The sequence below is a fragment of the Mobula hypostoma genome, chromosome 4, assembly GCF_963921235.1.
Source record: "Mobula hypostoma chromosome 4, sMobHyp1.1, whole genome shotgun sequence".
NCBI classification, from domain to species: domain Eukaryota; kingdom Metazoa; phylum Chordata; class Chondrichthyes; order Myliobatiformes; family Myliobatidae; genus Mobula; species Mobula hypostoma.
The window spans coordinates 34,238,472-34,382,650 of NC_086100.1; the positions used below are offsets into that span (position 1 = coordinate 34,238,472).

Genomic DNA, 144,179 nt, shown 5'->3' on the forward strand with positions numbered 1-144,179 from the left:
CTTTGGTGCTCCGACTTCCTGAGAAAGACACTTTGATGGACAGCTGTGATTGAATCCATTTAGTTTTGCCCAATACTGCAGGCCCAACTGAATTCGTCTTAAATGTAGAGGCACTTCTCCCATCTCCACACATAATGCCGGGACTGATGTTGTTCTAAAAGCTCCACAACACAGTCTAAGTGCTTTGGACTGCACAGTGTCTAGTTTTCCAAGCACTGTCGTAGCAGCGGAACCATAAGCAATACAACCATAATCTATAACTGATCTAATCGTAGCTAGATATATAAAGTACATAGTTTCCCGCCCTGCTCCCCAGTCGCATCTAGCAATACTTCTCATAACATTTAAAACTTCCTCACACTTTCCAATTGTTTTATCTATATGAACCCTCCAAGTAAGTCTTTCATCAAACCAGCCACCTAAAAACTTGAATATCTTGACTTTTTCTAGTGGAAAATCATATAGACACAATCAAAAGGCCCCTAAGGTCCCTTTTAAATATATTCCCCCTCAGCCAGGTACTATGCCCCCTAGATTTGCATTCCCCTACTCTGGGGAAAATATTGTTATCATCTACCTTTTCTGTGCTTCTCAAAATCTTAAACGTTTCTACAAGGTCAGCCCCTGATTTTCCTACGTTCCAAGGGAGCTAGCCTGACCACCTTTTTACTATAATTCAGTCCTGGCAAAATCCTCATAAATTTACACTGCATTCTTTTCAGCTTAAAACCATCTTTTCTATAACAGTATGGCCAGGACTGCAGACATTTTTTCTAATGCTACTTCACCAATAACTTGTACAACTGAAGCTTTCGGGACAAAAACGCCTCCAAATTGCTTTGGAGTCTGGTTCAATTCCATGTGTTTGACAGGGAGACGAAGGAGCTGGTGGGAAGCAGTGCAGCTCGGAATGTAATGCGGTATTCAGTTTTCGCAGTTCTTGCAGTGTTAGATATTGGTTTACCCTTTCAGTCCAGAAAGAGTGGTGGACAGGAGGGGAGGTGGTGAGCTGGTGTTGAACTTTGTTAGTACACATCTAGAAATTGGTGATATGTTTTAGACAATATCACCAAGTGGATACAAATAAGAGAGAAACATTCTGACAAGGTCCACTTGGCTTCCCTTCCTGCTGCTACAAACTGTGCTGCTGGCATCACTATCTATCCACCTCCTCTGAATACAGAATCACCGAGCAAAGAAGAAATCCACTCTCTCCACAAGGTCTGTGCCAAATCTTTCAATGTGTTATCCAACAAGTTCCACTCATCAAAGTATCTATCTAATTTTTTAAAAATTGCTATTGAAGCAATATCAATATACATTTTGCAAAAACAAAGGAGCTGGTTGTGGACTACAGGAGGAATGGAAACAGGCTAGCGCCTATTGAAATCAATGGATCTGGGGTTGAGAGGGTGAACAGCTTTAGGTTCCTCGGCATAAACATCACCGAGGATCTCATGCGGTATGTACGTACTGGTTGTGTGGTGAGAAAGGAACAACACCGCCTCTTTCACCTCAGACGGTTGAAGAAGTTTGGTATGGGCCCTCAAATCCTAAAAATTTTCTAAAGGGGCACAATGGAGAGCATCCTGTCTGGCTGCATCACCGCCTGGTGTGGGAACTATACCTCCCTTGATCGCAGGACTCTGGAGAGAGTGGTGCGGACAGCCCAGCACATCTGAAGATATGAATGTTCCACTATTCAGAACATTTACCAAGACAGGTGTGTAAAAAGGGCCGGAAGGGTCATTGGGGACCCGAGTCATCCCAACCACAAACTGTTCCAGCTGCTACCATCCGGGAAACGGTACTATAGCATAAAAGCTGGGACCAACAGGCTCCGGGACAGCTTCTTCCACCAGGCCTTCAGACTGCTTAATTCATGCTGACACAATTGTATTTCTATGTTATATTGACTGTCCTGTTGTACATACTATTTATTATAAATTACTATGATTGCACATTGCACATTTAGACGGAGAGATAACATAAAGATTTTTACTCCTCATGTTTATGAAGGATATAAGTAATAAAGGCAATTCAATACAATTTAAACACAAGGAAATCTGCAGATGCTGGAATTTCAAGCAACACACATAAAAATTGCTGGTGAATGCAGCAGGCCAGGCAGCATCTATAGGAAGAGGTACAGTTGACGTTTCGGGCCGAGACCCTTCATCAGGACTAATTGAAAGAAGAGATAGTAAGAGATTTGAAAGTGGGAGGGGGAGGGGGAGATCCGAAATGATAGGAGAAGACAGGAGGGGGAGGGATGGAGGTAAGAGCTCGAAAGTTGATTGGCAAAAGGGATATGAGAGGATCGTGGGATGGAAGGCCTAGGGAGAAAGAAAGGGGGAGGGGGGAAGCTCAGAGGCTCCCTCACCACCATTCAGGGCCCCAGGTGAGGTGACACTTCACCTGTGAGTCGGCTGGGGTGATATACTGCATCCGGTGCTTCCAATGCGGCCTTCTATATATTGGCGAGACCCAACGCAGGCTGGAAGACCGTTTCGCTGAACACCTATGCTCTGTCCGCCAGAGAAAGCAGCATTTCCCAGTGACCACACATTTTAATTCCACGTCCCATTCCCATCTGGTATGTCTATCCATGGCCTCCTCTACTGTCAAGATGAAGCCGCACTCAGGCTGGAGGAACAACACCTTATATTCCATCTGCGTAGCCTCTAACCTGATGGCATGAACATTGACTTCTCTAACTTCTGTTAATGCCCCATCTCCCCTTTGTATACCACCCATTATTTATTTATTTATTATTATTAATTTTTCTCTCTCTCTCTCTCCTTTTTCTCCTTCCCCTTCCTATAGATGCTGCCTGGCCTGCTGCGTTCACCAGCAATTTTTATGTGTGTTGCTCAATACAATTCACTTTCCTGCAGCACATTTCAAACCCTAACCATTTGTTGAAGGTGCAGAAGAACGTATGAAACAGGAGCAGGAATGACCTCTTGATCCCTTGAACCATGAGTCAGCAGGACTGGCTCTGATAACTCAGTCTCTCTTCGCCAATCAGTCCCATTTCTGTTCCTTCCATATTCAAGATTCTCTGCTTTGAATTTATTCATTGACAGAGGATCCAAAGCCCCGTAAGGTAGTGAATTCCCAGGGTTTACAGCTCGGTTCATAAAAGTTTCCTTTGTTCTGTTTGGTTGTTCTTTTGCCTTGTTTTCTAAACTCTCCAGCTGGCGGAAGCACTATAATCTTGCAGATCATGCTTTTGTTTGTCTTGTTTCATCCCATGCAGTGACATGTACAGACTTTGGAAAACACATCAATAGCAAAGACATCCCCAAACATGAAGCCCATGGTATTTTTTAAACTGCTCTTTTCATGTTGATACAACTCCAAACACAGTAATTTTATACTTCATTTGGCGTTCAATCAATTTCCGTTGCCTGCCTCCCGCAGGTGCCTTCCTGCCTCCTGCAAAAACCACAAGCTTGGGACAATGTCAAACATGTTCCAGGAAGGCACGCACGCTACAGCCAAAAACGTAGCAAACTGAAGTGATTGTGAATGACACCAACATATTTGGCAAGCTTTAAAAGTAGTTATGTGCCAGAGAGCTGTTGCAAGTAAGAAGAGGTACCTAATGAGTGTTGCTGAATGACATATTGGGAAAAGACATAGAAGATCTGGATTTGAAATGCAGATTTATTTAAAATGCAGATTGTGGAAAATGCTGATCGTTGACAGCCCATGGATGAGGGAATATTTTCATAAATATAAAGGCAGCAGCAAGGAACATCAACTCTGACAAGTTGATAGCTGTGAGAGAAAGCATTCTTTAGAGAGTTCATGGTGAAAGTTATGGCAAAATTTCCATTTTTTTTCAGCTTTTCAGAATGAAGGATAAGCTGGCTAACCTTAGGCAGGGTTAATCCGAATCTTGATCCTGATAAACATGGGTGGCATTTGTGCCTTCTGCCTAACATTGGAGTAGACAGCATGTTTACAAATGGGAAGTAGTGATCAGAGTCAAAACCATGATAAATAACTGTGGGCTGAGAAACAATGCAAAATATGTCAAACACCTGAAGAAAATTCCCAAGTCATGGCTACGCAACAGTAAAATACACCAAAAAGAAACCTAAGGACGGATGCCTCGAGTTGTTAATCTGTTCAGGAAAACTTGCAGCTATTTTTTTTCTTATTGTGCACAGATATGCTTCATTACAGGACATGTTAAAGTTTACCACTAAAAGTCTTGGGACAGACATTTTCATGAATTTCCATATATTAAATTATTCCAACATAGCCCTGTTGGATGACAATGGGCTACATCAGGACAGGTATCAATCAGTTCACTGTTTCCGCTTTTTATTTAATTACAGCATTTCAAAATGGCTTCTATGCTTGCTTCAGCACCTATACTAGAAGAGAAGTACGAAACCATATTGGAGAAGTGTTCAAGTGCAGGGTCTCAACCCAAAATGTCAGCCATCCCTTTGACATCACAGGTACAGCTTAACCTGCTGAGTTCCTCTGACTGTTTTGGTCTCCAGGGTTAAGGAAGGCCATCCTGGCTGTGGAGGAGGTGCAGCGTAGGTTCACTAGGTTAATTCCTGGGATGTCCGGACTGTCTTATGCAGAGAGGTTAGAGAGACTGGGCTTGTACACGCTGGAATTAAGGAGATTGAGGGGGGATCTGATTGAGACATATAAGATTGTTAAGGGATTGGACAAGATAGAGGCAGGAAATATGTTCCAGATGCTGGGAGAGTCCAGTACCAGAGGGCATGGTTTAAGAATAAGGGTTAGGTCATTTAGGACAGAGTTGAGGAGGAACTTCTTCTCCCAGAGAGTTGTGGAGGTGTGGAACGCGCTGCCTCAGAAGGCAGTGGAGGCCAATTCTCTGGATGCTTTCAAGAAGGAGCTAGATAGGTATATTATGGATAGGGGAATCAAGGGTTATGGGGACAAGGCAGGAACCGGGTATTGATAGTAGATGATCAGCCATGATCTCAGAATGGCGGTGCAGGCTCGAAGGGCTGAATGGTCTACTTCTGCACCTATTGTCTATTGTCTATTGTTTCTCTTCTGTTCCAAATTCCAGCATCTGAAGTCTCTTGTGTCTCAGGTGAAATTCAAACCCCATTTGTATATGCATTTGGAAAGCTTTAATCTTCCTTTTTAATATTCAGTTCCTTCCAAATCCATGACCTCTATCAGGTAGAAGGACAAGGAAAATTTGTCTTCCAAGTCACACTGCATACTTGCTTGGAAATATATTGCCATTCCTTCCTTGTCATTGGATCAAAATATTGGAACTCATCCCTTAATAGCATAGTGGGAACGCTTGTTCCTTGTTTGTTTAATGTTTCGTGTCATTTCCAGTACACAAGTGTAAAGGAGGGTGAAATAGTTGTTACTCCAGATCTGATTCAGCACCAAAAAAAAACACAATAAGATAAACAATACAATAAATATAAATACATAGGATAGCTTATATACATAGATTGATTGTGTGCCCATAAAGTGACGCTAAGCACAGGAGTGCCCGTACATAAAGTGATTGACAGGAAATAATAAAGCTGTGGTGGTGGGAGGTGTGGAAGGGTGGGTTAGTGGGTGGAGGTGTTGATCAGCCTTACTTCTTGAGGAAAGAAACAGTTTTTGTCTCTGGTATCCTGGCGTAGATGCAATGTAGCCTTGTCTCTGGTGGGAGTGGGACAAACAGTACATGAGCAGAGTGAGTGGGATCTTCATTATCTTACTGGCACTCTTGTGACGCCTTTCTGTATATATGTTCTTGATGGTGGGTAAGCTGGTGCCGGCTGATGCGTTGGGTAGATGTAATTACCCGTTGCAGAGCCTTCCTGTCCACCACGGTGCAGTTTCCATACCGTGCAGTGAAGCAGCATGTTCGGATGCTCTCTACTGCACATCTGCAGAGTGACATGAGTATTGATGTGCATGGTCCAGCTCCCTTCAGCCTCCTCAGAAAATAGGAGCATTGATGAGCTTTCCCAATTGTGTGGAGTGAGTTCTGGGACCATGAGAGGTTGTTCGAGATGTTTACTCCCAGGGGTTTGAAACTGCTCGCAGTTTCCACAGCTGCACTGACAAGGTGAAGAGGGGTGTGAGTTCTCCTGAAATCAATAACCATGTCCCTTGTCTTGTTGACATTGTGGAAGAGGTTATTCGCCTGGCACCAGGCCTTGAGCCCTTCCACCTGCTCTTGGTAGGCCGTCTCATTGTTGCTGGTGACACACTCCAACGACTGCAGTTGTTCAGGAAGCAGCTCAGCACCACCTTCTCACGGGCAAGGGTGTTAACTTTATTTGTCACTTGTACAGCAAAACATCGAGACATACAGTGGCATGCATCACTTGCATCAAATCAAATCAGCAAGGATTGTGCTGGGCAGCCACAAGTGTCAACATAGCATGCCGATAACTCTCTAACCCTGACCCCTACATCTTTAGGACGCGGGAGGAAACCAGAGCACCCAGAGGAAACCCACGTGGTCATTGGGAGAACCTACAAATTCCTTACAGGAAGCATCAAGAATTGACCCTAATCAGTGACTGTATAGCAACATACTAATGGCTATGCTACCGAGCCATCCTCGGCAAATAGGATTGAGCCCACGCTTGACCCACGTTTCTTGACTGAATAAAATAAAACAGAGACATACAAATCTCAAGCGCAGAATTTCATATCTTCCACTCTGATCTCCATCTGCTGTACTTTTTTCTAATGAAGACGACCCAAATCTTGAAGGGCAACACCTCATCTCTGCCTTGATAGAGTTAACAATATTAGATTATGAGCATTTTCAGATTTTTATTTTCGATTTCACATTCCTTCTAAATGTTTCTGATTAATTGTTCAGCATTTCACCTGCCATGGACCTTTGTTAACATGCTATCAAATTTCTTCTACTCATGAGGTTCACCTTCTCTTTTGCCTTTCCACCCTTTAAAACTGTTTATCTCCAATTACTCTTCGTTCTGATGAAAACTCGTTAAACTTGTGTTAATTCACTTCCTCTCACTCCGTAGGAGCTGTCACATCCATTGAATGTTTCCACTATTTTCTTTTTCAGTTTGTTAAGGTTGTGAAAGTAGGTGATTTTAACTTTCCACATATTGACTTGTCAACCTATACACTAAAAGGACTGGAGGGGATAAAGTTTGTCAGATGTGTTCAGGAAAGTTTCATTAATCAATATTAGAGATCCCAACTAGAGAGAGTGCAATACTAGAGCTCCTGTTAGGGAACAAAAGAAGCAGGTATAAGAAGTGTACATAGGAGAACATTTTGGATCTAGTGATCATAATTCTATTATTTTCAAGATGACTACGGAGGAGGACATGCCTGGTATTTGGGTTGAGATTCTAAATTGGAGAAAGGCCAATTTTAATGGTGTCAGAAAAGATCTGGCAGGTGTGGGTTGGGACAGGTTGTTTTCTGGCAAAGGGATGCTTAGTATGTGGGAAGCCTTCAAAAGTGAAATATTGAGAGTGTAGAGTTTGTACGACACTATTGGAATAGAAAGTAACTCTTACAGGTTAAGGGAACTTTGGTTTTTGAGAGATATTAAGGCCCTGGGTAATAAGAAGAAGGAGGTGCACATCAGGTATAGGCAGAAAGGAATGAATGAGGCACTTGAGAAGTATTCAAAATGCAAGTACGCTTAAGAAGTAAATCAGGAAGGCTAAAAGAAGGCATGAAGGTGTAGGAAAGTACCAAGTGCTTCCACAGTTACATTCGGAGCAACAGGAAAGCAAGTTACAAAACTGGTTTACTTGAAGATCGGCATGGTCATCTATGTGTAGAGCTAAAAGAGATGGAGGGGGGTGTCATAAATGGATTTTTGCATCTGTATATATTCAGAAGATGGACACAGAGTCTATAGAACAGAGGGAAAATAGTAGTGAGGTTATAGACCTTATCTGGATTGTAGTGGAGAAGGCACTGCTATTTTGAGGCAAATTAGGGTGGATAAGTCCCCACGTCCTGACAATGTGTTCTGTTGGACGTCATGGAAGGCCAGTGCAGAAACTGAAGAGACTCTAGTAGAGGTGTTTTAAATGCCCTTACCCATGTGTAAGGAGCTGGAGGATTGGAAGACAGCTAATGTTGTTCCACTACTCTAAGAATAAGCTGGGAAATTATAGACCGTTGAGCTTGACGTTAGTAGTGGGTAAATTATTGCAAGGTATTCTAAGGGGCAGGATATAGAAGTAATTGGATAGACAGGGCCTGATTAGAGATAGTCAACATGGCTATGTTTGTGATAAGTCATGTATAACCAATGGTATAGAGTTTTTTTGAAGAGGTTACTAAGAGAGTTGATGAACGAAAAGCAGTGGATCTTGTCTGTGACAAGGCAATGACAAATTTCCACATGGGAAGCCACTCAAGAAGGTTCGCTTTTTTTAGTAATCAGGATGACACAGTAGACTGGATTCAACATTGGCTTTGCAGGAGAAAGTAGAAACTGGTAGTGGATGGCTCCCCCTCTGTTCCAAGGCCTCTGACTAGTGATGTACTGCAGGGACTGGTGCTGGGCCTATTGTAGTTTGTCACCTATATTACTGATTTGGATGATGATGTGATAAACTTTATCAGACATTCGTGGATGGCACCAACATTTGAGGTGTAATGGGCAGTGAGGAAGGCTTTCAAAGCTTGCAGTAGGATCTGGACCAACTGGAAAAATAGGCTAAAAAATGGCAGATGTAAATAAATGCAGACAAGTGTGAGTTGTATTTTGGGGGACAAACCAGGGTAGGATTTACACAGTGAATGGTAGGGTAATGGGGAATGCAGTAGAATAAAGGGATCTGAGAATACAGATTCATAGTTCCTTGAATGTGGTATCACAGGTAGATAGGGTCATAAAGAGACATTTTGGCATATTGGCTTTCAAGAACCAATGCACTGAGTTCAGGAGTTGGGATGCGGTGTTGAAGTTCCATAAGACATTGTTGAAGCCAAATTTGGAGTATGGTGTGGTCTTCTGGTTGCCATAATACAGGAAAGATACCAATAAAATTGAAGAGTACAGTGAAAATTTACAAGGATATTGCTCGGACTTGAGGATTTGAGTTAGAGGGAATGTCTGAATAAGGTTTGCCCTGAAGCATAGGAGAATGAGGGAAGATTTAGAAACATAGAAACATAGAAAATAGGTGCAGGAGTAGGCCATTCGGCCCTTCGAGCCTGCACCGCCATTTATTATGATCATGGCTGATCATCCAACTCAGAACCCAGCCTTCCCTCCATACCCCCTGACCCCTGTAGCCACAAGGGCCATATCTAACTTCCTTTTAAACATAGCTAATGAACTGGCCTCAACAGTTTGCTGTGGCAGAGAATTCCACAGATTCACCACTCTCTGTGTGAAGAAGTTTTTCCTAACCTCGGTCCTAAAAGGCTTCCCCTCTATCCTCAAACTGTGACCCCTCGTTCTAGACCTCCCCAACATCGGGAACAATCTTCCTGCATCTAGCCTGTCCAATCCCTTTAGGATCTTATACGTTTCAATCAGATCCCCCCTCAATCTTCTAAATTCCAACGAGTACAAGCCCAGTTCATCCAGTCTTTCTTCATATGAAAGACCTGCCATCCCAGGAATCAATCTGGTGAACCTTCTTTGTACTCCCTCTATGGCAAAGATGTCTTTCCTCAGATTAGGGGACCAAAACTGCACACAATACTCCAGGTGTGGTCTCACCAAGGCCTTGTACAACTGCAGTAGTACCTCCCTGCTCCTGTACTCGAATCCTCTCGCTATAAATGCCAGCATACCGTTCGCCTTTTTCACCGCCTGCTGTACCTGCATGCCCACTTTCAATGACTGGTGTATAATGACACCCAGGTCTCGTTGCACCTCCCCTTTTCCTAATCGGCCACCATTCAGATAATAATCTGTTTTCCTATTTTTGCCACCAAAGTGGATAACTTCACATTTATCCACATTAAATTGCATCTGCCATGAGTTTGCCCACTCACCCAACCTATCCAAGTCACCCTGCATCCTCTTAGCATCCTCCTCACTGCTAACACTGCCACCCAGCTTCGTGTCATCCGCAAACTTGGAGATGCTGCATTTAATTCCCTCATCCAAGTCATTAATATATATTGTAAACAACTGGGGTCCCAGCACTGAGCCTTGCGGTACCCCACTAGTCACCGCCTGCCATTCTGAAAAGGTCCCGTTTATTCCCACTCTTTGCTTCCTGTCTGCTAACCAATTCTCCACCCACACCAATACCTTACCCCCAATACCGTGTGCTTTAAGTTTGCACACTAATCTCCTATGTGGGACCTTGTCAAAAGCCTTTTGAAAATCCAAATATACCACATCCACTGGTTCTCCCCTATCCACTCTACTAGTTACATCCTCAAAAAATTCTATGAGATTCGTCAGACATGATTTTCCTTTCACAAATCCATGCTGACTTTGTCCGATCATTTCACCGCTTTCCAAATGTGCTGTTATCACATCCTTGATAACTGACTCCAGCAGTTTCCCCACCACCGACGTTAGGCTAACCGGCCTATAATTCCCCGGTTTCTCTCTCCCTCCTTTTTTAAAAAGTGGGGTTACATTAGCCACCCTCCAATCCTCAGGAACTAGTCCAGAATCTAACGAGTTTTGAAAAATTATCACTAATGCATCCACTATTTCTTGGGCCACTTCCTTAAGCACTCTGGGATGCAGACCATCTGGCCCTGGGGATTTATCTGCCTTCAATCCCTTCAATTTACCTAACACCACTTCCCTACTAACATGTATTTCGCTCAGTTCCTCCATCTCACTGGACCCTCTGTCCCTTACTATTTCTGGAAGATTATTTATGTCCTCCTTAGTGAAGACAGAACCAAAGTAATTATTCAATTGGTCTGCCATGTCCTTGCTCCCCATAATCAATTCACCTGTTTCTGTTTGCAGGGGACCTACATTTGTCTTTATCAGTCTTTTCCTTTTTACATATCTATAAAAGCTTTTACAGTCCGTTTTTATGTTCTCTGCCAGTTTTCTCTCATAATCTTTTTTCCCCTTCCTAATTAAGCCCTTTGTCCTCCTCTGCTGAACTCTGAATTTCTCCCAGTCCTCAGGTGAGCCACTTTCTCTGGCTAATTTGTATGCTACTTCTTTGGAATTGATACTATCCCTAATTTCTCTTGTCAGCCACGGGTGCACTACCTTCCTTGATTTATTCTTTTGCCAAACTGGGATGAACAATTGTTGTAGTTCATCCATGCAACCTTTAAATGCCTGCCATTGCATATCCACCGTCAATCCTTGAAGTGTCATTTGCCAGTCTATCTTAGCTAATTCATGTCTCATACCTTCAAAGTTACCCCTCTTTAAGTTCAGAACCTTTGTTTCTGAATTAACTACGTCACTCTCCATGTTAATGAAGAATTCCACCATATTATGGTCACTCTTACCCAAGGGGCCTCTCACGACAAGATCGCTAATTAACCCTTCCTCATTGCTCAAAACCCAGTCCAGAATAGCCTGCTCTCTAGTCGGTTCCTCGACATGTTGGTTCAAAAAACCATCCCGCATACATTCCAAGAAATCCTCTTCCTCAGCACCTTTACCAATTTGGTTCACCCAGTCTACATGTAGATTGAAGTCACCCATTATAACTGCTGTTCCTTTATGCTGCACACATTTCTAATTTCCTGTTTAATACCATCTCCGACCTCACTACTACTGTTAGGTGGCCTGTACACAACTCCCACCAGCGTCTTCTGCCCCTTAGTGTTACGCAGCTCTACCCATATCGATTCCACATCTTCCCGGCTTATGTCCTTCCTTTCTATTGCGTTAATCTCTTTTTTAACCAGCAACGCCACCCCACCTCCCCTTCCTTCGTGTCTATCCCTCCTGAATATTGAATATCCCTGAACGTTGAGCTCCCATCCCTGGTCACCCTGGAGCCATGTCTCTGTGATCCCAACTATATCATAATCATTAATAACAATCTGCACTTTCAATTCATCCACCTTATTACGAATACTCCTTGCATTGACACATAAAGCCTTCAGGCACTCTTTTACAACTCTCTTAGCCCTTTTTAATGCTTGCCCTGGATTTGTCGGCCTGCCACTTTTACTTTTCCCCTTTGTACTTTTTGCTTCTACGCTCACTTTACACCCCTCTGTCTCTCTGCACTGGTTCCCATCCCTCTGTTGTGAACTAACCTCCTCACACCTAGCCGCTTTAATTTGATTCCCACCCCCCAACCATTCTAGTTTAAAGTCACCTCAGTAGCCCCCGCTAATCTCCCTGCCAGGATATTGGTCCCCCGAGGATTTAAGTGTAACCCGTCCTTTTTGTACAGGTCACACCTGCGCCAAAAGAGGTCCCAATGATCCAAAAACTTGAATCCCTGCCCCCTGCTCCAATCCCTCAGCCACGCATTTATCCTCCACCTCATCGCATTCCTACTCTCACTGTCGCGTGGCACAGGCAGTAATCCCGAGATTACTACCTTTGCGGTCCTTTTTCTCAACTCCCTTCCTAGCTCCCTATATTCTTCTTTCAGGACCTCATCCCTTTTCCTACCTATGTCATTGGTACCTATATGTACCAGGACCTCTGGCTCTTCACCCTCCCACTTCAGGATATCTTGGACACGATCAGAAATATCCCGGACCCTGGCACCAGGGAGGCAAACTACCATCCGAGTCTCTGGACTGCGTCCACAGAATCGCCTATCTGACCCCCTTACTATCGAGTCCCCTATCACAACTGCCCTCCTCTTCCTTGCCCTACCCTTCTGAGCTACAGGGCCAGACTCTGTGCCGGAGGCAGGGCCACTGTCGCTTCCCCCGGGTAAGCTGTCCCCCCCAACAGTACTCAAACAGGAGTACCTGTTGTTAAGGGGCACAGCCGCCGGGGTACTCCCCATCACCTTCCTTTTCCCCTTCCCCCTCCTAACCGTGACCCACTTGTCTGCCTCCCGTGGCCCCGGCGTGACCACCTGCCTTCCACTCCTCTCTATCACCTCCTCACTCTCCCTGACCAGACGAAGGTCATCGAGCTGCAGCTCCAGTTCCGTAACGCGGTCCCTTAGGAGCTGCATCTCGATGCACTTGGCGCAGATGTAGACGTCCGGGAGGCTTGGAGACTCCAGGGCCTCCCACATCCGACACCGAGAACAGCAAACTGCCCTCACAGTCATAATGCCCCTCTCCTCAAATAGCAACAGAAAATGAATGTCAAACCTTCCTCGCCTCACCCGCTTCCGCCTAAGCCCGGTGAGCCGAAGCCCTTAAGTCTTCACTCTGCTCCCGGCTCACTCCGCCGCCCGCAAACTACGCTGCCCGCTCTATGAGGCTCTGTTCCTTTTAAATCTGCCGCGCTGCACTGCCCGACGTCACACGCCTGCGCAGTCCCGCCTCTCAGAAAGCCGTTGGAGAAAAAAAAATAACGAAAATTTCAAAAATCTCTTTTTCGGCACTCCCACTCAGACTCTCAGACTCCTTCTTCGAATCAAATCCGAAGCAGGATGTCTGCCCTTTTAAATCTGCCGCGCTGCACTGCCCGACGTCACACGCCTGCGCAGTCCCGCCTCTCAGAAAGCCGTTGGAGAAAAAAAAATAACGAAAATTTCAAAAATCTCTTTTTCGGCACTCCCACTCAGACTCTCAGACTCCTTCTTCGAATCAAATCCGAAGCAGGATGTCTGCCCTTTTAAATCTGCCGCGCTGCACTGCCCGACGTCACACGCCTGCGCAGTCCCGCCTCTCAGAAAGCCGTTGGAGAAAAAAAAATAACGAAAATTTCAAAAATCTCTTTTTCGGCACTCCCACTCAGACTCTCAGACTCCTTCTTCGAATCAAATCCGAAGCAGGATGTCTGCCCTTTTAAATCTGCCGCGCTGCACTGCCCGACGTCACACGCCTGCGCAGTCCCGCCTCTCAGAAAGCCGTTGGAGAAAAAAAAATAACGAAAATTTCAAAAATCTCTTTTTCGGCACTCCCACTCAGACTCTCAGACTCCTTCTTCGAATCAAATCCGAAGCAGGATGTCTGCCCTTTTAAATCTGCCGCGCTGCACTGCCCGACGTCACACGCCTGCGCAGTCCCGCCTCTCAGAAAGCCGTTGGAGAAAAAAAAATAACGAAAATTTCAAAAATCTCTTTTTCGGCACTCCCACTCAGACTCTCAGACTCCTTCTTCGAATTATTATTTGGTAGTAATATGCAAACTACAAGGGTATAGATTGGGTGAAAGGAAGCAGAGTTTTTCCACTGAAGTTGGGTGAGACTAGAATTAGAGGTCACAGATTAAGGTGAGATATTTCCAAGGAACCTGTGGCAGAACTGCTTTATTTAGAGCTTAGTGCAAGTGTGAATGAGCTACCAGTGGGAGTGGTGGATGCAAAATTTAAGAGAAGTTTGAATAGATATATAGATGGGAAGGGTATGGAAGGCTCTTGTCCAGATATGGGTTGATGCAACTAGCCAGGATAACAGTTTGGCATGGACTAGGTGACCTGTTTCTGTGCTATGGTGTTCTATGGTATGACTCTATTTCTGATTACTAACTTCAGCAAAAGTTTGATTTTTACCTTGTAATACAATTTATGAAGTGTCTCCGGGAATTATGGGATTCACCTTTCAAATTTTGAAATTGACTGCTATTAAAGGAAAGTGAACAAATAAAGATAGATAAAAGTGTTGCCACATGATATAACAGAAAAATTGATTGCTCTGTGTAGTATATTGAAAACTATTATGATGCTTATTATTAAGGAAATAAATTAAAAGATTATCTTATTATCCTTGAAAATATATGTGAAATGGGCTATACATTTCCTCAAGTGGAAATATACTCTATAGAGTACTTCTAAGCTCTCCAAGCCTCTGTGTTGCCAAGTGATTTTCTCTGCATTAAGATAACAGTGAAAATCTTATTGTAACGACTTTTTTACAGATTCAATACATGAGAACTGTGGAGAAGACAAAAGATAAACGCCACTGCACATATTTCACTTGTTTTGTTCTCATTGCTTCCCTGTTCTCTAATTTTGTTTTACAGATGTTTTCAAACCTTTGGGCTGTTGTTTAGTTCATGTGAGATTTCTCCTTTCATTAATGCATTGCCACAGAAATTAAAAATGTTCAGACAGCAGTACACTCCTTGCTTTTAAGTGGTACTGTGAGATGAATACAGGAAAGATTGATTTCAGCAAATTTGAAACAATTTAATAGACTACAATCCAGAGTATTGTACTGATAATGATATATTCCCGGTGTTGCTTTACTGAAATAAATGAGCTCAAATTGCCTTGGTAAAAGAGATCTGGAAATGACTATCAAGGCTCCATCAGGCAATATAGTGCAGGATTTAATTTGGAGGAAAGGATGAATCCTACTGCACATAAGATGAGTAATGATAAAATGTTTGGCATAAATGCAATACTAAAGAATAAACTCTTAGAAACTCTGGATTTATAACCCAGAGAGAGAGAGAGTCCAACAAAGGCCTGACTGATGGGTCATAAATCATCCTCCACAAATCTTCAGCATATGTTTTATTTATCTCACAAGAAATTATATCTTTTGGATTTAAACATAAATTTGATTTGAGTTACGAGCATATTATAAGTTACAATGCTGTTACTTCCTATTATCAATGTCACCATCAAAGAAAAATACCTCAGGATGTGTGAAAGCAATAGCAATGCACTAGTCTATTGCTTATCACTGTGCCCAAATGTACAGTAAAGCAATGCTTATTTAACTTAACAGATACTAAGGATTGAAATGTTTAATGAAGTAGGAGCACAAAATTTATCCGCGCTCCTACCAACTTCTCACATCCTTTCCATGTTTTCCATTAAGATGTCGCTTTGTGAAACATGAAGCTTGGTGGTTCAGCGGTTAGTGTTGCTGCCTCCAACTCCAGGAGCTGGGTTTGATCCTGGCCTCTTTGTGGAGTTTGCATGTGACAGAATCAGTTTCCCTTGGGGGCACTGGCTTTATCACCAATCCCAAACAAGTGCCAATTGTTCGGTTGATTGACCCCTATAAATTGTCCCTTGTGGAGGTCAGTGACAGGGGGTTTTAAGGGAAATTGAAGGGCTTGTGAGTTTATGGAAAAATAATTGAGAGAATGGGATTGATGAGATTGCTCTGAGAGTCAGCATACACTCCGTCGTGTTCTCCTTTCACATCCTGAGAAATGTGAAATTTCTCATGCAACGGTCTGCTGGAGGAACTCAGTGGACTGAATAGCATCTATGAACACAGAAAATAAAGCAGAATCAGATTTCAGTTTATTAGCACCGGCGGTGAAGTCATCGGACAAAGTCAGCATGGATTTGTGAAAGGAAAATCATGTCTGACGAATCTCATAGAATTTTTTGAGGATGTAACTAGTAGAGTGGATAGGGGAGAACCAGTGGATGTGGTGTACTTGGATTTTCAAAAGGTTTTTGACAAGGTCCCACACAGGAGATTAGTGTGCAAACTTAAAGCACACGCTATTGGGGGTAAGGTATTGATGTGGATAGAGAATTGGTTGGCAGACAGGAAGCAAAGAGTGGGAATAAACGGGACCTTTTCAGAATGGCAGGCAGTGACTAGTGGGGTACCGCAAGACTCATTGCTGGGACCCTAGTTGTTTACAATATATATTAATGACTTACACGAGGGAATTAAATGCAGCATCTCCAAGTTTGCGGATGACACGATGCTGGGCGGCAGTGTTAGCTATGAGGAGGATGCTGAGAGGATGCAGGATGACTTGGATAGGTGAATGGGCAAATTCATGGCAGATGCAATTTAATGTGGATAAATGTGAGGTTATCCACTTTGGTGGCAAAAACAGGAAAACAGATTATTATCTGAATGGTGACCGATTAGGAAAAGGGGAGGTGCAATGAGACCTGGGTGTCATTGTACACCAGTCATTGAAAGTGGGCATGCAGGTACAGCAGGCGGTGAAAAAGGCCAATGGTATGCTGGCATTCATAGCAAGAGGATTTGAGTACAGGAGCAGGGAGGTACTACTGCAGTTGTACAAGGCCTTGGTGAGACCACACCTGGAGTATCGTGTGCAGTTTTGGTCCCCTAATCTGAGGAGAGACATTCTTGCCATAGAGGGAGTACAAAGAAGGTTCACCAGATTGATTCCTGGGATGGCAGGACTTTCATATGATGAAAGACTGGATCGACTAGGCTTATACTTGCTGGAATTTAGAAGATTGAGGGGGGATCTTATTGAAACGTATAAAATTCTAAAGGGATTGGACAGGCTAGATGCAGGAAGATTGTTCCCGATGTTGGGGAACTCCAGAATGAGGGGTCACAGTTTAAGGATAAAGGGGAAGCCTTTTAGGACCGAGATGAGGAAAAACTTCTTCACACAGAGAGTGGTGAATCTGTGGAATTCTCTGCCGCAGGAAACAGTTGAGGCCAATTCATTGGCTATATTTAAGAGGGAGTTAGGTATGGCCCTTGTGTCTAAAGGGATCAGGGGGTATGGAGAGAAGGTAGGTATAGGGTTCTGAGTTGGATGATCAGCCATGATCATACTGAATGGCGGTGCAGGCTCGAGGGGCCGAATGGCCTAATCCTGTACCTATTTTCTATGTTTCCATGTTTCTATGTGTTGTGAAATTTGTTAACTTAGCAGGAACAGCTCAATGCATAATATAGAAGAAGAGGAAGAAGAAATCAATCAATCAATCAATCAATTACAGTATATGTATATTGAATAGATTAAAAATCATGCAAAAACAGAAATAGTATCTATTAAAAAAGTGTGCTAGTACTCTTGGGTTCAATGCCCATTTAGGAATCAGATAGCAGAGGGGAAGAAGCTGTTCCTGAATCGCTGAGTGTGTGCCTCCTACCTGATGGTAACAGTGAGAAAAGGGAATTCCTTGGGTGCTGGAGGTCCTTAATAATGGACGCTGCCTTTCTGAGCCACTGAGAAGGTGTCCTGGGTACTTTGTAGGCTAATACCTAAGATGGAGCCGACTAGATTTACAACCCTCTGCAGCTTCTTTCAGTCCTGTGAAGTAGACCGCCCCCCCATACCAGACAGTGATGCAGGCTGTCAGAATGCTCTTCACGGTACATCTATAGAAGTTTTTGAGTGTTTTCGTTGACATATCAAATCTCTTCAAACTCCTAATGAAGTATAGTCGCTGTTTTGTCTTCTTTATAGCTGCGTTGATATGTTGGGATCAGGTTAGGTCCTCATTACACAATAGTAAGTTCGTTTGGCCCACAATGGTGTAAGACCTTTTAACCTACTCTGAGATCAGTCTAACCCTTTTATCTCACATGGTACTCCATTTTTCTTCATCCTTGTGCCTATCTAAAAGTTTTAAATGTCCCTAATGTACCTCCACCACCAGGTCTGTCAGCCACCCAGACACTCACCATTCTCTGTATAAAAAACAACTTACCACTCCAATCATCTTAATATTATGTCTCCTCATGTTAGTAATTTCTGCCCTGTTCAAAATGGCACTGAAAATACATGGCAATTTTTTGTGGGTAACTCACAAAACTTCTAGAAATACTTCTCCTAAGCTACTATTTCTGCAATCTGTAGCCTGTAATTTCCCTTTAAGTAATGTACTTTTGAACTGTCTAAACAAACTAGCGATTTTACAATATCCTGAAAGACTTGACGGACTTGACTCTCAGAAATGGAAGAATGTCACCTTAAAGCAGACAAAGTTCCATCACCATGGCCAGAAGAGAGGGAGGAGGGAAAAACTCCGAGTCAGTCTAAAATGGTATGGTGTAAAACTTCCTCTATCCAATAACTTGTTAGCAAATGGACAGACACAGGAGAACAGGACAGATGACATAAGGGCAAGATTGCTGTATCTGAGGGAAATGAGGGACTGCTGCATCCTCTGTTTCATGGAGACGTGGCTCATTTTGGGCAAGACACATATGGCAGTCAGATTCGAGGGCTCTTGATCCACCAGATGGACTGAACTGCTGATTTGAAGAGGGAAAAATTTGGGGGGTCTGTATTTCATGATAAGCTCTTTGTGATGCATGAATGTAATGGTTTTGTTCGCACTCTTGTTCTCCTGACCTAAAACATCTCATAATTAAGTGTCATATGTTCTACTAACCAAGAAAGTTGGATCAGTCATGACAAAGTGGCAGAGTAGCCTTGATAGGCCAAATGGCCTAATTCTGCTCTTATATCTTATGGTTCTCCTGCATATCCTGACTGCAGTTTACATAACACCAATGACAGATGTTAAGCAAGCAGTCAATGTATTGAGTGCTGTGATTATGTAACAGCCTACCCTGATGCCTTTCAATTCATCGCTGGGGACTTCAATCAAGCTTGCTCAATGAAATCTCTGGCCAATTATTATCAACCAATCACCTGCAGCAGCAGAAGTCCCAACACACTCAAACACCATGACACTACCATCAGGAATGGATATTGTTCCATATCAAGACTGCATTTTGGGAAAATTGACTATCAGGCATCCTTCTCCAACTAAAGAACTAAAGGCTCCAGAAGTAAGGACAATGAAGAGGTGATCACAGGAGGCAGAGGAGTGGTAACAGGACTGACATGAGGCAATGGATTAGGCCATGTAAGTAGGAATCATCAGAGGATCTGAGCAAATATGCCATGGTTGTCACAGACTTTATAAAGTCAGTTGTGGATGAGTGCGTCCCCATAAAATCATTCAGAGTCTTCCCTAACCAGAAGCCTTGGAACCAAGAGATCGGCAAGTTGCTGAGGATCATACCAGTGCTGTTCATGTCCGGCAACCACATGAAATATAAGAAGTCCAGGTATGACCTCCAGAAAGCCATCTCACATGCGAAGTGGCAATTCCAGACCCAGCTTGAATCACTGAAGGATACTCAACAGCTGTGGCAGGGCTTGAGTGCTATCACCTTCTACAGAGTAAAACCAAGTGACTTACTGTATGCGACACAAGAATTTGCTCCTAAATTAGTTTAATGCCTTTTTTTGCTCACTGTGACCGAGAGAACATGGAGGAAACTTCACAAACTCCCACAGCCCAGTGACACTGTGATGTTAGTCTCTGAGGCTGACACGAGAGTATCCTTCATGAGGGCGACCCCACGTAAAGCATCTGGCCCAGACTGTGTGCCTGGCCCAGTACTGAAGATTTGTGCTATTCAACTATCTGGAGTGTTCACAGATATCTCTAACCTCTCATTTTGGCATCTAAGGTATCCACCTGCTTCAAGCAGGCTTCAATTTCACTACTGCCCAAGGAGAACCTGTCTCAATGAGGTTCCTCCCTCTCAAAGTACTACCTTTGAGAGGGAGGTGATGAAACATATCAGCACTAGCCTGAGGAGTGACTTGGTCCACTCCAGCTTGCCTATCATCACAACAGGTCAAGAGCAGATGCAATTTCATTGGTTCTTCACTCAACCCTGGAACATTTGGACAATGAAGATGTATATCAGGATGTTCTTCATTGACTACAGCTCTGCATCCAACACTATTATCCCCACAAAACTAATCAATAAGCTGCAAGACCTAGGCAACTGCATTCTTCATTTCCTCACCTGGAGCATCTCTTCCACAATCATTATTAGCACAGTTGCACCATGACACTGTGTGTTTGGCCCACTGCTCTACTCACTTTATACTTATGACTGTGAGGCTAAGCAGAGTTTCAATACCATATTTAAGTTTGCTGATGCACCTTGTTGGCTGGATCAAAGGAGGGGGTTTGAAAATCTGCCTCAACAACAACCTCTCAGCCAATGTCAGCAAAACCAAAGAGCTAATTATTGACTGTGGGAGGAAGGACCCAGAGATCCATGAGGCAATCCTCACAAGGGGATCAGAAGTAGAGAGGGTCAGCAACTATAAATTACACAGCATTATCATTTCAGAGGATCTGTCCTGGGTCCAGCACATGTGCCATTACAAAGAAGGCATAGCAGTGCCTCTACTTTTTTAAAAGTTTGCGATTCGGCATATCAGGTAAAACTTTGAGAAACTTCCACAGGTGTGGTGGAGATTATATTGACTGGTTACATCACGGCCTGATAGGGAAACACCAATGCTCTTGCATGGAAAACCCTACAAAATTAGTAGGTACAGCCCAGTCCATCATGGATAAAGCTGTCCCCATTATTGAGCTCACCTACATGGAACACTGCTGCAGTGAAGCAGCATCCAACATCTGGAACCTCCAACATCCAGGCCATGCTCTCCTCTCGCTGCTGCCATCAGAAAGGAGGTGCAGGAGTCTCTCATCCCAGCCACCAGGTTCAGGAATAGTCTTTACCCCTCAATGATCAGGCTCTTGAACCAGAGGGGAGAACTTCACTCACCTTCACTCATTTCATCACTGAACAACTCCCACAACCCATGGAGTCGCTTTCAAGTCTCTTCCACTCATGCTATCAATATTTATTGCTTGCTTGCTTGCTTGCTTGCTTGCTTGCTTGCTTGCTTATTTATTTATTTATTTATTTCTTTATTTATTTATTTATTCGTTCATTCATTCATTCATTCATTCATTCTTTTTTCTTTTTGTATTTGTAGTTTGTTGCCGTTTGTACAATGGTTGTTCATGTTCTGTTTTCATTGAGATATAGGAGCAGAATTCGGCCATTCGATCCATTGTGTCTGCTCCACCATTTCATCATGGCTGATTCATTATCCCATACAACCTCATTCACTTACCTTCTCTCTGTAACATTTAATTTTTATGAACATCATCTGTACCCTCTCCAGTTCCAACATATCTTTTCATAATGGGTTTAAAGCTGCTCACAATACTCCAAGTGTGATCTAACCGATACCTTTTAAATCCTCAGCATTATATTCTTGTTTGTATATATGACTCCTCTTGAAATGAATGCTACATTGCATTTCCCTTCCTTACCACCGACACAAACTGCAATTTAATCTTTAGGGAGTACTGCACAAGGGCTCCCAAGTACCATTGCACCTCTGATTTTTGAATTTTTCTCCCCATTTAGAAAATAGTCTATGCCTTTATTCTTTCTACCAAAGTGCATGGCCATTTATTTTGCTACACAATATTCTATATGCCACTTCATTATCCATTCACCCAATTAGTCTTAATCCTTTTGCAGACTCCCAGTTTCCTCAACACTACCTGCCCTTCATCTATCTGAAAACTTGACCCCAAAGCCATCAATTCCATCATCCAAATTGTTGGAATATAACATGAAAAGAAGTTGTTCCACACTGACTCCTGCTAGTCACTGCTAGTCAAAGGTAACCAACCAGAAAAGGCCCCCTTTATACCTACTGTTTGCTTCCTGTCAGTCAGTCAATCCTCTATCTATGCTAGAATCTTTTCTGTAATACCATGGGCTCTTATCTTGTAAAGCAGCCTCATGTGCTACACTTTGTCAAAGGCCTTCTGAAAACCCAAGTAAACAACATCACCCTATTCTACTTTGGCAATGCTGCCTGTTACTTCCTCAAAGAATTCCAACAGATATGTCAGACAAGAATTCTCTTTGAGGACATCATGCTAACTTATTATGTGCCTCCACTACCCTGAAACTTCATTCTTAATAATGGACTCCAACCTTTTCTTGACCACTAAAGAACAGTGGAGTGACATTTGCAATTCTCCAGTCCCCGGCATCATTCCAGAATCTAGTGATTCTTAAAAGATTATTACTAATGCCTCCACAATCTCTACAGCTTCTTCTTTCAGAACCCTGGTGTATAGACAATCTGATCCAGGCGACTTATCTACTTTCAGATCTTGCAGCTTCCCAAACACTTACTGCTTAACGATAGTAACTACACTCACTCCCCCACCCCCCAACACAGACATACTACTTGTATCTTCCACAATGAAGACTGATGCAAAATGTTTATTAAGTCCCTCTGCTACTTCTTATCCTGCATTGCTACTTCTACAGTGTTATTTTCCAGCAGTCTGATCTCACCTCTCTTTTATTCTTTAAATATATGAAAAAATTGTGTATTGTGATGGATATTTGCTTCCAGGGATAGGGGAGCTCAAGTTTTGCCAAGCTTGGCTTTCTACACGCAGCAGGTGCCACTTGTAAGATTGAACAGTGTAAGGTAAACTTCCAACTAGAATTCATTGTTAGCTTCTAGTCATAAACAGGAGTCAGTCTTCAGTTCTTAAAATGTAAATGGAAAGCAATAATCTGCTTGAAGTTAAAAACACAGCTTTGTGAACAATCTCTGTCTTTGGAGCAGACTACTAGCCCATAACACCTGGTTTAGGGCTGCTTAGCAGGTGCAGTATAAGACAATAGGGTATTTAATTTGGATTGTTTCAAAACAGACAATGTTGAATCGGTTGCTTAGTTCAAGGAAGCTTGCAGTCCAGATGGATACAATTATTTAACATATCAAATAACTGATCTAATAATAAATTTATGTACTTACAAGATAGAAATCCTCTGTGAGTTTTAAATGTGTTTTAAGAATGTTGTTTGGATTTAAACGTGTATCACAAAAAATAAATAAACTTTGTTTTAAATTACTTTGTTAGTTGGAAGCATTTTCTCCTTGGTAGGGAGGAAGAAGCCATTGCTTAGATAATGGGTATTGGCAACTGAAAAGAGCTTTTCCCAGCGGTCAATCCAGACATTGGAAGTTTTGAGCTGAGGGGACTTCAATCAGGTTCGCTGCCTGAATACAAAAGGCATCAGCAGGTCACTACAGCGAGAAAGAGGTATACAGGGAGGAAGGCAGAGGCAAGTGCAGCAGCGATCGTCTGAGTGGACAGAGTCAGAGTGGTGATCTTGAGGCTTTAGCTCTTTGAGGTTTCAACAAAGAGAGGCTTCGGTCAGAGAATGTGTAAGAAAAGAAAAGCTCAATTGTTTTCCTTCCTGTATCACCTCCCTTTAGTGAGAATACTCTTGGCTATTGAAATTTGATGAGCTTGAGGACTAATTTTGTGTTTAGAACTTTATGGTCAACAAACCCAGTGCCATTACAATATCCTCTTTTATATTACTGACTAGTATACCTTCATATTTTATCCTTCCTTTTCTTAAGTCTTTGTAGTTCCCTTCTGTGATTGTCCACAAGAAAATGTATCTCAGAGTACTATATGATGACATATGTTTATTTTGATAATAAATTTACTTCGAACTTTGAACTTTGGTAAAAGCATAGATCGCTGTCCTCCTGATCTATGCTTTTTATTATATATGAAGTAACCTTTCGTCTTCCTTCACTCCAAAGAGAAAAGACCTAGCTCACTGAATCTATGCTCACAAAACAGCTCTCTAATCCTGGTAAATCTCCCCTGTACTCTCTCTAAAGCATCAACATCCTTCCTGTCATGAGCAGACCAGAACTGAGCACAGTATACTAAGTGTAGTATAGCCAGTGTTTTATAGAGCTTCATTTAATATCACCTCATGGCTCTTGAACTCAATCCCCTGACTAATGAAGGCCAGCACATCACATAACTTCATAACAATTCTATCAATATGCGGCTGCAAATCTGAGGGATCTATAAATGTGGAGCCCGAGGTGTTTCTGTTGCTCCACACTGTTAAGAATCCTGCCATTAACCCTCTATTCTGCCTTCAAGTTTGACCTTTCAAAATGAATCACTTCACACTTTTCTGGGTCGAATTCCATCTGTCATTTCTCTGCATCCTATCAATGTCCCATTGTAATGCATGACAACTTTCTGCTTTATCTACAGCTCCACGTCATCTATGGGGAGGGGACAGAATTGTCAACATTTTGGGTCAAAACTGTGCATCAGGAGTATTATCAGGTAACCCTCATCTCCTGTGTTTCCCCCTTCTCCTCACCTCCTTCTCTCTCCTTCCAATCTTCCTCCTGTCCTCCCATTTCAATCTTCAATTGTCTCCCTCTCCCCAGCTCTTTCATCAGACACCTTCATACCCTCCCCCCTCCTGTTTGCATTCACCTACCGCCCACACGCTTCACTCACCAGCTTCCCCTCTCCACCATCTGGTTCTATCTGCCCTAATGGTTCCCATTACTACCTTCCAGATTTCACCACTGGCCTTTGTGTCCCAGCTTATCACCTTCCTAGCTGTCTCCACCTTAACCTTTCCCTCCCCACAACATGGCTCCCTCTTCCCTTTTTTGTCTGCCTCCATCTTGTGATTGACCTGTCTTCATCCGGATTTTGTCCCTTCTCCTCCTAACTTAATGATTTAATAGACATATATCTACTTAATATAACTCATGTTTTCTCTCTAGATTTATTTATCACGTATTTCATCGTACTTCTGCTGTTAAGTTAACAAATTTCATGACGTAAGTCATTGGGTGTATTTAAGGCAGAGATAGATAGGTTCTTGATTAGCCAGGTCATCAAAGGGAATGGGGAGAAAGCAGGGGAGTGGGGATGACTGGAAGAATTGGATCAGCCCATGATTGAATGGCAGAACAGACTCGATGGGCTGAATGGCCTGCTTCTGCTCCTATATCTTATGGGCTTATATGCCAATGATATTGAATCTGATTCAGATTCTGTATCTGGCTCAGTCTGACCACATGCTTCACCTTTCCTTGGTCCACCAATCATCAACTGGCCCTGTCTCACCTTTCCACTTCCTCTTTACGCAAGTTCAAATATCGCTGTGATGATTGAACACTCTAGTATCAATTGTTTGGCGACAATAAAGTAAAGTAAAGTAAAAGTTATTTTCCCTCACCGTCATTCATCCTGATGCAAGGTGTTCATCCAAAATTCTTCCACCCTTCCCAGATGCTCCTCAGCCCACAGAATTCCTTCAACAGGTCTTTGTTGCTCCTGATTTCAGCAGTCTTCTGTACTTCCATCTGTAAAATCTCCATTACATATGTCACATGAAAATCACTGATGATCTTAAAAAGACAAAGTGTAAAGTCCCTGACCCATGGTCTAATGTTCACCACTTCTCCATGCAATAAATGAATAAAAACCAACAGCATAAATCTTTACCAACAGTTATAATCTTCATCTGTGGTAACCAGCAAAAACTCCAAACATTATTTATAACAACAGTCAGAATTAGATTTGTGACAACTACCCTAATTTGTAACAGTAGAAATATTTCTATTTTTCACTGGTAATAATCACAATGCTCTTCACACAACTGATCTAATTAAGTTGATGGTCTTTGTTGAGGTTGTGGCTCAGATTCAGTTGTTTTTTAGCTTTGTAGTGACAGTTTTGGGAACAGGGAGAGGTTTGGGGGGTCGTTAGGGTTTAGGGCCAGGAATAAAAGGCCTGGCCAGAGTCCACTCCGCACTCGAAGGTCAACAGTGCAGATGTGAATGTAGGACATCTATGGTCTGATGTTGGTGGTAGGGATAGTGGGTTAGGGCTAATCCTCTACTCCCACTGCCCCACCATCAGCAAGTTATTGGCATCTTCCGGAGTTGGAGCTCCATGCGATCAGGAGGAATGGGGTCCAACGGCTTCCTGAGTATACAAATTAGTGAGACTGGCGTTCGAGGACTAATGTTTGGGGCCCTGTCAGTGGTGAGCCTGAGTTTGAGGCCTAGGCGATTAGTGGGTTCTGGGATCAATGCCGAGTCCTGGGGGTCAATTTGAAATCCAGAAGTTGAGGCCCATTCGCTGGAGCTCCTACTCTCTAAATCTCTGTGAAACTCCATGAGTCTGTTGGGGATGTCCAAGGCGCAAGTCTAAGTCTACTGAAGACAGCCTGCCCTGGGGTTGGAGGACTGTGCTCATGCATGGGTGGGTGGCAGGGTGCAATAGGACTTTTTTCCTTTTATTGGTCTGTTGTTTTTAGTGTTCTGTGTTGTTTTGCAAGTACTGCGAGCATGCTATGTTGGCACCAGAACGTGTGATGCCCGCTGCGCATCCTTGGTTGTGTTGGTTGTTAATGCAAATGACGCATTTCACTGTACGTTGTGATGTTCTCATGGTAAATAAACTTGAATCTTAAATCTTGAATCTTGATATGGGTTTTGCTCTCAATACGCATGACACTCAGATCCACATCAAAATTTATGGAGTTATTTTCCAAGTACTCTGGAGATCAGTCTGACACTGGCGGTCATCTGTCACGGCCCTACTAAATCTCTAAGTAAACATACCTAAACTTGCTCTACTTGCTTCGGAGCTAAGATTTTTTAAGAGGTTGAAAGTGCTGTATAGAGCTGCAGATAACAGAGCTTCTTTCTCACAGCTCCTGCAGCCCAGATTCAGCCCTGACGTCCGGTATGATCTGTGTGGGATTTTCACATTCTACAAAGGTTTCCGCTGGATGACCCAGTTCCTTCCAGCATCCAAAGGCTTGAGGATTGGTAGGCTAATTATTTATTGTAATAACTCTATGACTCTAGATGGACTAATCTGGAGGATATTGATGGAAGTATAGAGAAAATAAAATGGATTGAATGCAGTTAGTTACTTGATGGCTAGCATAGAGTTAGTGGGCCAAAGGGTCTGTTTCAATGGCTCTAAATGCATACTAAACTGGTGTTGAAACCCCTTGAAGTACTTTAACTTGCTAAGGTCCCAAGTATATCAAAGTATATTGATAATTCCAGCACTACATAAAAGACACTGCCTTTCTTACAATACATTTCATGTCTGACATCTGTACTCTTGTAGCTTGCTTTGCAAGGTTGCTGATTGTCAAATTCTAAGCAGCACTGTGCTCTCAACATAAGCGCAATAAGAATCACATTGAAGCTATCTAAACTCGGTTCTCTTAGGATCCTTATAATTGTCAGGAAAAGAAAATACCACCTCAGCAGCTTGGGCTGTGTTTAAACTCAGATCCCTAAGGTGAAAGAGGTAGCTTATAACTCTCAACAGGCTGGTATCATAACATGTTTGATATTGTACATTGCTGTATCTTAAAACAAAACTTGAATGCTAATTATGTGACATTAGCTATGTGAAGATATAAAATGTCTGCAAGAAATCAGTAAAGAATTAGTGACAATCATGCTACGTGGAGAAAAATCAAATCCAAAATAATTCCAGCATGAGTGAGAAAGGGTTAAATACTGGTATCAAATATAATGTGCTCTGATCTCCATGGCAACAAGCCTAGCTGATTCTATGGATAAATCCTGTCCTAATTCACAAAGCTGAATATTTATATTATAGCATAAAAGTTCAGGTCCTTCTCTCATCCTAGTTTTTAAATTTCTGTGGTCTGGGTAGTATCATTCTTTTTCTGTCATGTAAAATAATGAAGTATTTACAACAGGAGTTCAGTCCATTATCTCAGATGTAACCTTCTCAATATTGATACAGTTCATGGTATCCCATACTAAGTGATCAGCACAATGCAAATGGTTAGAGGGCATATTTTGTGGAGCAGGGAGCAATCCCTTGGTACACTCAATTCTGATAGGCTGCTGTGTTATGGATTATTATATTTCAGCTACTTTATTGAATAATGCTGTCCAACTGCACTGACTCGGTGAGTATGGGGAAGTTACATTGAAGCACATTGTGACGCAGTGGTATTAAAGGTCACCGATGCTCTGAGATTGTGACCTGTCTCTGAACATAGCAGCTGAAATAGAATAACAATGTTGCATTGTTTTTCCTGTCAGAATAGCTTCTGTATTGACACAGCTAGAAAAAAAAAATGAGTTTTGTAATCTTTCTGCAACAGTCTAAAAATGACAACTGCCACCAACATGCTTTCCCCAGCTTCACTGTGTAGGTGTGGCAGTAAAGTCAGTAAAGTCCATATTTACAGTATATTTTAGTTAACCACACCATATATTTCCCAGTGGATTCGCATCTTTATGCTTATCTTTAAAAGTTTATGGACAGAAGCAGACTCTTGGTTTACTCTGCATGCCAACTGCTATCACTAGAAGCAGGTCTTTGATACGATGCTAATATCGCAGGTTCCACACTTGCTACATATGCACACAAGGCACATTCTAGGACGTCTTATGGAATGACAGGATACCTCATTCCGGATTTACAGTAGCAGAAATGGAAACGCACGAAGCTGAGGGGTATCTGACAAAAGATCTTAAATCAGAAATGGAACCTTCCTGTTACTGGATGAGAGCTTGGTGATTCCTTCTGAGTGATCACCACTGTAAATACGGGTTTACTGTATTTCTAGCATGTTCTGTTCTTCTTTCATATATAAAAGGAAGATTCACACACGGGTGTCAAGTATCAATGTGGTGAAAATAGTTCAAACATTTGGCCATATTTCAGATTGTAATTTGAATACAGGATTTTCCATTCATTTCCACGAGGAAGAGATCTTGCTAATTCCATCTCTTGATAACGATTCTGATGGAAAACTCAAGTCTAAATTCAAAACAAATTCCAATTCAAAAGAAAGGCAGATAGAGCTGTTCTGGGGCAATGCACAAGTAAAAGAGGGTTTCTTGTAAAGTTTATATTTTTTTTTAGGTCTCTAGTTTTAAAATGGCATGCTATGTATGGGTAATGACACGGAGTGAGCAGATGACAGGACGTGAACCTCCAGTGTCAAACTGAGGCATTCTTACCTGACAAATGATGATGCACTGACACTTACCATTACCATTAGAATATCAGAGATGATATAGTTGCGATGATTGCATGGAACAATCTAACTTCCACTTCAATGCGCTATGACAATGCAGAGATCACTTTGTACACACCCTCACTATCAACTTCCTATCAGAATCAGGTTTCGTATCACCGGCATATGTCGTGAAATTTGTTAACTTAGTGGCAGCAGTACAGTGCAATACATGATGATATAGGAAGAGAATAAGTAAATTAATTACAGTGAGTGTGTGTGTGTGTGTGTGTGTATATATAAAATAGTTATACTAAAAATAGTGCAAAAACAGAAAAGTGAGGTCGTGTTCGCGGGTTCAATGTCCATTTAGGAATCGGAAAAAGCTGTTCCTGAATCGCTGAGTCGCTGAGTGTGTGCCTTCAGGCTTCTGTATCTCCTTCCCGACGGTAACGGTGACAAGAAGCTATGTCCTGGATGGTGGAAGTCCTTAATGATGGACGCTGCCTTTCTGAAACACCACTCCTTGCAGATGTCTTGGATACCATGGAGGCTAGTACCCATGATGGAGCAGACTAATTTTACAACTAATTTTATTCAGATTTGGATACCGATTTACTTCCAATATTTTTCATCAGCTCTGCCTTTTTCTCATGCTGTCAATATACCAATACCTTCACAATGTTATAAATCTTTAGAGTATTGGACGTCTCCAATATACCCTTCTCCCAACTAGTGCAATTGTAATATTATAAATCAGAAGTAAGAAAGATTCAGAAATGCATAATATTCTGTGTTCATTTCTGGACAAGTTTGAAAACTTAAAGTGTATTATTTCTGTATATACTCAGAATAATTATGGTAACATATCTGTAAACTAAACATTTCACTTGTCCCTTAAAAAGCTTTCTTGAGATCTACTCAGCATCTCATCCTTCCTACATACATCATTCTAGACCAAGCAATATTGTATACACTGTGGAATACACAATATTAACAAGACAACAGGTAACTTCAGCAATAAAGAGAACAAATGTCGCTGACATTAAATGCCATCCGCTCTGCTAATAAACACAGGGGTGCAAACGGTCACCTGTCTGTATATGTGGTAAACACAATTACTCAAGTAGAACTTGAACTAGATTAATAAAACTTTCAATATTTGCCTTTAGAGACTTTGGGGATTGATCATAGAACCCAGGCAGTTAATGGTTTCCACGGCAATATCCTAATGATTTATCAAGCATTATCTCTTAGCTAGTAACTATGCAATTTAGGTTGACTGATTTTTTTCCTTCCCAGTTTCCTACTTCGAATTATTTTTCACAGAGTAAATTAAAACATGGGCATAGGGAATATTGCTGGCTATGTTCATTAACACAGCCAATTAAAATAGGCAGGATTGGAATTGAATAATAAATCAAATAATCTGCAGTTGGAAAAAGAAGTGTGGTAGTTTATGACTAATGAATAGGTTCAGCATAAATACTGCAACTAAACATCACAGATGGCTGAATAAAACACACAGGTGTGTTGTACAGAAACAACACACCACCTAGGCTTCTTGCCAGTGTATAAAAAGAAAAACATTCATGTTCTTTTAACCTCATAAACACAATACTTGATGTGTTAATGTGAGGCAGGAAGATGTGGAAGTTCAGCCTTGTGAACCCATCAGGTTGGCCCCTTTCAGCACCATTCTTCATCCTCCCAGATCCCTCTTTCTGGACTCTTGGTCTTTTCAACAAGAACTACTCCAAGTTGTCAGCTGAATCTATTTATCTTCCCCATGCAGAAAGGGCTCACATTGAAAGCATATCTCTCACATTCTCATCAGTAATCTCCAAAGCACTTCACAGCCAATAAACCACTTCCAAGATGTAGGCACTGTTGGTTTGTAGCCAAGTGCATCTGCCAAATTACAAACAGCACAGTCCCACAGCAGGAAGGAATATCGGAAGCAGATACTATTTTTGGTGGTGGTAATTTTTTGGTGCTGTTGGAAAGAACACTGATATACACACGCTGCGCAGCCTCTTACATCCAGCCAGTACCATTGCTAAAGCTTGCACTCCATAGTTCTATCAATATAACACTCCTTGACGCCACACTGGGTTAGATTATAGTGGCTTGGTGATTGACCTATAGCTAAGATTGCTACCACTAACCAAAGTTATATTCCTACTAATCCATCATCCCCGAGCAGACAGCTCCTTGCTTGCTCAGCTTCAAAAGCAAAATCATCAAGCCTACTGACAAAGGGAGCACAGTAGCAGAAAGACTCCACTTTGAAAAAGCTGAAGGATAAATTTTAATAACTCCTACAAGCCCATGATTCTATTACAGTACATTAAAGTGACATCGCAAGCACTTTCATCTGATTCACCTTTTTCTAAAACCTTTTTCAGAGCTGTAAATTTTGTAAATTCAGTGCAGCTCATCTTTTTGAGTTAACATGACCCTTAGGAGCTCGGATTCTCTCTCGCTAGAATTAAGCAATTTCAGTTTTCGCAGGACACCGTTTTGTACTTCTTACTTCAGCTATCACTGCAACATACCATTTTTCAATGTCAGACATGCTAACTGTTTCTGTATCCAATCTTAATTGTGTTGTTTGTATCATTTCCCTTAATAAACAATTCCTAATTTCGTTCGCTTCACATGCTTCTTCTCCTTTGATTGAGTTGCTCAATTGGGTTGAAGCTTTCAAACCATTAGCAACTCAGCAGGATTGTACCCTGATGTGGAATATAGCATCGTTTTGTTGTTGAACAAGGAATTTGTTAATTTATGTCTTAATATTTACCCTGAGTACCCGTGTGACACCTGCTTTTTCAGCGATCCTTTGACAATTCTCACAGTTCTCTCCAATGAAGTCATGTGAAATGCTGAAGTCCTTAATACCATTTGGTTTTATAAAGAACCACACTGAGAACTGTTCTTTGATTTCAGCTCTTTTCATAAATGCACTCTTCTATATTAAAGATTCAACAAGTTCTGCATCAAGGAATCCTAAAGTCATACAGCATGGAAACATGCTCTTGACCAACAGAGTGCACAACAACGAAAGCATTAATTCTTCAGTAAATACACTTTCTTCTCCCCACATTCCCATCACCCATCAGCTTTTACTATTCATCAATGAATTTACTGTGGTTAATTAGCCTACCAATTTTCATACCTGTGAGATAGTCATAGTCATAGTCAGAGTCATACTTTATTAATCCCGGGGGAAATTGGTTTTTGTTACAGTTGCACCATAAACAATTAAATAGTAATAAAACCATAAATAGTTAAATAGTGATATGTAAATTATGCCAGGAAATAAGTCCAGAACCAGCCTATTGGCTCAGGGTGTCTTACTCTCCAAGGGAGGAGTTGTAAAGTTTGATGGCCACAGGCAGGAATGACTTCCTATGACACTCTGTGCTGCATCTTGGAGGAATGAGTCTCTGGCTGAATGTACTCCTGTGCCCACCCAGTACATTATGTAATGGATGGGAGACATTGACCAAGATGGCATGCAACTTAGACAGCATCCTCTTTTCAGACACCACCGTGAGGGAGTCCAATTCCATCCCCACAACATCACTGGTCTTACAAATGAGCTTGTTGATTCTGTTGGTGTCGGCTACCCTCAGCCTGCTGCCCCAGCACACAACAGCAAACATGATCGTGCTGGCCACCACAGACTCGTAGAACATCCTCAGCATCATCCGGCAGATGTTAAAGGACCTCAGTCTCCTCAGGAAATAGAGACGGCTCTGACCCTTCTTGTAGACAGCCTCAGTGTTCTTTGACCAGTCCAGTTTATTGTCAATTCATATCCCCAGGTATTTGTAATCCTCCACCATGGAGAGGAATGTGGGAGGAATGCCACTGAGTCACAAGGAGAACATGTAAAGGATAAGTTTGAACACAGGTCACTGAGCTATAGAGTCATAGATGTGCCACTGTGCAAGCCAAGAGCTCAAATATTCCTCAATGCCATGTTACACTAATTAATGTGTGCTCTTGGGAAAGATTTTCCTGGCTATTTCCATAATTGTTAAGATGTCTTTCTTAGATTAACTCTGCAACCTTGATCAATGTCTACCATCTCAGCAAGGTCTTTACCTAAGCTAAACCTGCACACAAAATTTGTGGCAATTGCATTCTCGCCCACAATGTCAAAATGTTCATATGAAGCTCTTCTAAAGTTTGTCTTATTAGCAAACTTAGTATCTGAACTCTGCGTTCACTTTTAATGTCTGCTTATCAAACATTAACATCTACATACTACATTTTTCTGTACGAATATGTAATTGGGCCTTTCGCATGTTAGCACAAGTTTGCAAAGCACCAGTTCACTTCTGTTAATATTTCAAAGATTTTCTACTTTAGTACTAAGGATTCTATGGGTAAAAGTTCCTTAGGACCATTCGCACTAAAGGGAAGCACGGGAAGAGATTGCTTCACCTTTGCCGATGATCTTTACTTTACTTTATACTTTATTGTCACCAAACAATTGATACTGGAGCGTACAATCATCATAGCGATATTTGATTCTGCTCTTCGTGCTCCCTGGAGTACAGATCAATAGTAAATATTAAAAATCTAAATTATAAATCATAAATAGAAAATAGAAAAGGGAAAGTAAGGTAGTGCAAAAAAACCTGAGAGGCAGGTCCGGATATTTGGAGGGTATGGCCCAGATCCAGGTCAGGATCCGTTCAGCAGTCTTTATCACAGTTGGAAAGAAGCTGTTCCCAAATCTGGCCGTACGAGTCTTCAAGCTCTTGAGCCTTCTCCTGGAGGGAAGAGGGACAAAAAGTGTGTTGGCTTTGTAGCTTCACTGGCCACAGGAGTAGTACCATAAGATTGGAGTGTGGAAAATTTTATTCCTTTGTTCAGGAAAGGGAATGAGATAACTCTGGGAATTATATAGTACATCAGTGATGAGCATAGGAGAGGATTCTTAGAGATAGGATTTACTGTAAGAGCACCTGGAGAAGCATCGTTTGATTAACCAAGAAGCTACAGAACCTGGGCCTTTGTACCTCCCTCTGCAACTGGATTCTCGACTTCCTAACCGGCAGACCGCAATCTATGCAGATCGGTAATAACATCGCCACTTCGCTGGTCATCAACACTGGTGCACCGCAGGGGTGTGTGCTTAGCCCACTGCTCTACTCTCTATACACCCATGACTGTGTGGCTAAGCATAGATCAAATGCTATCTGTAAATTTGTTGATGATATAACCTTTGTTTCCAGAATCTCAGATGGTGATGAGGGGAGTGAGATATACCAGCTAGTTGAGTAGTTTAATAATAACAACCTTGCAATCAGCATCAGTAAGACAAAAGAGCTGATCGAGGACTTCAGGACAGTTAAGATGAAGGAACACATACCAATCCTCATAGAGGAGTCAGAAGTGGAGAGAGTGAGCAGTTTCAAGTTCCTGGGTGTCAAGATCTCTGAGAATTTAACTGGGTACTTCCATATCGATGCAGTTTTAAAGAGGGCTATTCAGTAGCAATATTTCATCAGGAGTTTGGGGAGATTTGGTTTGTTACATAAAACACTCAAAAACTTCTACAGCTGCACCATGGAGGGCATCCTGACTGGCTGCATCACCATCTTGTATGGGGAGGGGGTGTTCCTGCACTGGATCGAAGTAAGAGAGTTGTAAAACTAGTCAACTCCAATCTCGGTCCTAGCCTCCATGGTATCCAAGATATCTTCCAGGAGCATGTGCCTCAGGAAAGTGGCCTCCATCATCAAGAACCCTCACTACCTAGGACATGCCCTCTTCTCATTGTTACCATCAGGAAGGAGGTACAGAAGTTCCTGAAGGCACACACTCAGTGATTCAGGGACAGCTTCTTCCCCTCTGCCATCCAATTTCTAAATAGATACTGAACCAATAAATACTACCTCACTACTCTTTTTTAAGTTTCTGTTTTTGCACTACTTAACTTAATTTGACCCGGCTGGTGGCGTAGTGGCATCAGCGTCGGACTTCGGGACGAAAGGTCCCGGGTTCGAATCCAGCCAGCCGGCTCCCCCGCATGCTTTCCATCCATGCTGGGTTACGAGCTGGTGATCTCTTTGGAAACTCATCCAGCAGAAGGCAATGGCAAACCACTGCTGTAACTTGCCTCGTACGTGAATCCCCACTACGTCAGAGAGGCATGGAGGGAAATCGTCCGCTAACCAGAGAAACTCTGGATGCGATGAACCTTTCCTTTCCTTTAACTTAATTTAACTATTTAATATACATATATGCTTACTGTAATTCCTTTTTTTCTATATTTATCACATTGCATTGTACTGTGCCGCAAGTTTACAAATTTCATGACATATGCTGGTGATATTATAGGACCATAGGACCATAAGACAAAGGAGCAGAAGTCGGCCATTCGGCCTATCGAGTCTGCTCCGCCATTTTATCATGAGCTGATCCATTCTCCCATTTAGTCCTGCTCCCCTGCCTTCTCACCATAACCTTTGATGCCCTGGCTACTCAGATACCTATCAATCTCTGCCTTAAATACACCCAATGACTTGGCGTCCACTGCCGCCCGTGGCAACAAATCCATAGATTTACCACCTGCAAATCAACCTTTTGTGATTCATGCACAAGCACTCCCAAGTCCCTCTGCACTGCAGCAAGCTGCAATTTATTTTCCATTTAAATAATAATCTGCTCTTTCATTTCTCCTTCCAGAGTGGGTGACCTCGTATTTACCAACATTGTACTGTATCTGCCAGAACCTTGCCCACTCATTTAACCTATCTATATCTCTCTTCAGACTCTCCGTATCTTCTGCACAATTTGCTTTTCCACTCAATTTAGTGTCATCAGCAAACCTAGATACACTACACTCTGTCCCCTCTTCCAGATCGTTAATGTATATTGTGAATAGTTGCGGGCCCAGCACTGACCCCTGCAGCACACTGCACACCTCTGATTTTATTTAATTTGATTCTGATTAAGGTGAGTCAGTGTGGCTTTGTGGGGAGCAGCTTGTGCCTCACAAGCCTGATTGAATTCTTCAAGGAAGAGACACAAATTGATGAAGGTAGAGCAGTGGGTGTGGTGTATATGCATTTTAGTAAGGGGTTAGATTTAAAAGACGTAAAAGTTATGTTAGATTTTTGAAGGATATAAAACGAAGCAAGTGGGAATTTTCTTTTAGACTTTTTAGACTGGGTCTTGAGTAGTGTGTGGAGGTTGAAAGTGGAAAACACGTCTGAAATGTACTGTTCCCTCCAGCAATTTATTGAGTAGTGTGCTGATCAACTAAAACTGAGCCATGACCTCAATGGAGGTCGCAGCTGGGCTCCATCTTGTATAGACAGCAAGTCTTATGAGAATAGGTGGAGCAAGCTACAGCTTTTAGCTTTGGAGTTACTTTTTACACCGTGAATGGTAGGTGCCTAGGAGTGCTGCAGAGGTGGGGGAGGAGAGGCGGAATCGGATACAGCAGTGGTATTTACAAAACTGTTTGACAGGCACATGCTTATGCAGGAAGTGGGGAATATGAATCATGTTCAGGCACAAAAGAATTAGTTTAATTTGGCATAATCTTGAAGGTTGAAGGACTTGTTCCTGTGCTGTACTGTTCTATGTTCTATATGCATATGGTTATTAGCATGATCTATTGCTTGCCTTTTCTTGCCTTTTATAGCTTGAAATTTCTCTTGCAGCAATTTTGCATCATAAGATTATTTCTGTAGAATAATTACCATTTTGTACTAATGGTCTTGCAGCGCTAATTCCCTCCTGTGAAAAAAAATGACAATATAAGCACAGCTTTGGCTACTACCTTGGCTTTATATTTGCATATTGAGCATGCATGCCTTTTTTCTGATAGTTAAAATATTTTAACATTTTATCTTGACATAAGACCAGCGAATAACTTCCTCCAGATATTCACAGCAGACTTATCTAGATCAACACACACAAAATGCTGGAGCAGCTCAGCAGGTTAGGCAGATTCTATGGAAATGAATAAACAGTTGACATTTTGGGCTGAGAGCCTTCTGAGCAAGGGGGAATAAAAAGGTGGGGGGGGTGAGGGAAAGGATAGTAACTAGAAGGTGACAGGTGAAGACAGGTGGGTGGGGAAAGGTAGAGAGGAAGGAATCTGATAGGAGAGGAGAGTGGACCATAGGGGAAAAGGAAGGAGGAGGGGACTCAGGGGGAGGTGATAGGTGGGTAAAAAAAGGTAAGAGGCTAGAGTGGGCAATAGAAGAAGAAGGGAGGAAGAGGGATTTTTTTTACTGGAAGGAGTAATCAATACGTAGGCCAAAATATAGTTGAAGGCTATAGATGGAATATAAGGTGCTTGTCCTCCATGCTAAAGTTGCCTCATTGTGAAACAAGAGGAGGCCACGGACTAACATGTCAGAATAGGAATGGGGATCAGAATTAAAATGCTTGGCCACTGGGAAGTTTGCTTTTGGTAGATAGAGTGGAGGTGCTCAACAAAGCGGGTCCCCCAATAAATAACAGGTATCGATAATGTGGAGGAAGTCACATCAGGAGCACCAGATACAATGGCCAACCCCAGCAGGCCTACAGGTGAAGTGCTGGCTCACCTGAAAGGACTGTTTGGGGCCCTGAATGGAGGTGATGGTGGAGGTGAGTGGACTGGTGTGGCACTTCGGCTGCATGCAGGGATAAGTGGCAGGCAGCAGATTAGTGGGGAGAGACAAATGGACAAGGGAATCACGGAGGGATCAATCCCTCTGGAAAGCAGAGAGAAGAGAGAAGGTAAAATATATGTTTGGTGGTAGGATCATTTTGAGTTGGTGGAAGTTGTGGAGAATGAAGTGTTGGATGCAGAGGCTTATGGGGTGGTACGTAAGGACAAGAGGAACTATCACTCTTAAGTGGGTTGGAAGATAGGGTGAGTGCCAATGTTCAGGAAAAGGAAGAGATGTGGGGGAGGGCAGCATCAGTGGTGGAGAAAAGGAAACCCGGTTCTTTGAAGAAGGATGATACCTCTGATAAAAGGAAAAGCCCCATCATGGGAACAGATATAGTTGAAACAAAGGAATGGAGAAAAGGGAATGGTACTTTTACAGGAGACAGGGTGGGAAGAGGTGTAGTCAAGATAACCATTGGAACTGGTATGTTTATAAAAGACCTCTGGCACACTGCTAGTGTCTTCCACAGTGAAAACAGATGCAAAGTACCCATTAAGTCCATCTGCTATTTCTTTATGCCCCATTACTACCTCACCAGCATCATTTTCCGGTGGTTCAGTATTAACTCTCAGCTTCATTTTACTCTTTATATAACTGAAAGAACTTGGTATCTTGCTTTATATTATTGGCTAGTTTGCCTCATCTTTCCCCTTCTTACAGCATTTTTAGTTGTCTTTTGTTGAATTTTAAAAGCTTCCCAATCATCCAACTTCCCACTCACTTTTCTTACCTTATATGCCCTTTCCTTGGCTTTTATGCAGTCCTTAACTTCCCTTGTCGGTCACGGTTGCCCACACCTGCCATTTAGGAACTTCTTCTGTGGGACATATCTATCCAGTACCTTGTGAATTATTCCCAGAAACTTTAGCCATCTCTGCTCTGTTGTCATCTTCACCAGTATCCTCCTCCAATCCACCTGGGCAAGCTCCTCTCTCATGCCTCATGCCTTTATTCCATTTATTCCATTGTGATACTGATTCATGTGACTTATGCTTCTCCCTCTCAAATTGTAGTATGAATTCAATCATATTACGATCACTGCCTCCTAAGTGTTCCTTTACATTAAGGTTCCTAATAAGATCTGGGTTATGATACAACACCCAATCTAAGACAACCTTTCCCCAAGTAGGCTCAAGCACAAGCTGCTCCAAAAAGCCATCTTGAAGGCATTCAACAAGTTCCCGCTCTTGCAATCTGACACCAACCTGATTTTCCCAATGCCCTTGCATATCGAAGTCCCCCATTACAATTGTGTCATTACCCTTATTACATGCCTTTCTCAGCTCCCTTTGCAATCTCAACCCCACATCTTGGCTACTAGTTGGAGGCCTGTATATGATTCCAGAATGGTTTTTTCACCCTTGCAGTTTCTTAACTCTACCCACAAATATTCAACATTCTCTGACCCTATGTCATCTCTTTCTAAAGACATAATTCCATCTTTTACCAACAGAACCACAGCATCACCTATGCCTTCTTGCCTGTCCTTTTGATACAAAGTATATCCTTTGATGTTAAGCTCCCAGCTATGGTCTTCTTTCAGCCACGACTCAGCCCACAACATCATACTGACCAATCTCTAATTGCGCCACGAGCTCATTCCAAACGCTACATGCACTTAAATACAGCACCTTCAGTCCTGCATTCTTCGCCTTTTTGAACTTTGCCTCTGTAGCAACAATTTAACTCTTTGCTCTGTTTGTATTTGTACCCAATCATTGGCTTATAGACTATAGACTGCAGGTGCATATTAAGGTGACAAGGTGTCAGAAAAAAGTCCAGTAAACTAAATCAAAATGTATGGCATTGCAGGGTATATGTCAGCATGGATCGAAGATTGGTTTTCCACAGCAGCCTGAGTGGGAAATAATGGCTGGAAATCTATAAATTGTGAAGTGCCCTAAGGTTCAGTTCTTGACTTTCTATTAATTATGATATACAGTTGTAGCCCCCAGGTAAGCCTCAGGCTCGCTCAGTTCACTTTCATCTAGGGGGAGCAGCCTTTGGCCCCGCCAAACTGGGTAATCAAGTTTGTGTGGATGCTGTGTGATGTACCCCCACCCTGCCAAATAACAGACAATACACCATATGCAATTAAATGATTACACTTTATAGATCTCACTGGAACTATGTAACTAATAGAGATAAATTATATAAGGAAAATAAAAGTCGCCAATCTTATCAAAGTTCAACCACTTCGTGCACAACAGTTGGAGCTCAATTACCGGAATCCTCTTTCCACCATTCGATCCCCTCCGACCACCTCGACCCGCCGCCTGGGACCAACCATGGTGGTCGACCAGACGCTCCACGTGAGTCTGTCTTCACCTCCTCTTCCTGCCGAAGACCCTGGGCCTCGGACTCCTGCTCAGGGTCTGTCCCGCCGCCCAGGGTCACAGCATCGCGTCTCCTCTCTCTGTCCCCATCGCGCCTTCTCCCTCAAAGCCCGTGAAACACAATAGCTTCCAGACACACAAGAAAGAATAACATCTATCCCAATTGGTTAGCAAATGAATACAATTCTCCTTATAACCCAAACAAGCTGCTAGGGAGAGAACTTTTTCACCAGTTATTATTACAGAAAAGCCATTTTAATTACAACATAACAAAGAAGCCATTTTGATAGCCTTCACAGTAAAATAAAGGAAGAAACCCCTTACACAGTATATGAATGACCTGGAGGAAGGGCAGGGTTTCAGGTATCTAAGTTTTTCAATGACATGGAAATAAGCGGGAGTGCATGTTGCATTGATGATATCAGGACTGCAACATAATAAAGATAGGTTGAGTGAGTGGGTGAAAACTTGGCAAATGGAAATGTGGGAAAGAGTGAGGTTGTGCACTTCAGTAAGTGGAATATAAAGGCAGAGATGATCGAAATGGAGTATTATCTAAATTGCAAACCATTGGAAGGCAAATGCAACAAGCAGTAAGTGGACAAATGATTTATTCACCCTTATTGCAAGAGGGCTGTAAGCTAGAATTAAGAAAGTTATTTCTCATTTGTCTGGAAAACTGATAAGGCCTCACCATATTTGTTAATAAGGGGGCAGATTATGCACAATTTTGCTGCCCTTATTTAAGATAGTATATATTTGCATTGTGAACAGTACAAAAGTGATTCACAGATGTTTCATAGGCGGGTAGGTAGTCCCAATTCTAGGAAATCCCAGCTTAAAATATTATATCTATGTTTGGAGTTCAAAAGAATAAAGGGTGAACTCATTTAGGGTCTTAAAGTTGGAATGCTTTCACTAGTGGGAGAGTCCTGAACAAGGAGATATCGATACAAGATGAGGTAGAACATACTGCAGTCTGACTAATAGCTTATAAAACCTCAGCAACATATCCTTGCTCTTATATTCTGGTGCTCTTGAAATGAACGGTAACATTGCATTTGCCTTTCCTTCCTTAACCTGCAAGTTAACCTTTAGCGAATCCTGTGTAAGGACTCCAAGGTCCCTATACACCTCTGATGTTTGAATTTGCTCCCCATTTAGAAAATAGTCTACACCTTTTTTCCTTCTACGAAAGGGCATGACCATACATTTTTCTACACTGCATTCCATCTGGCACTTCTTTGCTCATTCTCCCAGTCTGTCCAAGTCCTGCAGACTTACAACTTCCCCTACACTATTTACCTCACCATCAATATTTGTATCATCTGCAAACGTAGCCTCAAACACATCAATTTAATTATCCAAATCATTGATATATAACGTGAAAAGAAATGATTTCAAATACCGACCCCTGTGGAAAAACATTTGTCCCTGGCAGCCAACCAAAACAGGCCCCCTTTATTCCCAAACTTTGCCTCCTGCCAGTCAGCTAATTTTCTATTCTTGCTGGTATTTTTCTTGTAGTAACATGGGCTCTTATCTTGTTAAGCAGCCTCATGAGTGGCACCTTGTCAAACACCTTCCGAAAATCCAAGTAAACAACGTTCACTGACTAACAAGAGAAAACCTGCAGATGCTGGAAATCCAAGCAACACACACAAAATGCTGGAGGAACTCAGCAGACCAGACAGCATCTGTGGAAAAGAGTAAACAGTCGATGTTTTAGAGTCCTGCTGAAGGGTCACGATGGAAACCGTTAACTGTAATCTTTTCCATAGGTGTTGCCTGGCCTGCTGAGAGCATCCACTGATTCTCCTTTCTCAATCCTGCACGTTTTTTCCTCAAGGAATTCCAACAGATTTATCAAGCAAGATTTCTCCTTCAGGAAACCATGCTGACTTTGGCCTATTTTATCATGTGCATCAAAGTACCCCAAAACTTCACCTTTAATAATGGACTCTGGCATCTTCCCAACTGCTGAAGTCAGGATAACTGGCCTACATTTTCCTTTCTTATGCCCCCCCTCCCTTCTTAATGAGTGCAGTGACATTTGCAATTTTCCACTCCTCCGGAACCATTCCAGAATCTAGTGATTCTTGAAAATGATTACTAATACCTCCGGAATCTCTTTAGCTACCTCTTCGCTGTATGATATCTTAATAAATTGTTCAGTTCAATTACATAATGTTTACTATTATCTCTAATTGTGTTTTCAGATGGATATTTAACAGAATATCTCACTCAATCTGCTAAACTTACTTTGGGCCATATAACTTTTTGAACATATTTGAAAAGGAAAATGTTATCCTTGAACAAAATAATTACTCCATTTATAGAAATCAAATAAACAGCAGATGCTGGTACTGTAATCCGAAACAAACTAAATACTGGAATCAGCAAGTCATGAAGAGTCTGTGGAAAGACAAACAGAGAAAATGATTTAGATCAAAGATTCTTTGTCTGAGTTGAACATTATCTTTCCACAGATGCTGGCTGACCTGCTGAGTCTTTTCTGCATTTCCTCTTATTGTTATTATGGCTTAAAGCCATTCCATTTGATAACTGATCCTCAAGTTATAGCTGACTGAGACACACACTCTCCACTGTGGTAGTATCTGAATTCACTTGTACAAATGCCAGTTATGTTTGCTGATTCTTTTTTAATCTCTTCTGTAAATATTCTGTCTACAGCATTGAAGATTGATAGAAAACTAAAACTCTCCTCTAAACTAATTAGAGCAATCTGGTCAGTGTTCATTATTTCACATGCAGTTCTTCAGATGAGACTGTAAACCGATAGATTGGTTTACACTTTAATATCCACTTTCATAACCTTGTTAAAAATGTAGAATGGGCTAGCTCATTAGAAAAATTAACATATTTACCACACAGAATGATGAAGCATTTGGCATTTGTCTAGAACACTGATTCCCTTTCTCATCCTCTCATTTAGATAGCACTTAATAGCCTCACAGAACTCATGTGAGATAGACAATCAGACTCATAAATAAATAAAACCATAAAACCGTTATACAATTAAGTGTAAGAGACTAAAATAGATTAAATTGTTAATCCCAATCTAAACTCATTGGTCCTGCATGAATTCTACTTGTCATTTCACAGATCATAAGACCACAAGACTAAAGACATGGGACTAGAATTAGGCCATTCAGTCTATCATGTCTGTTCTGCCATTCAATCATGGCTGATCTATCATCCCTCTCAACCCCATTCTCCTGCTTTCTCCCTGTAAAATTTAATGCTTTGATTAACCATGAACTTGTCAACCTCTGCTTTATTTATACCCAGTGACTTGGCCTGCGCTGTCAAAGAAACAAATCCTATAGATTTGTCACCTTCTGGCTAAAATAATTCCTTTTTCTCTCTCTTCTGAATGGACATCTTTCTATTCTGGAACTGCGCCAAATTGTCCTGGCCTCCCCCACTATGGGAAACATCCCCTCAATATCCACTCTATCTAGCCCATTCAGTATTCAATAGGTTTCATTGAGACTCCACCTCGTTCTTCAAAAATCAAGCAAGTACAGGCCTGGAGCCTTCAAATGTTCCTCACGCACTAACCCTCTCATTCCTGTTAATAGTCCTGTGAATCTGCGCTGCACCCTCTCCAATGCCAGCATTTCCCTTCTTTGGTAAGAGGGCACAAAACTGTTCAGGATACTTCTAGTTAACCAATAGAAGGCAGAGAGTTGGTATAAATGTGTGTTTCTCCGGTTGGCAGTCAGTGGTGAGTGGGGTGCCGCAGGGGTCGGTGCTGGGCCCACAGCTGTTTACCATTTACATTGATGATTTGGAAGGGGGGAACTGAGCATAGCGTAGCAAAATTTGCTGATGACACTAAACTGAGTGGAAAAGCAAATTGTATAGAGGATGTGGAGAGCCTGCAGAGGGACAGGTTAAATGAGTTGGCCAAGGTCTGGCAGATGGAATACAATGTTGGTAAATGCGAGATCATCCACTTTGGAAGGAATAATAGAAGAGCAGACTTTTACTTAAATGGTGAAAGATTGCAGCATGCTGTTGTGCAGAGGGATTTGGGAGTGCTTGTTCATGAATTGCAAAAAGTTGGCCTGCAGGTACAACAGGTTATTAAGAAGGCAAACAGAATGTTGGTCTTTATTGCTAGAGGGATTGAATTCAAGAGCAGGGAGGTCATGCTGCAAATATACAGTGTACTAGTGAGGCCGCACCTGGAGTACTGTGTTCAATTCTGGTCTCCATACTTGAGGAAGGATATACTGGCTTTGGAGGCAGTGCAGAGGAGGTTCACCAGGTTGATTCCAGGGATGTAGGGGTTAACCTATGAGAAGAGATTGAGTCGCCTGAGACTATACTGTCTGGATTTCAGAAGAACGAGAGGGGACCCTATAGAAACATGCAAAATTTTGAAAGGGATGGATAAGATAGACAGCTGTTTCCATTGGTAGGTGAGACTAGAACTAGGGGACATTGCCTCAAGATTCAGGGGAGAATATTTAGGATGGAGATGAGGAGAAACTGTTTTTCCCAGAGAGTGGTGAACCTATGGAATTCTCTGCCCAGGGAAGCAATTGAAGATTCTTCGCTAAATATATCTAAGATACAGTTAGATAGATTTTTATATAGTAGGGGAATTAAGGGTTATGGGGAAAAGGCAGGTAGATGGAGCTGAGTTAACGGACAGATCAGCCACGATCTTATTGAATGGCAGGCAGGCTCGATGGGCCGGATGGCCTACACCTGCTCCTATTTCTTATGTTATATTCTTATGTTTACTACACTATATTCCATTTCCAATTTTTGACCTTTCTCCTGATCTGTCTGAGTTCTTCTGCAGACTCCTACCTTCCTCAGTATTACCTGTCCCTTCATATCATCTGTAAACCTGGCCACAAAGCCATCAGTTCCATCATCCAAATCGTTTTCATATATGTAACTTGAAAAGAAGAAGTCTCAACACCACTGCCTGTGGAACACCACTATTTGCCTGTAACCACCAGAAAACTTTATTGATAACGATCAATGCTAACAATGAAGAGGTGAGCAAAGGGTAGCAAAGGCAAGCAGTGTTGAAGGCGCAGGTGCAGGCGAGGCACGAGCGTGGTAAACAGAGACAAGTGGTGTCAGAGGCGCAGGGAAGGCCTGGTTATGGCGAGTGGAGTTGGGCCCAAGACAGAGTCAAGGCAGAGTCGTGGCATCCCCGAGAGCATGGGAAGTCCTGATGTCTAATCGGTTTAAGTGCTGGGCTGAATTGGAAAGGTCAGGTACAGTCCAAATTGTGGTGACGGGGTCCAAGTCCCTGAGCAGTCTAAGAGTGAGGAACAACCCAATATTTGGACGATTTTAGCGCGGGTCAGCGTGTCGGGACCAGAGGTGAGGCGAGGGCTGGTTCTGCTCACTGATCCATAGTGGTTACCCAGCTCCACACTGAAATGCGGTGCTGGCTGCTGTGATGCTTGGCTTTGCGTCCGTAGTCTCGTTACGTTTGCCCAGCCTTGTGATGAACTCTGGCTGTTGCTTGCTCTTTCATATGACACCAGTTATGAAGCTATTTGCTTACTTTTATTGTTTGCATGATTTGTTTTTTTTCTCTCTCTCTCTATGCACTGGGGGTTTGATGGCCTATTATTTAACGGGGTCTTTAAGGGTTTCTTTGTTTTGTGGCTGCCTGTAAGGAGACGAATCTGTAGGCTGTATAATGTATGCATACTTAGGTAATAAATGTACTTTGAACTTTAAAAAGGCCTTCTTTATTCTCACGTTGTGTTTCTTGTCTGTCAAGCAATATTCTATTCATTCTAGAATCCTTCCTGTAATACCTTGTTATCTTGTTAAGCAGCCTCAAGTACCTTGTCAAAGGCCTTCTGAATATCGAAGTAAACAACACACCACTGACTCTCCTTTGACTATCCTGCCTGTTACTACCTCAAAGAATTTCAACAGATTTGTCAGGCAAGATTTCCCCTGAAGGAAACTACGATGACTTTAGCTGTCTATTTTATTATGTGATTCCAAGTACCCACAAACCTCACTCTTCATAACGGACTCCAACATCTTCCCAACCACTGAAGTCAGGCTAAATGGCCTATAATTTCCTGCCTTTTGATTTCCCCCTTCTTAAGGAGTGGAGTGTCATTTGCAATTTTCCAGTTCTACAGAACCATTGCAGGATCAAGTGATTCTTGAAAGATCACTAATTGTGCCTCCACAATCTCTTCAGTTACCTCTTTTTGAACCCTGGTGTGTTGTCCATCTTGTCTGGGTGACTTATCTACCTTCAGATAGTGCAGCTTCCCAATTACAGGTGTCCCCCGCTTTTCAAACGTTCGCTTTACAAAACGTCACTGTTACGAAAGACCTACATTAGTTACCTGTTTTCGCTAACAGAAGGTGTTTTCACTGTTACGAGAAAAGGCAGCGCGCGAAAAAAAGCAGCACACCGTGCGCCCCGAGCAGCCACTCTCCCCCCAATTTGGAACAGCATTCTCGCTAGTATTGCTTAAACACGTGCCTGTGAGCAGCCGTTTGCAAGATGAGTTCTAAGGTATCGGAAAAGCCTGAAAAAGCTCATAAGGGTGTTACAGTTAGCATAAAACTAGACGTAATTAAGCATTTCGATCTAGTGAATGAAGTAAGGACAAAGTGAGTTTGGCTTGTGGAAGTTGACAAAGATGATGTTGAAGAGGTTTTGGCATCCAATGACCAAGAACTGATAGATGCAATTGGAAGAGGAAAGGATAACAATCAAAACCGAATGCAGTTGCGAACTGAACGTGAAGCAACTGCGTGAGATTTTCGCTGCAATGATAAAGTACGACTTTAATTTTGAAAGGGTACATCGGTTTAGGGCATATTTGCAAGATGGTTTGAGTGCTTACAAAGAACTGTATGATAGAAAAATGCGCGAGTGCACGAGGCTAAGCAGTCAAGCAAGCCTTCCACAGCAGACAACGAACCTCGACCTTCGACATCGAGGCAGGCAGTCATAGGAGAAGATGAGCTGCTCTAATGGAAACAGACGACGAGATGACACCCCAGTGTCCCACCACCCCAACCCCCAGGCTGCGGACAGATACTGATTCGTGGAGAATACAGTAGTAGCCGGGCAGCACCCAGCACGTCTTTAAGAAAAAAGCCGAAATAAACATGCTAATTAATTAGCTGCCACCCAGCACGTAAATGTCGGCCCAGATCAGAGACGACGCAATCGGCAATCGCCTCTGATCTGAGCCGACATTTATGTGCCGGGTGGCACCTAATAAATTAGCATGTTTATTTCGGCTTTTTTCTTAAAGATGTGCTGTGTGCCTCCCGGCTACCGCTGTACCCCTGCATGCTTCATGGCAATGTATCGGTTGGTGGCCCGGAGGGTGGGGGCCACTGCACCACCCCAACCTGCGATGACTCAGCCTAACACACCATCATCAGTGTGCTCGGCGCTGTCTTCCCGATTCCTGTAAATGATACATACATACTGGACATACATTATTTCTACTTTATATCGGCTGTGTATTTTTACGTGTTATTTCTTATGACTTTGCAGCTTCATAGCTTAAAGGTTACTGGAGAGCGCTTGCGCCGTGTTTTTGCCAAAAGCGCTTGCGTGAGATTTTTGCTATGGAGAACAGTACAGGCAATGGTTGTAGAAAAGTATTTCTACTTTATATAGGCTGTGTATTTATCATATCATTCCTGCCTTTACTATATGTTATTGTTATTTTAGGTTTTATGTGTTATTTGGCATGATTTAGTAGGTTATTTTTGGGTCTGCGAATGCTCACAAAATTTTCCCATATAAATAAATGGTAATTGCTTCTTCGCTTTATGACATTCCGGCTTACGAACCATTTCATAGGAACGCTCTACCTTCGGATGGCGGGGGAAACCTGTACCTTCTCTTTAGTAATAGCAAATACATCCATTTCTGTCTCCTGACACTCTCAAATTTCTGGCGTTCTGCTAATGTCTTCCAAGGTGAAGACTGATGCGAAATACTTATTCCCACACGTCAGTAAGAAAAAAAGAGCTGATTGTGGACTTCTAGAAGGGTAAGACGAAGGATCATATACCAATACTCATAATGGGATCAGAAGTGGGGAGAGTGAGCAGTTTCAAGTTCCTGGGTGTCAAGATCTCTGAGGATCTAACCTGGTCCCAACATATTGATGCAGTTATAAAGAAGGCAAGACAGCAGCCATACTGATTTCGTATGTCAACAAATACACTCAAACACTTCTATAGATGTACTGTAGAGAGATTCTGAAAGGCTGCATCACTGTCCGGTATGGGGGGTGGGCGCTACTGCACTGGACCGAAAGAAGCTGCAGAGGGTTGTAAATTCAGTCAGCTCCATCTTGTGTAGTAGCCTACAAAGTACCCAGGACATCTTCAAGGAGCAATGTCTCAGAAAGGCAGCGTCTGTTATTAAGGACCTCCAGCACCCAGGACATACCCTTTTCTCACTGTTACCATCAGGTAGGAGGTACAGAATCCTGAAGGCACACACTCAGCGATTCAAGAACAGCTTCTTCCCCTCTGCCATCCAATTCCTAAATGGACATTGAACCCTTGGACACTAGCTCACTTTTTTAATATATAGTATTTCTGCCTTTTTGCACGATTTTAATCTATTCAATACAGTATATGTATACTGTATGAAGTGTACTGAATAAGATTTATTCATTATTATTAGTATTTTCTTCTATATTATGTATTGCATTGAACTGCTGCTACTAAGTTAACAAATTTCATGTCACATGCCAGTGATAATAAACCTGATTCTGATTCTGATCTGTTTCCGATTCTTATTCAGATTGTCTGCCATTTCCTCGTCCCTCATTACTACCTCTCCAGTGTCATTTCCCAGAGGACCAATATCCACTCTTGCTTCTTTTTTACTATTTATACAGTATAACTGAAAACACCTTTGGTACCCTATTTTATATTATTGGCTAGCTTACTGTCATACTCAAACATGAGGAGCCCTGCGTTCACCAGCATTTTTATGTGTGTTACCGTCACACTACATCTTTTCTCACCTTATGCCCTTTCAGTTGCTTTGTGGTGATTTTTAAAAGCTTCTCAATCCTCAAGCTTCCCACTATTTTTTGCTATATTATATGCCCTCTGTTTCACTTTTATGTTGGCTTTGACTTCTCTTGTCAGCCACAGTTGTGTCATCTTGCCTTTAGAATACTTCTTACTCTTTGGGATGTATGTATCCCGTGCCTTGGGATGTCTATATCCTGTATCCTCATACTCAAACCACTGAAAACTACTGTGAGATTCATCAGGCTGTTAGAGGTATGTTGGCCTCTTTTTACTAGAGAATTTGAGGAGAAAAGATGTTCTTTTCTGCATTTAAACTGTTTCGACTTCCATTATCAGCCACAATTGTCTCATCCTCCGTTTAGATTTCTCCTTAGTTGGGATGTATCTATCCTGCACCTTCTGAATTGTCCCCAGAAACTCCTGCCATTGCTATCATCCCTACTAGTGTCCCCTTCCAATCAACTTTGGCCAGTGTCTCTCTCATGCCTCTGTTATTTACTCCACTTCATTTACTCCACTGATACATCTGACTTTATTATCTTAGACCATAAGATATAGGAGCAGAATTAGGCCATTTGGCCCCTCGAGTCTGCTCTGCCATTTCATCATGGCTGATCCAATTATCCTCTCAGCCCCAATCTCCTGACATCTCCCCATATTGCTTCATGTCCTGACCAATCAAGAATTTTTCAACCTCTGCCTTAAATGTACATAAAGACTTGGCCTCCACAGCTGCCTGTGGCAAAGAATTCCACATATTCACCACTCTCTGGCTAAAGAAATTCCACCTCATCTCCATTTTAAAAGGATGCCCCTCTTTTCTGGGGCTGTGCTCTCTGGCCTTAGACTCTTCCACCATTGAAACATTCTTTCCACATCCACTCGATCAAGGTCTTTAACCATTCAATAGGTTTCAATGAGGTCACCCCTTATTCTTCTGAATTGTAGTGAATACAGGCCAGGAGCCATCAAGCGTTCCTCATATGACACAACATTCAATGTTGGAATCATTTTCATGAACCTCCTTTGAATCCTCTCCAGTTTTAACACTTCCTTTCTAAGATAAGTGGCCAAAACTGCTCATAATGCTCCAAGTGAGGCTTCTCCAATGCTTTATAAGGTTTCAACATTACTTTCTTGCTTTTATATGCAATTAAACATTGCATTTGCCTTCATCACCACAGACTCAACTTGCAAATTAACCTATAGAGAATCCTGCACAAGGACTTTCAAGTCCCTTTGTGCCTCAGTTGTTTGTATTTTCTCTCCATTTAGAAAATAGTCAATCCTTTCACTTCTTCTATCAATGTACAGGACCATACACTTTCTAACACTATATTCCATCTGTCATTTCTTTGCCCATTCCCCTAATCTAAGTCCTTCTGTAGCCTCTCTACTTCCTCAAAACTACCTCCACCCATCTTCATATCGTCTGCAAACTTTGTGACAGAGCTGTCAATTTCATAATCCAAAATCATTGACATGTAATGAAAAAAGTATCGGTCCCTACACGAACTAGTGTGGAACACCACTAGTCACTTGCAGCCAACCAGAAAAATCTCACTTTATTCCCTCTCTTTGCCTCCTGCCACTCAACTGCTGCTTTATCCAAGCTTGAATCTTCCCTGTAATACCATGGGTTCGTAGCTTGTTAAGCAGCCTCGTCAAAGGCCTTCTGAAAATCCAAGTACACAATATCAACCAATTCACCTTTGTCTATCCTGTTTGTTATTTCTTCAAAGAATTCCAGCAGATTTGTCAGGCATGATATTATCATGTACCTCCAAGTACCCTGAAACCTCATCCTTAATAACCAATTCCAACATCTTCCCAAACACTAAGGTCAAACTATCTGGCCTATAGCTTCCTTCCTTCTGCCTCTATTCCTTCTTGAAGAGTGGAGTGTTATTTACAATTTTCCAGTCTTCCTGAACCATTCAACAATCTAGTGATTCTTGAAAGATCATTACTAATGCCTCCACAATCTCTTCAGCTACCTCTTTCAGAACCCTTGTGTGTATATCATCTAGTTTAGGTGACTTATCTACCTTCAGACCTTTCAGTTTCCCAAGAATCTTCTCTCTAGCTATGGTAAATTCACACACTTCATGCTTCCTGACACCTGGAATGTCCACCATACTGCTAGTGTCTTCCACAGTGAAGACTGATGCAAAATACTTATTCAGTTCATCTGCCATTTCCTTGTCCCCCATTACTACCCCTCCAGCATCGTTTTCCAGTGGTCCGATATCCACTTTCACCTCTCTTTTATACTTTATATATATGAAGAAACTTTTGGTACCCTCTCTAATATTATTGGCTAGCTTACTTTTGTACTCTATCTTGACCTTCTTAGTGAATTTTTAGCTGCCTTCCATTGGCTTTTAAAAGTTTCCCAATCCTCTAACTTCCGAGTAATATTTGCACTATTATATGCTCTCTTTTTGGCTTTTATGTTGGCTTTGACTTCTCTTGTTAGCCACATTTATGTCATTTTTCCTTTAGAATACTTCTTCCTCTTTGGGATGTATATATCCTGTGCCTCCCAAATTGCTTCCAGAAATTCTAGCCATTGCTGCTCTGCCGTCATCCCCGCCAGTGTTCTCTTCCAATCAATTCTGGCCATCTCCTCCCTTATGCCTCTGTAATTCACTTTACTCCACTGTAATACTGATACATCTGACTTTAGCTTCTCCTTCTCAGAATTTAGGGTGAATTCGATCATATTATGATCAGTTTTCCCTAAGGTTTCCTTTACCTTAAAGCTGATTCACTGCACAACACCCAATCCAGAATAGCTGATCCCCTTGTGGGCTCAACCATGAGCTGCTCTAAAGAGCCATCTCATAGACACTCTAGAAATTCACCCTCTTGAAATCCAGAACCAACCTGAATTTCCTAATAAGCCTGCATATTGAAATCCCCCATGACTTTTGTAACATTGGCCTTTTGGCATGCACTTTCTATCTCTCATTGTAATTCATAGACAACATCCTTACTACTGTATGAGGGCCTGTATACAACTCCCACCAAGGTATTTTTACCCTTGCAGTTTCTTAGCTCTATCTACAATGATTCAGCACCTTCTGACCCTATGTCACCTCTTTCTAATGATCTGATTTCATTTTTTACCAACGCCGCCCCTCTGCCTTCCTGCCTGTCCTTTCGATAGAATATGTATCCTTGGACATTATGCTCCCAGCTAAAATCTCCTTTCAACCTCGATTCAGTGATCCCCACATCATACCTGTCAATGTGGAACTGTTCTACAAGTTCATCCACCTCATTCCATGTACTGTGACCATTCAAATATAACACATTCAGTCCTGTATTCATCCTTTTCGATTTTGTCCACCTTTTATGTTGCAACTCATCCTGTTGACTGCAATTTTGCTCTATCTACAGCCTCTCCTCACTACACATTGCCTTTGTTTGTAAACCAGCTACCTCATCTTCAGCACTATTATCTGCCTTTCCTATGATACTCCTTGCACTGAAATACAGGCAGGTCAGGAAACTAGTCGCACCATGCTCAACCTTTTTATTCCTAACTTTGTCTGAGGTCTTACCAACATCTACCTCCACAACCTCTCCACTACCTGTTCTGGCACTGTGGTTCCCAGCCCCCTGCAACTCTACTTTAAACCCCACTGTGCAGCATTAACAAACATTCCAGCTAGGATATTAGTTCCCCTCCAGTTCAGCTGCAAACCGCCCCTTTTATACAGGTTCCAGCTTCCCTGGAAAAGAACCTAATGTTCCAAATATTTTATGCCCTCCCTCCTGTACCAACTCCTTAGCCATGTATTAAACTGTATAATCTTCCGACTTCTGGCCTCACTAGCAATCCTGAGATCAAAATGTTGGTGGTCCTGCCCTTTAACTTAGCACGTAGCTCCCTGAACTCCATATGCAGAACCTTGTCACCCATCCGACCCATGTCATTTGTACCTACGTGGACCACAACTTCTGGCTGTTCAGCACTTAAGATATCCTGGAACCTGGCACCTGTGAGGCAACGTATCATCCTGGAATCTTGTTCTTGCTCACAGAATCTCCCAAAGTGTGCCTCTTCTCCCCACTTCCTTTCGGAATCACAGAGGCAGACCCGATCCGACCGCTGTGACTTTCCTCTTTTAGGTTACCCCCACCCCGCCAACAGTGATGAGGGGGGTGGCCACAAGGGTAGCCTGCTTTGGCTCCTTAATCCTTTTCCCCTTCCTGACTGTCACCCTGTTCTGTGTCCTACTCCTTGGGTGTAACAACCTCTCTATATACCCTGTCTATCACCCCTCAGTCCCCTGAATGATTTCGAGTTTATCCAGTTCCAGCTCTGACTCCTTAACTTTAGGGTGCACTCTATCACATTATGATCAGTTTCTGCTTAGAGTTCCTTCACCTTAAGCTCCCTAATCAAATTTGTTTAATTTCACAATATCCAATCCAGAAATGCCTTTTCCTTAGTGGGCTCAACCACAAGCTGCTCTAAAAAGCCATCTCCATATGCATTCTACAAATTCCTTCTCTTGGGATCCAGCACCAACCTGATTTTCCCAATTTACCTAAATATTGAAATCTCCCATGGCTACCATAGCATTCACCCTTTTACATGCCCTTTTTTTTAATCTCCCATTGTAATTTGTACCCATATCCTTGCTACTGTCCAGAGACTTGCATTTAACTCTATCAGATTCTTTCTACTTTACTGTTTCTTAACTCTTCCCACAAGTGTGTCATCCTATTTAATTTTTTTTTTAACCACCAGAGCCACCCCATCCCCTTTGACTACCTGTACGACCTTTCAATACAATATGCATCTTTGGATGTTATGCTCCCAACTATGATCCATCAGCCATGACTCAATGATGGCAATAACGTTATACAGTTATACAGTACTTAATGCAAAAGTCTTAGGCACCCTAGATTTCACCCTGGTTACAGATAGTGTGGCCTCCACAAAGCACAGATCTCAACATCATTGAGGCTGTCTGGGATTAGCTGGAGAGACAGAAGCAAGGAAGATCACCAAGGTCTGCAGGAAAACTGTGGTAAGTTCTCCAAGACGCTTGGAACAACCTACCACCCGATTTTCTTTAAAAACTGCATGACAGTGTACTTAAGAGAATTAATGCAGTTTTAAAGGCAAAGGACGATCATACTTAGTGTTGATTTGATTTTTTTTTACTGAATACTGATTTGATTTAGTTTTTTACAGTTTATCTCTCTTTATAGTAAGTTTTTTTGATATTTAGAAAAATTTTTGAAAGCATCTTCAATTACTAATTTTTTTTACATGTGCCCAAGACTTTTGTGCCGTTCCGTAGCTGCCAATCTCCAACTACTCTGCAAGATCATATTCCGTATTCTGTGTGCATTCAAATATAACACCTTCGGTTCTGTATTCATCACCTTTTTTGTTTTTGCCCCCACGTTACATTTCAACTTATGTCACTGCTCTATCATTTTGCTGTCTTTCCTCACAGTATCCGCATCTATTTGTATTCCAACTGCCCCAGCCTCAACACTATCACTTCAGTTCCCATCCCCCTGCCAAGTAAGTTTAAAATCTTCCCAACAGCTCTAGCAATTCTGCCCGCAAGGATATTGGTGTCCCTCGAGTTCTGATGTAACCCACCTTTTTGTATAGGTCATACCTTCTCCAAAGAGATCTCACTGAACCCAAAACCTGAAACCTTGTTCCCTGCACCAATTGCTCAGCCACGCATTCATCTGCCAAATCATCCTATACTGACCCTCACTGGTGTGTGGCACAGACAGCAGTCCAGAGATTAGTACCATTGAGGTCCTACTTTTAAGCTTTTTACCAAACTCCATATATTCCCTCTTCGGGACCTGATTGCTTTTCCTAGCTATGTTCTTGGTACCAAATGTACCACGACTTCTGCCTGTTCATCTTCCCCCTTTAGAACACTGTAGACATGATCTGAGATGTCCCAGGCCCTCGCACCTGGGAGGCAACATACGGTCCTGTTATCTCTTTAACGTTCACTGCATCTCATGTCTGCTCCTCTAATGATGGAATCCTCTAGCATTACTGTAGTCCTCCTCTCTCCCCTTCCCTTCTGAGCCACAAAGCCAGACTCAGTTCCAGAGGCCCGGTCGCTGCAGCTTACCCCGAGTAGCACGTACCCTCCCCCGATAATATCCAAGCATGCTTACTGAGAGGAATAGCCACAGTGTATTCTGATCCCTGACTAATTTAATTCTATGTGTCTTTGCTATCTGACATATTTCTTTGCATACCAAAAATGAACTTCCTCTTTTTCACTGTGTGCTTGATTCCTGCTGGAAAGTCAAAACTCTCAGTGAAGGTATTGGCTTCGGACCCACTGAGAATACATTAAAAACTATGATCATCAGTGGTTATCCTTCTCTCTGCACATTACACCTCAGGAAAGGACTGTACTGGTGATCTGGAGGTTTACTGGAAGACTTATAGCTGCAACGTCTTTGTGGCATGATCCAGTGCTTTGCATTTTAAATTTAAAAGTGACTTTCTATTTGACAGATCTAAGGATTCTTTGAGGATACAGCTACCATGGTGGATGAAGAGAAAATATGATTTGGATATACCCAGTTGACAAAAGGTGTTTGGTAACAAGACGTGTGAATGGTTATCACGCAATATGAGGGCTCACTGAGATGAAGGTGATATGTACACAGGGATGGAATGCTGATTCAGGCACAGAGGGCAGAGTTTGTTGTGTGAGTTGCTGGGGCCAGATGCCACTTGTCAATGATAGAGCATTTATACCTTATATCAAACACAGAGGACAGAGGATTGGAGTAAATGGGTCTTTCTGCAAGTGTCGTCATGCCTCTAGAACCAACTTAACATGCCCATTACTTACTAGCCCTGACCCCAACTGTATGTCTTTGGTATATGGGAGGAAACCAGATCTCCTGGAGGAAACCCTCACAGTCACAGGGAGAACATACATACTCCTTACAGATAGAGGTGATAATTGAACCCCGATAAGTGATCACTGGCACTGTAAAGTGATGTACTGACCACTACACTACTCCTTTAATTGGAAGTTACTTTAAAAAAAAGCAACTCCCACACTGAAAAGCAATCATACACAATTAAAGATAATTAATTACATTCAAATCAAATAAAAAAATAGTGTAACTACTATTTTCCCAGAAGGCATTCCTTCTGTGCATTCAAAGGGATGACTGAGGCCTGGTGGGTAGATTTCCCAGCTGGAGAAGTCTGCAGAAGTTTGCACTGCGCTGGGATTTCACGGGAGCTGACATGTGCCACACATGGCAAGCTGGCAACACAGCAGTATAGCAGAAGATGCTGAAGCTCATAGCAACATAGGCCTCTGCAAATAAATACAGGCAACTACAATAGAAGCACTGGTCCTTGGGGAAATATTCTCCATGACCTTGGCACTCAGGTCTCTCGGGAACTCAGAGCTCCAAAATTACATCCTCTCTTCTAAACAATTCTCACAAATGGTTATACTTAAGACTAAATAGACAGTTAGTGATGCAGTGTAAAAGCTATGCTTTTGTGGTGGTGATTTGGGAAAGGGGAGCGAATTTTCAAATGTAAAATTAGAGCACGTGATCACTGAATAGCTTTAGAAAGAAATTTGGGGGAAAATGTGCCTCAGGACAGTGAAAATGAGATACAATTTTGATTTGTTAAACATCCTGTGTATGGCTTGAGCACAATCAGGAAGAAATATTGATCAATCTGTAAGCGGAACTTCCACAATGATATTCGTGAAAGCAATTTTAAAAATAAATTGAATGCATTAGTGAATACAATACTCATTGTTTGCAAGGCTTGCTGAGAACGTAAAAAAGGGAAGAGCAGTGGCCAAGTCTTTTACAATGTGCTGGACCTGAGGGTGCCTCACAATTCTCACTAAATGGAAGGTGGCATAGAAAGATCAACAGTGGTAAGCAAAGGGCCAGTGATAGAGGTATAAATGCTCTATCACTGGTAAAAATAGAAAGTTGTCATCTGGCCCCAGCAACTCACACAACAAACACTGGATGTTATTGAACTATGTGTTTTGTACACTGAGTAATGGGTGAATGTCTTTCTTCCCATTTTATTTCGAATTATCTCTGACACTTTACCCATCTGGTTTCCAGTGAGTACTGCCTGGAGCTTAAGTTCCACAGCTATCACCTAGAACACTTTTACATCAGTTCTTTCCAGCAACCTGGTTCTCTGCAACAAGATTTGCTTCACCATGTACCCTAGAAAGAAATAGTAACAGACAATGCTGAAATACTCAACAGCATCTGTGAAGAAAGAAGAGAGGTAATGATTTTGGTTGAAGAATGCCTGCTCTCATCAAATTAGTTAAATTAATATTATTAATTCTGATTCTTTCTCTGCAAATCCTCCTTATGTGTATCTTAGCATTTTATAGTTTTATTTCAAATTACCAATACAGTATTTTAGTTACCTTCAGAAATAAGAGAAGTGAAGGAAGAGAAATAGGTGCAGTTACTATCACAAGAGAGAAGGTGCTCAAAAAGCTGAAGGACCTAAAGGTACATAAGTCAGTCGGAGCAGAGGAACTGCATCCTAGGGTTCTGAAGGAGGTAGCATTAGAGATTGTGGTGGTATTATAAATGATCTTTTAAAAAATCATCGGACTCTGGCATGGTACCAGAGGACTGGAAAATTGCAAATATCACTCCACTCTTTAAGAAAGGAGGAAGGTAGCAGAAAGGAAATTATAGACCAGTTAGCCTGACCTCAGTGGTTGGGAAGATGTTGGAGTTAATTGGTAAGGATAAGCTGATGGAATACTTGGTGACACAGGACAAGATAGTACGAAGTCAGCATTGTTTCCTTCAGGGAAAGTCCTGCTTGATGAACCTGTTGGAATTCTTTGAGGAGATTACAAGTAGGATAGATAAAGGGGGTGTAGTGGATGTTGTATGTTTGCACTTTCATAAGGCCTTTGACAAGGTGCCACACATGAGGCTGCTTACCAAGTTAAGAACCCATGGTATTACAGGACAGTTACTAACATGGTTAGAGCATTGGCTGATTGGTAGGAGGCAGTGAGTGGGACTAAAAGGATCCTTTTCTGGTTGGCTGCCAGTGACTAGTGGTGTTCTGCAGGGGCCGGTGTTGGGACCATTTCTTTTTATGCTGTGGAACAGCAGGTAGTGTTGAGGAAACAGGTAGGATGCAGAAGGACTTAGACAGATTAGGTGAATGGGTAAGAAAGTAGCAAATGAAATACAATGTTGGAAAATGCATGGCCATGCACTTTGATAGTAGAAGTAAATGAGTGGACTATTTTCTAAATGGGGAGAAAATCCAGAAATCTGTGATGCAGATGGAGTTGGGAGTCATTATGCAAAACACCCTGAAGGTTAATTTGCAGGTTGAGTCGATGGTGAGGAAGGGAGATGCAATGTTAGCATTAATTTCAAGAGGTCTAAAATACAAGAGCAAGAATGTGATGCTGAGGCTTTATAAGGCACCGGTGAGGCCTCACCTTGAGTAATGTGAACAGTTTTGGGCCCCTCATCTGAGAAAAGATGTGCTGGCATTGGAGAGGGTCCAGAGGAGGTTCACAAGGATGATTCCAGGAATGAAAGTGTTAACATACGAGGAACGTTTGATGGCTCTGGCTCTGTCCTCACTGGAATTCAGAAGGATGAGGGGGGATCTCATCAAAGCCTTTTGAATGTTGAAAGGCCTAGACAGAGTAGATGTGGAAAGGATATTTCCCATGGTGGGAGAGTCTAGGACAAGAGGGAACAGCCTCCAGATAGAGGTGCGCCCTTTCAAAAAAGAGATGCGGAGAAATTTCTTTAGCCAAAGTGTGGTGAATTTGTGGAATTTGTTGCCACATGCAGTTGTGGAGGCCAGATCATTGGGTGCATATAAGGCAGAGATTGACAGGTTCTTGACTGGACATTGCATCAAAGGTCATGGGGAGAAGATCAGGAACTGGGGTTGAGGAGGAGAAAAAAAAGATCAGCCATGATTGAATGGCGGAGCAGACTCGATGGGCCAGATGACCTAATTCTGATCCTATGTCTTATGGTCTTATGGTTTTGTGGTCTTACAATTTGCAACTGTTGGTAAACAGGAGCAAATAAACACATTAGTCAAGTCAAGTTTATTGTCATTTATCTATATACACATATACTGTCAAATGAGACAACATTTCTCCAGACCAGGCTGTAAAGCATAGTAGTATATATGTTATAACACACCACACAATAACTTTGGAAAGTAAGTATAAAGTCTACAGATGAATTATGCATAAATAAGCAAAGTGCATACATTAAATATTGTAAGGTACTAAACAGACTAACTGGTGACACTTTGAAATGATTTTCTACAGACCCCTTTACTACACATAAGGTATCAGAGAGAATGATACAGCTAAGTGTTCCCTCATAAGACCATAAGACATAGGAGCAGAATTAGGCCATCCGGCCCACTAAGTCTCCTCCGCCATTCAATCATGGCTGATCCCTTTTTTGTCTCCTCCTCAACTCCAGTTATGACCTTCTCCCTGTAACCTTTGATGCCATATCCAATCAAAAACCTATTAATCTCTGTCTTAAACACACCCAGTGACCTGGCCTCCACAGCTGCATGTGGTAACAAATTCCACAACTGTCATTTCTAACAAATTCCTCATGTCATCCTCCAGTTTTTTAAAGTCTGTTAGTTGTTTGGAGACCCTGCTGAGATTCTCCATCCATTAGTAGGCAAAAACACTGGAAAAAGTTAAGGTCCTAAATTCACCATTTGCCTATGTGTTAAAACCTTTTGTAATGTTAATACTGTAGTAATCAAATTAAATTTAGATTCTTCTTAAAATACAAATATAAAACTAAATTATTATACTTCCAGAAATAACATTTTCAATTAAAGAATATTCAAAGTAATTCTATGGTTAAGAGATGACTTAAAATTAAGACACCAGGATATTTGTAATATAGTTCACTTTGGATTAAGCTTTAGAGGCCAACAGCAGAAGGTTTAAGCACTGATCCTGATTAGAAACTCAAATAAGTTAGATAAAAAATGATGAATAAGTACTGCTAGGCAGACAACACGCTCCACTGTGGATTAATAATAATAATAAAAAAACAAGAAGTTTAAGGTTTTTTCAGGAAATGAGTTTTTGGGTTACCTAACTGGGAATTTCAAATTTAAGGTTTTTTCAGGAAATGAGTTTTTGTGTTACCTAATTGGGAATTTCAAGATTTTGAAGGGAATTAAAATTAAATCTAAGCAATTTCTTAAGTCATCAATGATCAATGTACTGTTTTTAGTTAAAAAAAAGTAGAGACAAAAGTGAAACATAGTTGGTTCACCGGGAAGATATACTGGACAAGGAGAACTGTTATTGATATGTCAGCAGTAATGGTTTCAGCAGTAAGTAGCAGGAAATTCCTGGAATCTGTTATTAAGGATTGGATTCGGACAAAGTCAAAGATCTGGAACCTACTGAGAGCTACCCAGTGGGGTGCGTGGCAGCTCATTCAGCATCTCCCTGCCTGTGTATTGTGGTGTCTGACCGTTCACTCTGCACTTCTGAATATAGAGGCATTCTGTAAATTGCTGAGTTAATGCTCTGACCTATAGAGTTCTAGAGAGATACAGCCATTTTACCCATCAATCACCCATCTTACATTAATTTCATATTAATCTCATTTTTTATCCTCCGCACATTCCTGTCAACTGCTCCCAGATTCCACCACTTACCTAGGCAATAATGGTGATTTAGCCTCCCCCACCCCTTTATCTTTCCCCTTACTGGTTTTTCACCTGGAACCTACCAGCCTCTTCTTCCCACCCTCCCCCCACCTTCTTTATAGGGCCCCTGCCCTCTCCCTCTTCAGTCCTGATGAAGGGTTCCAGCCCGAAAAGTTGACTGATCGTTTCCACAGATGCTGCCCGACCTGCTGAGTTCCTCCAGCGTGTTGTGAATGGTGATTCATAGTGGCCAATTAAGCTGCATGTTTCTGGGAGCTGTGAGGAAACCAGAGGTTCTGGAGGAAGCTCACAAATTCATAGACAGAATGTATATATAATCATACCAGAGATTAGGGTTGAATCTTGGTTTCTCACATTGAGGCAACAGCTCAACTAATAATGCCACGATGCCACCCCTCACCTGTACACTGGTCATTGCTGATGCATTTAACACCACATGAATGCTGCAATTTTAGGTAATTTATTTATTTGTTTTTATTTCAGCATATATTTGCTTTTAACTAACAGTTTGTAGAAGCAGTTTTATGTGTTTTAGATAAATGTATCTTTTTAAAAATTTTATATTGTTTCCAGCTATTTTAAAATGACTAATCAGCGACACTTGGAAACAGTTAACAGGCCTCTGACAAGATAGGTTGTTAGAGACCAATAGACTGGTGCAGAGGCAGGGCCTTAGTTCTCAGTGGTTGTGCTGCTCCCTGCCCCCTTGCACCTCATGAAAGGGCTGTGGTGGTGATTTGCAGGTTTATTAGAAGTCTTATAGCCATAAAATCTTTATGGCATGATCCAGTCCTTCATTTTTATTTGAAAGTGAAATCCTGCTTGACAGATCTAAGGAATTTTTGAGGATTCAGCTACCAAGATGGATGAAGAAAATACATGATTTGGATATACTGGTTTACAAAAGGTGTTTGATAATGGGACATGAGAATGCTTATCACGCAATATGAGGGTTCATTGAGAAAAAGGGAAAATGTAAGCAGGGATAGAAGGTTGATTGAAGCACAGAGACTTAGAGTAAATGGATCATTCTCAGATGGCAATCTTCTATGCTGCAGGAATCAGCACTGGGCTATCCTAGAAAATATATTAATGAGTTAGACAAAAAGATGTATGCAGACAGAGGGCAGAAGTGTGTGTAATTGCCTTTACTAGGGAGAAGGTGCTTGGGAAGCTGAAAGATCTGAAGGTAGATAAGCCACCTGGACCGTATGACCTACACCCGTGGGTTCTCAAAGAGGTAGCTGAAGAGATTGTGGAGGCATTAGTAAAGAATCGAAAGATTCAAGCAACACACATAAAAGTTGCTGGTGAACGCAGCAGGCCAGGCGGCATCTCTAGGAAGAGGTACAGTCGACATTTCGGGCCGAGATCCTTCGTCAGGACTAACTGAAAGAAGAGCTAGTAAGAGATTTGAGAGGGGGAGGGGGAAATCCGAAATGATAGGAGAAGACAGGAGGGGTAGGGATGGAGCCAAGAGCTGGACAGGTGATTGGCAAAAGGGATATGAGAGAATCATGGGACAGGAGGCCTAGGGAGAAAGAAAAGAGGGAGGGGGAAAGCCCAGAGGATGGGCAAGGGGTATAGTAAGAGGGACAGAGGGAGAAAAAGGAGAGAGAGAAAAAGAATGTGTGTATATAAATAAATAAATAACGGATGGGGTACAAGGGGGAGGTGGGGCATTAGCGGAAGTTTGAGAAGTCAATGTTCATGCCATCAAGTTGGAGGCTACCCAGACGGAATATAAGGTAACACACATCAAAGTTGCTGGTGAACGCAGCAGGCCAGGCAGCATCTCTAGGAAGAGGTACAGTCGACGTTTCAGGCCGAGACCTTCATCAGGACTAACTGAAGGAAGAGTTAGTCAGTTAGTCCTGCTGAAGGTCTCGGCCTGAAACGTCGACTGTACCTCTTCCTAGAGATGCTGCCTGGCCTGCTGCGTTCACCAGCAACTTTGATGTGTGTTGCTTGAATTTCCAGCATCTGCAGAATTCCTGTTGTTTACGGAATATAAGGTGTTGTTCCTCCAACCTGAGTGTCGCTTCATCTCTATAGAAGAGGAGGCCGTGGATAGACATATCAGAATGGGAATGGGACGTGGAATTAAAATGTGTGGCCACTAGGAGATCCTGCTTTCTCTGGCGGACAGAGCGTAGGTGTTCAGCTAAACGATCTGCCAGTATGCGTTGGATCTCGCCAATATATAGAAGGCCACATCGGGAGCACCGGACACAGTATATCACCCCAGCCGACTCACAGGTGAAGTGTCGCCTCACCTGAAAGGACTGTCTGGGACCCTGAATGGTAGTGAGGGAGGAAGTGTAAGGGCATGTGTAGCACTTGTTCCACTTACAAGGATAAGTTCCAGGAGGGAGATCGGTGGGGAGGGATTGGGGGGGGGGGAGACGAATGGACAAGGGAGTTGCGTAGGGAGCTATCCCTGCGGAAAGCAGAGAGACGGGGGGAGGGAAAGATGTGCTTAGTGGTGGGATCCTGTTGGAAGTGGCGGAAGTTACGGAGAATTATATGTTGGACCCGGAGGCTGGTGGGGTGATAGGTGAGGACAAGGGGAACCCTATTCCTGGTGGGGTGGCGGGAACACCTTATATTCCGTCTGGGTAGCCTCCAACCTGACGGCATGAAAATATATAGGCCCGACGCAGAATGGGAGATCATTTCGCTGAACATCTACGCTCTGTCCACCAGAGAAAGCAGGATCTCCCAGTGGCCACACATTTTAATTCCACGTCCCATTCTCATTCTGATATGTCTATCCACGGCTTCCTCTACTATCAAGATGAAGCCACATTCAGGTTGGAGGAACAACACCTTATATTCCGTTTGGGTAGCCTCCAACCTGATGGCATGAACATTGACTTCTCAAACTTCCGCTAATGCCCCACCTCCGCCTTGTACCCCATCCGTTATTTATTTATTTATTTATATACACACATTCTTTTTCTCTCTCTCCTTTTTCTCCCTCTGTCCCTCTCACTATACCCCTTGCCCATCCTCTGGGCTTCTCCCTTCCCCCTTTTCTTTCTCCCTGGGCCTCCTGTCCCGTGATCCTCTCATATCCCTTTTGCCAATCAACTGTCCAGCTCTTGGTTCCATCCCTCCCCCTCCTGTCTTCTCCTATCATTTCGGATCTCCCCTTCCCTCTCCCACTTTCAAATCTCTTACTATCTCTTTTGTCAGTTAGTCCTGACGAAGGGTCTCGGCCTGAAATGTCGACGTACCTCTTCCTAGAGATGCTGCCTGGCCTGCTGCATTCACCAGCAACTTTTATGTGTGTTGCTTGAAATTCCAGCATCTGCAGATTTCTTCGTGTTTGCGAATCGAAAGATTCAGGCATTTTTCTAAGGACCGGAAAATTTCAAATGTCATCCCACTCTTCAAGAATGGAGGGAGGCAGAAGAAAGGAAATTATACGCCAGTTAGCCTGAGCTCAGTGGTTGGGATGCTGTTAGTGTCAATTGTAAAGGATGTGGTCCCTGGGTATTTGGAGGCATATGATAAAATAGGTCAAAATCAGCATAGTTTCCTCAAGGGAAAATCTTGCTTGACAAATCTGTTGGAATTCTTTGAGGAAATAGCGAGCAGGATAGATCAAGGAGAGCTGGTGGATGTTGTGTACTTGGATTTTTAGAAGACCTTTGACAAAGTGCCACACATGAGGCTGCTTAACGTGATAAGAGCCCATGGTAATACAGGAAATGTATTAGCATGGATACAGCATTGGCTGATTGGCATTGGCAAGAGAGGGAATAAAGTTTACATACCATCAGTGGCTGACTATAATCAAAGGCTTGAGATACTGGATGATGCCATCTCTAAATAAAAAGCTGCCCATCCCTGATACAGTTTAAATCATAGTCAGGGACTCCAACCAGGCTTGTTTGAAGAAAATCCCGCCCAATTACCATCAGCATATAACCTGTAGCACCTGGGGTCCCAACACACTAGACCACTGTTATATTAAGATAAGGAATTCCTACTGTTCCATGCCCAGACCACGTTTGGATAATTGGATCAATTGGCCATCCTTCTCCAGCCTGCATACAGGCAGAGGCTAAAGAGGAAAGCCCCAGAGATTAAGATAACAATGAGGTGGTCGCGGGAGGCAGGGGAGCGGCTATGGGATTGCTTCGAGTCAGTGGACTGGGCCGTGTTCAAGGACTCATCTGTGGATCTGAATGAATACACCGTGGTTATCATAGACTTTATTAAAACAACTGTAGGTAAATGTGTCCCCACAAAATTATTCAGAGTCTTCCCCAATCAGAAGCCCTGGATGAATCAGGAGATTCGCAATCTGCTGAGAGCCAGGTCAGGGGTATTCAAGTCCAGTGACCAATAAGTTTTACAAGAGGTCCAGGTATGATCTCCTGAAAGCCATCTCACAGGCGAAATGGCAATTCCGGAATCAACTTGATTCAATGAAGGATGCTGGACAGGTGTGGCAGTGCTTGAATACTATCACCCCTTATGAAGTTAAAACAAGTACCAAAGGCAACAGCAAGGGTTCACACCCAAATGAGCTCAGTGAATTCTATCAACACACACAAAATGCTGGTGGAACACAGCAGGCCAGGCAGCATCTACAGTCGACGTTTCGGGCCAAGACCCTTTGTCAGGACCACATCAGGATTTCTTCGTGTCAGAGAACTCTGTGCTCGCATTGGCAGTCAAGGCATGGAGGAGCCATCACAGACTCCTGCAGCCACCGACTATCTGATGATTTCAGCCTCTGAGACTGATGTGCGAACAGTCTCCAGGAGGTTGAAACCTTGAGGAGTACCTGGTCCAGACGAGGTACCTGTCCAGGCACGAAAGACCTGTACTGATCAACTGGCTGGAGTGTTCACTGAGATCTATGGCCTCTTGCTTCAGTGGACTGAGGCAGCCATCTGATTCAAGCAGGCTTTAAATACGCCAGTGCCCGGGAAAAATATGGTGACCTGCCTCAGTGACTATGATCCAGAAGCATATTTACATCCACAGTGATGAAAGGTTAGTGAGCAACTCCTCCTACATGAGGAGTGACGTGGTTCCACTCCAATTTGCCTATTCAAACAATAGGTCCACAGCAGTTGCCAACTCATTGGCTCATCTGAACAGCAAAGATGCATACATCAGCATTCATCACCATCATCCCTTCAAAACTAATCAATAAATTCCTAGACCTCGGCCTCAATACCTTCTTGTGCAATTGGATCCTTGATTTCCTTATTTACAGACCCCAGTCAGATCAGATTGGCAAGAGCATCACCTTCATGTTCTCCGTCAGCACAGGTGCACCACAGGTTGTGTACTTATCCCCCCGCTCTACGCATTTTACACTTACGACTGTGTGGCTAAGCACAGCTCCAACGCTATATTCGAGTTTGCTGATGACACCTGTGTTGTTGGCCAAATCAAAGGTGGTGATGAATCAGCACATAGGAGGGAGATTGAAAATCTGGTTGAGTGGTGTCACAGCAACAAACTCTTACTCAATGTTAGCAAGCCCAAGCAGCTGATTATTGACTTCAGGAGAAGTAAATCAAAGTTCCATAAGCCAGTCCTCATCGGGGGATCAGAGGTTGAGAAGGTCAGCAACTTGAAATTCCTTGGTGTTATTTATTTCGGAGGAACTGTCCTGGGCTCAGCAAGAAAGAGCGATTAAGAAGAAAGAATGGCAGCACCACTACTTCGTTAGGAATTTGCGAAGATTTGCGTGACATCTAAAACTCTGACAGATTTCTATCGATATGTAGTGAACAGTATATTGACTGGCTTCATCACAGCCAGGTACGGAAACACCAATGTCCCTGAATGGAAAATCTGACAAAAGTAGTGGATATGGCCCAATCCGTCACAGGTAAAGCCCTCCACACCATTAAGCACATCTACATGGAAAGTTGTTGCAGGAAAGCAGCATCCATCATCAGGGACTCCTCCCACCTAGAACCTGCTCTCTTCTCACTACTGCCATCAGGAAGAAAGCACAGGAGCCTCAGGACTCATATCACCAGCTTCAGGAACGGGTACTGCCCATAAACTATCAGGCTCTTGAACTAAAGGGGATAATTTCACTCAAGTTTACTTGGCCCATCATTGGAATGTTCTCACAACCAGTTGACTCACTTTCAAGGACTCTTCATCTCATGTTTTCAGTATTTATTGCTTCTTTATTATTATTTATTTTTTCCTTTCATATTTGCACAATTTGTGGTCCTTTGCACATGGGTTGTTTGTCAGTTTTGTTGGGTGAGGTCTTTCATTGATTCTATTGTGTTTCTGGGATTTGCCGTGTATGCCTGCAAGAAAATGAATCTTACTAGCTCTTCTTTCAGTTAGTCCTGACGAAGGGTCTCGGCCCGAAACGTCGACTGTACCTCTTCCAATAGATGCTGCCTGGCCTGCTGCGTTCACCAGCAACTTTTATGTGTGTTGCTCAGGTTTATGTATGGTGGCATGTATGTACTTTGAACTTAAAGGGAAACTTTTCTGATTGGCTGCCAGTGACTAGTGGTGTTCCACTGGGCTCAGTGTTGGGACCACTTCTTTTTATGCCATAGGACAATGATTTGGATGATGGCATTGACGGATTTGTCACTCAGTTTGCGGATAATATGAAGATAGGTGGAGAGGTAGGTGGTGTTAAAGGGCAAGAGGGCTACAGAAGGACTTAGACAAAATGGGCAAAGAAGTGGCAGATGGAATACAGTGTCCGGAAGTATATAGTCATTCGTTTTGGCAGATGGAATACAAGTGTAGACTATTCTCTAAGTAGGACAAAAATTCAAAAATCTGAGGTGCAAAGGGATTTGGGAGTCCTTGTGCAGAGTTTCCTAAAGGTTAACTTCCAGGTTGAGTCAGTGGTGAGGAAGGCAAAGTTAGCATTCATTTCATGAGAAGTAGAGTGTAAAAGCAAGGATATAATGCTCAGGCTTTATAAGACACTGGTGAGGCCTCACTTGGAGTATTCTGAGCAGCTTTGGGCCCCTTATCTAAGAAAGGATGTGCTGACAGTGATGAGAATTCAGAGATGTTCATGAGAATGATTCTGGGACTGGAAGGGTTATCGTATGAAGAGTGTTTGATGGCTCTGGGTCTGTACTCACTGGAATTTAGGAGAATGTGGGAGGTTCTCATTGAAACCTATTGAATGCTGAAAGGACTCGATAGAGTGTATGTTTCCTGTAGTGGGAGATTCTAGGACCAAAGGGTTCAGCCCAGAATAGAAGGACAACCATTTAGAATGGAGAGGAGAAGGAATTTCTTTAGCCAGAGGATAGTGAATCTGTGTAATTCATTGTCACAGGCAGCTTTGGAAGCCAGGTCATTGGGTGTATTTGAGGCAGAGTTTGATAGGTTCTTGATTAGTCAGGGCATGAAAGGTTATGGGGGGAAGGTAGGAGAATGGGGTTGAGAGGGAAAATGGATCAGCCCTTATGAAATGGTGGAGCAGACTCGATAGGCTGAATGGTGTAATTCTGCTATTCATTTTTGTAGAATTAACTGAAAAACAGAATATTCTTCAAACTTTTAAATGATGTTCAACACACACACACGATGTTTGTACGCTAATACAGCAACAATTAGGACAGTAAATTATATGTTAATGTTATTTAGAAAGGGGTTTGCATACAAAAATAATGTAGCTTTGGCACAATTGTTCAGAAGATGCTTATTTAATATCTACCTTTCTGGCATCTATACATGTGTGCATGCAGCAGTTAGAGTTGTGGTTTCCAAAGAACTATGTAAGATTACTGGTGTTTCAGCCACCTTCCAACGTTGTGTACCCTTTCAGTTCTGTCCTTCATCTAGCTATCAAATATAATCATAAACATTGTACTCACAAATGTACTCTATCAAAATTTATCCTAAGATTCTTTGCAATCACAAGAGTGGAATATTTTTATGGAAATGTCTAAATGTCATGTATGCATGTGATGCAATGACATCATTGTACATGCATCATACGAACATGTTAGTCACCGCTAGACTGAACTTATGTGTACGCTCAGCTCCTGGAGATTCTTAAAAAATATATAGATTTACTGAGCAGCCGTACAAGATTTTCAGCAATAATGTACTTGGTCGGTATGCCAATGAACATAGTCACAATAATTGGCAAACAACAGGAATTCTGCAGATGCTGGAAATTCAAGCAACACATATCAAAGTTGCTGGTGAACGCAGCAGGCCAGGCAGCATCTCTAGGAAGAGGTACAGTCGACGTTTCAGGCACTACCGTGAAGCCTCTTCCGGTGATGCCTACACCGAAGAAGTTTAGATCCTCTCTTCGACGGGAGTTCAGTGAAACCATCTCTCACTGCTCCCCATCTGTAATTTCTTCGGCTCTTCAACTTTTGTTCTCCTATCATTTTGGATCTCCCCCTCCCCCTCCCACTTTCACATCTCTTACTAACTTTTCCTTCGGTTAGTCCTGACGAAGGGTCTCGGCCTGAAACGTCGACTGTACCTCTTCCTAGAGATGCTGCCTGGCCTGCTGCGTTCACCAGCAACTTTGATGTGTGTTACAATAATTGGCTGCTGTGGCTGTTTGAAGAAACTGTTTGAAATACCAATATAACATTGGTTATCACAGGTTTTTGACATTCTCTCATTAGGAGGAGAAACTTTCTCAGCTGTCAAAACTTTTCTGGGTGTTCAGCAATTCAGTAAACTGCAAAAAGCAGAGTCAAGTAAAGAAAGCAATGGTCTGTAGCAAGGAGAGAAATATTGGCAGCTGGGGAATTAAGCACAAAGCAGAACTGAGATTGTTGGAGAAGGCTTGAGTGCAGCAACATCTGGGCACATGATGGACCAAATAGATAATTCAAAGAATCTGCACAGAGTTTCATGAAGAAATTGGAGCTCTTCACACTTCACAAGGACAAGATAGAAATGCTCTTTATATTAAACAATATTTTCAATGTTGTGGACCATATTAAGAATACAGGCACTGACTACTTCTACAAGACAGTGTGAGAAGGCGACTTTATTGATGGTGATTGGCCAGAGACCTAGTTCATTCTTTCAAGTCTGGAAACCCAGCAGAAAATCAGTGATGATCTATTCACAGAGGTAATGCAGAAATCAGAAGATCTTTTCAATCATTTGAAACAGCAGAGAGAGAGATAAATTGGGAAAATAGAATTGGTGATTGATTTATTTTTGCCACGTGTACAAAGATGCAGTGAAAAGCTTACCTCCGCAAGCCATCCATACAGATCATTTGAAAGCATAAGTGCAATGAGGTTGTGCAAGGGAAAAGCAATCGCAGGGTGCAGTAGGTGAATCAAAGAGCAGTAGAAACGGTGATCATTTTGTTGCGTTGGAAGATCAGTGTGAATTTGGTGAATCTTTAGCTATGCACTGCGGGACAGTTTTGTGTGCAGCTTAAGTGTTAAATGGATTCAGTACAAGTTGTTAAGTATGCAGAGTCGTGCGCCTGGCCTGCCTTGCAGCATAAATGCAGATGCAGTGAAAATTGCTAAGGCATTTTACACATCACCAGTCAGAACATAACTTGGGCAGCGCAGTGGCGCACAGTTAATATTGCTGCTCACAGCTCCAGGGACGCGGATTCGATCTCCACTTGGAGAGTTGTCCGTGTTGAATTAGCATTTCTTTTCTCCTGTGACCGCAGTTCCTCTGGGTGTTCTGGTTTCCTGTAAAACACCCCTTGGAGTAAGCAAGCAGCAAAAGAATTAAATGAACATGTGTGAGAAAATAAGTTGCAGAGCTTCAGGGGAATAGGAGAAGTTAAATAAGACTCATGTGATCAATATGATAAATATATTCATAAATAAGTAAATAATTCCAGTAAAATACCCTTTGGTGCAAGCAGGCAGCAAAAAGACTCATATGGGGGAGCTGATGAGCACATGAAAGAAAATAGGCTGTAGAGCTTCAGGAGAATAGGAGAGGGTAAATAAGACTCATGATTTGCTCTGTTGAGAGCCAGTATGGATCTGATGAGCTGAATGGCCTCTTTCTGCAGTATAATTAATAATATTAGACAATAGACAATAGGTGCAGGAGTAGGCCATTCGGCCCTTCGAGCCAGCACCACCATTCAGTGATCATGGCTGATCATCCACAATCAGTTCCTGCCTTATCCCCATAACCTTTGATTCCGCTATCTTTAAGAGCTCTATCCATCTCTTTCTTGAAAGCATCCAGAGACTTGGCCTCCACAGCCTTCTGGGGCAGAGCATTCCATATATCCACCACTCTCTGGGTGAAAAAGTTTTTCCTCAACTCCGTTCTAAATGGCCTACCCCTAATTCTTAAACTGTGGTCTCTGGTTCTGGACTCCCATCAGCGGAAACATGCTTCCTGCCTGCAGCGTGTCCAATCCCTTAATAATCTTATATGTTTCAATAAGATCCCCTCTCAGCCTTCTAAATTCCAGAGTATACAAGCCCAGTCGCTCCAATCTTTTGACATATGACAGTCCCACCATCCCGGGAATTAACCTTGTGAACCTACGCTGCACTCCTTCAATAGCAAGAATGTCTTTCCTCAAATTTGGAGACCAAAACTGCACACAGTACTCCAGGTGTTGTCTCACCAGGGCCCTGTACAGCTGCAGAAGAACCTCTTTGCTCTTATACTCAATTCCCCTTGTTATGAAGGCCAGCATGCCATTAGTTTTTTTCACTGCCTGCTGTACTTGCATGCTTGCTTTCAGTGACTGATGTACAAGAACACCTAGATCTCGTTGTGCTTCCCCTTTTCCTAACTTAACTCCATTTAGATAATAATCTGCCTTCCCGTTCTTACCACCAAAGTGGATAACCTCACATTTATCCACATTAAACTGCATCTGCCATGCATCTGCCCACTCACCCAGCCTGTCCAAGTCACCCTGCATTCTCATAACATCCTCCTCACATTTCACACTGTCTCCCAGCTTTGTGTCATAGGCAAATTTGCTGATGTTACTTTTAATACCCTCTTCTAAATCATTAATATATATTGTAAACAGCTGCGGTCCCAGCACTGAACCACCACCTGCCAATCCGAAAGGGACCCGTTAATCGCTACTCTTTGTTTTCTGTCAGCCAGCCAATTTTCAATCCATGTCAGTACTCTGCCCCCAATACCATGTGCCCTAATATTGCCCGCTAATCTCCTATGTGGGACTTTATCAAAGGCTTTCTGAAAGTCCAGGTACACTGCATCCACTGGCTCTCCCTTGTCCATTTTCATAGTTACATCCTCAAAAAATTCCAGAAGATTAGTCAAGCACGATTTCCCCTTCGTAAATCCATGCTGACTCGGACCAATCCTGTTACTACTATCCAGATGTGTTGTAATTTCATCTTTTATAATTGACTCCAGCATCTTTCCCACCACCGACGTCAGGCTAACCGGTCTATAATTCCCTGTTTTCTCTCTTCCTCCCTTCTTGAAGAGAGGGACAACATTAGCCACCCTCCAATCCACAGGAACTGATCCTGAATCTATAGAACATTGGAAAATGATTACCAATACATCCACGATTTCTAAAGCCACCTACTTAAGTACCCTGGGATGCAGACCATCAGGTCCCGGGGACTTATCAGCCTTCAGACCCAACAGTCTATCCAAAACCATTTCCTGCCTAATATAAATTTCCTTCAGTTCCTCCATTACCCTAGGCCTTTTGGCCACTATTACATCTGGGAGATTGTTTGTGTCTTCCCTAGTGATGACAGATCCAAAGTACCTGTTCAACTCGTCTGCCATTTCCTTGTTCCCCGTAATAAATTCACCCGCTTCTGTCTTCAAGGGGCCAATTTTGGTCTTAACTATTTTTTTCCTTTTCACATACCTAAAGAAGCTTTTACTATCCTCCTTTGTATTCTTGGCCAGTTTACCTTCGTACCTCATTTTTTTTCCACATATTACCTTTTTAGTTACCCTCTGTTGCTCTTTAAAAGTTTCCCAGTCCTCCGGCTTCCCACTTCTCTTTGCTATGTTATACTTCTTCTCTTTTATTTTTATACTGTCCATTACTTCCCTTGTCAGCCACTGCCTCCCCTTACTCCCCTTAGGATCTTTCTTCCTCTCTGGAACGAACTGATCCTGCACCTTCTGCATTATTCCCAGAAACACTTGCCATTGCTGTTCCACTGTCATCCCTGCTAGGGTATTGTTCCATTGAACTTTGGCCAGCTCCTCCCTCATAGCACCATAGTTCCCTTTGTTCAACTGTAATACTGACACTTCCGAGTTTCCCTTCTCCCTCTTAAATTGTAGATTAAAACTTATCATATTATGGTCACTACCTCCTAATGGCTCCTTTACCTCGAGGTCCCTGATCAAATCCGGTTCATTGCACAACACTAAATCTAGAATTGTGTTTTCTCTGGTAGGCTCCAGTACAAGCTGTTCTAAGAATCCATCTCGGAGGGACTCCACAAACTCCCTTTCTTGGGGTCCAATACCAACCTGATTCTTCCAGTCTACCTGCATGTTGAAATCCCCCATAACAACTGTAGAATTACCTTTGCGACATGCCAATTTTAACTCTTGATTCAACTTACACCCTACATCCAGACTACTGTTTGGGGGCCTGTAGATAACTCCCATTAGGGTCTTTCTACCCTTAGAATTTCTCAGTTCTATCCATACTGACTCTACATCTCCTGATTCTATGTCCCCCCTCGCAAGGGACTGAATATCATTCCTCACTAACAGAGCCACCCCACCCCCTCTGCCCATCAGTCTGTCCTTTCGATAGGACGTACACCCTTGAATATTCATTTCCCAGGCCCTGTCCACTTGAAGCCGTGTCTCTGTTATTCCCACAACATCATACTTACCAATTTCCAACTGTGCCTCAAGCTCATCCACTTTATTTCTTATACTCCGCGCATTCATATATAATACTTTTAATTCATTGCTCCCCTCACCTCCCATATCAATTCCTATTTCACTTGGCCATACTGTACGATCCCTTCTTGAGCTTTCTGCTCTGTTGATTCTGCTGTCTTTCTTAACTTTTCTTATTCTCACTTTCCCTTTATCTCCGTCCTTATGTTTCCATGACGTTCCTGGACGTTTGTTGCCAGGAGCCAAATGCTAAAGCCCTATTCCAGAGCCAAAGTCTGCAGCTTGTGAGTGTAAGATTCATCTGTAACCACTTGCCATAAGTCCATTCTTTAAGGAGCTAAAGTGTTGTTTGTGACAGAAGAAGCATTAAGCAAGAACATGCAAATCCAAACCAGAACCACTAAGCACAGCAGTGCTGCAACCCGTCCACAGGGGAAATTTGTCCAAAAGGGAAATTCAGAGGAAAGCTGCATAATATGGAAGTGCAGATTGAGCTGCACACTACAGGAAGCAGCTAATCTCAAGACTGAAGGTCTCAAGATAGTGATGAAGGGTTTCGGCCCAAAACGTAGACTCTTTATTCCCCTCTATAGTCGGCTGCTTCTAAGGCATCGGCAAGTTGACAGTGCCTGGAGGTTTATGGCAGGGAGTTTCTCCCTTTTGCCGCCTGCTATCAGGGACTCGGGAGTCGATCGACTCAGGGACTTTTGAGACTTTATTTACCATGCCCATGGTTTGTTCTTCATCAAATTATGGTACTGCTTTGCACTGCTGTAACTATATGTTATAATTATGTGGTTCTGTCAGTGTTAGTCTTGGGTTTGTCCTGTTTTCTGTAATATCACTCCGGAGAAACATTGTATCATTTCATAATGCATGTATGCATTTCTAAATGGCAGTAAAAGAAGACTGAGTGTTCTCATAATCTAAAGTATAGGTGCTCTCTGACCTGCCCAGGCTTGGAGAGGATGTTGAATGCAAAACTAGTGTCAGATTGTATTTACCTAAGGCAATGGGTTTCTATATTAAATGTAAGTCTTCTCAGCTACAGAGTTACTGCGATTGGGTCACTCACTCACACCTCGTTTTGATTGTTGGCAGATTGAACAACTGCCTCCCCCACCCATTTTCCCTTGTCATGGTTGTGAGGTTTCAACTCCAAGCAGAACAAGCAGGGTATTCCAGGGTGAGCTGTAACAGCCCTACCTCAGGTAAAATTTTCTCACATTTGAGGAATGCAGAAAAGAAGCATTTAATCACAATTTGTCAATCAGCTAAATTCTAGTTCAAGTTTCACACAAGACTAGGGGATAGACCCCAGCAGAGCTGTGATGTACTGCAGACTTTGAACGTCCTTCTGTTTCTTTCAGCCTAACGCGCAGAAAATGAAGGGATGAAACAAAAGAAAAAAAAGTTTTTATATTCTAACAACTCATTAGGAAAAGCAAAGAGAAGCAGTTTGAACACAAAAAAACTGAGAACCTTAAGACCAGCAACAACAATAACACATAAACATAGGATATTGGTGAGATTTTTCAGCGTAGCTTTAACTTGGTCACAAATGACAGGCTAGTCAAAAAGGAAAACCCCATGTAATCAAAATGAGAGTGGCAAATTCGATCCAAAATTGGTTCAATGAAGGAAGTAAAGTATAATAGTTAACGTGATTTTCTCATGTGGGTTCCTCATATTTTTTGGTAATAAAACCTTAGATCATGTCTACACAAATGTGGCTGACGCTTACAAAGCCACAACCCTCCCCCACCTGGGACAGTCCGACCATCTTTCATTGTTTCTGTTTCCCAAGTATAGCCTGATCATTAAACGTGTGAAACCCACAATGAGACAATTAAGATCTGGCTGGAGGGTGCTGACTCTGCTCTTCAGCACCAATTCCAGCACACAGAGTGGAGCGCGTTTGCTGCCCATGCCACCACAGACTCTCAGGTTAACATTAATTTATATACCAACTCTGTCCTTGAGCACATCAACAAGTGTGTCGACAGAATGTCATCACAAAGACAAATAAATGCTTTCCCCAATCAGAAACCATGGATGAACAGAGAAGTTCACCTACTGCTCAAAGCCAGAGATTCAGCCTTCAGGTGTGGAGACCGGGAGGCTTACAGCTCAGCCAGGGCCAACCTGAGGAGGGGAATCTCTCAGACTAAACACATATACAAACAGAGAATCGAGGAGCATTTCAACTCCTCGGACCCCCGGCACATGTGGCATGGCATACAGGTCATTACAGACTTCAAACCACCTAGTACTGTGCCCCCTTCCAGCTCTGCTTCCCTCCCTGATGAGCTCAATTACTTTTACACTCGCTTTGACCAAGAGAACAAGGAGGCCACCCACAAAGCGGATCTCCCACCTGGTGAACTGCCTCTCTCACTTCCCACCTCCAATGTTTACGCCACCCTAAGCAGGGTGAATGTACGGAAGGCAGCTGGTCCGGATGGAATACCTGGCCGTGTGCTCAGAGTCTGTGCAGGGCAGCTGGCTGGGGTCTTCACGGACATTTTTAATCTGTCCCTGGCCCAGGCAGTTGTCCCCATAAGCCTCAAGATCACCACCATCGTGCCAGTGCCGAAGCATTCCACTGCCACGGGCCTGAATGATTTCCATCCAGTTGCACTCAGCCCCAACATTGCAAAGTGCTTTGAGAGACTGGTTCTATCACATCTGAAATCCTGTTTGCCCACTACACTGGACCCCCATCAATTTACCTATCGCACCAACAGGTCAACAGAGGATGCCATCTCCACGGCCCTTCACTGCCCTGACCAACCTGGACAGCCCCAACTCTTATGTCAGAATGCTGTCCATGGACTTTATTTTGGCATTCAATACTGTGATCCCCTCCAAGCTGATCACCAAACTTTGCCAGCTTGGTATCAGCATATCACTCTGCAATTGGACCTTGGACTTTCTGACTAACAGACCCCAGTCAGTTAAGTTAGACAACCTCTCCTCCTCCAGTCTTACCCTGAACACCAGCGTACCTCAAGGCTGTGTGCTGAGCCCTCTTCTGTACTCCCTTTTCACCTATGGCTGCGTTCCTGTACATGCTTCTAACTCCATAATCAAGTTCGCACATGACACCATGGTGGTTGGCCTGATCAGAGGGGATGACGAGACGGCCTACAGGGACGAGGTCCAGCACCTGGCCACGTGGTGTGCCGACAACAACCTGGCCCTTAACACCCAGAAGACCAAGGAGATCATTGTGGACTTCAGGTATGCCAGGAGTCACGCTCATGTCCCCATCTACATCAACAGATCTGTAGTGGAGCGTGTATCAAGTTTCAAATTCCTTGGTGTCCACATTTCCGAGGATCTCACCTGGTCCCTGAACTCCTCCATCCTGATCAAAAAGGCGCAACAGTGCCTTTATTTCCTGTGGAGCATGAAGAAAGCTCACCTCTGTCCCAGGATACTGACGAACTTATACCGCTGTACCATTGAGAGCATACTCACCAACTGCATCTCAGTGTGGTATGGCAATTGTCCCGTATCGGACCGCAAAGCACTCCAGCGTGTGGTGAAAACTGCCCAGCGGATTATCGGCACCCAATTGCCCACCATTGAGAACATCTACCATAAACGCGTCCCGGGTAGGGCGAAAAGCATTATCAAGGATGCATCTCACCCTAACCATGGACTTTTTACTCTCCTCTCATCCAGTATGCACTACAGGAGCCTCCGCTCCTGCACCAGCAGGCACAGGAAAAGCTTCTTCCCTGAGGCTATGACCCTGCTGAACCTCACATCACAGCGCTAAACACTATTGTACCCATATTGTACTGTCTCAGTACTTTTATATTTGTGTGCTATAGCACTTACTTTTTATTCACAGTTATTTTGTAAATAACAATATTCTTTGCATTTCTGGTCAGATGCTAACTGCATTTCATTGGCTTTGTATCTGTACTCGGCACGATGACAGTAAAGTTGAATCTAATCTAATCTAATATAATGATGTAGACTTGACTATAGGCAGCCAGATGCAGGTGTTTACAAATAATACAACGAATTGTGAGGACTAAACACTGCTGCAGGCTTGTTCAGTCTGTTATAGAATGGCAAATGTAATTTTATGCTTAGAAATTTTGAGTTAACAGATTGCGAGAGGTTGAAGAAGGTGAAGGAATGCACAATAAAGATGAAGAAAATGACACATGGTAGAATGGAGGGACATTGGAGTTGATAACCTACTTAAAAAGATAGTCCAAATAGGTACACAAATGTTTTCCTTTATTTGCTAGCCAAGGACATTAGAACATAAGGCAATGCAAAACCTGTCTAGGGCAGTTCTGAATGAGAAAGATATGGAAGAAAATACTGGAACATGCTGAAAGAATATTTGAAAATGAATTTATTTCTGGAAGTGGTTATAGAACCAATGACTGACAAGGAGACACAAACTGATGGGGAGCAGAACCATGTTGTCATACATCTTTCAAATCATGGAATAACAGCACCATAGACCCCTAACACAGATAAGAAAGTCTAATCATCTTAACTTAAAGCGGTGGTGTAAATGTGAAAAGTGAGAAAGCAGCGTGATGTATTTATATTTAAGTATGTAAATTACCTTTATTTATTTACTTATTTAGCAATACAACGGGGAGTAAGCCTTTCCGCCCCTTTGAGCCGTGCTGCCCAGCAACCCCCTGACAACCCCAATTTGACTCTAACCTAATCACAGGACAATTTACAATGAACAATCAACCTACCTGGTACATCTTTGGACTGTGAGAGGAAACTGGAGCCCCTGGGGCAGACCCACCCATTCTATAGGGCGGATGTACAAAGATGACGCTGGAATTGAACTCTGAACTCCCACGCTCGAGCTGTAATAACGTCACACTAACTGCTATGTTATTGTGGGACCCGCACGGTTTGGATGAAACAGAATAACATCCTCATGATAGTTATGATATAAACATAAGTTAATAGATTTTACACTGTGGAAAAGCATGTTCTGGAGCTCATAGATTGTGCTCGAAATTATTGTGCTATTTATCAGCAGTACATCTAAAATGTGGTCCTTACAAAAGCTAGTGGGTAGTTAGTATATCCATGCATGAAATATTGAAGGATCACTTGGATAATATAGAGGTAGTTGGGGTTGGGGTTTGGTGGGGGGGGGGTTGAGGCTGAGAAGCTCTGGGAAGTCCGTCCATGATACAATCAACACTGATTATTTTAACTGCCATTGTACCAAGAGAAATTTCAGTGCGTTTTCTAAACTGGGGCAAAGAATGTCTATTGTTTTCCCTGATTGGTCTAGGAGATAATGTCTATGAAGATGGAGAAGAGGGGAATGGGGATGGTAGTGTGACAAGTTCACTGTCTATTCATAAGCTCCATCCTGACTTTAGTTAGAACATCACCAGGCCCTATGTGCACCGAAATCTTGGCCTAAGGAGGTGGAGGTCACAAAGTTCTCATTCTGATCATAATCTGTCACATCTGTTAGAAGAAGTGAAGACACCGGATTGGGAAGTGTTATAATATCCCTGTAATTAAGCTGGCTGCATGCATTCACTCTCTGGTTTCAGGCATGAAGAATGGTGAATGAGATGAGAGACAAAATATTGATAATGCTCACAGTTACAAACCCCAGTATGAGAAGTTCCATCAGACAAGTGGGCTATTCGTGCTAAAGGAGATCTCAAGCTGAGAAGTAAGGTAATAATTTTCATTCACATCTCCCTTATGCCTGAAAGAAGTGTCTCCTACGCAAATTAGATTTGATGAAAAGGTCAGGGAATAAACTGAAAGGGAATGGATAAAAGAAAACATATTTGGATCAATGGATGCATTAAAAAGGATTTCCAACAAAAATGAACACGTATAAGGGAGGGAAGGTGAAGGGAAGAATATAATTTTTAAACTAGGTGCTAACAGGTTCAGGCTTACAACAGCTGAATGATTAACAGAGCTATAATTAATGTTAATTCAGAAGAATTGCAACATTGTCATACCTTTGAAGGTAATTTATATTCTGGGCACTGAAATGTTGCTTAAAACACAAGAATATTTTTTTCAAAAATAAGAAAGGAAATATTGAAACAAGTGCAACATTCTGAAGTGTTGTGGAGCCTCCACTGGGAAACAAAGCTGTAGCTCATTTTATGACAGAACAAGGGTTGTTTTGAAAGGTTTGACAGTTTGAGAGGCAGTGAAGCTGGACTGGATTTTCAGGCTGACTGCTTCTTTCCCTCTGAAGGTTCTCTAGAGTTTTCATTTCTTCACTGTGTAGTGACTGGTAACTAATGAAGTACGCACAAATCACATTGCCTTTCCCATTGCTTACTTTCTCTCTCTTTATAACTCCTGCCCTCAACTTTTGCCAATTAGTAGATACATGGTTTATTCGGTTATGTGGTATATTAGATATATGGTGATTTGGATATCTAGGCAACATGGTAGCAGCATAAAGGCTCATGCAATGTTTTACATCACCAGTTCAATGCCCTCAATTCCTCCCACTATCTCTAAGGAGTTTGTATATTCTCCCTGGGACTGCATGGTTTCTTCTAGATTTTCCGGGTTCCTCCCACATTCCAGAGACATACAGTTAGGGTTAGTGAATTCCGGGAATGCTATGTTGGCATTGGAAGTGTGGCAACACTTGTGGGCTCAGCACAGTCCGAGCTGATTTTATTTGACACACACCATGCATTTCACTGAATGCAACACACACAAAATGCTGGAGGAAATCACCAGGCCAGGCAGTGTCCATGGAAAAGAGCAAACAGTGACCATTTTGGACTGAGACCCTTCATCAGAACTGGAAAAAAAATGATGAGAAGTTTCCATCATTTTTTCCAGTCCTGATGAAGGGTCTCAACCTGAAATGTTGACTGTTTACTCTTTTCCATAGATGCTGCTTGGCCTGCTGAGTTCCTCCAGCATTTTGTGTGTGTTGCTTTGGATTGCCAGCATCTGCAGACTTTCTTGTATTTGTCATTTCACTGAATGTTTTATTTTACATGTGACAAGTGAAGCTGATCTTTATTATAAGATGTATAGATTTTCATATCTTTTGCATTAGGAGTTTTCCCATCTGTTACAATATATTCTGAATACATGAGACATTTATGTAACAATTCCCCTGACTCTAAGTTCAGTTTTGAATGCAGCCACCATTATTCTACCTCCACCATTTAATTCAGAATTAAGAATTCAGGTTTACTATTCCCTTATGCATTTTTGCTCAGCACCAGTATTCTTACACAAGTTAAGAGGTAATGTGATTAAGATCCATCCCCTGTACCTAATAAAGTGGCCACTGATTGGTCATCTGCTGCTGTACCTAATAATGTGGCCACTGACTGGTCTGCTGCTGTTGTAGCCCATCCACTTCAAGTTAGAAATGCTGTGCATTCAGAGATGCTCTTCTGTACAGCACTGTTGTAACATGTGGTTATTTGACTTACTTTCACCTTCCTGTCAGCTTGAACCAGTCTGGCCATTCTCTTCTGACCACACTTCTACCCACAGACCTGTCACTCATTGGAATTTTTTTTGTTTTTCATGCCATTCTCTGTAAACTCCAGAGACTGTTGTGTGTCAACAGTTTCTGAGATACTCAAACCATCCTGTCTGGCTCCAACAATCATTCCATGGTCAAAGTCACTTAAATCTCCATTCTTTCCCCTTCTGATGTTTGGGCTGAACAATAATTAAAGCTTTTTTTTACCATGACTGCATGCTTTTATGCATAGAGTTGCTGATTAGCTGTTTAGATATTGTCATTAAAAGGCATGTGTATAGGTGTATCTAATAAAGTGACTACAGAGTGTAAATCTGAATCTTAGCCAACACTTATTCCATAAGCAACTCTTCTTCCTCAATAAGAAGAAAATGATTGCCTTGTCCTGTATCTGAATGCTACTTGTTAGATTTCACTGAGTGCACGTTGGCTACCACTTTTCCCGAACCCCAACAGTGAATAAACTTCCCTGGATGCAAGTTGCTTTGGGATGGTTTAATTTTTATTAAAGCCCTTTCAAATAACAGACAGTTCTTTTCACCAATCTAGTTAGAAGCATGACAGTAAGAATTAGCCTTTTCATTCTACTCTACAAATCCTAATGATCTCTTTTATCTCTCAGTGAACCGAACTGAACCAACCAGTCATAAGATTGAACTGCAGAATTCGATCGCAGCTTTCTTGGATTTGCATTCTATTGTTTAGAGTAATAAACGGGCAGGAAAAACTATTTAACCACTACCCATCCATCAAACTCCCTTTTCCAAAAGCTCTCTTCTGGAAAGTGCTACGAAATCAAAAACATAATGCGATCTAAAACGTTTCTCCCCCACCCCCCCACGCCAGTAGTTAATGTGATCAACCATTCTACTCCACCCACTTCTTCTATTACCCAAAGTTCAAAGTTTAAAAGTTCAAAGTAAATTTATTATCAAAGTACATGTAGGGTTCTCAGTAATATTAACTGTAATGTTAACTGTTAACTGCTAATTATAAAATGGCTCCTCTGAAGTGTAATAATGAAATGGCTTCTTTGCAATGTTAACTATGAGGTAATGTTCTTTGCAGCTGAAGTGTTTGGGTTATAGTTATAGATAATGGAGGAACTAACCAATGGAAGCTATGCTATTCTATCTGTATGTGTGGGAACCTGGGTGAGTGCGCGGGTTTTTCGGGAGGAGAACCAAAGAGGAAGGACATGCTGGACGCGCTCTGGTTGACCACCATGGGTGGTCCCAGGTGGCGGGATGAGGAGGTCGGAGGAGATCGACTGGTGGACAGAAAACCCCGTTAATTGAGCTCCAACGGTTGTGCACGAAGTGGTTGAACTCTGGTAAGTTTGGCGCCTTTTACTTTCCTTTTATATTGTATCTCTATTAATTACATAGTTCCAGTAAGATCTATAAAGTGTAATCTGTAAATCGTTCATGGTGTGCTGTCTGATATTTGATGTGTGAGTTTGTACCAGGGTGCATTACACAGCAACTACGCAAACGTGAGACACGGTTTGGCGGGCAGACGGGGTTTCCCCTTGATAAACACGAGCCGATAGCCCTGAGCGTTACATGCATATATGTATCCATATACAACCCAGAGATTTATTTTCTTGTGGGCATTCACATTAAATACAGAAACACCAAAGAATCAAAGAAAGACCATACCCAATAGAACAGACAATAACCACTGTGAATAATAATAATGATAATAATATTAATAATCTAATTAAGCAACAATCTCATGATAAGAGATGAAGAGCCCTTGAAGTCCATAGGTTGTGGGAACAGTTCAGTAATGGGGTGAGTGAAGTTGAGTGAAGTTATCCCCTCTAGTTCAACAGCCTGATGGTTGAGGCATAATAACTGCTCCTGAACCTGGTAGTGTGAGTCCTGAGGCTCCTGTACTTCTTTCCGGTCTCGGCAGCGAGAAGTGAGCATGGCCTGGATGGTGGGGGTCCATGATGATGGATGATGCTTTCCTGTGACAGCACACTCCATATACAAGTGCTCAATGGTGGGAGGGCTTTACCCGTGATGAACTAGCCATATCAACTATATTTTTAAGCCTTTCCATTCAAGCTGTTTCCATAACAGGTCGTGATGCAACCAGTCAATATACTCTCTTCCACACATCTATAAAAGTTTGTCAAAGTTTTAGCTGGCATGGCAAATCGTTGCAAACTTCTAAGGAAGCAGAGGCACTGCCATGCTTTCTTTGTTATGGTACTCACATGCTGGACCAAGGACAGTTCATCTGTAACAATACCCAGGAATTTAAAGGTGCTAACCCCCTCCACTCTGATCCACAGATGAGGACTGACTCATAGACTTTCAGTTTCCTCCTCCTGAAGTCCATAATCAGCTCTTTGGTATTGCTGACATTGAGTGAGGGTTTGTTGACGTGGTATCACTCAGCCAGATTTTCAATTCCCCTCCTATATGCTGATTCATCACCACCTTTGATTTAGCCAAAGGCAGTGGTGTTGTCGGCAAACTTTAACTGGCATAGGAGGTGTGCTTAGCCTCACGGTCAGAGGTGTAAAGCAAACAGAGCTGGAGCAAAGCACACAGACTTTTTGGTTCACCTCGGCTGATGGAGATTGTGGAGGAAGTTTTGTTCGCCAATCCAAACGGTCAGGTCTGTAGGTGAGGAAATCGAGGATCCAGTTCCACTAGGAGGTATTGAGGCCTAGAACTGGCAGCTTATTGATTGGTTTTGAGGGGATGATAGTACTGAATACTGTGGTGTAACATTCTCCATAGCAGCTTCATTTTTCCCTACATGTGCAGTAGTTATACATTGGATTTCAATTTGAATATGCTCATTCTAACTTCTGACCTACTTCATTTGATCCAGCTTGTTTGTTTTCTGTAAATTTAACGAATCATGATTTTGTGTATGAAACTGGTTATTCAAACAAATTAAAACAGTTGATATTCCTACAATGGGCATGGAAGTTACTGATTTCCCACCCTAACAACCTTCCTTTTAAAAAGTGCTTGTTATCTTTTCATTCAGGGTGTGTTCATCAACACAACAAAAAATTTACCTTGAGTTCTCAGTTTGAGTTTAATGAAGAGACTTAATATCGAACTCCATCAGAATTTAGAACATAGAATATATAACAGTACAGCACAGGAACAGGCTATTCAGCCCACAAAGTTGTGCTGAACCAGCTAAAAAGTAAACCAAAAACACCCAAGCCCTTGTCCCTCTTAACTACACCATGTCCATATCCCTCCATCTTTCTTACATCCAGGTGCCAATCCAAACGTCTCTTAAAAGCCTCTAATGAATTTGCCTCTGCCATCATGCCAGGCAACACATTCCAGGCATCCACAGCTCTCTGAGTAAAAAACTTACCTCTCACATCGCTCTTGAACTTAGCCCCTCTCACCTTCAATGCACGCCCTCTGATATTAGACATTTCAACCCTGGGAAACAGATACTCCCTGTCCACTCTATCTATGTCTCTAATAATCTTTTAAGCCTCTGTCAGATATCCCCACAGCTTCTGGCAGTTTGGAAAAAACAACCTAAGTTTATCCAGCCTTTCATGATAGCGCACGGTCCCTAAACCAGGCAGAATCCTCTTCTGCATCCTCTCCAAAGCCTCAACATCCTTCCGATAGTGGGGCAACCAGAACTGTACTCAGAACTCCAGATGTTGTCTAACCAGAGTTTTATAAAGTTGCAGTGTAACCTTCTAACTTTTGAACTCAGTGTCTTGACTAATAAAAACAAGCGTTCCATAAGCCTTCTTAACCACCTTATCAACATGTGTAGCCACTTTCAAGAAGCTATGAACTTGGATCCCAAGATCTTTCTGCTCGGCAACACTGCTAAGTATCTTGTCCTTAACAGTGCACTGTCTCCTTTGCATCTGCCTTACCTAGGTGCAACACCATACATTTATCTGGGTTAAACTGCATCTGCCATTTCTCAGCCCATATATGCAACTGACCCTATATCATGCTGTATTCTTTGCTATCTTCTACACTACCCACAATTCTGCCACTCTTAGTATCATCTGCATATGTACTAACCCCGCCCCCCCCCATCTACATTTTCATCCAGGTTGTTTATGTACATTCAGTAGAAACAGCAGAGGTTCCAGCACAGGTCCCTGCGAAACTCCGCTAATGACAGACCTCCAGCTCAAATAAGTCCCTCAACCACTACCATCTGTCTTCTACATGCAAGTCAGTTCTGAATCCAAACAGTCATGTTGCCGCGGATCCCATGCATCTTAGCCTTCTGGATTAGCTTCCCACGAGGGATTTTGTCAAACACCTTACTAAAATCTATGTAGACAATATAACTGCCCTATCCTCATCAAGCTCTCTCGTCACCTTGTCAAAACACTTGGTTCCTCAAGTTGGTAAGGCACAACCTGCCACGCACAAAACCATGCGGCTCTCCCTAATTAGGCCATGTGTCCCAAATCCTTATATATCCTATCCTTAAGAATTTTCGCCAGCAATTGCCCTACAGTGACATGAGACTCACTGGTCTATAGCTTCCAAGCTTCTCCCTTGTTCCCTTCTTAAATAGAGGTACAACATTAGTCACTCGCCAGTCCTCTGGGACCTCAGCTGTGGCTCGAGAGGAGACAAAGATACGGTTAAAGGCCCAGAAATCTTGTCTCTTTCCTCCTTCAACAACCAGGGTTACATTCCATCAGGCCTGGGAACCTATCCAACTTCATACACATTCGGAGGCCCAACACTTCCTCCTCCTTGACCTCTAAATGCCCGAATATATTTATACACTCAGCACCAATCTTCTGGTCTTCCTTATCATTTTTGTTGGTGAATACTCAAGAAAAGTACTCATTAAGTACTCACATTCTCTAGATCCAAGTAAATGCACCCCCCCCCCCCTTGTGTGGTTCCACCCTCTCCCTAGTTATCCTTTTACTCAATTTATGTATAGAATGCCTTGGGATTTGCTTTAATCCTACTTTCCAAGGATGTTTCATGGGCTCTCCTGGCTTAATCCATTCTTTAGTTCTCTTCTGGCTTCCTTATACTCCTCATGTGCTTCTTTAATCCTAACTTCTGAAGCTTTATATATATTTCCTTGTTCTTTTTGATTAATTTCATCACCTCTCTGGATATCTAAGGTTCTCTTATCTGTGCATTCTGGTCCTTCCTTATAACTGGTACGTAGCTTTCCTGTATTCTGTGCATTTGATCTTTAAACACCCTCCACATGTCTGATGTGGACTTGCCAGAGAAAAGGTGTTCCCAATTAATGCTTCTTAGTTCCTGCCTAATGTCCTTGTAATTTGCCCTACTTCAATTTAAAACTCTCCCACAAGGACCATACCGATCCTTATCTATAGCTATCCTGAAAGTTAAGGAGTTGTGGTCATTGACCCCTAACTGTTCACCCACTGACAGGACAATCACCTGGCCAGGCTCTTTACCCAACACCCAGGTCCAATAAGGCCCTTCCTCTCATTGGACCATCCACATATTGATTTAAGAATCCTTCCTGGATACACTTAAAAAAATTCTGTTCCACCTAAATCCCTTACACTGAGAAGTCCCAATTTATATTAAGGAAATTAAAATCCCCCATGAGAACAATCCTATTATTTTTATAATGAGCCAAGAACTTGAAACCAGCCACTTATTCACGCATGCTATCACCTTAATCCTACCTGCACTAGCCTGTGCACAGGGAGTAATCCGGAGATAGCAACCCTGGACAACGCACACAAAGTGCTGGAGGAACTCAGCAGGCCAGGCAGCATCTATGAAAAAAAATACAGTCGATGTTTTGGGCCCAAATCCATTGACAGGACTGGAGGAAAAAAAAGCTGAAGAGCAGACTTAAAAGGTGGGGGGAGGTGAGAGAGAGCCACCAGGTGAGAGGTGAAACCGGGAGGGAGAGGGCCGAAGTAAAAAGCTGGTAATTTGATTGGTGAGATGAGGTGAGTGACGGAAATGGGGATGAGTGGGAGGCATCACTGGAAGTTTGAGAAATCGATGTTCATGCCATCAGGTTGGAGGCTACCCAAACGGAATATAAGATGTTGTTCCTCCAAACTAAGTGTGACCTCATCACCATAGTGGAGGAAGCCATGGATGGACATATCAGAATGGGAATGGAAAGTGCAATTAAAATGGGTGGCAACTGGGAGTTCCCACTTGTTCTGGCAGACGGAGCACAGATGCTCAGCAAAGCAGTCTTCCAATCTACATCGAATCTCGCCAACATACAGGAGGCCACACCGGGAGCAGTGAACACAATAGATCACCCCAACAGACTCACAGGTGAAGTATCACCTCAAATAGAAGGGCTGTTTAGGGCCCTGGATGGTAGTGAGAGAGGAGGTGTAGGGGGAGGTATAGCGCTTGTTCCGCTTGCGAAGATGGTGCCAGGAGGGAGCTCAGTGGGTTTCGGCCCAAAACGTCGAGTGTACTTCTTTCCATAGATGCTGACTGGCCTGCTGAGTTCCTCCAGAATTTTGTGTGTGTTGCTCGCATTTCAAGCATCTGCAGATTTTCTCTTCTTTGTGGTTAGCAACCTTGGAAGTCCTTCTCTTCAGCCTCTTTCCTAACTCGATATACTTACTGCGTAGGGACCTCCTCCCTTATTCTGCCTGTGTCAATATGCACCAGAACCTTTGAATGTTCCACCGTCTTAAGAATATCCAGCAGCTGCTCTGATATATCATGGACCTCAGCACCCGGGAGGCAACACATCATCCTGGTGCCTCTTTGGTGGCTATAGAATCTCCTTTCTGTCCTTCTATCTATCGAGTCTCCTATAACTACCACATTGCATGATTTTACCCTTCTCTGCTAAGCCTCAGAGCCTGCCACAGTGCCACCAGCCTGGCAGCTGCTGCCATGTTCTGATGAGTCATTCCCACCCGCTACCCAGCAGTATCCAAAGGAGGTATACCTGCTGCTGAGGGAATAGTCGCAGGGAAACCCTGCATTGACTTCTTAATCCCCTTACCTCTCCTAGTGGTCACCCATCTACCGTCCGAAGCCTGTACTCTGGGTGTGGCCACATCTTGAAAAGTTTCTTATAAAAGTCTCTATAAACCTCCTGAGTAATCCTGAGTACATCCAACTCCTTGACCCAGTCATTCAGGCGCTGAGGTTGGGTGCTTTTCCCGCAGATGCAGTCATCAAGCAAGCTGTCAGGTATCTTGAATTCCACATCTGACAGGAGGAGCGTTCCGTCCTGACTACTCTATACAAAAAAAAGAAAAAGGTTTGCCTCTTCTTAACTGTGCTTTTGCCCGCTCAAGCCAAAGCCTTCACACTCTATCACCTGCACATTCTGACAATGGCCGCTCCACTTGAGCCTACCCTCCTTTTATTAGCAGCTGAAGTTAGGCCTCTGATACCGACACCAATACTTTCCATGCCTGCACAGCCCTAAAAGACTGGCATTTCTTTTGTTTTACCTTCCATGAATCGGAGCTAGATCTTGCTGGAGCTGGACATTTCCTATCATGGGCCATTAGTTAGTATTGTTCAATCCATCAGATGGGTCTTTAAATATTTCCAGCATGTCAGTCCATGGCCTCCTCTACTGCCATGATGAGACCACTCACAGGTTGGTGGGGCAAGCCCTCATATTCCATTTGGGTAGCCCCCCAACCTGATGGCATAAATATCAATTTCAATAAGTTCCAGTACTTTCTCCCGCCTCCCCCTTCTCTTTTTCTCCATTTCTGTTTCTGGTTCCCCTCTTACCCCTTCTCTTCACCTGCCCATCACATCCATCTGGTGCCTCTCTTCCATCCCTTTCCCCCAAGGTCCACTCTCTTCTCCTAACAGACTCCCTCTTCTTCAGCCCTTTACCTCTTCCACTTATTATCTCCCAGCTTTTCATTTCCTTTCTCCTCCCCCACCCACCCACCTTCCTCCTCACCTGGCTTCACCTCCCAGCTAGTACTCCTTCCCCTCCCACCACCTTCAAATTCTGATTTCTCCTGCCTTCCTTTCTAGCCTCAATGAAGAGTCTCAACAGAAATGCTGACTGCTATTCCCCACCATAGATGCTGCCTGACCTGCTGAGTTCCTCCAGCACTTTGTGTCTGTTGCTCTGGATTTCCAGCTTCTACGGAATCTTTTGTGCTTCTGAAGTTTTTTTTACCGAGAGACATGCAGACCGAGTGAGCTGATCGATTGCAATGCAGCAAAGAAAACACAACATCGCGGAACCTGGCAAATGAGAGGAGAAATGTCATCTCCTCCAGAATTGACATTTAGAGATTGAGAAATTAACATCAGAAGGAATGGAATGGATGATGAATTAGACTGGGTGAACTTAGTGTTAAATCATGTACTGGAAAAAAAATAAAAAGAGGAATGAAAAGGTCCCATCTCAAGAGAAAAGAAACTAGAAAGAGGAAAAACTATTAACTCCAGTAGTTCAGCCACAGAGCCACTTAAAAAAATGAAGTACAATATTCCGTTTTTATCTTTTTTAATCTTGTCAGGAAATGTAGAGGTGGCTTGACCCAAAAGCAGATTGGTGGAGATAATTTAATGATAAACAATAACTTTCATAATAGACAACAAAATAACAAGCCATGAAGGGCCACAAAACAATAGAGAACAGAGCCTAGCCACAACAGGCAACAAGGGAGAGTGAATGCCAGGTGCAACTGGTTGAGGCCATCACTTGTACTGGGAGGTGCCCCTATAAAAGCACTCACCAAGAAAACACCTGCAAGATTCCTTTGAACAAGTGAAGCAGACCAAGCATTCTCCGACTAAGGCGATGTTTCACCAGCGCCCTAGTGCTGCAACACACACGCTCAGCCCATCAATTCGTTGTCGAAGTGGATGCAGCCGATGTTGGCATTGCAGCTGCACTTTCCCAGCGCTCTGCTCCTCTGAAGATAACTGGCTGCATCCCTGTGTCTTCCTTTCCTGTCACTTGACTCCTGTCGAGTGTAACTATGATGTTGAGAACAGAGAACTTCTGACTGTCAAGGAGGCCCAGGAAGCATGGCAACACTGGTTGAAGGGGGCAGAACATCCTTTTTTGGGATGAACAGATCACAAGAAACTCTCCTACATTTAGGATGCCGAGATACTCAACTTATGTCAAGCCCAATGGGCTTTCTTCTTCACCCCGTTTATTACCCACGGTCCCAGCAGCAAGAATACTGAGGCCAATGCTCTCTCCCAGCAGCTCGATGTCTCTGAGGACAACGCTAATCCAGTGTCCATCCTTCCTTGCTCCTGAATTGCTGCTCCAGTGATGTGACAAGAGTCCTTGATGAGGATGAATGGGACCGAAATGCTGGAATATCCAAAGCAAAGTTCAAGACATGGTATTACACTGGATCTGAGCTCAAACCAAACACTAGACAATATCACAAGTAGGCTTATGATTGAGCACCGAACCACCGTTCAGGTGTTTCTTAAATACTCAATTCCTGGTGCTCGAAACATGATTACCAATAAGCAGGACCATCCTGAATCCTGAAAGGGGCCATGTCTTTGTTTTTTAACTGAATTGAAAGCAGTTAAAGAACAAAGCCCACCTGGCCTGCCTGGAATTCAGCCACTTGGCCTCCTGACTATAAGCCAGGTTCTTGTGGTCAATCCAAATGATAAAAGGGTTCTTGCCCCCTCTAGCCACTGACACCATTCTTCCAAGGCTAACTTAACGGCAAGAAGCTTCCAGTCCTCGATGTTATAGTACCTCTCTGCTGGGTATAGCCGCCTGGAGAAGAATGCACAAGGCTGCAGTTTACTGACTGCAGGTGGCTGTTGGGACAAGTTGGCACGCATGCCAATGTCTGAGACGTTCACTGCCATGATGAACAGCAAGGTCTGGGTTAGGAGAAAGCAAGATGGGAGCTGCTATGTACTGTTGTTTAAGCTCTGCAAAAGCAGCCTCCGCTTTAATCATCCAGCCACTGCACTTCCCTGACCAAGAGACTGATGTGGGATTTTCTGCTGCTGAGCAGTTGTTCCAGCATTACGAGCATACAGGGAGACGAGCCAAGGGTTCCTGGCTGCACACTTAGGAATTGCATGCCTGGTAGAGTGATCGGCTCTGCCAACAGGGGAGGCCTCTCAAGTTGGCATCTAAGGATCGTTCCTAGAAAGCTTAGAGCCACAAGTTGGCCCTAAGCTACGTGGGACCATTCATAGTGGAAAAGGCTATCAACAAAGTCTCATAGAGATTGCACCTGCATCAATGAGGATTCACTCAGTGTTCCATGTTTCCCAGCTCAAGCCAGTGACGGTCTCCACTCTTGCTCGAGTCACCCCCTCTTCCCCTTACTCCCCAGTTGATGGTTGAGTCCCTGCTGTATTGTGTGTGGTGTTCCTGGCACCTTGCTGACTAGGGGGCAGGGTCCAGTATCTCATGGACCAGGAGTGGCATGGCCCTGAGAAATGTTAACTCTCCCGTTTACCGTTGTCCTGGTTTGGGGGAAAGAAGACTACCATTTAGGCTGATGCTGTTAAAGGAGCAGTATTTGTTTAATATTAACCTACTACAGCCAAGCTGCTGAATTGGTGTTAGCTGTAACTTTAAAGTTCCAGTTAACTGCCAGCTGGTCAACCGTTTATTGGATTTTTCTTGACTTCTGCACAGTTCCCATTAAAGTCAGTGAACTGTTGATCTACTTCAATATCAGTCTCTCATCACTTGGACCATACCCGCACACCTAATGTCAAGATATCCTAGGAGGGTCTTCAAATGAGGCCACAGGAGCAGTTGTTACTTTGCTGCAGATGTATTACTAACCTCCACACAGTCAACAAGCAGCAGAGGAACAGAACTGTAGGAAGGTATCAGAGAGTTGGAATTAAAAATATGGTTATAGTGCGAGGAGATTTTAATTTCCTGAATATTAACTAGGATTATCTGACCATAAAAGGCTCAGAGGAGCTGGAAGTTTTGAGATGTGTTCGAGAGAGCTTTTCAACACAATATACAGATAGACCATGAGGGAAGGAGCACTATTGAACCCTGGGGAATAAAGAGTAGGTCGTGTTATTGAGGGAGCATTTTGGGAATTAGCCATAGCTTCTTCACTTCAAAATGGTTTTGGGAAAGAGTGGATTTGAACCAGAAATGGAGTCAAGGTCTATTTCATTGGAATACAACAGAACCTGACTGAGGCTGAATAAATGTATCTACTTACAGACAAACCCATGTCTGCACTGTGGGTCACATTCTAAGGAGAAACAGAAAGAATTCAGGGCCAATATGTTCCTGTAAGGGTAAAAGCCATAGCTATCAACTTGAGGAAACCCTGGGTATTTAAGGTAACTGGGGGTAGGATTAAAAAATATAATGTTTTGTAGCCTGGGAAAAGTACACACTCAGGACAACAAATACTTTTTTGGGTTTTAATTCCTTTATCTGTTTTAGATGTTTTAGTGCCGGAAGAGGGTCTCAAAACAAAACGAACAAATTTACAATCTCAGTTTAGCTTTCGATCCACATCCTTGTGTATCGACAAACTGCGTATGCAGTATAAAAATACATAAAGCAAACCGCACAAAACTAATACAATAGAGGCAATTCTTAAGGAAAACAATACAAACAACATTAGAATCTCACCAACCCTGTACCTTATACATAGCAGCGAAAATGTAAGCGAATACATCTCATCTAAGACGTCTACTCCCTTTTAGTACACACGTGCTGAACTTCCAAACAGAGACTAAACATTCACGTTACGCTGTTACATTCACAATCAATCATGATACAATAAAGTTAAACAAAAGGTACACTTTGGCACAACTTTTACAAGATATTGCCTGGTAGTTAAATTACAGGAAGACTGACCTACATGGCCGGTAAGGAACTTTGCATAAGCCACGCTGTCCGGCGTCGATGCCTTCACTCATGAAAATCTAAAGCATACACATTAAAACGTGTCAGATTACCAATATTCTCGATTCGCCAACAAGCATAAACAAATTCACATGGATATTGTCAATTAACACTCACCTTTCCTCTCCATGCCCAGTATCTCTGGGAGGAACTTAATCCCAAAGCCCCACCAGTTTCTTTTGCAAAAAAGAACAAACTGGTCTTCCCACTATCCCGTGCGTGCATAATGACATCACCGTCTCCACTTAAAGACACAGACTTTTAGCGCTTTAGCACAAATTCTAGCATTACCTGGATAGATGCCTAAGTACATTTTTAATGATAATGAATAAGATTCGACGGTCACCCAGTTACGTTCTCCCCTGCATTCAAGTAACCGTCCTTGATCACTCACTCACTACAAGGGTACTTTTAATCTCTTTAACTGCTTCTCTAAAGAGAACTGAACTGAGACTAGCCAGGATCTCAGACACTGCTGCCGGACTTATGGAGGTCTCATCAATGACTGACCTTGGTTCGCGATGTGGTTTAGGGTGCTGTCCAGCATTTACTCGTTTACTCCTGCGGGGTGCTGCCACAGGAGAGCTACCGACCTCCGCCCCTGCATTAGCCATCATCGGCTCCCCAGTCTCAGTTCGAGAAGGTATCATATTTTCGGAAGATATGCTCTCTAGGCTAGGGTCAAGACTCTGTACACCCTGTTCTGACATATCTTCTACCAATATCACACCATTTTCTGAGTCCTCAGAATCTGATTCATGCCCCAGGGGTGAGCTGGCCTGAGTTACTGGAGTTTGCAGTCTCCTTCGGGTAGCTGGAGTGGGATGGTTCTCACAGGGCCTGATGTCTACCCTGTTCACCCTCTTGCTGGGCCCACCCTCCCAAAGTTCCACCGTGTAGGTGTTGCCCAGTACCTCTACCACCCTGTAGACCATTGAGATCCAAGCATCCTGGATCTTATTACGGCCTAATGGTCTGTTCCTCAGGTAAACCAGTGCATTCATATCAACTTTGGGACAGTAGACCTTGTCCTCCTGCCAGGCAATACATTCTGCCGCCTTCTGTTCAGAGTATTCTTTTGCTCTGGCATGGGCATCCCTCAGTCGGCTCTGGTGTACAGCTAGCCAGTTATGTTTCCGGTCCACCGTCTGTTCTTGCCCCAGCAGAGCATCCACGGGCAAGTAGGGATCTACCCCAAACAACAGATAGTAAGGTGAATACCTGGTGGTTGCGTGAGGTGTCGCATTATATGCACGCACCAGCTTGGGTAGATGTTCTGGCCATCTGCGCTTCTTTTCTGGAGGCAAGGTATGCAACAAATCATGCATCGTCCTGTTGAAACGCTCGCACTGCGCGTTGCCAGTAGGATGGTGAGGTGTGGTACGGCTTTTCTTTACCCCGTATAGTTTGCAAAGCTCCGCTATGACCTCACTTTCGAAGTTACAGCCCTGGTCAGAATGCAGTCTCTCAGAAACACCGTATTTCATGAACCATTCCCTCAAGAGCATCCTTGCCGTGGTATCCGCCTTTTGATCCCGAGTCAGAAATGCTTGGGTGAATTTAGTGAAAACGTCCATGACCGCTAAGACATTCTCACGCCCGTCAGTTGCCGGCTCCAGCACAGTGAAATCTACCGCCATAACTTCAAGCGGCCTGGAAGCCAGAAATGACTTCATGGGGGGTCGGATCCTAGGCTGCGGCATCTTAGTAAGTACACAACGTGGACAATTTTTGATCCACTGTGCCACATCCTCGTGTATGCCCACCCAAATACTTCGGCTTCTCAACAATTGCAGACTACATTCTATGCTTTGATGGCCCATAGAGTCATGTGCATACTTTAACACTTTGCTCCTCAAGCTGTTAGGTACCAGAAGCTGGTAATACTCCCCAAGCTTCTCATCCTTAACTACCCTATACAGTAACCCTTTACGCTCCCTGATACTGTCCCAGTGCTCTAACAGAGACAAAATAGGTTTAGACAGAGTTTTACGCTCCTGGACACTCAGCTTTCTTTTCTGATCCCATAAGTCCCTTAGGACACCTAACACAGGGTCTTGCTGCTGAAACGTACGCAAATCCCCATCAGAATAATCTGGGAGGGTTGGAGTGTTCCCTTGCATCGGACCACTTATACCACTAGTACCAGCTTCACAGGCTCAAATTTGCTTAACCCTACAGCTGTTAAGACCAGCGGTAACCAGTGCCGGGTCAAGAACAGTGCCGCGATTGATCAAACTACAGATCGCTACAGACCCATCAAACTCCGCATCCTCTGAGACAGTCTCAGGCTCCCCTGCAAATGGCTGCCTAGAGAGTGCATTCGACACGGTATTGCTCCGACCCGGACGATACTGGACATCGAAGTCAAACTGTGACAGCTGTGAGATCCATCTCTGCTCCACTGCTCCCAACTTGGCAGTTCTCAAGTGGGATAGGGGGTTATTGTCAGTGATTGCAGTGAATTTGGAACGCAACAAGTATCCACGAAACTTCTCTACTACCGCCCACTTAAGTGCAAGCAGCTCCAATTTCATGCTGCTATAATTTCTCTCATTCTTCTCGGCATTCCTTAATCGCCGGCTTGCATATGCAATAACCCTCTTTCCCCCTCCCTGCTGTTGGTATAACACAGCTCCTAGCCCATGATTGCTGGCATCAGTCTCCACTATAAAGGGCTGGGAGAAATCGACAAAGCCAAGGATGGGGGAACTGGTCAGTTTCTCTTTGAGCAAGTCAAAGGCAGTTTGACTTTCTTCCGTCCAAGACTGTTGTAACAGCCGGTTGGTTTTACTTGGACTCCCTACGTTAGTACACAAATTCACTACATCATGCAGTGGACCTGCAACCTTTGAGAATCCCTGAATGAATCATCAATAATAACTGCAAAAGCCAAGAAACGATCGAAAGTCCTTAAATGTAGATGGTACTGGCCACTGCTGAACAGCTGAGACCCTCTCAGGATCAATGCCGATCCCCTTGGCTGATATCTGGTGTCCTAAGAACTTGACCTCTGACTGCAGAAAATGACACTTCTCCAGTTTTACCTTCAGACCAGTCTCCTGGAGGCGCTTGAGCAGTGTCGAGCCTCTCCAAGCGTTCCTGGAAAGTCTGTGAATACACCAGAATATCATCCAAGTACACGAGCATGATTTGGAAAACTGTGTCATTCATGGTTGCCTGCATGAGCCTTTGAAAAGTCGCTGGTCCATTGCAGACCCCAAACGGCATGCGAAGATATTCATACAGACCAAACGGGGTTGAAAAATCAGTCTTATGCCTATCACGCTCCTCTACCGTCACTTGGTGGTGAACACTCGCGAGGTCTATAGTTGAGAAAAATTGCGCTCCCCGCAGGGCATCAAATACGCGGGAGCGGGAACGCATCCTTTCTGGTCTTAAGATTCAGTCTCCGATAATCTACACACAGTCCTATGCTACCAACAGCCTTCCGGACCAACACCACGGGTGAGGCAGACGCACTATCGCTCTCCTGAATCCCACCCTTCTTCAACAACTCTGAGATGTGCTCTTTCACTTCATTGTACTGATTCAGCGGAACGTGACTGTGAAACAGGTTCGTCATCAATTAACTGAATTTCATGCTTGACCTTGCCAGTATACCTAAGGTCTTCCTCTTCAACTGCAAAGATATCCAGGTACGTAACCAGTAAAGCTCTTAGCTGAGCTTGTTGTCCTTCACGACCCCCCAGTGTCCAGCTTGTCTAGAATTGACTTTAACTGGTGATTACTACACCCCTCCTTTACACCCGCCGTCACGTGATCAATGCCAGCTGAGATCCGCTGAAATCTTACTGCACATTGTGGATCAGTATCCACGCACTCCACCTTCGACAGGATACCCAGCCGGGTCCTAGGTGCGAGCCATACATCCTCTCGAGAGAGGTTTAAAATCTGCACTGGCACTATACGATTACCAGAGTCAAAGAGTGTATGAATGAGTACGACACCTCCTGGGAAAGGGGTGTTAAATGGCTCAAGTAACATCTTACGGTCACTACCAGCATCGCCAGTGGCCTTGCTAGCTGCAATGGTGACTACAGATCCAGCAGGTATGTGCTCAGTATCTTTTCCCAATACTCGGACTACTGCTTTCTTTTCAGTAGTGTGCATCTGCACTTTCTGGAAAACATTTCTCCAATCAGAATCCAGCTTCCCTTCTAGGCTTGTGTCAAACTCTGCGTAGGCAAGTTGCCTACACTGGTTGATAATGTTCATGCCTACAACACATGGGATAGGTGGTTCGGTGCTAACAGGATCCCAGGTCACTAGAAAGCCACAATTTGGTATCTTCATGCCCATTGCTTGAACCTCCAGCTCTAGATACTCAAGGTAAGGAATATCATGACTGTCTGCAGCTGCTAGCCTAAGCCAGCCAGCAGTGGGCAACATATCCTCGTCCTCTCCATTTAAGTGTTCTCGAAAGAACTGCTCAGTCAGGGTGCTTACTTGACTACCTGTGTCCAGCAAACAACCGACAGTGACTCCTGATATTTCAAGCTCAACAACTGGACCTGTTCCTATGGCATGTTGCAGCAACTGGTCACGGGATAGCTGTACATAATCTGTATCTATGAGGTTCCGCCGAATTGCCCGACTCCCAGCCTCTTGAGGGCGGGAGGATGCAGGCTCCACTTCCCTTGCACCCCGCTTCCGTGGGCAATTCTTGGCCAAATGCCCTCCCACCTGACACTTGAAACGTATTGCTTGCCCATCTTCTGTGAACCTAGGCAGTAAATTACGTCTGCCACTAGTAGCGCGTGTAAAATCCCTCTGTACAGAGAGATCTTTCACTGCTTGAGTCAATTCACAAAGGGCTTTGCCCTGTTCTGTGACCACTTTAAGGACGCCATCTATTATGATAGGTCTCAGATTCCCGAGCTTTAAGAATCGAGCACTGTGCCTGGCTACTGCTACACTTTGACTGTCCAGACTTTGTATTTCCCAGGGGCTCTTCTACGAGACACAGACGAGCCTTATCTCGCTCTTCTATCATTGAGGACTCAGGGTGGTCCCGCACGAATCTGTGGAGCTCCCTTCTGAGGGAAGGATCCCTGATCCCCTCTATAAATTGATCTCTTAGCACCACCCTCTTATTGGTCACGGCATCAGGGAAGTGCTTCAGTAGCAGGTTAAGAGCTTGGGCTAGGGCACGTGAAAACTCCCTTACATCCTCACCCTCACGCTGTTTGTGACTGTAGAAGCCATGCCACAGCTGGGGTGCACTACGCTTGTCTCTAAAAGCTTCCCTGAGATAGGTGAACAAGTCATTAGCATGGTCTTCCTCAGCATACATGCTTCCTCTAAGGCTGCACCCCTGAGCAGGGACATAACAAAGTCATACTGATCCTGGTCAGACTGATTTCTAGTATGAAGTGCACGTTGTACTTCTTCAATAAAGTCATCAATAGACCTCCCATCTTTCTCAACGTCCCCCATAAATGGAACAATGTGTTTTTCCCTTTGGACATATACATAGGACCTTTTGCTTAATTTATCAATGTTTGCCATGGCTGCATCATATCTACTATGCAGTTCCCTAGTTTGTTCATTCAAATCAAGTTCAACTGGTGTGTCCTCTGAGCGTGACATCGTAAAAGCTCAAGTCTTTAAAGTTTTCACAACAAGCCTGCAAAAGGAGTTGCTGCCGTTCTTTGCTGCAAACGCGATGGCTTCACGGCCCGCAGATCCCTGGATCCACATCTCCGTCTGCATCCTGACGTCAGTCGCTGATGTTCCAGCCCATTCCTGAGGCTCCACTACACTCTTCACGTGGCAACAGGCACTCTCTCCTTCCGCCTGACGGGAACAGCGGTCCTAGTCTTCACCACTACCTTATTAGGTATTGTATATTATACTGCATACAACAATCAGAGACCCTCTAAACTGGCGTGGAATTAGCCCCACTCCTGGTGCCAAATTTTGTAGCCTGGGGAAAAGTACACACTCAGGACAACAAATACTTCTTTGGGTTTTAATTCTTTTATTTGTTTTAGATGTTTTAGTGCCAGAAGAGGGTCTCAAAACAAAACGAACGAACTTACAACCAGTTCTGGCCATTACAATCTCAGTTTAACTTTCGATCCATACCCTTGTGTATCAATGAATTGCGTATGCAGTATAAAAATACATAAAGCAAACTGCACAAAACTAATACAAAACTAATACGGTAGTGGCAATTCTGAAGGAACACAATCCAAACAATACTAGAATCCCACCAACCCTGTACCTTATACATAGCAGCGAAAATGTAAGTGAATACATCTCATCTAAGATGTCTACTACTTTATAGTACACACGTGCTGAACTTCCAAACAGAGACTAAACATTCACGTTATGCGGTTACATTCACAATCAATCATGATACAATAAAGTTAGACAAAAGGTACAGTTTGGCACAACTTTTACAAGATATTGCCTGGTAGTTAAATTACAGGAAGACTGACCTACTTGGCCGGTAAGGAACTTTGCACAAGCCACGTTATCCAGCGTCTATGCCTTCACTTGTGAAAATCTAAAGCATCCACATGTAAAACATGTCAAATTACCAATATTCTTGATTTGCCAACAAGCATAAACAAATTCACATGGAAATCATCAATTAATACTCACCGTTCCTCACCATGTCCAGTATCTCTGGGAGGAACTTAATCCCAAAGCCCCACCAGCTTCTTCTGCAGAAAACAAAAATGGTCTCCCCATTATCCCGCACGTGCGTAATGACATCACCATCTCCACTTAAAGGCACAGACAACAATTCTAGCATTACCCAGATGGATGCCTCAGTACACTTTTAACGATAATGAATAAGATTCGACGGTCATCCGGTTACAAATGTAACCGATTTGGTGCCTGGATCAAATAACTCGAGGAAAGGTTGAGTGAGCTTGGGCTTTTCTTTTGGAGCAAAGCAGGATGAGAGGTGATTTGACAGAGATCTACAGCTCTGTGCAAATGTCTTAGGCACATGTGTAAAACAGATCTGTAAAGCAAAGATGCTTTCAAAAATAATGAAATGAAAAGTTTCTAAATATCAAAAAATTTACTATAAAAAGCAGTAAACCATTTAAAAAAAGCTAAATGGAATCAATATTTGGTATATTCTCATGCGGTTTTATAAGAAAATTGGTTAGTAATTTGTTTTAAGCATCTCGGAAAACTTGCCACAGTTCTTAGAAACACAGAGTCACAGAGAAGTACAGCACAGAAACAGATGCTTCAGCCTATCTAATCCATGCTAAAACCATTTCTATTGTCTACTCCCACCGACCTGCACTGGGACCATATCCTTCCATATCCTTACTATCCAAGTGTCTATCCAAACTTTCCTTAAAAATCGAGCTTGCATGCACCACTTGTGCTGACAGCTCATTCCACACACTCACAGCCCTCTGAGTGAAGAAGTTTCCCCTCATGTTCCCCTTAAGCTTCTCACCTTACCCTTAACCCATGACCTTTGGTTGTAGTCCCACCCAACCTCAGTGGAAAAAGCCTGCTTGCATTTACCCTATCTATACCCCTCATTATTGTGTATAGCTCTATCAAATCTCCTCTCAATCTTCTAAGTACTGAAGAATACAGACTTAACCTATTCAATCTTTTCTTATAACTCAGGGCCTCCAGACCTAGCAGCATACTTGTAAGTTTTTTCTGTACTTCTTCAACTTTGTTTACATCTTTTCTGCAGGAAGTTGACCAAAACTGCACATAATACTCCAATTTAGGCCTCAACAATGTCTTATATAACTTCAATGTAACATCCCATCTCCTGTACTCAATACAATGATTTACGAAGGCCTTTGTGCTTTCTTTAGAAACCTAACTACCTGCAACACCACTTTCAATGAATTACAGACCTGTATTCCCAGATCCCATTGTTCTACCACACTCCTCCATGCCCTACCACTCAGTGTGTAAGACCTATCTTGGTTGGTCCTATTGAAGTACAAAAACTTCCACTTGTCTGCATTAAATTCCATCTGCCATTTCTCAGCCCATTTTTCCAGCTGATGCATATCTCTCTACAAGCCATGATAGCCTTCCTCACTGTCCACTACACTCCCCAATCTTGGTGTCATCTGCAAATTTGCTGATCCAGTTAACCACATTATCACTCAGATCATTGATATACAGTAGGTGACAAACAACAACGGATCCAGCACTGATCCCTGCACCACATCACTAGATCTGGTAAGAGAGGCAACCCTCCACTACCACTCAGGCTTCTTCCGTAAAGCTAATGTCTAATCCGGTTTACCACCTCATCCTGAATGCTGAGCAACTGAACCTTCTTGAGCAGCCTCCGATGTGGGACCTTGTCAAATGCCTGACTAAATTCCACGTAGACAACAACCACTGCCTTATCTTCATCCACTTTCCTGGTAACTTGCTCAAAAAACTCTATAACTTTGGCTAGACATCACCTACCACACACGAAACCATGCTGACTATCCTTAATCAGTTCATGTCTATCCAAATAGTTGCATATCCAGTCTTTTAAAATACCTTCCAATACCTTTCACATAACTGATGTCAAGCTCACTGGCCTATAATTTCCTGGATCATGGTTAGAGCCTTTTTTAAACCGCATAACATCATTGGCTATCCTCCAATCCTCTGGTACCTCTCCCGTCGCTAAGAATGGTTTAAATATCTTTGCTAGGGTCCTGGCAATTTCTGCACTTGCCTCCCATAGCACCTGAGGAAAAGCTTTGTCAGGCCCACACAATTTATCCACTCTGACTTGCCTCAGGGTAGAAAACACCTCCTCCTCTGTAATCTGTATGGGGTCCACGAAGCTGATGCACTTTGTCTCATTTCTATAGATTCTGTGTCCATCTCCTGGGTAAATACAGATGCAAAGAATTCATTCAGGATCTCCCCATCTGTTTTGGCTCCACACTTGGATTATCATTCTGATCTTCCAGAGGAGTAATGTTGTCCCTTGCAATTCTTTTGGTCTTAACATATCTGTAGAACCCCTTAGAATTCTCCTTCACTTTGTCTGCTAGTGCAACTTCTCACCTTCTTTTAGCCCTCTTGATTTCCATTTCTTATACCCCATAAGCACCTCATTTGTTCCTACTTGCCAAAACCTGCTATGCACCTCCTTTTTTCTCTTAACCAGTGCCTCAATATCTCTTGAAAACCAAGGTTCCCTATACTTGTTATCTTTACCTTTTATTATGACAAGCTTCATACAAGCTTTGTCCTCTCAAAATTTCATTTTTGAAGGCTTACCAAGTACATCTTTGCCAGAAAACAGCCTGTCTCAACCCACACTTTCCAGATCATTTCTGATACCATCAGAATTGGCCTTTCTCTAATTTAGAATCTCAACCTAAGGATCAGGCTGATCTTATTGCACTTTTACTTTGAAACTAATCACATTGTTGTCATTGGATGCAAAGTGTTCCCCTACACAAACTGTCACTTGCCCTGTCCCATTCCCTAATAGCAGATCAAGTATAGTACACTCTTTTGTTGGGACTTCCATGTACTGATGAAGGAAACTTTCCTGAACAAGTTTGACAAACTCTATCCCATCTAGTCCTTTTACAGTATGGGATTCCCAGTCAATATGTGGAAAATTAAAATCACCTACTATAACAACCTACACACATCAAAGTTGCTGGTGAACGCAGCAGGCCAGGCAGCAACTCTAGGAAGAGGTACAGTCGACTTTTCAGGCCGAGACCCTTCGTGAGTCCTGACGAAGGGTCTCGGCCTGAAACATCGACTGTAGCTCTTCCTAGAGATGCTGCCTGGCCTGCTGCGTTCACCAGCAACTTTGAGGTGTGTTGCCTGAACTTCCAGCATCTGCAAAATTCCTCGTGTTTGCATACTATAACAAACTTGTGCTTCTTGCAACAGTGTGTGATCTCTTTACAAATTTGTTCCTCTAAATCCCTTGTACTGTTGTGTTGTCTGTAATATAGCTCCATTAACATGGTCATACCATTCTTATTTCTCAGTTCTACCCATGATGCCTCACTAGTCAAGTTCTCCGGCCTGTCCTAACGGAGCACTGCCGTGATATTTTTCCTGACTACCCCTCCTCCTTTAATTCCTTCTACTCTGTCTCATGGAAAACAACGGAAACCCGGTATTTTGAGCTACCCGTCCTGGCCCTCCTGCAACCAAGTCTCTTTAATGGCTACAATGTCATAATTCCAGGTTCTGATCTGTGCCCTGAACTCATCCACCTTTCCTATGACACTTCTTGCATTGAAGTATATGCAGCTCAGGACACTAGTCACATCATGCTCAACCTTTTTACTTCTGACTTTGTCTGAGGTCTTACCAACATCTGCCTCCACTATCTTTTTGCTAACTGTCCTGGCAGTCTGGTTCCCACCCCGCTGCAACCCTAGTTTAAACCTTGCTGTGCAGCATTAACAATCCTTCTCGTGAGGAATTTCGTCTCCCTCCAGTTCAGGTGCAAACTGTCTCTTCTGTACACGTCCCACCTTCCCCAAAAGAGAGCCCAATGATCCAAAAATCTTGTGCCCTCCCTCCTACACCAACTCTTTAGCCTTGTGTTAAACTGTATAATCTTCCTAGTTCTGGTCTCACCAGCACATGGCATTGCTAGCAATTCTGAGATCACAATCCTGGAGATCCTGCCCCTAAACTTAGTACCCAACTACCTGATCTCCCTTTTGTAAAACCTCGATACTTGTCATACCGATGTCATTGATATCTACATGGACCACGACCTCTGATTGTTCACCCTCCCACTTAAGAATGATGAGGACTCCCTTGGTGTAACTACCTCTCTATATGTCCTATCTAGCGCCCTTCAGCCTTCCGAATGATCCAGAGTTCACCCAGTTCCAGCTTCAACTCCTTAAACTATATTGTTACAAGTTGCAATTGAATGCATTCTTGCACTTGTGATTATCAGGGATAACGGAGGTCTCCCTGCCGTCACACGTCCCACAAGAGGAGCATTCCACTATCCTGCCTGGCATCTCTACTGTCCTAGCTGAGCAGATATAAAGAAGGAAGGGAAAAAAAAAGCTTTGCCCAGAGATTTTCTTTCTTTTTGCTTTTCCGATTGAAGCCTCGTAGAGCTTAACCCTTGAGGTCTCCACTCTAACACTGTTCACTCTGACGATGACTGTCTTCTGCAGACTTCAGCTGTCTCGCTTGTTTCTGTCTCTCCAGATAATCCCAGACAGCCTCGATGATGTTGAGATCAGTGCTCTGTGGAGCCCAAACCATCTGAAACTATATAAAATATTCTCGGGTGGCTCAGACTTCTGCGCATATGAGAGATATAAATGGAGTGGGCAGCCACTGCCCTTTTCCCATTATGACAACAGGCAATACCAGAGGGCATCCTTTTAAAGTGAGCGTAGGAAATTCTAGGGGAGATGTCAGAGATAGGTTCTTCACACAAAGGGTGATTAGTGCCTAAAATGCACAGCCAGGAATGGTGGTACAGGCTGATACAGTAGTGACATTTAAGAGACTCTTAGATATGCACATGGATAAAAGAAAAATGGAGAGTTATGAGCGATATACGAGGGAAGGGTTAGATAGATAGCAGAGTAGGTTTATATAAGTCAGCACAACCCAAAGGTCTGGAGGGCTCATACTAAGCTGGTCTATGTTCTATGAAACATAGAAGGATATGGACCATGTAATGGGGGATAGGAAGGCTGTGAATCTGGTGGGCTGAATGACCTGCTTCCCTGTTATTTGTTTCTATGATATTGTTGTGACTGTATATGTTACCCTTACAAGGTAAAGCGCTGTCCTTTCAGTAGATATAATCACATAACCAATTTTTAATGATCTAAAACAATGAATGAGTCTCCCCCTTTAGGTCAAAAGAAATTATTTGCCAATCATTAACTATTAGACTTTATTAAGACCTTAAGTTATTAAAAAGCTATTCTAAGAATTAGGAGGTTAAACTTCCAGTAGTGGGTTGAATAGGTTATTTTACAATTTTGTGAAACTTATGAGAGGTTACAGATGGCAACTGTAAATCAGCAATCAAACTTATGTGAATTTGCAGCTGGTGTTCTTTTTAGAAGCAGGTCATTGGCCAATCTGTTTTTCTGAAAAAATTAGTTTGCTCTGAAAGAATATTTCTTAACAAAATTTGCTTTTACCTTTGTATTCATTTCTGCACATTATGCTTCATTTCGATTCTTACCTTTTTCCCCTCTTTTCGTTCATTCTCTTATTTTCTTTTAACTTCAAAGCACTCTTTCTTTTCACTTGATAAAATTAACCTCATATTTTTTTTCTTTTTACCACTGGTATGGTATGGAGGGGCTACTGCGCAGGACCAAAAGAAGCTGCAGAAGGTTGTAAATTTAGTCAGCTCCATCTTGGGCACTAGCCTACAAAGTACCCAGGACATCTTCAGGGAGTGGTGTCGCAGAAAGTCAGCATCCATCATTAAGGACCTCCAGCACCCAGGGCATGCCCTTTTCTCACTGTTACCATCAGGTAGGAGGTACAGAAGCCTGAAGGCACACTCTCAGCGATTCAGGAACAGCTTCTTCCCTTCTGCCATCCGATTCCTAAATGGACAAAATCTTTGGACAAAACCTCACTTTTCTTTTAATATACAGTATTTCTGTTCTTGCACATTTTTAATAAATCTATTCAATATATGTATACTGTAATTAATTTACTTGTTTATTTATTATTATCATTTTTATTTTATGTCTTTTTTCTCTCTGCTAGATTGTGTATTGCATTGAAATGCTGCTGCTAAATTAACAAATTTTACGCACATGCCGCTGATAATAAATCTGATTCTGATTCTGATTTTGATTCTGAGCCTTTTGGAAAGCAATGACAACAGAGCCTCATTAACAAGTGAATAAAATGAGCACTGAACAGATAATCAATGGAATTTGGTTGTAACCCAGCACTTCACTGTAAGCCTTGACATTCAATGCAGCTTCATCAGCTTATTATAGAGCCTACAGTCAACACCTAGAATGTCTGTGACTTGCGATATGTGATTGCATTCATAATGAATATAACATCCATACATTTTTTAATCTGCTTTCAGCCAAGTAGATTACTTACAGAAGATTACTTTCATTATATTGGAACGGAAACTGCAAATTCGGCAAAATACTATCACCTTTGAAATGCCCTCCTTTACAATACCAAGCAGTGATGAATAACAGAAGGAAATAGCAGTCATTAAACATCAATTAAACCAGATGATGAGCAGCAGACCTTGAGCCAGCCACTGACAAACAAAAATGTTAATGTGTGTCATTGGTTACGTGGAATTGAATGAAATGCCATGATGAAGTAGAATATATTTGCAGGACATAATTGGCTGTTGATGGGTTAAACTAACAAAAAGCTAAAGATTGAAGCTGGTTTACCTGAAAGTGGATATTTGGTACAATAAATTGGCACTATGCTTTGCCCTCGTGAAAAGTCGGGAACTCACCATAGGATTCCCAAAATGGGGCGTTCCTGTTTTGAGAAATCATGGTTGGAATTTGTTCCCATAAAACAAGGATTAAAACCTGACCTAAGCCTTTGGCTATCTCACAGACAACCGATGTAATTTACATAATAACCCATGAGCAGAGGCTTCTTTAGGTCACAAACAAAGAGATCTATGAACTGCAGTAATCAGTTCACAGTAGCCTAGTGTGATACCGAGGGCTGCCCACAGCTAAGTGAAAAGAATATTATAGGGGATACTGTTTTGACACATAAAAATGATACCCTGAGTGGGTGGACACATTAAATCACGTAGTTTCATTAATTTCAGTGTGAGGTACTTTTTCAATTTTATGTTTATATCTCAAGTCAAAATCCTTTGATCCTATTTGTGTTGGCAATTAGTTACTGCACACATTGATGATGTCATCACATGTGTGAAATATGAAAGGCCAATATCACTGGTGTTAAGGGGCATCAAATCAGAAAATCTCGGGCCCTAATGGTCAAGATTTCAACAGAAAATGACAGCAGATGTACTCAGGTCTGCTCTGCGCCAAGGCTGTGGCCATTTCCGGCTGCAGTGATACCGAGCTTCATGTCTGTGGCCTCACTTCCATAAAACTTTAGCTCAGAATGCCATTTGCTTACTTTTATTGTTTGCATGACTTGTTTTTTCCCCTCTCTGCACATTGGGTATTTGAGAGTTTTCTTTTCTTAAAATGGGTTCTGCTGGCTGTCTTTGTTTTGTGGCTGCCTGTAAGGAGACGAATCTCAAGGTTGTATAAAGTATACATATTTTGATGATAAATGTACTTTGAACTTTGAAGATGAGCCCCACATCACTCCTCACACATAAAAAACAAACTCAAAACTTTCCAGACTTTGGGCTACAAACAGTAACATCACTGAAAGCAAAAAGAAACAGTAAGCAATCTATTCCATATAGTTTTTTAAGTAACTTTTTAAATAATTACTATTTCTTCTTTGCTATTTATATGCTTGTTGATTTTTGTTAGAATGTTTTCCTTGTCCTTTGTTGGTTTCTTCCTTCTTGTAGATGATGCCTAGCCATAAGCCAGTCCCAAAGGGATGAGGCCATGAGGTGATCTCTTCCCAGGTTTTCACTGATACGCTTTTCATTTGGTATTATGAGCTACACAACAGTAGACCACAGTAACTTCCCCTCTGTTCTCCCCTTCTACCAGGTCTGTGAGTGTCTCCCTTTTCCTCAGTACTTTCACCAAGTTTGAGGAAAATCATGTATTTAGGGTGGAAAACCTATGGCATGCATGCCCAAGTTGGCACACACAAAGATTTTGTTACAACATGGCACACAGTACAAGTGTGTACGCAGCATGTGAGTCATTGTTTTCAGTGATAGCTTGGTCAAGCCCAATTATACGAGTAGACTTACTGATGAAACTAATGCAATATGTCTAGCTCTCAAAACAACCAAATACAAGCCAGGTATAAAATAATTGTCATCATTAGTGCAGCAACAAAAGTCTAACTGAGAGTAAAGTGTGTTTATTTTCCTTTCCCTGATCTTTAATGAATATGCACCAAAGGTCATGTTCACATTTCTTACTTTATATAACAATACTATTTAGAAATGAAATTATTTTAATTGCCTTTTTAAAAGATTAATATCAATAATTTTTAACAGTTTCAAATAATTTTCATTTATTTCAATCTGTCTCTGTTGTAGTTTTATAAATAGTAAAACAATGAACACGCGTAAATAAGCAATGGGACTCATCCTGTTTCTTTAAAAAAGTCCATAATTATTGTTGCTAACAAAAGAAAATCTGCAGATGCTGGGTACCCAGGCAACACACACAAAACGTATTGATGGAAAAGAGTAAAGAGGCAACGTTTTGAGCCGAGACCATTGTTACTTATTCATTAATCAATAATAATCTCTGCTCAAAATTACCATGGCACCTGAGACAATTTTGTAGAAGATTATAGCTAAATTGGGCACACACTCTCAAAATCCTTCACCATCCCTGACTGAGCATGATGCAATGCACATAGTAGGCTTGGCAATGCAAACTATCAGTTTGTTAGACAGTTTGCTTCTGCACAAAAACATCCCAAGTTCACCCTCTCTGACTTTTGCTTGCAATTTGGAGGTGTTTTATTTCACAGTCAAGAATTAAAGCTAAATTCCTCCATTTATATAGAGGCCCTGGTGCGACTATTTCTGAAATAGTGTGTACAGGTCTGGTCTACCTAGTTATCTTGCAGCTGGAATGTAGCACAGATACAGCAGATAGATTCTTGGCATGGTGGATTCATCCTAGGAGGAGAGATAATGTAGATTCAGACTACACTCAATTTTTTGGAAAAAATTGTGACGATCTTCATTCAAAGATACAAGTTTCTTAATTGATTTGACAGGAATGACGTTAACATCGATTTCTTTAACTTCTGGTCACTTCTATGCCTTCCTCCTTTTTTTCCCCATTCCCCATTCTTGCTACTCTCCCTTTCCTTCTCTTCACCTCACCTGCCCTTCACCTCCTTCTGGTGCCCCTCCTTCTTTCTTCAATTACTTTTAATGTCTTATTCACTATGTACAATCAGAACAGATGAATGGGCTTTTAAATTTCCAGAGAATCAAGGAATAGGAGTACAGGAAAGTTGGGCTGAAGTAAAAGACCAGCCAAGTGAGGCTGAATGACCTCCTCCTGCTTCTATGCCGTATGCTCTTTTGTCAGAAAATCCTGGAAATAGTCAACATCTTTAGAGAAAGAAACCAAGACGTTTTCTCAGGCTAATCACCCTAAGAATCATTCTAGTAGAAAGGTTATTGGCTGGAAATACTAATGATTTTTATCTCTGACTAATCACCTGAGTATTTCTAAAATTTTCGGTTTTTATTTCAGGTTTCTAGCCTCTGCAGGATTTTTGCCTTTGCACTCCCAGTTAAGGTTTGCGTTGGTTGTGGCTCTTACTCAGGGTAATCACAATGCAAGAAACCCTACTTCGACTGAAGACTCGATGAGAGCGTCAATAGCTTTATTAGTGCGTCACTGGTATAACACTTTAAACGTCAGATAATCTACATCCGTAGTGGGAATAGTTAAAAATTGCTGGAACTGATGAAAGCCTAGAGTACTCAAGCAACAGACTGAAAAATTAACACTTCACGTACATAGCAATTATTAAAATAAAGACTGAAATGTACATATACATATATTATAAGGCAGTTCTGAAATGATTCTTGAAGGATTGATGTTCCTTTTTTCCTACCAACTTAAATCAGATCATTTGAATTGACAGAGTTTCAAACATATTCTCTGCAAACCTGACTCCTGCAGGATTAAACCAGTTTGTATTCAGCAAGAAAACCCACTGCACCACAGCAAGAACAGCTCCTTTGAATCCATCCAATTAACGACAACCCTGTAGGCATCCTTGTTGCTACAGCAACATCACTACCTAATCAATACTAGATGCTGGTTTCCATGACAATTGTACAAGAGATTCGGGGATAATCTTGAAAAAAAATAACTGGTTATGAGTGAACCAGTATATTATACTGTATATCAATATAATAGGGCTATAACAACTCATAACTGGTTATGAAGTGTTATAGCTTTATATACACACACACATATACACACTCATACATAGATGCAGTGCATATGTATACTCTGCATATATGAGGATTTTCAAGAGCTCATTTAATGCAAGGAAAATTTCTGGTACAAGTATGGAATCGTTTCCCATCATTGAGACAGACTTAATGCTTCTTTTAACGTAATTAATTCTTACATTGCTTTTTTTTTGGTTGTGATGCAAGGACTGTGAAGGCATTTTGGCAATCTGTGTTTCCCTACGTTTTAGCTAACTACCATCTTATTGAAGAAACTGTATTGCTATCATATTTTGTGGGTTGGGTTGGAAGGGGGGAGCAGGGAGAAGTCATTAGCAGCAGTCCCATTGCATACAAAATTAAAAGATATTTGTTTCCTTAGATGGGTTGTAATGTTCTGATTTATCCCTAAAGCAAGAGGTAAAATGTTGATTTCTTATTGGAAGGGTTGCAAGGATGGGAGACAATTAGTGTAACACTATTATAGCGCCGGCAACCTTGATTGGGGTTCGATTCCTACCACCGTCTGTTAGCAGTTTGTCTGGTCTCTCCATGACAGTGGGGCTTTCTCCAGGTGCTCAGGTTTCTTCCCACATTCTGAAGGCGAATGGGTTAGGGTTAATGAGATGTGAGCATGCTACGTTGGCACTGGAGGTGTGCAACACTCACGGGTTGCCCCAGGTTATCCTCGGACCGTGATGGTCATTCCGCAAGCAACGCACTTCACTCTGGTTTTTCAATGTTTTGATGTACGTACAAAAAATGAAGCTAATTTTTAAAAAAATCTATAACTGAAGCCATTCTATGTGAATAAATTTTGGGAATTAATGTTCATTAAGGCCTGGTCCAATTCCACCTGCACCTGGCATCAAAATACAGAATTCATTCAGCAGGCCTGCTGGCTGATAATCTTGGAGCCAGGTCGGATATTTTTATGGTCCAGATTGAACGGCACCTGAACCAGCTGTAGCAAATCTAGAGCACACTGGCTGAGGTCAGCCAGAAACTTAATAATCAACAAAGAGTGGGTGTAAACCATAGCGTTCGTCTAGTCTGTGCCGGAAAGCAATGACGTGAGAATTGATCTGTTTAGGGTCAGCAGTTGGTGCTGCTGCCTCACCGATACAGAGACGCTGAGTCAGATCCTGCCGCACACTGTCTTTGAGGAATTTGTTTGTTGTCCCTGTCACCAAGTGGGTTTTCTATCAGGCTCAAAGTCCAAAAGTTCCAAGTAAACTTATTATCAAAGTACATATCTCTCTCCACAAACAACCCTGAGATTTGTTTACTTGTGGGCATTCACAGTAAATACAGCTTCATTCCACATTTCAAATGCTTGTAGGTTAACTGACTACAATAAATTGCCCTGTATTCTGGGGTTCATGCGCATGTTCGAGAATAAGCTGCTGAGCTACAGGGGAATGAAGGAAGCAGCAATAGGAATAGGAATTGAAATTGGTTTGGTATTGTGCTGAGATACAGTGAAAACCTTGTCTTGTATACCGTTCATACAGGTCAAATCATTACACAGTGTATTGAGGCAGTACATAGTAAAACAATAACAGAATGCATGAAATTGCTCTCCTGGCAGCTAGCATAGATCCAATGGGTTGAAAGGCCACCCTGTATATCATAGTAAGAAACCTAGCTTCAGTTACCCCTTTGACTTTTGATTTCTGTTGAGTCGACATTACAATTGACAGTGGTTTTACACAATGAAAATGCAGAGATTCAGAGTACCTGTTAAGCAATAGGTTAGCAATGTTGAAAGCACAGAGTATATGCTTTGTCAGTGATAATATATCAACACAATCTGTGATAGAACGGTATTAGTACTTTACTTGAAATGCATACTTTGTAGTATGTAAATCATAAACGCGAGAGATTCTGCTGATGCTGGACTTTGCATGTGTTACTTCAAAATTCATATGAGGGGTGATTGATAAGTTTGTGGCCTACAATAGAAGGAGTCAAATTTAGAAAACCTACCACATTTATTTTTCAACATAGTACCCTCCTACATTTACACACTTAGTCCTGCGGTCATGGAGCATACGGATCCCTTCTTTGTAGAAGTGGTCCACAGCAGGGGTGATTGATAAGTTCGTGGCCTCAGGTAGAAGGAGATGAGTTATTAACTTCAAACTTTCTGCATAATCACCCCTCATAGTCCAAAGTAAATTTATTATCAAAGTATGTACCTGATTATGTCACCATAACTACCCTGAGATTCATTTTGATACAGATATTCACAGTAAAACACTTTGTAGTAGGTATAGCCAAAAATTTGATATCCACGCTCCCTGAAGAAAGATGCATCTAGATTAAGTCTTAAAGTTAATGTTTTCCATAGTTATCCATGGAAAGAATTACTCTTATTATCTAATGTGCACGTTTGTACAGCACTAACATTTGCATGCAGGTATAGTACAGAATATTGCCAGTTTTTAAGATATACTGTAATTGATGCAAGTCTATTCTTGTCATGAAACAGTGCAGCCTCCTTTAAGGTATCAGTACATGCCAGTATATTTGTGGAAAAGAATTTAATCCGTTCGAATAATATTATGGACCAGATGTCCAAGAGATATACTGTACATGTGCTTGTGAACCAAAAAACACATTTCAAAGCTCAAAATGAAGCAGCATAACACAGCATCTGTTGGTACAGAAAGTGTAGGTGAACACGCATATCGACAGCTTTTTCTAAGTTACTGCCAGCATATAATTCTGCAGCTGAGGTAACAGAACCATTGCAAGAATACAATATAAATGTGAGGCAAGTGTAAGGAAGTATATTAAAATAGGTTTTGAGGTACTGTGTTTTGAAAAATAGCAGGTATAAAACATTATAATGAAGAAGAAACATTACAGACTATTAAGGGCAGGACAACCTTTTCGACATCTAAATTATTTACTGATCATTCTGTGTTTCTTAAAAGCCATCGATCATATTGTCACTTTAAGCCCTCTAACATATTCAAATCAATTTGTTCTGTATTTTAAAGAAGGCAATAGAAATCTGATCCCCACCTGTACAACAAATTAGGGGTAATGAAATGTGTGGTTATTTAAAACAACTACTATTTTTTTAACTAAAGTTATTTAACATTTTCTATACCTAAATGGCTCACCATGCATTAATCACTTTAAGTCTAAGCTGAACATCAATAACAGTGATTTGGAAGTATCAATAGTAGATCGCGTTCATAGCAACAAAATGCTGCCCAGCAGTAACAACCACAATTGTCTGCAGAATTTGCTTACAGCTTGCTGTTAGAATTTTGATGAACTTCTTAAAGTTAGATTTGCATTTCATTTGCATGAAATTATAGGTAGAGAAGCTGTGACAAGCTGGTTGGCTAGGAGTCCTTAATTGCTGAAGAGCAGCCCTGTCATTAGTTCTTTGGGGATATGTACATAATGGTGTGACCTGCAGTAATAATGACTGGGAAAGATTTCATGTTCAGTCCATTCATTGTGCTACTAGCCTCTGCTCCCGGCACTGGCAGCAATAAGATTATAGTCAGATCACCATCATGCACATTGGACGGTTCCCAAACTGGGGTCCATGGACCCCTCGGTTAATGGCAAGGCTCCATGGCGTAAAGAAGTTTGGGAACCCCTGGTTGAAGGCGAGCGTGCACTCAAAGCTCACAAAGATTGCTGCCTTTAGCTGTGGTACACAAACTGTGGTCAAGTGGCCGACCACATCATGTATGAATGCCCTCATAGCCCTCCTGGTAGCACACAAGGCCTCACTGATATTTATCACTGACTATGTCGCTGTCCCTCCACCAAATGAGTGAGGCACAACGTGTTTCCTCACCACTCAGAGGAGGGAAATCAGCGAGGTAATCCTGGTTGTCCCCCTCAGAGCTGTCCCAGAAGACTGTATGAGCTGCTTTGATCAGAGACATGAAACGTATGAGCATGCTTCATCAAGAAGAACACATATTCTTGTGAAAGAGACCGATCAGCCCTATAACGCCTGTGCCAGCTTTTTCAAAATACCTTTACAATTCACCTTACTACTCCTTCTTCACAGCCCAGCCATGTTTGTTTCTTTAATTTAAGAACAAAAATAATTACAAATGCCGAACAATACAACCATCAATCTTAGAATATTGTGTTAGAGACTTTACCTTGCATAAACCCAAGTGTGATTAGTGCGTACATTCTCTATTCCTTGACAGGAATGTGTATGCATGTTAAAATGGATTAGCAGACATTTTGACTGCTGGTAAATGTTAAATATCAGGCAGCAGCTGGATGGTCAAACCCATTCCTCTTGTAATTAAAACTAATACAAAGATTCGTCTTGAGCACCTACCCCACGTACTGGATTAATGAGAGAATTAATTTTAAATGATTGTTCATTAGCAATGTTATACAAGCCAAGAACTGCATGTAGAAGCTGTTGGAGAAATAGTTCAAAGACTAACATGATTAAGCATCAGTACAAAAATAAAGCATTTTAGCTTTCTTAACATTAAAGACTACTTAATCCAGTGTAAATAATAATTAGACTGTTGCAATGGAAAAGTAGTGAGTTTCTAGGTAAAACTGCTGAAAGACTGGGTTACTATGGTGACACATCTTTCAAGACCTTACCACATTTAAACATAGTGGTGGACGTTGAACATTAAGGTTGCATCCCGTGCTGATGTCACTAATTAATGCAGATGAAAACTGGGGTAAAAATATGAAAACTGATTTGAATTTATTCATTCTATAACCAATATTTATTTTCACCACAACCTTACATGCCAGCTATCAGAATTTCTGGAGCAGGTTTTTACCAAGGTATGTAAATAACCAAAGCTTCCCCTATATGAAATAGCTTTTTCATTAAAGTTTTACGCACTACGGAACAGTACAACACTACGGTGATATTCTTAAATCAAAATAAAATGTACTAAAAGTGGAAAAGAACAGAGTTTTTTCATCCTGCTCAGTTCCATAACTGGGAAAATATGCTATCTGGAAACTCAAAGCACTTTTAATTTTTTTTCTGAAATTTCACCCTATTCCCCTCAAAATTAAATGTTCCCCTTTGTTTCTTTAGGGTGTTAGACCACGATTCTGAGAATTGCATTAGTTCCTTTCTCCTTAAAGGTGGGAAGATAGCTGTTTTTACACTGTTTTAACTGACTGGACATCCACAATGTGCACTCCTCTACAGAGTTTGCTGGTCATAAACAAAGAGCTGATTTCATTTCTCCTCCTTAACCCAGGAGTAACGAGGCCAATTGCAGCACCTGCCTTGCACCTCAAGCAATCAGAGTAGCTGCAACGTTCCAGGCAGTTTGAACATGATGCTAAATTAGCTCTACTATTTCTGGATTTAGGAGAGATGAGTTCAAAAATTACTCTTTTCAGTGTCGTTGTTTTCTAACCGTCCCCTTTGAGAATGCTTCAAATATCTGCTCTAAATCACTTATGGTATTTAGAAAACCAACATTTTAAGATTAATCCAACACCATTTCATTAAACCCTGATGCAAGGTTCGCAAAGATGCTGACGTTCAATCTATTTAAGATCCCCAAGATCATTATAAACTGCACATTAAGAAATTTGGGAGTCTCAGCTCAGCTCAGCTGAATGTTAGTCAAAATTAAAAAAGGTAATCATTCACTTCTACAATAACGTCTTCTATTGAGGTGATAAATAATTTTCAATTCCTTCACTGACAATCAACTGGTTTGGATGCTATCCAGAGTAAAACAGCTTTCTGATTAGCACTCTGTTCTTCACTCTAAACATGACTCCTTCCATCCCAGACGCAACGTGGCTGCAGTGTGCACTATATGCAAAATGCACCACAGTTATTTGCCCAGGTCACTCCAAAAGCATCTTCCAAAACACCACCAAGAACAATAAGGGCAGCTGGCACGTAGGGATATCACCATCTTCAGGTTATCTCCAAGTCATGCACATTCCTGATCTGGAAATACATCTACACTGATAAACATAGGAAGTTATGAAAACGTTGCCCGTTAGGAGACTTTTAAATCTTTCCCTCAACCTACACTATCTAGCCTGGGAAAAAAGATCTATGCCCCTCACATTTTTTGTAAACCTCTTTTACTGCTGGAAAAAAACAATCCTAGCCTATCTGCTCTTTCTTTAGAATGAGCTCTATTACTGAAGACCCACTAGGCTTGGGAGCTGAGAGCTGAATTCATGATATAGATGCTGGAATCTCAGTCAATCTTTTAGGTCTGCTTTTGGGCCCAGGTGAGTCCTGTGAGAGGAACTCCAAGCCTGAAATTTTAAGCTCTGTCCAAAAAGTATGCACCAAATCCCAAACTTACCAATATCTAAATAGGACTGAACATTGACAGTTCTCTTCAGGGCTGCCAATATCTTACCTGCAAGATCCAGTTCATTGTCCAGAGAATGATAGTCAGGCAATAATTTTGAAGGGAAGAGACAAAGTCATATTCCTGACTTTTAAAATGGGTTTCCTATCTGACATTGATATAATATAATGATAAATGGTAATGAGATGCCTGTAGTGCACACTGTCATACTCAATTTCTCATCATTCTGAATGATCTAAAGCCTCCAAAGATTTGGCAATACAGATTACTAAATTATATCCCTGTCATCCCAGGTTCACCTGAAAATGTCACTTTGTTATTTTATACCGGGGAAACCAGCCAGGAATTTAGTTCTTGGTCGACATTCAGAAAGTCCAGCCAGAAGTATTGCCTGGAAATTCCACTGCAATCTAATGAATGCACTAAGTGTACGAGCAGCAGAATGCCAATTACCTTGGCCCTCACCCTGCAAGATGCAGTTGAACCAGATGCCAAAGCCTCTAGCGGAACTGATCAGACCTGTTGCACATAGTCGGCGTTGACAATGTTCCACCAGGCACTTAGTTTGCAAGTGGGGTTTAGCACGGTTTGAAGCTAGACTAACAATTGGGCTCCTGCTGTGCCAAGACTGGTAGGTGGTTTGGGGAATGTGGGAAATGGATGAGGAGATAAGCCACAGTGGCATGTTGGAGGCACAGGGTATTAGGAGCTGGCAGAGTGATTAGTGCGATGGGAGGTTTGGGAAGTGGATATCTGGAGAAGTCAATGCTTGGATGGTGGTGTGAAGGTGGGCAGCGGGATGCTGTGATGGTGCACAGAGGTAGCATTGGGCAAAAAGCCATCTTTGGATGGTGGGTAGTGTTGGCATACTGGAAATGTTTGGATGGGGAATGGGGTCAGGTCAGGAGACTGGCAATATTTGCATGGCGAGTTATAATCACATCGGGACAAAAACCTTGTAGTTAAATGATTGAAACAGCAGATTATCAGGGTGACTGTGGTATTATGTTGTTGGGCTGGAGATTACAGGGGTAAAATTAAACAAAGATGGTCTCTGCCAGTCACTTTTACGGTCCTTTTAGAAATGAACAGTGACATTCTGCTCCAATACCTTTCAGTTCAGGAGCCTTTGCTCAATGGCTGCTGTCCATTCCATTATTTATCAATTAATTGGATCTATTTGTTGTGGCCACCCATTTGTCATGTCCACAGCATGGATGAATGCCAAACCAAATTGAAATCCAAGCTATGTAAGGTTCCATTTATTGAATGAATATTGGCACCTGCACAGATTCAAATGTTGTAAAAATAATCCGTTTATTCAACAGTTTTGTGGGCACAGGAAACACACATTCATATCTTGTCATTGTACCTGTAATGAAATGTGCAAAGGAAAATAGTTAAGTATAGATATGAGTATGAAGTCAGTGTCCTGCCAAGTATTCCCATTCTATTGCACTTAATGCTTGCAGCTGAGATCCATATATATATAAACACTTTGCCACTGTTGGTGGGGAAATAAACCCAAGTATTCCTGGTATTTTCACAAGTATTTGCACAAGTGATAAGGCCTAAATAGCATGATTAATAATTTCTCCTTGTCCCTCACAGAAAGCCCCAGCAGGGACAAATCACCACCTCCTCTCCGTAAACCAATTAGCATGTGTTTGTACCATGCACGCAATCTGTGTTCAGTTTGTTTCAGACTGCCCCATCCCCCTCATTATGGTTACTTGTTTACTATCTAATTGCTCTTTGAAGACTGACATTTCTTTTCTGGGTGCATTTTTCCCATTTTACATATTTATTTTCTTCCCTCACTTTTTAGGTCTACTCCTGGGTTCATGTAACAGCAGGGATATCACATGCCTACTCTGATTTTAATATATCAAGACATTTCGATTTTGGAAAAAAAGTAAGTCTGAAAGAGCTATTCCACTGAAATATATTATTGGTGAAAATGGAATCATGAATGAGAGGGGGAGTGGTATAGAGTGCTGTCCTCATTAAATGGACACTGCTATGATCCAGACACCTTACGATGTAGAAATTGTTAGGACAAAGGAGTTACCACGTTGGACAACTCTGACAAGACCATAAGATATAGGAGCAGAATTAGGTCGTTTGGCCCATCGAGTTTGCTCTGCCATTCAATCATGACTGATCCTTTTCTCCCCTCCTCAACTCCACTCCCTGACCTTCTCCCTGGAACCTTTGATGCCATGTCCAGTCAAGAACTTATCAATCTCTGCCTTAAATACATCTAACAACCTGGCCTCCACAGCTGTATGTGGTAACAAATTCCACAAATTCACCACCATACGGTCAGGTACTGATGATGTACATGGCTAACCAACTCCTCGTAGCATTTGATGCTCAGACTTATCAAGAACCTATCAATATACTCAATGACTTGACCTCCACAGCAGTCTGTAGCAATGAATTCCACAGATTCACCACCCTCTGACTAATGAAATTCTTTCTCATCTCTGTTCAAAAGGGACATCTTTGTGTTCTGACTCAGTGCCCTCTGGTCGTAGACTTCCCCATTATAGGAAATGCCCTTCCACGTCTACTCTACCCAGGTGTTAATATAAAGCTACCTAATATAAACTACTGTATGTTGTATTGTTTTCTGGCAGCTCTCTGCCTTTCAGGCTTTCATCGGAATCATTATAATGTAAAATTTGTTGAAATTATACCTTAGTTAAATTTGCTTTACTCCTGGTCTCCTGGTTTACTCAACGTACATTTCATTTCCAAAAGAAAATTAAGGCAAGTCGAGAAGTCCTAGGGTAATCATTTTAACTTGGATTACTATCAATGATGTGGGATCTCTCAAGGACCGAGTAATAAGTTACGTAATCAACCTAGACCCCAAAACAGGGGTTTCTCTGCCACTGCCCATGCTGGGGAAGTTTTTTCCATAGCTAAAGCTGTAATTTTTCCCCTTCTCCTTGTACCTCAGAACAACATGGGCCCACTTACCATACAGAAAAGGGAGATTCAGGGTAATCATTTTCTCTCAAATTTGTTATACAATCTATTTTTGAAGAACTCAGATGCATTGGTCATAGATCACAAATAATAATGATGTAAAGTTAAAAATAAACTGAGGAGTTCATGCAAGTGTTGTGTCTTTTCAAGAACAATAGCACCATTCCACTTGAGGACACTATCTCTGCAGTGTTCTGTATAAACCCGATCATCAGAGAAACAATAGTAATGAATAATTCTTCATTTATGAGGAATTATTTAACTTCAAATGGTTAATTAGAATATAATGAAAGCAAAAGAAATAATGGTTCTTTTAATAATTTATCAGCTAAGCTTCCCCAATTACAACCATCAACACAATATAAACATGCATTAAACATTCCAGCAATTAATTACCATTTTTCTGTTTAAAAATTCTACATGATCAGTCAAGGATTTATACTATTGTTTCAGAACACTTCAAAATAACTTTAAACTTTTTATTTAACATGCCTATACTGTTAAACCATACAATAGAAAGAAGATTAGGATTTTGAATTAACACTCAAAATGGAGCAGCGATAAATTATTTAGAACTCTCAGTTTGGGTTTAAAGGTCTTTCTCATCAGAACAAAAATGTTCCTTCTACCTTTATCTCCATTACACATCTCTGTTGATTAATGTACTAATGATTGGAAGAATTGATTCAAGATTCAAGATTGTTTAATATTATTTTGAGTACACAAGTGTAAAGGAGGATGAGATCATTGTTGCTCCAGCTCTGGGGCAGCACAAAAACACACACTAAGATAAAGAACACAATAATAAAAAAAATCACGATAAATATAAATAACAGGATATGGTATCACAGGAAAGGTACTAGCATGGACAGAAGATTGGCTGATTGGCAGTAGGCAAAGTGGGAATAAAGGGGGACTATTCTGGTTGACTGCCAGTGACTAGTGGTGTTTCACAGGGGCCAGTGTTGAAACCACTTCTATTCACATTATACACCATGTCAAATATTTGAATGATGGATTTGATGGCTTTGTAGCGAGGTTTGCAGATGATACAATGGTAGGTAGTGTGAGGACGCAGAGAGTCAGCAGAAGGACTTCCTTCACTGTGGAAGACACTAGCAGTATGCCAGAAGTTTGAGAGTGTCAGGGGCAGAATTGACAGCAATTGTGTTTACTGTGGAGAAGGTGCTTGGGAAACTGAAAAGTCTGATGGTACCAAATGGACTACACGTTAGGATTCTGGAAGAGGTAGCTGAAGAGATTAGTAAAGATCTTTCAAGAATCGATAGGCTCTGGCATGGTTCCCGAGGAGAGGAAAATCGTAAATATTACTCCACTCTTAAAGTCGGGAGGAAGGCAGAAGCAAGGCAATGATAGCCAGTAATCTTGAACTCAGTGGTTGGGAAGATGATAGAGTCAGTGTCAAGGATGTGCTTTTTGGTTATTGGAATAGGCCACAGTCAGCATGATTTCCTTAAGGGAAAATCTTGCCTGACACATCTGTTGGGATTCTTTGAAGAAATAGCAAGCAGGATGGACAAAGAAGAGTCACTAGATGTTCCAATCACAAACAACAGAAAATTCAGCTGATGCTGGAAATCCGAGTGACACACGCAAAATGCTGGAGGAACTCGGCAGGCCAGGCAACATCTATGGAAAAGAGTACAGTCCACAGGTTTGGGCCGAAACTCTTCAGCAGTGGATGTTGCTTATTTGGATTTTCAGAAGGCCTTTGACACGGTGCCACACATGAGGCTGCTTAACAAGATGCTGGGAAGGTACTAGCACGGAGAGGAAGATTGACAGGAGCAAAGTGTGGGAATATACGGAGCCTTTCCTGATTGGCTGACTGTAACTAGTGGTGTTCTGCAGGGGTCAGTGCTGGGACTACTTCTTTTTATGTTATATGTCAATAATTTGGATAACAGAATTGATGGCTTTGAGACCATGTTTGTGGACGATACGAAGATAGGTGGAGGGGTACATAGTGTTGGGGAAGCAGGGAGGCTGCAGAAGATATTGAACAGATTAGGAGAATAGGTAAATGGAATACAGCTTTGAGAAGCATATGGTCATGCGCTTTGGTAGAAAGAATAAGAACATAGACTATTTTCTAAACAGAGAGACAATTCAAAACTCCGAGCTGTAAAAGGACTTGGGACTCCTTGTACAGGATTCCCTAAAGGGTAATTTGCAAGTTGAGTTAGTGGTGAGAAAGCAAATACAATTTTAGTATTGATTTTGAGAGTACTAGAATATAAAAACAAGGATATAATGCTGAGAATTTATAAGGCATTTGTAAGGCCTCGCTTGGAGTATTGTGAGTAGTTTTGGGCCCCTCATCTTAGAAAGGATGTGCTAACATTGGAGACGGTTCAGAGGAGGTTCACAAGAATGATTCCAGGAATGAAAGGCTTACCTTATGAAAAGTGATTGATGGCCATGGTCCTTTACTCACTGGAATTTAGAAGAATGAGAAGCCCCTCACTGAAACCTATTGAATTTTGAAAGTCCTAGATAGAATAGATGTGGAGAGGATGTTTTCTATGGTGGGGGAGTCTAGGACCAGAGGGCACAATCTCGGAATAGAGCGACATCCATTCAGAACTGAGATGAGGAACAATTTCTTTAGCTGGAAGGTGGAGAATCTGTGGAAGCCATGTCATTAGGTTATTTAAAGCAATAGGTTGATAGGTTCCTGATTAGTCAGGGGATGAAAAGTTATGGGGAAGGCAGGAGAACGGGTTTGAGAGGGAAATGAATGAGCCATGATGAAACGGTGAAGCAAACTCAATGGGCCAAATGGCTAACTTCTGTTCCTATGTCTTGTGATCATGATACCATGACACTAAACTCTCTGACTCCTTCCTGTAATCTGACTCATCATTACGCAAGATGCAGCCCACTGCACTGGTATCATCTGCAAACTTATAGATGGAATTTGAGCAGAATCTGGCCATGAGGTCATGAGTGTACAGGCAGTAGAGTTAGGGGCTAGGGAGACAACCTTGTTGGGAACTAGGGTTCAGAATAATCATGCTCAGTAATGGTAAACTTAAAGAATGTGGAACAAGCATTTTATTGACAGCACAGCTAATGAATTGGTCACGGAGAATCGCAGAGTCATTGAGCACTACAACACAGAAGCAGGCTCTTTGACTATCTCGTCCATAGTGCTCCATTCATCCCTCATCTATGTACCTAACCAAACTCCTCTGAAATGCTACATTTGAACCCTTCGCTATCACTTTCAGTAGCAGCTCATTCCACTCACACCACTCTCTTAAAGAAGATCTCCCCAGATTCTCCTGAAGTGTTTCTCCAATCATCCTAAACTTCTAGTTCTATTCTCAACTAACCTGATAGGGAAAGACTGCATTTACTCACTCTATCTAAACCCTTCATAATTTTGTATTATGTTGAGATATGTGGACCAGACTGCTACTGGAGACACAAGAAACCGGAGGTGCTGGGATCTGGAGCAACAAACAATCTACTAGAGGAACTCAGCAGGTCAAGCAGCATTTATGAGGAGTGGGGAAAAGGAAGGAATTTTCAACACTTTGGCTCAAAACATGACATTGGGACCCCACATCCTGTCACTGGACAGCAGCTCAGAAGTTCAATCATTACCCTCTGTAGTTACAGCTACTGCAGCCACAAAAACTCTGTAGAGTCTTGACGAAGGGTCTCGGCCCAAAATGTCAACTGTATCTCTTCCTAGAGATGCTGCCTGGCCTGCTGCGTTCACCAGCAACTTTTATGTGTGTTGATAGAGTTTAACCATTGACCAGAGCATTGAAATCATCACCAAGGTTAATATTATAAAACTGAAAATAGGAATAGCAGAAGAACAAAGAAAGCGCATATTTGGGATCTTTTTCATGAGTTTCCACCATTTTATGTGTCACTTTATGGTATGTATATAAGCTATATATTATAAGACATAAGACAGAGGTTGGATTAAACCATTCATTGAGTCTGCTTCACCATTCCAGCATGCTGATGTATTATCCATCTCAAACCCATTCTCCTGCCTTCTCCCCATAAGCTTTCACACCCTGAATAATCAAGAACCTATCAATTTCCACTTTAAATATAGTCAATCCCTTGGCCTCCATAGCTCTCTGTGGCAAAGAATTAGACGGATTTCCCATCCTCTGGATAAATAAGTTCCTCCTCAACTCTGTTCTAAAGGGATGTCTAACCAAGATTTTGCCCTCTGGTTCTAGAATCCCCCACTATAGGAAACATCCTCTCCACATCCACTCTATCTATGCCTTTGTATAATTGATGGATTTCAATGAGGTGTCCCCTCATATTTCTGAACTCCAGTGAGTACAGGCCCAGAGCCATCAAATGCTCCTCATATTTTAACACTTTGGTACAATCCTTGTGAACCTCTTTTTGACCTTCCAGCATTATTTTCCAATGGCCCAATATCTATTCTCGTCTCTCTTTTACTCTTCATATATCTGAAAAAAAATGGTATCCTCTTTGATGATGCTGGCTAGCACACCTTCATATTTCAGTGTAATGTCTGCAAATTTTGTCCTATCATCAGCCTGTCCTTCCTGACAGTCTCACTACACATCACCTCTGCTTGTAAACCTACAGCCCTATACACCCTTACACACCGTTTCCCATCCCCATGCAAGTTAGGTTAAATCCTACCCAACAGCTCTAGCAAGCCTGCCCACAGTGATATTGGTCCCCCTTGGGTTCACTCGTAACTCGTCTCTTTTGTACACCCGTTCGGCAGCTATGCATTCATCTGCTAAATCATCCTATTCTGACCCTCACTGGCACCTGGCAGCAGCAATCCAGAGATTGCTACCATGGAGGTCCAGCTTATTAGCTTTCTAAATTCTCTCTTCAGCATCTCTTCACTTTTCCTAAGACAAAGGAAACGGGGATGGACTTTAGGAAGACTGAGCTTTCATTGATCCCTGTTACTATTGATGGTGAGGACATGGATGAGGGCCTACAAGTACCTGGGGGTCCATCTAAATGACAGACTTGAGTGGAGCACCAACGAAGAGGCTGCGTACAAGAAGGGCCAGAGTTGCTTCTACTTCCTGAGGAGATTGAGGTCCTTTGGAGTATGCAGGCTTCTCCTTCACATGTCCTAGCAGCCTATTGTCACAGTACAATTTTCTATGCGGTGGTGTGCTGGGGCAATGGCATCAGCACGGGTGATGCTAACAGGCTGAATAAACTGATTAGAAAGGCTGGCTCTGTTATAGGAGTCAAACTGGACACACTGGATGCTGTGGTAGAACAAAGGACCCTATGGAAAATCCTGGCAATTCTGGACAACGTTTCTCCCCCTCTGCATGCCATCTTGGCTGAACAAAGAAGCACTTTTAGTAATATAGTTAGACAACTGCACTGCTCCAAAGAGTGCTGTATGAGGTCATTCTTACCCTTGACTATTAGGTCAACCTCTAGCTGGAGGAATGCTGACCCTCTTCCTGTTAAACTGTTTGACGTAACATTTTAAAATTTTTTTTCTTACTTCTCTTCTAATATTTGTATAGCTATGCACTTGTAATGCTACTGTGACACTGTAATTTCCTTTGGGATCAATAAAGTATCTATCTATCTACCTATGTCATTGGTGCCAATATGTACCAATACATCTGGCTGTTCATGGTCCCCCTGGACCTGATCTGAAACATCCCAGACCCTGACACATGGGAGGCCACGTACCATCTGGGTGTCTCTATCGTGTCCACAGAATCTCGTGTCTAGTCCTCTAAATATGGAATCCCCTATCACTACTGCGGTGCTCTTCTCCCCTCTTCCCTTCTGAGTCAGAGCACCAGACTCAGTACCAGGGACCCGATCAATGTGGCTCCCTCTGGTAGGTCATCCCGCTCAATAGTATCCAAAATAGTATTCTTATTGTTGAGGGTTATTCTGTACTCCATTCTCTCTCCCGACAGTCACTTATTTTCCTGCTTCCTGCAACTTAGTAGACTTAGTAGTGACTAACTCCCTGTAGCTCCTAAATATCATCTCCTCGGTTTCCACAATCCCTGGAGCCATTCTCACTATCTACTATCTACTTACTGGGGAAGAATGAAGAATGAAGCAGAAGAAACTTACCAAGCACTTACCTTGCCCATGCCTGAGGAGCCAAAGCCTCCCCATTCTAACACTGATCCACTCACACAATGGCCACTCCACTTGTCCCTGTCTTATTATTATTTGCCTTTGCTAAAGCGTGAAGCCTACTGTGCCAATTCCACTGCAACTGTACCACAAAATCCCGTGAAAGTTCCTTTATTTAAACCTCTGCAACAGCCTTTCCCTCAATGTCAACAAAACAAGAGAGCTGGTCACTAACTTCAGAAAGAGGAGCAGTGCACATGCTCCTGCCTACATCAATGGTGTTGAGGTTGAGGGGGTTTGGAGCTTCTGGTACCTAGGTGAGAACATCACCTAGGTCCAATCACACTGAGATCAGAGCGAAGAAAATTCACCAACACACCTATTTCCCAAGGAGGCTCAAAAAATTGGCATGTCCTCATCGACCCTCATGAATTTTTACTCAAGGCACTATAGAAAGCATTCAGCCTGAATGCCTAATGGCTTGGTATGGCAACTACTCCGCATGTGATTACAAGGAACTGCAGAGCTGCGGGCACACCTCAGTACAGGAGCCAGCTTCTCCATTGTGGATTCTACCTATACTTCTGGCTGCCTCATGTACAACAAGATGGATTCAGACTCACAGTCTCCCTCATTATGATCATACACTCGCACTATGACCTGCATTGCACTCTTTTGATAGTTCTTACACTTTATTCTGCATTGTTATTGTTTTACTTTATTCTAGTTCAATGCACTGTGTAATGAGTTGATCTGTATATAGTGTATGCAAGCCAGGTTTTGCACTATATCTTGGTACATGTGACATTAATAAAGCAATATCAATACTATGGACAACATTCATTTGCCCACCATGTTAAAATTAGAGCAAGGTTAATATCCCAAACTGAATTTATACATCAGTTCACATCCAGTATCAAGAAAATATTAACTATCACACATGTGCATTTGCATAGGCCTATCTGTACGTGTTTATGCTTGTTCTTGTGCCTTTCTGCTATACTGATGGAATAGCTAGGGCAAAGCTCATGGAAGGAAATTGACTTTCAATGGAGGAGACGGCTATGGATGATGAGTTCAAGCAACTTTATGCATAGAAAGTCAAATTCAGAACTACTCCCATAGGTGACAACATGCAAGGAAATGCATCAAGAGGTGAAACAAGCAAGAGAATTAAATGGGAGGATATTGAAGGGATCCCAGAGTACATACTAAAAGGTCTTTAAACGTAGCAGGACATGTTACTAAGATAGCTATTTTATTAGTTGAGGCCTAAGGTATAAGAAAAGAGAAAGTATGCCGGAACTCTAGAGGGCACAAGTTAGACAGCAACTTGAGTACTACAAAGAGTTTAGATCACTGATTTATAGGAAAGCTATGGCTGGGCCTGGAGAGGGTAATGGGGAATTTATGAGAATGTTGTCATGAATAGAAAGTTAGAAAGTTATGAGGAGGGACTGGTTGTTTTGGTTGGGAGCAAAGGAAACTGAAGAGACTTGATTGAGGAGCATAAAATTATAAGGGGTCTTGATAGAGTAGGTAGTTCAATAGTTCCATTTAATATTAGAGAATGTATACAATTTACAACCTGAAATTCTTATTCTTCACAGACAGCCATAAAAACAAAAGAGTGCCCCAAAGAATGAGTGACAGGAAAAATGTTAGAATCCCAAAGACCCCCTACTCATGCTCCCATGCAAAGACCCCTACTCCCCCTCCCATGCAAAGACCCCCCTACTCCCCCTCCCAGGCAAAGTCCCCCTACTCCCCCTCCCATGCAAAGGCCCCCGACTCCCCCCCATGCAAAGACCCCGACTTCCCCTCCCATGCAAAGACCCCGACTCCCCCTCCCATGCGAAGCAGCAGCGAAGCATTGACCCTCCCCTTGCCCCACGGACTTCAGCAAAGGGGAGAGAGGGGGGAGAGGGGAAAGAGGGGAGGGAGAGGGTGATGGGGAGGGGGAGGGGGAGTTTGAGTGCAGTTCTAGGTCAGGGTCTTAAACCGAACCCTACCCACCTTGAAAAGGAAAAAGAGAGACATTAAAGGTAGAAATTAAGCTGTCTCTTCAGATGAGGTCAGAGAAATCAATGTCTAGCACAATCATAGCTCTACCCTGGAAGGGCACATTTCTCTCAGCAGAGGCATCAAAAAGTAAGAGAAGTGGTTCGAAGAAGGATGAGGGAGAGATGAGAAAAGATTTTTTTTCTTCCAGAGGTTTGGATCTCACTTCCTAAAAGAGTAATGGATGCAGGAATCATCAATACATTTAAACAGTATTTGTATACAATTATTCTCTGATCAAAGTCACTTATATCACATGCCTTCCTCATTCTGATGTTTGGTCTGAACAACAAGTGAATCTCTTGATTATGTCTGAATACTTTTATGCATTGAGCTGCTGCTACATGACTGGCTGATTAGATATTTGCATTAACAAGCAGGCATACAGGTGTACCTAATAAAGTGGTCATTGAATATACAGTATTTTCTTTGATTTAAACTTGCTTTTGTTCTTGCGTCCTTTGCAGCAGAACTGATGTGCACGGCCCTGCTCTCCAGGGATGGTGTTTCTGGTCGCCCAGGCCGTAGCCATTTATACCTAGTGATTCATCAAATGGAAACCTCACCTCCAAGCAGTCCTATTCCGTTTGTTAAATGGTCTGTCTCTGAACCAGTTGCTGAAAGGGTCCAATAAGTCTTTTTTTTCATCTTCAGTTTTCTACTTGTGCTTGGCTAAGTGATGGATGTCGATTATGCGAAGCACGGATGGTGCAGAGGTGTGGGGGAGGTGGTTCGGGGGGTGGAGAAGGAAAAGTTGTGGTGATGGGAGCTGGTTAAAGACCAAAGTGTGCACTTCATTCCATCTTTGGTTGTAAGTCAGTAAACATGGTGAGCTGAAGGGAAGTGGGCTGTGAACTGGAGGATGAGAATAAGGATACCCAAAAAAAGACCCGTATATGGCCCAATACCCTACGTATCTCTCACTTGCTCTGCAGAGGCAGGCAAGCCCAATGCTTGAGGCCTAGTTCTTGCTACAACTGGGGCCTCACAACTCCCATGTGGCCTTTCCCTCCACCAGACAGCAGTCTTGAGCTGAGTTTAAGGCTAATAGCGAAGTCTATGGGATATGGCAATGGAAGATTAATTCACCTGACCTTGACCTTTCATATGAGGTCATTGTATCGTTTGCTTCATGGCATCCATCTCTTGAGCACCAGACCCTTAGCACTGATTCGTACAACTCCACCTGAGGCTGTGTTGGAGAGCCATCGCAACCTTCGTTCTTCACCTCCTCCACAATCTTCCAGCGAAAGATGCAAAACTGTGAGTCGACTCTCTCCCATCCTGGGCTGTGTTTTCTATGAGGCTCAAACCCACCTGCAGCATGGCTCCCAGCATCCACAGGAGCCATATGCACTTCTCCTTCTGAGGGACAAGCAGACTGAAATAGTGCAAGCCGATTGCAATGGCATTGACCACCCACAAAACTAAACGCCGCTGTTGCTCCAAGGCAATTGGCAGCAATGCTTGTGCCCGATGGTGGCTGCTTCCTGAAATTCTGATAATAAGGAGGCAAGATGAACTTAGGTGATCCCTGATCTCTGCATCAGCTTGAGTTACTGCAGATTAATCTCATGACGTCAGTAGTTTCTGGCACTACCCAAATCCTCCTGTCCAAAGCCCCTGAGTGCTGAAGACAAAGATTCTATCCCTCTCCTGCTTTTTTTTTTCCTCTCCTCTTACATTTCAGTGAAATAACTCAACACCCACACAGTAATGACAGGCTCATTGAACTGTTCTAGAGGTCCTGGAATATCAACAATGATAAGCCTGTCACTACAGTATTTAAGCAGTTTTCAAACTCTTTAGAGATTAATATGCCTTTTGTCCACCCACGCAAAATATATTTCCAAATTACTTGCAGCTTTTAAATATGCAAAAGATGATCCATTTGCACAGTCCACTAGCTCACAGCCAACTCTGCAGACTGCCTTTTCATTAGTACCTATTGACAACATGAGCAGTCACATGTACCATCTTAATAAACTGAGGGATACTGTATGCTTGAAGGACAAGACTGAAGGTTGAATAAGTCTGTCAGAAAGTCTTGCTTTAATTTGGCAAGGCAACGTGCTTTGTGCTAAATTTTTATCTGAATTGGCAGTAACACTGTTTCAAGCACAAACGCCTTTGTTCCCTTGCTCTAGGCAATATATATTCTTTTTAAACTGATATAAATTAAAACGGTAAAAGTAAAGGTGAAATTCCACTCTGTTTGATTGCTTCATGAGGAAGGGATGCACATGAATAGTGCCTATTATGAGCAGACTTGATAGTCACATGGCCTAATGCTGCTCCTATACCCTATGTCTTATGTCTTATGTCCATAGCAGGCCAGATTGAGGCATGGGAGAAAAGTGGTCCCAAGTTTTAGAAAACAAAGTTATAGTGCAAAGCCAGAGAGCGCATCGACAGCTGTTATTTATTAAAAGCAATTCCATATTCTTATACAAAACAATTACATAGATTCCTGCCTGAGAAATCACTGGGTTTACAAAACCTGATTTCCCATATATTTGAATTGGGAAGCAATATGTTGTGGACATATAATTTGACAATCAGCACAAGATAGTAGTTAAAAAGTCAGACATCAGGGGTATATTCTCAGGATTACTCCCTGTGCCATAAGTTCAAAGTCCAAAATTCAAAAAGATCAAAGTAAACTTTATTATCCACGTACATACATGGCACCACATACAACCCTGAGATTCATTTTCCTGCAGGCATACTCAGAAAGTCTGTAGAAGAGTAACTATAACAGGATCAGTGAAAGATCAAGTAGCGTGCAGAAGACAACAAACTGTGCAAATGTGAATATAAATAGCAATAAATAATGAGAACATGAAATAACAAAATAGGGTCTCTAAAGTGAGATAATTGGCTGTAGGAACATCTCAATGGATGGGCAAGTGAGTGTAGTTCTCCCTTTTTGTTCAAGAGCCTGATGGCTGAGGGGTAGTAACTGTTCCTGAACCTGGTGGTGCAGGTCCTGAAGCACTTGTGCCTTCACAAGGCTGATTGCAGCAATGAGAGAAAAGCACGGCCTGGGTGGTGAGGATCTCTGATGATGGATGCTTCTTTCCTACGACAATAGGGCAGGAAATATAAACGTAGAACCGTTAAAGGAGCTGGTGCAGGATGGAGGGATTCAGGTGCACGGATCATTTGGTTTTCATCTGGAGACTTATACAAGAAGGACAGGTGTCATCTAAACTGATGAATCCCAATATCCTCGCAGGGAGGTTTGCAAATGCTACTCAGGAGGGTTTAAACTAGCACAGTAAGGGGCTGGCAACCAAAGCAGTAGATCAGCAAGTGGAGAGATTGTAGAGCAGGTAAAAGTTAGGCTAAGTATGGCTGAGAAAAAGGACAGACAGAGTCAGGTTAATGAGCACCCAGTAATGGGAGCATGGCAAGCAATCTGAGAAAATGGAGTATGTGGGAAAAGAGATGTGATGCACTGGATGATAAAGAGGGGCCTGGATATGGGAGAAATAATCAGAAGGACAAGTGGAGGCGCAGGTGAAATTGGAAGGTGAAAAGGTTGTTGGTCTACTGTGAGCCTGCTAGTAGGAATAAGAAAATAGGCCATTATAGATGATTCTCTGAGTATAATGGATGGATGGGAAGTGATCAGTGAATGCAGTCTCTTCCAACTGAATGACAATGGAGGTGCCTTGGAGGAGGACGGCCAACCAAGATGGCAGACCAAGAAGGAGAGAAAACATCAAATTGGACGTTAGCCTTGACTTTGATCAAACCTGTTTTGATGCAATTACCAGGTCAGTAACCTGATGCAGGAGGGATTCAATAAATAGATGCAAGGAAAGCAAACACTAATTTGGAAGTCAACAACATAATCATGGATTTTGTGGGGAATAGGGAGTTTGGAGATGTGACTGTAGTTTGCAAGAAAAGTGGAGTCAATAATGAGATTTTGCAGAAGACGTTCAAAGGTAGCAGGCTTTACATGAGTAAAGGGAATAAGGCTAATGAGGTCTTGTGCCATAGTATCCCATATGGGCAGTCAGAACTTTTGCTGCTGAAGTTCTTTGGTCAAAATTTCTTCCAGTTAAACTCTTAAGTACTTTGGAGGCTTGTTCATTTAGATAAAGCTTTTCGTTTACTATATTTTTATAACAACTCTATCTGCATGCATAAATCAAACCACATAAGTATAAAGGCTATGAATGGTTTTATAAGACATTCTCTTGGGCACGTCTGCTCATGCAAAAAGCATAATTCATAACATCAAAGTAGCATAGAGACAGAAGCTGCTCCAATGGAACACGACCTAATCACCTGGAATGCAGCGCAAAATGGTTGATCTTTCTCTCCTGGCACTTTACCAGGAAAATCAGGGCAAGGAGCAATAGAAACTACTACAGGAGCTGGGAATCAACTGCCCGAGTTTCCTCTAGGGCTTCATTTCACATTAATTTATTTATCACATGTACATCAAACCACACAGTGAAATGGGTCATTGGTTTTAACAACAAAAAGAGCCTAAGGATATATGCTGGGGCAGCCTGCAAACGTCGCCACACATTCCAGCAACAACAACAAAGTACAGAGTACAAGTTTATTATCAAAGTACATACATGTCACCATATACACCCCGAGATTCATTTTCTTGCAGGCATACACAGTAAATCCAAGAAACACAATAGAATCAATGGAAGACCTCACCCAACAAAACTGACAAACAACGAATGTGCAAAGGATCACAAATTGTGCAAATATGAAAGAAAAAATATATAACAAATAAATAAGCATTAAATATCGAGAACATGTGATGAAGAGTCCTTGAAAGTGAGTCTATAGGCTGTGGGAACAGATCAGTGATGGGGCAAGTGAAGTTGAGTGAAGTTATCCCCTTTGGTTGAAGAACCTGTTGGTTGAGGGGTAATAACTATTCCTGAACCTGGTGGTGTGAATCCTAAGGCTCCTGTACCTTCTTATGGCAGCAACGAGAAGAGAGCATGGCCTGGGTGGTGAGGATACTTCATGATGGATGCTGCTTTCTTGAAGCAGCGTTCCATGTGGAGGTGATCAATGATGGGGAGGGATCAATTACTGGGCCGTATCCATTGCTTTTTGTAGGATTTTCCATTCAAGGTCATTGCTGTTTCCATATCAGGTTGTGATGCAACAAGTCAATATACTATCCACTGTACATCTATTGGAATTTGTCTGAGTTTCAGATGTCATGCGGAATCTTTGCAAACTTCTGAGGAAGTAGACATACTGCTGTCTTTTACACGCTGGTCCCAGAACAGATCCTCTGAAATGGTAACACTGAGAAATTTAAAGTTGCTAACCCTCTCCACTTCTGATCCCCCATGAGGCCTAACTCATAGACCTCTGGTTTCTTCCTCCTGAAGTCAATAATCAGTTCTTTGATCTTGCTGACATCAAGAGAGTTTGAACTTCAAAGTTCAAAGTACATTTATTATTATTGAGGAATGTATACATATGCAACCTTGAGATTCAACTTCTTTGCACAAAACAAAGAAACACCACAGAACCTGTTTAAAGAAAACCCCATACAACAAGACCATCAGATGTGTGAAAAAAAAAAGACGATAGGGCGTTTGATGTGACTGCAGTTTGCAAGGACATTGGGGTCAATAATTAGATGTTGAAGTAAACTTGATGGAGAAAAGCACAATACATTAGTAAAGGAAACAAGTTTGTTGTTGTGGCACGATTCAGCCAGATTTTCAATGTCCCTCCTACATGGTGATTTGTCACCACCTATGATTTGGCCTACGACAATGGTGTCATCAGCAAACTTAATTTGGCATGTATTAAATTGGAAATGTACTCAGCCTTACAGTATAAAGTATAAGGTATAAGGTATAAAGTGAGCAGAGCAGAGGGGCAAAGTACACAGCCTTATGGTGCACCTGTGCTGATGGAGATTGTGGAGGAGATGTTACAGTCAATCGTAACTGATTGGGGTTTACAAGTGCAGAAACTGAGGATGAAATTACACAAAGAGGCTCTGAGGCCAAGGTCTTGAAACTTATTAAGTAGTTTTGAGGGGATGACTACTGAACTGCAGTCAATAAAGAACCTCCTGATGTATGCATCTTTGCTGTTCAGAATTCTAGCATTGAGTGAAAAGCCAATGACATGACATCTGCTGCAGACCTGTTGCAACAGTAGAAAAACCAGAGTGGATTTAAGTTCATAAGTTGCATGACCAACCTCTCCAAGCACTTCCTCACAGTGGATTTAAGTGTTACTGGAAGATACTCATTGGGACAGGTTGCCATGATCTTCTTAGGCACCGGTATGACTGAAGCCTGCTTGAAGCAAATGGGTACCTCGGATTGCTGAAGCAAGAGGTTAAAGGTATCAGTGAAAACTCCAGCCAGTTGGTCAGCACAGGCCTTTAGTACTCAACAAGGTACCTCATCTGGGTCTGATGTTGTCCTTGCATTCACCCTCCTGAAGGATGCTCCTATGTTGGCCTCAGAGATTGAAATCACAGAGTCATCTGGCGCTATGGGAGTTCATGAAATTTCCTCTATGTTTTGATAGTCAAAAAAGCATAGAAAGCAATGAGCTCGTCTGGGAGTGAAGCTTTGTTGCCACCTATGCCACTTGGCTTCACTTTGTAAGAGGTGGTAGCATTCAAGCCCTGCCGCAGCTGTTGAACATCTTTTAGTGACTCTAGTTTCGTCCAGACCATATACTTCCCGACAGTGTATTCCATCTGCACTTCGTTTCCCATTCTCCTCATCTGTCTAGGTCTTTCTGTAGCCACTCTACATCCTCAAAATTATCTTCCCCTACACCTATCTTCATATCATCTGAAAACTTAGCAACAAAGCCATCAATTCCATCATCCAAATCATTGACATATATTGAAAAAAGAATCGGTCCCAACACAGACCCCTGTGGAATACCACTAGTCACTGGGAACCAACCAGCAAAAGCTCCCTTTATTCCCACTCTTTACCTCCTGCCAATCAGCCACTGCTTTATCCATGCTAGAATATCTGCTGTAGGGCTCATAGCTTGTTAAGCAGCCTCATGTGTGGCACCTTGTCAAAGGTCTTTGATGTGGAATCTTGAGCACCATGAGAATTTTTTTTAAAAATTAGAAAGTGTGTTAATGATCCTCAAGCCAGGTCTACAACATAGTTTTCTAGATCTCTATTCTTGAAGAAACAAAGGTTCAGGCTATTTAGATGTAGCATTTGGTAATAAGGATTAATTAATGATCTTATTGTTAAGAAGCCCTCAAGAAAAAAAGATCAGAAGAGGTGAAATAAAATATATATTGAAGTTGAAAGTGATGTACAATTCAATCTGAAAATAATAGTCTTAAATCAAACCAAAAGATAAAGAAGTGTGAAGCATGAATTTACTACGGCACATAAGAAATAAAAGATAAGATTGTAAACAATGACCAGCGTTTAAAGAATTGATATATATTTCACAAATTACTTAATACATTTCTCTTTGTGATTCCCTTTATCACAAACAGGAATAGTGATTAAGCCATGGCTAACCAAAGAAGGAAAAGAAAATATGAGATCAAAGGAAAGGACTTTTATTGATGCTAAAAGAAATGTAAGTGTGGAAACTGGGAAAATAACTGAATCTATTGGTCCTAAAGCTAAAATATAATAAATGGTAAGTAGGATACTAGAGTCATTTAATAAGAAACATATAAACAGTTTGCAGAAATTTTTGTAGGTATAGAAGATAATTTGTAAAAGTTAAAGTTGATCCCTTTTGTAAAGGAACAGGAAGTATTACATTAGGCAATAAGAAAATGGCAGTGAAATTAAACAAATACTTTGTACGTGCCTTCAGGAAAGACATGAAAACAGTCTGAAGATAGTGCACAACTGGTCTAGAGTGAATGTTTTGAAAGAGGTATTAATGAAAGTAATAGATACATTGGCTGTCATCAAAATTATGTTGATTCTACAAATTAGAAGGTAATAAATATTACTCCAGTATACAAAAACGGAGCTAGACAGAAAATGGGGAATAATTGTTAGCCTGACATTTGTAATAGGGAAAATTATAGTATTTATTTAGAAATTATTAACAGGACACTTGGGAAATAATATTTAGATTAGAAGATAGAACATAGAACATTACAGTACAGTACAGGCCCTTCAGCCAGTGATGTTGTGTTGACCTTATAACCTACTCTAAGATCAATTTGATCCTTCTTTCCTACATAACCCTCCATTTTTCTATCATTCATGTGCCTATCAAAGAGTTTCTTAAATGCCCCTAATGTATTTGCGTCTGCCACCTCCCTGACTCGACATCCCATGCATCCACCACTCTCAATGTAAAAAATTTAGCTCTAACATCCCCCTTTATATTTTCCTCCAATCACCTTAAAATGACAGCCCTTTGTCTTAGCTATTTCTGCCCTGGGAAAATGTCTCTGGCTAGCTGGGTTAGACAGAGTTATCAACAATACAGTAAAGAGAAATCATCTCTGGCATCACATGTTTGGAAGTTTTAACTGACAGAACCACTGAATGTACTGCATTTGTCTTTCAGAATCCATTTGATCAGGTGAACACATTAGAGATTCTGGAACATAATTAGTGTACATTGGACTGAACCTATTATACCCTTGTGGATTAGGGATTGGTTAATGACAGAAAACAGAATGGACAAAAAACAGATCATTTTCAGGTTGTCACTGGGGTTGATACTGGGAGATCCAACTGTTCACAACCTACATTAGTCATTTGGATGAATGAGAATTAAGTTCAAAGTTCAAGTAAATTTATTATCAAAGTATATATACGTCGCCATAAACAAACCTGAGATTCATTTTCTTGCAGGCATACACAGTATATCCAAGAAACACAATAGAATCGATAAAAGACTGCACCCAACAGGGTGCGCAAACAACCAGTGTGCAAAAGATAACAAACTGTGCTAATGCAAAAAAAATTACAATGAATAAATAAATAAATAAGCAATATATATCAAGAGCATGAGAAGAAGCATCCTTTAAAGTGAGTCCATAGATTTTTTGTCACAGTTCTGTAATGGGGCAAGTGAAGTTGAGTGAAGTTATCACCTCTGGTTGAAGAGCCTGATGGTTGAGGGTCAATAATTGTTCCTGAGCCTGATGCAGTGGGTCCTGAGGCTCCTGTACCTTTTTCCAGATGGCAGCAGTGAGAAAAGACCATGACCTGAGTACTGGGGGACCCTGATGCAATTTAAGCGTAATATAACCACATTTGTGATGATACTGAGTGCAACTTATGGGGAGGATGAAGAAAGGTTTCAAGAAAATCTACATGGTTTAGTGAATGTCTAAAAACATTGCTGAAGGAATATCATGTGGAAAAATATAAAATCATGCACTTCAGTAGAGAACGTAGGGAAAAAAAAACAAAGCATATTTGAAAAGAGTTGTGCTCAAAGTACTGTTTGGGGGTTCATGCATCGCTGACTTAATATGCAAGCACATCAACCAATTAGGAAGCTGAATGAAATGTTGGCCATAATTTTAAGGAGATTTGACTATCCCCTACTGCATTTTTAGTTGACCCTTGGTAAGATTGCACTTGGAATATTATTTATAGCTCTGGTCTTCCTACCCAAGAAAAAATATACTTGTTAAGGAGGGAGTGCAGCAAAGACCTACCAGACTGATTCCTGACATTGGGGACTTCTCATGTTCAAAGTACATTGTACATTATTATCAAATTATGCATGTATTATATAATTTTGAGGTTCATCTTCTAACAGGCAGCCATGAAACAAGGAAACCCAAAAGAACCCAGTAAAAAAGACTGTAAAACACCCAATGTGCAGAGAGAAAAAAAAATCAATTCAGGCAAACAATAAACGCAAGCAAATAATGTTCTGAACTGAAGTCCACAAAGAGAGCCTGACCATAGACCCTTAGTTCAGCGCAGAGCAGAGCAGCAGGTGGAACAGTTCTATGCCTCACCTCGGGTCGCGACACCCTGACCTTTTCAATCTGGCCAAGGGCCTGTACCCAACCTTTCCAATTTGGCCTGGCACTTAGATAGATCAAACCTGGGGCCTTCCTCACTCTCAGCAATGATTCTGCCACATTGAATTGCCTTCAAGTTCAAAGGGAAGTTACAGGCTATTGTTTGTGATGATCATTTAACAGAAAAAAAGAAATTAACAAAGTATTTAGTTGTCATTTAAGTATTTAGTGTTTAGAGAAATTAAACAAACTAGCTTTAAATAGTTTTGAGCAACCCACACAAAATGCTGGAGGAACTCAGCAGACCAGGCAGCCTCTCTATGGAAATCAGTACAGTCGACATTTTGGGCGGAAACCCTGCCCAAGGATTTTGGCCTGAAACATCAACTGTACTGTTTTCCATAGATGCTGCCTGGCCTGCTGAGTTCCTCCAGCATTTTGTGTGTGTTGCTCAGATTTCCAGCATCTGCAGAATTTCTCTTGTTTGTTAAATTGTTTTGAGGTTAAATGAAAGGTCATCTGGTTAAAGCATAATACTTTTACAAAATTTTGATCAGGTAGATGTAGGGTTAATGTTTTATAACTAGAGGTCACGTCCTAAAACACATTCATTTATCTTCTTATGTTCTTAAGTGCTGGCAACATGCATATTCGGCTGTGCCAAGGAAAGGTTGGCTGCAACATTCATAACGAGAGCTTGGGTTTTCTTGCAACCTATCTGAGAAAGTTGAGGAGAAAGTGAAAAATCAACCCACACAATATTAAATAAAGAAACACGGCATTTCTTCTTATGACAGAATATGGAAAACATGGTGTTGTTAACATAGGCTGAAAGTTTTCTTGTACAGAATATTTGTATATTGAAGCCAGGATTTACTTGTTTCTGTGTTAGCTTGTATAGGTTTAAGACAGAATCACATTTTTTATCACTGACATATAATATGAGATTTGTTGTTTTGTGGCAGTAGTACAATGCAAAGGCATAAAGATCTTCAAATTAATTAAATAGTGCAAAAAAGGAATAATGAGAAGTGTATTCATGGGTTCTTGGATAGTTCAGAAATCGGATGGCAGAGGGGAAGAAACTGTTCCTAAATCAGTGGGTGTGGGCTTTAAGGTCCCTGTATCTCTTTCCTGACAGTAGTAACAAGAAGAGAGCCCATTTTGGGTGTTGAGGGTCCTTAATAATGTATAGCACCTTCTTGAGGCACTGCCTTTTAAAGTTGTCTTTGATGGTGCTGACTGAGTCTGTATTCCTCTGCAGTCTCTTGTTATCCTGTGCACTGGGGGTTCCATTCTAGGCTGTGACACAACCAGTCAGAATGTTCTCCACCATATATCTATAGAAACTTATAGGAGTCTTTGGTGACATACCAAATCTCCTCAAACTCCAAATGAAATGTAACGGCTGCATTCCTTCTTCATGGTAGCATCAATATATTGGGCCCAGGATAGATCCCCTGAGGTGTTGATATCCAGGAACTGAAGCTGATCATCCTTTCCACCACTGACACCTCAATGAGGACCAGTGTCTGTTGTCCCAACTTCCCCACCTTGAAGCCCACAATCAGCTCCTTGGTCTTGCTGATGTTGAGTGCTAGGTTTTTGTTGCAATGCCAGTCAACCAGCCAATCTATCTCACTCTAGTAAGCCTCCTCATCACCATCTGAAATTCTGCCAACAGCTGTGGTATTATCGGCAAATTTATACATGGCATTTCTCCTGTGTTTAGCTACATAGTCATGACTTCATTGACAGTAAAGCAGTGGGTTAACCATGCATCCTTGAAATGCACCTGTGTTGATAGTCAGCGAGAAGATGTTAATACAAATCTGCACTGACTGTGGCCTCCCAATAAGGAAGTTGAAGATCCAGTTGCAGAGGGAGTGTAAGTATACTTCCAAATAATCCAGAAGCTAAAAACAGCAGTTCCTGGAAAACTGAAATATAAAATGAAAGTACTGGAGCTCCTCAGTAGCTCAACAGTATATGAAGTATTTTCTGTTTAGATCTTTCCTTGATTTTTTTCCCCTTTTTTCACCCTCATCAATACCTCCCCTGACCGAAAAGAATACTGACTTATCAGGAACTACAATTATTCTTACCTTGTTCTGAAACCATGTTTTATTTGGTACCTTTAGACTTAACATTGATTTACACAACAATCAAAACCGTCTGAAAATTCACACAAACACTGTTGATTTACTCGTCAGCACAGGGACAGATTTTTTATTTAACACTCAATCTCTGTGATTGATGAACAGTTGGTTAGGCTTCAATGTTCGTTAAAGCTGCCTTGGATTGCATCTGGCCACGTACTTGGCAAGGACCTGCACAATAGTGGATATGCCAATCAGCTGGAAAATGCCTTACAAACGGAAGGCTTTGTCTGGGAACAACCAGGAAGAAACTGGATGGCCCCAGGCTAGTGGCCTCTGATCGCCAGGTGCCCATCTATAAACAAATGCTCTGAACCATTCTAAAAGTCCAATTAAAGCCATCCAAATATGCTGCTACTTGGTTGTCTAAGCTTAAATTTAATATGGTAGCCCCAGAACAACACAACAGTATATATCTGCCTGTTGCAGAATGCAACCTAACATTGCGTTCCAATATCTACAGCTTATTTATAAAAATATTACAACATCCTTTGAATCATTTCTGTAATTTCCTTGTTCTTAAAATAAATATGTTTTGAGACAAATTGGAACAAAATAGCTGGAGTTGGTAAGGTCTAAACTAAATAGATTAAAATTTTAAATTGGCATCCTGGAGTTTTGATGATTATTTCATGACTTGTGGAAAAGCTTCTGGTTTACTCTCCTCAGAGGTTTTACCTTTTTTTTAAATAAATATTCAAGAGAATGAAGAGTCTGAAGAGAATCACTGACAACACAAATTGTGCTTAGTCTCTCAGAAGACGCAGACTTAATGAACCATGGTCTTTTCTGATTTGATCCCTTCTTATGTTTTTATTGAGGAATTACTGAGCCCGATGACATGAGCTTTGAATTGCCAACAGCAGAGATAATTGTTAGCTCAGGATGCGTCAGCAACCAATCTATCTTAATTATGTATATTAATTAAGTTTTGGTGCATTGACCTACTGTGACTGTACCCTGCAATGTCAGCACTATACATTTAGACAAATTAACTATCCAAAAAAGGAAAAGAAACAAACAAAAAGTGTTAAAGTTAAATCTATTTTTCTCCTTTATATTTTTCATAGATAGAGCCTGCAAGACACTAATAGGCAACTTAGCCTATTTTGTCCATGCTGGATTAATTATTCTTATGATTTTCTGACCCTTCTTCGTTTACTAGCATATCTTTATTCCTTTCCCCACAATTTCTTTCAAAGGGCCTACAGTACTGTGCAAAAGTCTTGGGCACATATGTATAGCTAGGGTACACAGCACTGTATTTGTCAAGGTGAGGCAGACTGAGTTTATAAATCATGCAGGAACAAAGGATGTTGGGAATGGTGGAAGTTCAGTGCTGCCGGGAGGGGTTTGTGACAGGTGGCAGAGAAGGAACGTCTGGGGCAGAAGTATTTGGTGTGGGTACAGGCACAGCCAGCCCTGAGACTCCAGGCAAGATCATTTGATACCTAACAAATAGTTTATAGATTATTACAGGATATCCCTCTGGTGCTTCCCGCTCCCTCTGCTCTCACCACCGTGGTTTCCCTCTCCTTCTCCCTTCCTGCTCTCAGTTCACAATAGTGACCTTATCACCACACTCACACATGTCATGAATTTAATTTTTTTTAGCTGCAGCAGTAGAGTGCAATATATAAAATTACTACAGTATTGTGCAAAAGTCTTAGGCACCCTAGTATGTATAAGACTTTTGCACTGTACTGTATATCTATTACTGGATGTCTGTTTCATATTGCCATCACTCTATGGATCAAGAAATTAATCCTGAAATTTCTCTTTGGAATGACCAGTGGCTAGATCCTATTGCATTGTTCTGAAGATGAGTAGGTTTTTTTGTCTCCATGTTGAAATGAATGAGCTCCATCAGGTCAGTATGTCAGAACAGAGCCTCATTCTTCTCATTCTGCCCTGTTTTGCCAGGTTTATCCTGTGCATTTAATTTTTCATCTTCATTATTGCATTTACTGTCCAATTTATAACATGAATTTCAGAACTGTGCATTGAACTCAGTGTGTTCCAATCAATAGTTCTAGGAAAGCTTAATCTGATAGAACCCCAGGGCCTGGATTGACTTTTATCTTGTTTTAACCTTAAGAACACCAATAGGCAGTTGGCTTGATGAACTGCGGCCATCCATGGGGTGAAGATATTTAAATAATGCCATTAGATAAGGTCTCCATGACCTTGACCCAGAATCTATTAAGGAACAGTGAAATCTGATTATGTGGATTTGGTGTCCAACAGCATTTGCTGATTTTGTTATGAATTTACAGTATACTGTATATTGCCTTCAGATTAGTAAGAAATTCCAAGTTGCTTCAGAGAAAAATTATTTAAAAAGAACATTGATTTCCAAAGCACATGAGGAGACACTATGGCAGATAATGTGGATAGGTATAAGTAAATTTTTAAGAGGAAAGAGTCCTGAAGAGGTAAATAGGTTTATGGAAGACCATATGACCATGAGACGTAGGAGCAGAATTAGGCCATCTCCCCATCAAGTCTTCTCCACCATTCCATCATGGCTGATTTATTATCCCTCTCAATACCATTCTCCTGCCTTCTTCCCATAACCTTTAACACCCTTACTAATCTTTAAATTTACCCAGTGATGGTCTCCACAGCCATCTGTGGCAATAAATTCCACAGATTCACCGCTCTCTGGCTAAAGAAGTTCCTCCTCATCTCTATTCTAAAGGGCCAGTCCTGTATTCTAAGGCTGTGCCCTATGGTTCTAGACTCTCCCTTTATTGGAAACATCCTCTCCAAGTCCACCCCATCTAGCCATTTCAATAGTCAATTGGTTTCAATGAGATTTCTCCTCAATGAAAGTCATAACAAAGTCCGAGTTCTTGGCAGCAGAGGGGCTGGATACCCGTGGTGGAATGTTTAGAATCAGATATGCTCAGGAGATGAGATTCCCAACTTCTTTTAGGCCATGGACTCTTACTGTTAACGGAGGGGTCCTTGGACCAGAGGTTGGGAAACCCTCTTGTAGTGGCTTGAACTGAAGAGCACAGATACCTCAGAGCGGTGTACAGGAGGAGGTAAGTACAATACAAAAATAAATCTGAAAGCAAGGGCAAGAATTTTGCTTTTATGAGAACTTGTTTCACCAAGTGAGCACAGTGGTTGTTGTATAAGTAAGTATGTAGGCAGCAGAGTCACAGCTGAGCAGGTTTTCGGAGGGCAGATCTCAGAATCACACTTGAGCAGGTTTTCGGAAGGCAGATCTCCAAGTTACACCTGAGCAGGATTTCGGAGAGCAGATCTCAGAGTCACACCTGAGCTGGGTTTCCGAGGGCAGATCTCAGAGTCACACCTGAGCTGGGTTTCCGAGGGCAGATCTCAGAGTCACACCTGAGCTCGTGTTTCCGAGGGCAGATCTCAGAGTCACACCTGAGCTGGTGTTTGGAGGATCGTAGGTTGGACAGCCGTTGAGGTCCTTGGAGTCGACAGTTACGGTATACCAATGGCACAGATGAGTAAATGATCTGAGAATGATTCTGGCAAAAAAATATTAAAATGGTAAGTATTAGCATGGTGCAGGTAAATATTTGGAAGCTTGTTTCAATTTAAGTACAACACCACACTCTGTAGAAATGCCAATATTACTGGAACTGCACTCACCTAGGTAAGTGGAGAATATTCTGCTTCATGTATGACTTGTCTCTTGCAAATGGAGTAAAAACTCTGTGCAGTTCAAAGCTGAATCGCTTGCTTCCAAAGACCCATATACTCAGCTTCTTTTGCAGACTAAATATTTAGGCTGCTTGTCCTATGATTTTTGTTTTCATCAGGGAAGATCTTTAAAAGGTGGATGGTAAAGATCTGATCACAGTAAAGCCTTTGAAAGTCATGAATGATAGGCTCGAGGTATGCAGTATCACTTCCTAATATTACAGTAATATGAACGTTGTTTTTGCTTATTTATCAGCTCAAGACACTTAATCACTTCTTTACGTGAGGAAATAAATTTCTATAAAATCATCTATAAACACCCTCACCTTCTGACTT

At 42.1% G+C, this 144,179-nt stretch overlaps 1 long non-coding RNA gene across 1 annotated transcript; it reads right to left on the reverse strand.

Annotated features, from left to right (window-relative positions):
- Positions 1-15,557: 15,557 nt before the first annotated feature.
- On the reverse strand, positions 15,558-93,676 carry LOC134344760 (uncharacterized). Its single transcript, XR_010017512.1, has 5 exons — positions 93,588-93,676; positions 93,423-93,490; positions 34,112-34,246; positions 25,662-25,788; positions 15,558-16,238 (listed from the first exon to the last, which is right to left on the reverse strand). It is a non-coding gene; the product is annotated as an uncharacterized LOC134344760 (long non-coding RNA).
- Between the last annotated feature and the right edge of the window lie 50,503 nt (positions 93,677-144,179).